The sequence below is a fragment of the Adiantum capillus-veneris genome, chromosome 21 (assembly GCF_014529385.1).
Source record: "Adiantum capillus-veneris isolate H3 chromosome 21, ASM1452938v2, whole genome shotgun sequence".
In the NCBI taxonomy this organism is placed as follows: Eukaryota; Viridiplantae; Streptophyta; class Polypodiopsida; order Polypodiales; family Pteridaceae; genus Adiantum; species Adiantum capillus-veneris.
In genome coordinates, this window is record NC_140951.1 from 27,983,093 (window position 1) to 28,127,271 (window position 144,179).

The 144,179-nt window shown below is 43.5% G+C and overlaps 1 protein-coding gene across 1 annotated transcript; it reads right to left on the reverse strand.

Annotated features, from left to right (window-relative positions):
- Window positions 1-9,329: 9,329 nt before the first annotated feature.
- UREG (urease accessory protein G) lies at window positions 9,330-62,686 on the reverse strand. The gene is made up of 7 exons (XM_086493292.1): window positions 62,440-62,686; window positions 34,438-34,629; window positions 34,281-34,341; window positions 33,308-33,509; window positions 32,793-32,914; window positions 32,604-32,708; window positions 9,330-9,701 (listed from the first exon to the last, which is right to left on the reverse strand). Exons 1-7 carry the CDS (start codon window positions 62,559-62,561, stop codon window positions 9,618-9,620), a joined length of 888 nt encoding a protein of 295 aa, XP_086349418.1. The 5' UTR covers window positions 62,562-62,686; the 3' UTR covers window positions 9,330-9,617.
- Between the last annotated feature and the right edge of the window lie 81,493 nt (window positions 62,687-144,179).

The window sequence follows — 144,179 nt, forward strand, 5'->3', positions numbered from 1 at the left end:
CATAAAAAGAGGGCGTAGGATACCGTGAGCAAGGGAGGCCACAACAGGAGTAAAAGACCAGTGCTTGAAGAGAGGATCATAGCGCAAGAGATGATCAAACATGTCAAGAGCAAGAAAGGGAGACCAAGAAGGGAAATCCAAAATCTTCCAGATACATGTGCCTTTTCTTGGACTTGAAAAAAATGATGCTTGACCTCCCATGTTCTTCTCTTATTTTGAAGCAACGCTTTGTATGTATGAACTGACTTTGATAGTTATCTTTGTCCATAGTGCATATATATTTATCAAGGACTTTCAAGCATTTTGACACTCTTTATCAAACCTTTTGCATGATCTTTTTTTTTTTTTTAATACCGTGGACATGCTTTATGGAAAAGCATTCTTCCCTAGTGGGAGAGTTCTCGGAGAGTCCAAGATAGAATATAGTTCTATTGTTCTTTACCGCTTGGACTCCTCTGTTGCACGGTCTTCACCTTTCCTCTTCAAAATAGCATGAATCTTCTCTCTAGATGAATTGGCGATGTGTGCTCTCACCTTTTGTCTTCTTTCATCCTTCAGCTTTTCAAGTTGCTTCGTGAGGTTGGCCACATCCACATTAGGGGGGTTTGATCTTGCTTGTCCTCCTCAAGCTTTTTCTTCTCGGCAGCTACCTTTGCCAGCCATTAGAATGAGAGTGTAACTTCGAGTGCTCTATCGTGTGGTCCAAGTGATCTTCATTGGTCACATTTGTGTTTTACTCCTATTGCAGACTCTACTCAATTTACATGACTTGTTAATGTAGAATATACATGCGTGATTGCAAACTTCACTCCTATCTGATAGTTTGGTGGTTTACCTTGAAACACCTACTTCTACATTTGGTTGCATTGGTCGTTATTGCTTCCAACGATAAAAAGTATTTTGCATACGTGTTTGGTGAGCATCTATGTTTGTCAGCTTCGTGACATCCTTCCCTTCGCTAATCAACCCTCGCTCTGTCTTGAAGTCCTCCTTCGTAGTTCAAAAAGCGTTCAATGGCTAACCCACATCCTTCCGATGAGAGAAGCAGGTGATTGGGGCATTTTGTTTCTTCAATCCCCCTACCAAACACCCAATACATTAGAAAATATTTGGACATTGGAGGGGCCTTGTAAGGAATTGGTTTAAGTGTCTAATTTGTATTAATAGTAGATTAATATTAACAACAAATTAACTACATGATCACAGTGCTCCACATGTGCTGCATGCACTTAGTGGGACGAATCATGATTACATAGCTTGTTGGGGTGATGGGGAGACAGTCTACCGCCACGGTACTCTCTTCTCTTTTGCCTCGTGTTTTGTGTGGGCAGAAAGCAGCTAAAAGAGGGAACAATTGGAAGACGGGGAGTAAGGTCGACTTTGCACACAATGAAGTGGTAGGAATGACGGTTCACAAAGCTCACATGCAAAGGCAGATTCTACAGTGCACACATGCAAAGGCACATTCTATAGTACACCTATCTAATTGATTATGAAGTGGTAGGAATGACAAATCACAAAGGCTCACATGTGAAGGCAGATTCTACAATACACCTATCTAATTGATTATGATTTGCATTGCATATAGAGAATTTTAAATTTGAAAATGTGATTCTTAGGATCTCATGAGAAAATGAGTGTGTAACTTAACTTGCATGGTTAACCCGCTCTTCACAACTTGCTCTTCTTAGTTTGCTTTATTATTGTTCCTACTTTGTCGTCATTATCTCTTTGAATGCAGAGTCTTTTTGGTGCAATTGCTAATGTTTACGACACTTCATAATATAATTGATAGCTTAAAGTTAAAATTCTAATGTTTGGTCACAACAAGACCATAAATTTGTGGAAATATGATAGACTAAGCTACATAATTTTTTCAAATAATACTATACTTGATTACTTTGTTAGCATAGGAGCCAATTTCAAATCCCTAGCCTCTCCTTAATCCACGTGGTTGTTCTCCCCGTTATTTTTACAAGCTTGTTTTTTTAATCGCATGTAGTGCTCGCTTTTGAAAGTTGGCTTTATTAATTGCATGAGATTATTTCGTTAGCATCGGAGCCAATTTCAAATCCCTGGCCTCTCCTTAACCAACATGGCTGCTCTCCCCCTTATTTTTACAAGCTTTCTTTTTTAATCGCATGCAGCGCTCGCTTTTGAATGTTGGCTTTATTAATTGCAAGAGGTAGTCACAATCGCAGCATGTTGTGTTGCAGGTCTGTGCGCCAGGGTACAAGACGCCCCTTCATGGGCTAGTTCCATCAATGCCCTGCGAAGGCTGTTTTATGTTGCGAACTGGCACAACAAGGAGGCTGTGAGTTGTGCACTGTCAAGTAGATTCAGGGAGCAGATTCAGCGCAGCAAGACATTAGCCTCTCACTCTCATTTGTTTCGAGCTTTGGTGCCCGTATTGGGTTGTGGTACTGCTCCCTCTCATTGAGGGTCACGTTGGCATTGTTGTTGGGGGAGCTATAATGTAGCAGGGTTGATTATAGCAGGGTTTTACAAGCAGATTGTTGAGCAAGCCATGAAGAAAGGCATTTCCTTCGCACTTGATGGGCATCTTTTCTGGGATGTATTCGCTGCAGGATATGCCCAGCATGGCTATGGCAAGGAAGCATTAAGATGTTTTCACCAAATGTGAAGGAAAGTCCTTTATTCACAGCTAAGATGTTTTCACTAGATATGCACAACATGTTTGTGACAAGGAAGCATTGAGATGTTTTCACCAAAAGCAAAGGAAAGGCCTTTCTTCAAATGAAATCATGTATGCAGCCAGGCGCTGCGAGGGGGCCGTTGGAGAAACATGTTGTGTGTGGCAATACGTTGGTTGATATGTACACCAAATGTGGTGCCCTTAAAGCAAGAAAGACTTCGTTGATGGGCTTTTTTTATGAAAGGTCGTCTCTTGAGACATGTTGATTGTAGGGTATGCCTAGCTTGGCTGTGGCAAGGATGTTGCCTCCTAGAGCGAGTTGGTTGCCGGATATGTTGATCATGGCTAGGCCTTTCTCCAACAGTTGTAGTGGTGCTATTAGTAAAAAATGTCGTGCCTTGCAGCGCATGAAAGGTTCTTGAGGTTCAGGCCAAAAATCTCTAGTCTATATGCGAAGCGAGGGCCTCTCTATCACCTACGCATGCATCTTGAAGGCATATGGCTCTATGCAAGATGCTGATAAGGGCACAAAATTCACAAAGATGCTGATGTTGAAAAATGACGTCGTGTTTGGTATTATCTTGGTCGATACGTATGCCAAATGTGGTGCAATTGAGAAAGCACAAAAAGTGCTTAAGGAGCTTCATGTCCGAAATGTTGCCTCTTGGAATACATTGATTGTAGAATGTGCACAACAAGAGCAGGGCAAAATCCTCTAAGCTATTATCAGCTGATGCAAAGCAAGTGTATCTCTCCAGATTCAGTCACCTATACTTTCGTGTTGAAGGCTATGCTTACATCTTGAAGGCATGTGCCTCTATGCAAGTGCTCGAAGAGCTTCTTGTCCGGAGTGTGGACTCTTCAATGCATTGATTGGAAGATTTTCCAGATAGGGGCGGGGCCAGAAAGCTCTTATCTGCTTTTTGCGAAGCGAGGGCGTCTCCCCAGTTGCAATCGCCTACACATGCATCTTGAATACATGTCTCTCTACACAAGATGCTGATGCAAGGAAGCTCTAAGCTATTTTAATTAGACACAAAGTGAGGTTTCTCGCTAAATGAGGTGACAAGTCTCTTAGAGTGCTCTTATAAGAGGATATGCCCAACAAGGGTTGACCGAGGAAGCTCAGGAGTGTTTTTGTTGGGATGCAACATGAGGGCAATTCCCCACAACAATTGTCTGTCTCAGTGTGCTCATTGCATGGATTGTTGCTCAATGGCTGTTGGAAACATGTTGTGCTTGCCAATTCTTTGGATCATATGTGTTGTGTTGCCCTTGGTCAACATGTATGCCAAATGTGGGACGCCATGGAGCCCTAGGCTGTTTCCAACAGATGCAAAGTGAGGGCACCTCTCCAAATGCAATCACCTACGCTTTCATCTTGAAGGCATGTGACACTGCCTTGATGTCCGGAATGTCGTGTCTTCAAGTGCATCTGATTGCGGGATATGCCCAACAGTGACAGGACCAGGGAGCTCTGGCTAGCTAGGGAGCTCTGACTGGCTGCTATCTTCAAGATGCAAAGCGAGGACATTTCTCTTGATGTACCTATGCTTGCATCTTGAAAGCATGTGGCACTACGTAGGAGCAATGATCACGTATGCTAAATGTGTTGTTCTTGGGAAAGCACCAAAGAGTGCTTGAGGAGCTTTCTGTCCGGAATGTCGTCTCTTCGAACGCATTGATTGCGAAATATGCTTAACATAGAATGCTCTGGGCTGTTTTCAGCAAATGCGAATTGAGCATCTCTCTTCAGATGTGCAATCACCTATGCTTGCATCTTGAAGGCATGTTGCAATTCGGGCGACGCTAGGACGGACAGAAGAACTCACGATGATATCGTTAGTCAGGGGTTGTTGAAAAAAAATGTTATGGTTGGCACAGCCTTGGTCGACATGTATGCAATATACCTACACCTGTATCTTGAAGGCATGTGGCGTTACGCAAGACGCTGATATGTTCAAAAGAATTATTGATGATATTTTTAGTCAAGGGTTGTTGAAGAAAGAAGTCACGCTTGTATGCTTTTCGACGGTGATACTAACAAGAAAATTCACAATTATATTGTTAGTCAGAGGCTCTTGGAAAAAGATGTCGTGCTTGGCACTGCCTTGGTTGATATGTATGCCAAATGTGGTGCACTACAGGATATACCCAACATGGCTATGGCAATAACGAACTAATCAAATTTTTCACCAGATGCAAAAGAAAGGCGCTTTTTCATGGCTAGGATGTTTTCATGAGATATGCACAACATGGTTGTGGCAACGAAGCATTGAGATGTTTTTAGCAGATGCGAAGGAAAGGCCTTCCTTCAAATGCAATCACCTATGCAATTAGGGGCTATTGTGGGGCTGTTGCAGAAACATTTTGTGCTAGGCAATGTGGCAAGCTTGATGAGTCCAAAACACTACTTGACAACATGGACTATGGTGTTAGCAAGTTATGCCCATGAAGGACGAGATTGATTTGTTCTATGATGTTGTCAACTTTTCAAACTTCAGTTTGGAACTAATCAGAACAAGAGTACATATAGTGCAGATGGCAAAAATAATCTGGTTTGAACTCTTTACACCAGTTGATGTTGATCGCCCACTGTTAATGTGCCTTTCACAGCTGAGCACCATCCTTCTTGCTTACACCAGATTTGGACGTATAAAGCGACAAGTGAATTTTGCTAGGCTATGAATTGACACAAGCTAAAATATAAGAATTTCCGCTTCTTCGTAAAGTTCCTCCACCCAAATAGTCACAAGCCGATCTCCTTCATCCTCCATGGTATGTCATTTCTTACAGTGAGTTAAGAGCAAGAGATGCCCAACATCGTTGATGCAAGGTGCATCAACGACAGACATTCAATCGCGCGGTGAGTAAGCATTATCATTATGTGATTTTTGACATTTTTGACACTACGAACGCAGTTAATGAACACACTGAAAATTGCACGCTGCCATGGGAATGGCACGTTCCTTCATATTATAAAAATTGGAGAGGACTGTGCAAACTCTCCCGTGCAAGGAAACTTGCATGATTTTTATTTTTTTGAAACATAAAAATGGAACAACAAACAATTAATAACATTGACATCTTGTATGATTACGAACATTGAGCTTGACAAACTGCTAACCCTCCTCGTGGTTTTCTGCAAGGTACCCCTCTGAAGCACTACGATCGGTATCTCATTCTTTCAAGGTACACCTCTGAACCACGGCAATCGGTAGCCTCTCTCTCTCTCTCTCTCTCTCTCTCTCTCTCTCTCTCCCCCATCCTTTCATAAATTTTTTCGCTTGAGAAGTATTGAAATGGCATGTATAGTTTCCAATATTTTGCTCAATCTTAGTTCGATGCGAACAGAGCTAACGAAGCACTCTAGTTAAAGGTCTCTATATAAGGTTTTACTGTTCATATTGATTGATTCTAGTTTGCTTTTCCAAAATATACAAAAATAAAGGTAAATTAACTCAAAGTGTGTGTGTGTGTGTGTGTGTGTGTAGAGAGAGAGAGAGAGAGAGAGAGGATTTCATTGATGTAGAAATTAGTAATTACCCTTTGCTTTATGAAAACTCCCTTTGGAATCCATGTTACCCGCACATTGGGCTTTCAGGTTTTCCTCATCTAATAAACACGTATGATTTCGTCATGATGGTTCCCCTTTTTGACCTCTTGCATCACTTTCTTCCTAGCCACATCCACTCATCCTTCTTTGTTTGCCTTTATTTTGGCCTCAATAGTTTTGGTTGGTCAATCCTCCTTGGCGTGGCACCTTTTTTCTCGAGGAACCTACCATGTGCTCGATTGCTTTGTTCTCATCTTCAAGTGTAGCAATGTGTGCTTGAATTGCGAGTGTGTGTGTGTGTGTGTGTGTGTGTGTGTGTGTGTGTGTGTGTGTGTGTGTGTGTGTGCGCACGTGCGCGCATGTGTGTTTTTAAATGCTCTTCAGAGTTTGATTTGAACTAACTCATGATAATACATGCCACGGTTTGCATGTATTATTTTTTATATTTTATTTTAAATTACTAGTAGGTCGATGGTGCAAATATATTAAACAAAACCATCTTGTGAAACATTCAAAAGGGTGTATGATGCAAATTTTGAATGAGGTCAAGAATAACCCAACACATTGTTTGCTGTTGGGGAGAGATGCGTACACAAAGGCAAATGTATACTTCCCAAATGCTTCCAATTTCCTAGAAGTTAAAAAGTGCAAGCAATTTATCTTAAGACGTCAAGGTCCAGGGTCAGGGTCAGGGGGCAGGCAATCTGAGCTGTTCATCTACTCCATATGACTAATAGTAATTTTATGAACAACCGTTAGATCTGCGACAAGTCAGCATGTGTAATAAAAAATATCACTTCATTTAGCTTTGCCATCCACAACACAACACATCAGCATCTGTAATTAAACCACAGTCTGACACATCAGCACTTGGAAAAAATGATGACACATAAATTTTCTCACTAATTACTGTGCAGTCAGAACTCAGTGTGTCACTAAAACTGTCTCAATCTGATCAAAGCACACCTGATGGTAGATTTTTGCGAATGCACACCTGCAACTTCAACAACACCACCACCTGGATGTTCAAAATCGGCACAGGTCCTGATCCCTTTCCCATTATAATCTCCAAAGCATACAGTCGTTGTGCTTCTTGGCGTAGCTAACTCCATATCAACAGGCAGGAGAGAAAACAAAGGAATGGAGCCTGCATCACCTAGTATGTCTAGCGGAGTCGACTTATGAGCCCTCTCGACCATCTTCTTGCCTCGCCTGGGTCCCATACAAGCGCAAACAGAAATTTCATACCTCTGCTTTAAGCTAGTGCACGACACACAGGTAGCGCGTAAACCAACCTCGCACCCTAAGTTCACGACTTTCACATTTGGCCCCCTTCCCTTGGACCTTGACGGCCGGGAATGGTCATTTAGTGACCATTCCCATAATGTTGACTCCCACGTGGCGACCGGCGGAGTCCCATAATGTTGACTCCCACATGGCTCCCGGCCTCCGCCGGTTGCCACGTGGTCGTCAACATTATGGGGAATGGTCACTAAATGACCATTCCCTACCCCATAAAAAGCATGATGCCTCTTCGTATGTATCCACAAGGTGCCTGTCCTTCCAAGTGCTAGCTGTAAAACATGGAGTAAATGTCCATTCCTCATAATACCTTGACCCCTTGGCGACCGGCGGAGGCCGTGAGCCATGGGGGAGCAGGTATTATGGGGGAATGGACACTTAGTGTCCATTCCTGACCGTCAAGGGTCCGGGGGAGGGGGCCAACACCATTTGTGAGGGAGTAGGCGGCACAGCAGTGGCCAGCACTGGGAGAGAAGCTTGCAGCCTTGCAGGTGTACTCAGTCACTTGCAAGTGCGTAGAAGTGAGATTACAGAGCCGTCAACGTCGTGGGTCGGGCGGCAGCAAATCCTGGCCCTACGGTCTGCTCTCCATTATATAAGAGAATGCTCGCATGCAACCGCAGGATGTTCGACAGGTCAGCAGTCAGAAAAACGGGCACCAAGCAGTGCCCTCACTGTTTGACACGTCAGTCGTCAGAAATTCAGCTGCAGATGCCGACACAGCTGTCATAATTCTGCCCACCCCCGCTGAGCCACATTGCGACATGTCAGCCATGACTGGGTGTTCTGGGACCCCTCCCCACGACTGTTGACGGGAGGGAAAGACATCCAGTGTCCTTTCCCCTGAAAACAGCTCCCCAGCATGGCTCCCGGCCTCCACCGGTCACCACAGCAGGGTCGCTGTTTTCCGGGAAAGGACACTGGACGTCCTTTCCCTAACCCATGACTGCATGGGCAATCATTACGCATTATGCATGCTGAGGTGTCAGCAGGAGGTAGCATTCCTGCTGCTGAGATGGCCCGCAATGATTCGCTGCTGTGACAACTGCATCGACTTGATTCTGCATGCTGAGGTGTCAGAAGCAGTTACCATTTCCGACTGCTGAGCTGGTGCATTCTGAGTGGTCCTCACGTGCAGCTCTTCTGTGTGCTGACTTGGCAAAGATCCCACGGCTGCAGCTGTGCATTCTGCAAAAGAAAACGCAGTAGACAGACGGTGCAGATGCTCAGCCCCCCGACCTGGACCTTGACGGGGGGGGGGGAAGATCTAGGCCCTCCGTCCAATGTCCCTTCTCCTGCGGAATGCAGTCAGGAGCAAATCACATGCACATGGTAGTGTTCGGATAAATCATTCTCCGTCAAGGTCCCTGGTCCGGGGGGGGGGGGGGGAAAGAAGATCTAGGCCCTCCGTCCAATGTCCCTTCTCCTGCGGAATGCAGTGCTGCAGCCGCTGGATGCATCCACATCAGCAGCTGAAACGCTGTTTAGACTTTTGCAAATGACTGCATGGTACATCAACAGTCGGAATTCAAGCAACGATCGACAGATCAGCATATGGAATTTTCCCCTTATTTCTTGCCCTCAATTGGTAATATTGGATTTCTAAACGGAAAATTGTAAGCTGAGACACATCTTTCCCAAACATTGAAACTTTGAGAGTCGAACCCACGCACAAGCTTGATCATTAGACTAGCCATGAAGCACTTACTTTCTACGACATTAGATTGAATGGATATTTATATCACTTAAGGAAATCCTAAACTACATTTTTGGAAAGTCTTTAGAAGCAGTCCAAAAATTCAGAGGGAGTCGCACTTTAGAGCTTAACTGTGGTTAAATTCAAATGGAGTCACACTTAGGAGCTTAACTGTGGTTAAATTCAAATGGAGTCACACTTAGGAGCTTAACTGTGGTTATTCCAAATTGGCTTCTTCTGATACTCGATCCAGACTCTCGTTCAAGGCAGTTTCTTGACTCATTTAGCAGTTCACTATGTGCTCAAAATCTGCATAACAGCATACATACAAGAACTTTCTGAATAACAGTACTTCATAAGCCTTTGTTTCATTTAGAGATTTGGGGATTCTCCAATATAATCTCCAACTACACCATCTTCTTTCCAGTAGCTTCTTCCCAAACTCCCAACAAATGTTGCACAATCTCCTTCACTCCAACCCCATGTTTTACCTGCACCAATTATTATCAAAAGAAAATGAATATAAAGCTTCACCAATTGCATCAAGAACAAATTGAGCAATTCATAAATCACAAACCAGCAATATTGCTATAGTCACCACAAGAAACCAAAACAACAGAAACGGAAATGAGATAACCGGAGTTTCGGTCAAGGCAAAAATAGTCGAGAAATGGCATTTCTTATAATTAATAAATTTGTAATCCGTCTTTGAGACTGGTTAGCCTCGCCATTCATCAGGCTCTCTCTGTGTCTGCGCAGCTCGAGCAAGAACAAATCCAGGCATCTTTGATCTTCGTATCCCATTACTCTTGAGAGTGGTCCAAAACCCTCTCTGAACAAGCAATGGAAGCGGCCTCGTATCTCATAGTAGACGGGACAGCGGCATGTGTAATGCAGCTCTGTCTCAGGTTCCATGTCACACAAGGGGCATGTCCTGGCCTCTGCTGGTACTCCGCTGTATCTCCCGGTTTCAATCCGCAGCTGGTGAGACGATGTGCGTAACTGGCCAATAGCACATCATATTCCATGAGACAGGTGGGTATCCATGTATCTGGGTCTCATCACAAAACCATCTTCTGTAAGCTGGAGAAGGTGGTCTCTGTAGAAAGCCATCTTCGTGCCCAGTTCTTGTGCTGGTTGTATCCATGTCCTCCTGGTGTCTAGTTGGGTCAGGTCTTGGCGGATGAGCTTGGTGATCTCCGACCGTGTAAGAATGAGAGATGGTGCATCCAATGAGTACTGGAATGGTGGCAGCCTGTCTATGCTGAACCCATGCGCCTGAAACCATGATGTCATCTCCCCATACCAGCATGTTGTATCTCCTTGTATGGCTAACTGTCGAGAGGACTCGAGTGCTATGCGATCATATCTATCTCTGGGAAGTTCCCATGTGCGGTTTATGAAGGAGACTGATCTGGTGAGCGCCTCTACCACTAGTGGGGGGGGCGCCAGCTCTGCTCGGATAATGGCCCGTGGTACTGATGCCTTGGCTCTAATGAGCCGTGAGATCATAGAGACGAGAGGTTTCTCCATGTTCCCCCATCCGTCTGTGCGACCCGGCCTCCCGTGGTGATCCAATGAAGGTCCCCATATCTCAGCCCCATAGAGCAATGCTGAGGCCACCAAGGTGTCAAAAAGCCAGACCTTCGTCCGGGGTTCTTGAAACTGAACCTGCGAACACATCCTCTCTAATCTACCCAATGCTGCGTGGGCTCTAGTCAGTCTGGTCTCTGCTGCTCTTCTAAGTGAGAATGTGGGTCCAGTGAAAACCACTCCAAGGTAAGTGTAAGCGTCTGTGTACTCCACAGTTTCCTGGCCGTATGTGAATGTAGGTGCTGATCTCCCGATCCACTGTGGAGTGGTATTAAACACCATAACCTTGGTTTTACCAAGGTTGACAGACAAACCACTTTCGTGGGCAAACGTATGCAAAGCATCCAATTGGCGTTGCATTCCCTCTGGGGATTCGGAGATCAACACAATATCGTCCGCATATAACAAAAGTGGAATCCATGTCCCTGCCAATTGTGCACCTTTATCCCCGTCCCTATCAATGTAGTCAGAAACCTCATCCACATACATACCGAAAAGAGTAGGAGAGAGCGGGCAACCCTGCTTCACCCCAATAGTGGAGTGAACCGGTATTGAGAGTCCCTCCGGGGTGCGTACATGCCCTACCATTGATCTGTATAATGCCATGATCCCCCAAATGAGCTCTGTGGGTACTCCCATTTCCTGTAATCTGCGCATCAATCTAGCTCTGGGTACTGTGTCAACAGCTTTGCGGAAGTCCACAAAGCTACAGTAGATCCGTCTCCTATGGGATCTGCCTTCCTCGATGATGGCCCTGAGTGTCAAGATGTGGTCAAGAGTAGAGAAGCCTCTCCTGAACCCTGCCTACCCAGTTGCCCGCAGTCCTTCCCTCTCTGCCCATCTACTCAGCTGTTGCTCAAGAATGGATGCATACAATCTTCCCAGTGTGTGCCCAATCATAATAGTGCGATAGTTCCCAGGCTCCATGGGGTCTCCTGATTTGAAGATAGGTACGATCGTAGATAGGCTCCAAGTGTCCGGTAGGCCCTCACACATGGCACGGTTAAACATAACTCCTAGAAGCTCTGCTAGTAAGTCTTTGGCATGCATGAAATGCTCAGCGACTAGGCCCTCATGATCATATGCTCTCCCACTCTTCATCTTGTCAATAGCTTTTTTCACCATCTCAGCGGTGAAAAAGACACATGTGTGTGGGCATGGATCAGGGGGGTTGGGGAGGGCCGGCTGTCTAGGTACTGTGTACAGAGATGATGCGTACTGACCCCGGGTCTCTGTGAAGGAAATAGCGGGGGGGGGGGGGGGGGGGACTGCTCATGAAAGAGCCGCCACGCCTCGCGCGAGTCCTTACCATAGTTACCTGGGAACGCCCCCTAGCCCCCGTTCCGGCGTTCCGGGGGACAGTTCCCTTCCCGAACGTTCCGGAACGTCCCGGAATGTTTGACGTTCCGGGTGGCCAATGCAAACCGGAACGGCCATTCCGGAACGTTCCGAAACGCCCCCGGACCATTCCGGAATGCCCCTGGAACGGCCAACGGCTACAAACAAATTTGGCAAAAATTGAAAAAATTGAAGTAAATGTTTGGGCTTCTTTTGAAAGTGTGCAAGGCCTCAAGGACTCATAAAATGCACCCCCCTCCCCCTTTCTCTTCACAAGCTAATCCTCAAGGCTCAAGCTCTCTCCCTCTCACTCTCAAGATCTCTCCCTCTCAAGACTCACTCTCTCAAGGCTCAAGGCTTCAAGCCTTCAAGCTCTCTTCCTCTCCCTCCCACTCTCTCAAATCTCTCCCTCATCTCACTCTCTCTCTCTCTCTCTCTCTCTCTCTCTCATCATCTAGTCATAGCAAGGTTGAATGGTCTTCAAAACGAGTTTTTTGTGAGTATTAGAGTGAAAGCACTCTAATACTCCTTGTATGTAAACACAAGGAGCTAAAAATTGCACTATTTGGGTGTTTTTTATACCTCCCGTTCCGCGACGTTCCCGTTCCGGACCCCTAGCCGTTCCCCCGTTCCGCGGGGATCCCGTTGCCGTTGCCGTTCCCGTTCCGCGTTCCGGGTAACTATGGTCCTGACTCAAGAATAGCTGATATAGATCCTGCTCGAGTAGAGCCAAAAAAGCCCTCTTCTTCCGCCGCACCAGGCGTCGAAAGTTCATCTGTGACTGTCTGTGAGTGATGTCCCCCAACAGCACCTCCCTCTGAAGTCTGGCTCTAGTCTTGCGGCACTCCTCATCGTACCAGCTTTTCTGAGGCATGCTCCCAGATCGGCGGCTCTGCTCAGGCTGGGTGTGTGGGTATGCTTCTGCTGCTGCCTCATGTAATGTCTGTGTCAGTATAGTAGTTAGCTCCTCCAGAGGTTGCCCCGGATCTTCAGTGCATAGGCGTCTGTAGATTCCGTCCATGTAAACAGAGTCCGTCTCCCTTGTGAATGTGTAGCGAGTAGGGGCTGCTACTCGTGGCCTGTGTGCTACACTGAACTGGAAGGAGATGGTCATTGACACCAGAGCATGATCCATTGCCACCCCGACCGGTCTGGGCCCAACTGTGAGATCCTGGATACTAGAGATGAGGTTCGGTTGTGCCATGACATAGTCCACCGTGCTGGCTCCATGTCTGTGTGGGAAGCATGTAAAACCTCCCGCAGCAAGAAATCTCTGTAGGCCGTTCAAGATGGCCAATCCATGTGCAGTGCCCATGTCTATCAGGTGTCGCCCATACTCAGTATATTCCATATCGTGTGATAGTCTGGAAAGGCCCGTTTCTTCCACATCTATCTCTCTTAGCATCTCCTCTGAAGTATCATAAAACATTGCTTGGTGATGGGCAATCCTAGCATTGAAGTCCCCGAGGATGATAATGTCACTGTCCCTAGAGAACTCCCATATGTCATCATCCAAAATAGAGAAAGGGGACTGTCCTCTGGGTGGTGCATAAACTGATGTACTCGGGGGGAAGTAACAAATAGCTAGATAGAGGTATCTGCCTATCTCTGCTTTCAGTCTCACCCACATGTACCTAGCCTGCTCGTCCTTGCGGGCTATATGTATCAGTGGCTGCAGATCCTCTCTAAATAACACTGCCACTCCTCCCGAGCCCCGCCCTCTATGCTCTGAGCGTGTCTCTTGTCTGTAGGCTGTCTCCCACCTGTATCCACTGATGTGAGGCATCGATTGCCCAGGGGCCTGGTGTGTCTCAGAGTAGAAGATGATGTCTCTTCCAGTAAAGCTGTCCTCAAAAGCACCCACATCAAAACGCATAGATCCATTACAGTTCCAGGCAGCTATTTTGAGTGTGGTCCCATAAGACTCGCACCGTCATGTGGAGCGTCGCTCAAGTATTACCACTTTTCCGTCTCGGTAAAAAGTGATCTTGCCTTTTCCCCTTGCCGCTCTAATCTCCGGCATTACTTCCTGCATATGAGCGATCTGCGAGAGGGTGAGATCATCCCCGAGAAAGATGCCAGTCTCTTTAAGAGTTGGTCTTTTCTTCAAGAATGACTTCTTTGCCTCCATGGAGGGAAAACGGAGGATGAGTGCTCTTTCTTTTGAGGTTTCTCCACTGCCTCCGTTTTTCTTTATGTTGCCCACTCTCCATGCCCTTGTGTGTGTCGGCTCATGAATCCCCATCAAGGCTGTGAGTTCTTTTACTTCTTCGTCCACATTGCCTTTGTCTTTAAGACCGCAAATTCTCACATGTAAAGCGTGCACCCTTCTCCTCTGCTCCTCCTCTAGTGTCTGGTTAATGATGTTGTTTGGTGTGGACGTGGGCGTTATCTCCTTGTCTTTTCCTTTCTTGGCCACCTTGATCCATTTCTCGGCTTCGTCCGCCTTCTGTTGGGTTTTGGTAAGAACATCCACCCAAGAAGTCGTCATTTCTTTGTGCTGTTCTTCTCCCTCTTTGATGGCCCGTACTTGTTCCTTGATCGTGTTGATTTCTTCGATTACCGAGGGTTGCAATTCGCCCTCTTCCAGTGTGTTTCTTGATCGGGCTTCGGCGAGTTCTTTCTTGAGTGACGCAATCTCTTCCTCTTGGGTCGTCACTCGATCTTCCAGCATGCTTATTTTGCCCTCTTGGATCAGCACACGTCCTTCGAGTATGTTTATTGTGCCCTAGAGACTGCGGTTCATTTTGGTAATGGTCTCCGTCATTTCTTCTTTACATTTTTGAATGGCATTCTCTAGGGGGTCGGCTTTATCGTTCGTCTTCCTCATGCTCGATCGCCGTCCGCAAGGAGGGTGAGGCCGTTGGGCGTGCGGGGGGGAGTCGGCCGCAAGGGAGTCGCTAGATGCACGAGTGCACCCACCCGTGCGGCGATCTCGGCTAGTGGTGGAGCGCGCGGCGATACGGCCGGTGGGAGATAGCGATAGTTATAAATTGGAGAGTGAGAGAGAAGGGGGGGGGGGGGGGGGGGGAGGGAGTATGGTAGAGAGAGTGAGAAAGAAGTGGGGGGAAGGGGGGCGGGCGGACCAAAAAATAAATAAATAATAATAATAATAATAATTCCCTACGTGTAGAGAATAGACATCCTACACGTGAAAGAAAAAAGGGGGAGGGCAGGGACAATCTACGCGTAGGAGAGGGGGGGGAGACATACTACGTGTAGGGAATGAAGGCACATGCTACGCGTAGAGAATAGAGGCTAGGGCAACATGCAGCGGGGGTGCAGCGCGCGAGCAGGGCAGGGCAGAGGGTGCGCGAGTGCAGGCAGGGCAGAGGGCGCGACGGGCAGCGGGGACGCGAGGTGGACGGGGGTGCAGCACGGGTGCAGGGCGGGGACGGGGGTGCAGCGCGGGGCGGCAGCGTGCACACGTCAGGGCCGCGTCAGGGCAGCAGCAGGGGGGGGAGGCGAGCGGGAGCGCGAGGGGCAGCAGGGGAGGGGAGCGCGAGCAGCAGCAGCAGCAGGGGAGGGGAGCGCGGCAGAGCAGCAGCAGGGGGAGAGAGAGAGAGAGAGAGAAAGAAAGAAAGAAAGAAAGATTTTTAACGTCTATGTCAAGCCGAAATCGGCCTATGAGACAAATCAAATGTACATGGTGTGTATGTCATCCGTCTATCGGAAAGACAAATGAAACAAAACTGATACAAAACTGAACTGAATGTAGGTAGTGGAGTATCTGAGGAGGGATGGAGCTCTATCTCTAGGGGTATATGCATGTCTATATGCTCAAGGTAGTACAATCATGAGAATGCATCAAGCTATCTAGCTCCATCCTGTACTAATGGGGGGATGTAAGATGTGGTACATGGGCGGGTCTGGTGCCAAGGCTACCCGGATGAAAGCTGTCGGGTCGGCCCTCATCTGAGCCACTCGCTCCTCAGTGGCACGGCGCTCCCGGGCTCGGATCTCCTCGATCTGTCGGTGCAGTACACACAGTGCACTGTCTGCATACACAAAAGCATAGGCGCATTAGAAAAAATAAACAGGCAAATAATTGATTGCAGAATAGAAGGGGACACAGAGATTCCCCCCTCCCCCCCAAAGACAGCGGAAAACAGCCAGTCCGTTTCTTCCGGTAAGAAACATATCGGAAGAAATGCCGTTTCTTGTTACTATGAATATTGCAAACCAAGGGGCCCTAAGGATGCTTCACACAATCTAGCTATCACTTACTGCATTTCAAAATTGGAGACTCCCCCACTAAAAAAGTGAGTATGTATCTCAGCTTTGAATCTTGCAGAGCAAACTTTAAAAGAAATAAACAGTGTCAATCAACTACAACTAATAGAGTTGCTGCACAGCCCCAGTCATATGGTAGCAAACTGACCTTATGAAGTAGAAAAGTGATATATATATATATATATATATATATATATATATATATATATGCAGAAAACACACAACTAAGACACCAAAAAACCTATACACATAATAACAACCCAAACAAAAGACACGTGCGAACCAAATAAGCTGCAATGGAAATAAAGAAAACTTTGTCAAAATTTGTCTTTAACAGCAAGAGGGAAGAAGTAATAAACTCCTTTTCCTCTCAACAAAGAAAGATATCCTCATATAGCCAATCAAATGTGCAAAAGAACAAGAACACAAAGAAAAGAAACAGTGTGCAGATCTGCAACAACAAATGAGGTTGTGCATACTCCTATTGAAGATCCCCACTCCCCACATGGCTCAGATTTGCTCACTTTCAATGAAGTACTCGTCCTCTGCTCCCCAGCCCTCAGAAAGTGAACGCTTAAATGGTCCCCATACAAGTAGCTAGTGGAATCCTACCAACATCTTCTAGCGCACAAGCTCCATCCACAGACAACGTAATGTCGGTAGCATCAGCCTACCAGATGCATGACTGGTCCTTACCTCATAGAAGGAGAGGCATACCTGGCCTTCTAACAAGGTTGCATAAACTCCGTGAATTTAATGTTCAAGACGTTACATTCTATCCGATTTGTATTGGTCATCCAATACTGACGTATTGGTTTTTACTTTAATGCTTAACTTCTAAATTTTGCAAGAAAATTGTTACTTCTAAATTCAAACTTTTTATACTATGAAAGTGTGACAATTGTAACTCATTACACACACACACACACACAAAGTCACATAGAAACACACGCACATCATACATATATACGGATCAATACTTAGCGTATTTTACGGTTGACAGATGATGTCCAGTTCTGTACAACGTTTTTCCGTATTTTACATAATCATATTTAACGTATCTATCCACCTTGGGCCTTCATGAAAGCCAACAAAAAACTGCCAGTCCAAAAATTGCAATCAATGATGCCAAGATTAAAGCATATTTCATGCTTTAATCTGCCAACCAACAATTGCAATCAACGATGCCAAGATTAAAGCATATTTCATGCTACTCTCCAAATACATTATGCAATCTCACGAGTCCAAATGCAACGGTGGAGATGTCAGGAGTGGTAGCACAAGATGGATGTAAACAACTGATGACAGTGGCACACGTGCATGTACGCCTCGCCTCTGCAATAGGCAGCTGGTACACGCTTCAGAAATGACAACCTGCCTAACCGTATGAGCAGCCGCTAGAACACCCGCCACTGCATACCTCTCCGAATCTGATCCTAGCCTCCAATGAGGTTGTGTGGGTAGTCGGATCACAAAGAGAATGTTGGATCCAGTACGAATTGTGATCTATACATCACACATGAAATCGATGTAGCGCATACACAAACAGCAACTCTTTCCGTGAACAAAATCAACAAAAATGGGCCTGCAGAGAATGGAGCCAAGGGACGAGGGTGTGCTGCTACACCATATGCAAGAGACAGGGCGTGACAAATCGCAAAAACCCTAGAGAGGTATGGTGATGGAGAGAAGATTGCAATGCCACAAGAGTTAGCAATCCATTAATATGCTCGATGATGTAATTCGATGACCGCCTGCTCCCTATATACAGGGGAGTCCGGGGGAGGGGGGGGGGGGAGTGCTCTTGTCAGGAAAATTGTAATCTAGCTGAGAAGGTGTAAAACCTCTAGCTGTGAGAGTTCATATGAAAGTCACAAACACTTTGTGAAAAAGTGTTTATGTTGTTCATCAACCCTCTTGTTCAAAATCTTAGACGGTCCATGATAGGGAAATCACAAACCCTCTTTCTAAGTCTGCTTGGAATCTACTAATAATCGTGAGCGAGTTCGTGATGAAACGATCACAAACTCACAACCAGATTTACTTCTTCATGGAATCTTGTAGCCTCGCATTTAACTGCACAGTTAAAACATCCAATCATTGATAGGAAAACTCGAGCTTCCTCCTTCAATATGCCCTCATTCTTATTTTGGAAATATTTTAGAGCTCTCACACTGAATCCCACACCATTTAGAAGAAGGAAAGCCTATTTCACACCCTCACAAGCTCAAATACAAGGAGGAAGGGAGGTGGGACTACACTACATGCTTATATGAAGGGAGTACACAGAAGGGGGAAAATTGCAGGTTTGCAGAGCAAGCAGCTCCCTTGCTTACCAACTTGTCCAAAATGCTGATGTGTCAGTATTTGTGCATGCATTTTTACCCCGAAACTAGCTATTTTAATGCCATTTTTGGCCCAAAAATGACCCATTTCGAGTGTTAAAAACCTAAACGAGCTAGGAAAATCCCTATTTTTGTTAAAAAATTCCCTTGAGATCAAATTTTATCATCAATTTCCTTTTTATGATCTCTTGATGCATCTGGACGGTCCCCTGTTCGTTACTATTTTTTTTCGCAGTTTTTGTCTGCATGTAACTTTGTAGGCGAGATGAGACTCGAGAGTGCCACCATGAACACTTGACATATGTACATTCTTAAACCAACTCAAGCATGTTATCTAGTGAGAAAACATGCAACGTCACAACATCTAGGACCACGACTCCTAGGTATGTATGTACATGACAGCAACCGCAGTAGCCACTTTTGCATATATCACAATATGTAAATTGTTTTCTTTATTCCATGCATCAAAAAGTATAGAAAGTGAGGGGTGAGTTTTTATTTCACATTGTGTATGTGCCACTACACGACATCCACCTCCTCTAAATCTGATTCTCCGATATGTGCCACAAAAGTCTTTGTTAAGCATCAACACTCATGGTGAGACACCATATCTTCATCCTCACTTTGCACATAGTTAAACCCATCATCTTCTTCACTTGGTCGTGCATCAAATGGATTAGTAATCCCCTCTTCTTTTGAACAATTTAATCCTTTTCCCTACAGTGGGAATTTTCATTTCTATCCCATCTAACTCACGGAAAGAATGTGTTGCATTCCGCTTGACAACATAAGAACCGAAACATCTTTTTGCAAGCTTCCTTAGTGTCGAGTGCTGGTTGTCAAGACTAATGTCATACACCCACACCCAATCACCTTCCTCAATAGCTTTTGGTTTAATCCTATACCTCTTATCAAATCTGTCTTTATTTTTCAGCCTTGCATCCTCCAAGCGAGCTTTTGCAAGGTCAATGTCTTCATGTCTTCTTTCCAATTTCCTTATGCGCAATGCAAGAAGGTATTCTCTACTCGTTCATGGAAATACATTCCATGTAAGAACCACACCTTCAATAGGCATCACTTGTTCTTGACCATCCATGGATTCAATAGGCAGATAACCAGTGACTGAACTACGTGTGGTACGGTCAGCCCATAATGCAAAGGCAATAACCTTGGCCACTCTCCAAGTTTACCTTCACAAGCCTTAATTATTTGAGGATGCCCTCTTTCACTCTCGCCATTGCCCTCTGTGTTTATCTTTCCCACACATACATAGCAGGAAGTCACATCTTCAAAAAGGAATTTAGATACAGCTTTTGTAGCCTTTGTCCTCAATGCACGACCTTCAACTTGATTAGACAAATCTTCTCTTACAAGCACCAAATACCTCACTTGCCAAGGTCCCAAAGACATTGTGACCTAGTCCACAACCCATTTATGATGTACGGACAATGGATAAGTAGGATGCAACCCATCACGATACCGTACATTTGAATACCTTTGGCATGTCATACAAGACTTCACAAACTCAGCTACAACCTTACACATGGCTTTCTATCAATACCTTTCTTTTACTTTGGAAAATGTTTCCCATACACCTTGATGTCCTGCCCATGAACTTTCATGGAACTCCTTGATAATCTCCTATTGAGTAGCTTTATCACACACTTCCCATAATGGTGTTCCATCTCTTCATGTAGGATGCTTCCATAAGAAGCCATCCCTCAAGAAGTATCCATATGCTTTCCTTCTTATCCTCTTAAATCCCTACTCAGTCCAATCATCCTCCTTCTACAAGGTACTTAAGTAGCGACCTATCAAAGGCCATTCACCCTCATTATCAAGTACTCCTTGTCACACTTCAATGCTGCAACCACTCCCCATAAAACCCTCTTTATTTGCGTATAATCTCGCTTGCAAGAACTCAGGAACTCAGAACCTTAGTCCCAAACCTCACCACATACCTTTTTCCTTCTTCATCATCTTGCCCTTCCAATCCCTCTAGGACTCCTATCCATTGTCACAATCACAGGTCTCTCACATGCATAGTCTACCTTCATCAAGGTTGGTGATGGAACAAGTAGCTTCTTTTGCCGAGAAGGTGCCTGTTGAACACGCGGTTCCTGCTGCCTCTTCTGCCAGAAAGTGGTAGCGCTACCTTTACTTATATACTTGCTTGCTAAAATTGCCCTACCTAGTTTTCAACAAAAGTCACTTGAAAATAATAAGTGAAAAATGGCTAAAATAGGGAAAATAGGTCTATGCACTGTAAAAATGCTCCTGATGGGTTCTGATGGACATTTGATGGTCATGTTGTGTGCAACCAAAGGATATGCATCTACTCTAAGTGTCTGCACATGCATGGTCTGCAAACAGACTCACAAAAGTGTCAGATCACTTCCTATTCTAGACTTGATTGACTGAACTAAACCCATGTCATGAAGTAGCTTGTCCACGTACACATAGGGTTAGATGTGTACGTGACATCCCCTCCTTTTCAAAGTGAGGTACTGGTACCCAACTATATGGCATCGAGGGAGATCGCCAACAGCATCTGGAATCTTGGAAAGGACTCTTCGCCGGCCTACTCTGATGCGTGGGTCATGCGATACTTAAACTTCATAAAGGTTTGCAACACTTGCTTCTTTGGGCCGCGCCGAAAGCGACACAGTCTTCTGTGGCTCCTTCAATGCTTCAACTTCGTCTATAGTCATGCGTCTACCGTCTTCGCGTATCTCCGAGGCTGAAAATTCCTGAAACCGCTTCCAACACAAAAACATGAACATACCCATTCCATATAAAGTGACTGGAAAAAATCTCGTCTTCTCTAAAAACTGGGCATGCAATGTAGATGAACAAATAGACGGAGTGCCAACCCATTCACCACACACACGCAAAAAATGAGATCGAATCTTGTGTTTCTGATCTAAATCAATTAACTGTGGTAAATCACAATGGACATGCCCATGCTTGATGCTCAATCTTTCTTGTGCTCTTTTTGATTCTGTGTCATGCCAAGAAAGAGACATGGAATGTGACTTCAGTGACTGCAAATATTTCACCTTTCCATGAGTAATCGGCATACATCCGTGCTCATTCATGAGAGAATCGTGCTCAACGTACAATATGTCATGCCTGGGAAAAGGGATCACATAGGGACAGTGAATAAAATACAGGAAAGCATCACAAATGAAACACTCGAACAATGCGTGCTGACTAATCATTCGAACACATAGTACTTCCTGTGAGGGTTCTTTGGACCTAGGCTCGAGAGCCAAGATCGGTTCTTTGTGTTTGATTCGAATCTTCCTGTGGGGGTTCTGTGGACCTCGACGCGAGAGCCAAGATCGGTTCTTCGTGATTGATCGAATCTGCAATGAGGTTAGCTTCACTAGAGGAAGTATCAACTAACATATCATCCTTGTGAACAATCACATCATCTTCATGCAAATCATCATGCTTGTGAGAAATCACATCTTGATCATCATGCTTGTCCTTATCATCCAAATCATCATGCTCATCATTATCATGCAATTCATCATGCAAATCCTGTGTGTCATGCTTTAAAGAAAAAGAGACTGAGAGAGTCTCCTTTTCCCGAATCTCTTGCATCTGTGCCTGAACTTAAGAAAAGAGTTGCAACATCACTTTCATTCTTGCTTTGTTCTCGCGATCAAACTTTGCTTCTCTTTCTTCGCGCTCACGCGCTATGGCTGTCATTCTATCTTCGTATTTACGCTCTATGGCTGCCATTATTTCATCGCTTTCTAACTTCCTGTCCATCATCCTCTTGTCGAAAGCCTTCATAGGAGTTAGTGCAATCCTTGGCGTAGATGGGGAAGGGGGAGGGTCGCAAAAACCTACTGGCGGGGAAAATTCTTCTTCGCCACCTCCATGCTCATCACCTCCTTGTGAAGTATCCATTCCGCTTCAGGTGATGACCATCCACTGAAGTCTTGGGTTCTTAACGTTCACGAGGAACTTGGGTTCTTGTGGGTCTTGGATTCTTGAGGTTCTTGAGTTCTTGAGGTTCTTGAGATTCTTCTTTAGCTTGCAATCTGTGTTAGAGAAGGATCTTCTCTTTACCCGAGTTCTGCTCTTTCCCGCGGGCGCACCCCTTGGCGGCGAAATCTGCGTTTTCTGGGCTGAAACTGTAAACGCTCGTTGGTCTGACCGTGCGGCGAGGATCTGTTGCGGGAAGGTGAGATCTGCGAGGTTCGGGGCTTCTATTGCGGAGTCTTGATGCTGAAAATTAAAAACGTTGGTGCTAACTAAGGTTCTGTCACGATGAATCTGCAAAACACTGAGTTTCTCTGCTGATCCAAAAACGCTAAGCTGAATTCTGTCTTGTTGATGCAAATCTGCTAACGCTAGGGCTGATCTGTGGTCTTCTGTCGTCAGGTTGCTGCAATGCAAAACGCTGGGCTTGTTTTGCTGAAAACGCTAGCTATGTTGATGCAAAAACGCTAGGGGTCATCTGCTCCAAAAACGCTAGGTGTCCTGTGGGGGTCCTGCTGAGAAGGTGCCTGTTGAATACGCGGTTCTTGCTGCCTCTTCTGCCAGAAAGTGCTAGTGCTAGCTTTACTTATATACTTGCTTGCTAAAATTGCCCTACATAGTTCCCAACAAAAGACACTTAGAGCTTAATTTTGAAAAATGGCTAAAATAGGGAAAATAGGTCTATGCACTATAAAAATGCTCCTGATGGGTTCTGATGGTATTTGATGGTCGTGCAAGATCACTTCCTATTCTGGATTTGACTGACTGAACTGAACGCATGTCATAAAGTAGCTTGTCCACATCCACATAGGGTTAGATGTGCACGTGACACAGATGCTTTTGGCACTGAGGCCTTCGTAAAACATTTCTAAGCAAAGCCAAGGCCTCTCTCTCAAGCAAATTAGCTTGGGAGCACTACGGAGAGAGGACCCTCGGGCATTGTACCTTCGAGAAGCAATAATAAATAAGTATCGAATGGGGTGCTAGTCTTTGGGGCCAATACATCTAGCAGAACTTCGCCGCTTTGTGTCAAATCCTCTCTCTCTCTCTCTCTCTCTCTCTCTCTCTCTCTCTCTCTCTCTCTCTCTCTCTCTCTCTCTCTCTCTCTCTCTCTCTCTCTCTCTCTCTCTCTCTCTCTCTACCTACAATGTGCAACGGAGGCCAATGTAGTGACAAGTCACCGCGTGACGCTGAAGGGTGGTCATGCGTAAGATACAACAGCACGTAGAGAAGCAATGGGGCAGCAAGCACCACCTCTCTCTCGCTGCAGAATTAGGGTTTGTGTTGGTTGTTGCAGGTCACGTTAGGGTACGCGCTCGCTGTTGCCTCTCACTGCCCGACCCTTGGTTACCACTGCACTAGCCTCCTCGTCATACCCCCACTGCTCGCTACCTATTCGTCATCCCCCCACTGCACAGTTTGTATGTTTCTCCATCGCATCTCAGTCCTTTGGTTGTTGTCTGACTTGCCCGACCCTTGGTTGCCACTGCACTGCTTGCCCCATCGCCCAGCCACTTGAGCCTTCTGTAGCTCGCCAAAATCACCTAACCCAGCCACTTGAACTTTTCTCACACATTCAAATATATACTCTCTCTCTCTCTCTCTCTCTCTCTCTCTCTCTCTCTCTCTCTCTCTCTCTCTCTCTCTCTCTCTCTCTCTCTCTCTCTCTCTCTCTCTCTCTCTCTCTCTCTCTCTCTCTCTCTCTCTCTCCCCAAGCTGTGGCTTTTTGACACTCTAGTGGCTTCAACTATGCTCTATGGGGTTCAAATTTGGGGGCCCTCAGTGGACCACCAAGGCAGATCTGGTAGCACTGATGGATGGAGAAGTATGAAGAGGCCTCTAGTCTCTATGATCTCTTGGATGATTCGGGCTAAGGCCTCAGTGCCACATGAGATTATTCGAGCTGAGCTAGCTGCCGCAGTCACCTCAGTCTAGCTTCCAATGTTTTGCCGCGCCACTGTTGGTGTGGGTGATAAACATCCGCATCAACCCCCTTGAAATAGATGAGGATGCAACATTGTCATCGCGTGCAAAAAGAAAGTCTCTTGGCACAGATGAGCAAAAGAAAAAACAAAAGAAAAGAGTCAAAGTGGTCCAAGATACTGCAGAGACACTACGACCTCTACCATTTTCAGAGAGTCAGACTAGGGTGACGCATCCTCCACGACGTTCTTCTTCTACCTCCGTCTCCGTCTCTACATTGCCGGAGGCCGTTGTGAGCTTCCTTGTTCTTGGTACGCCCACTCCTGTTACTGAGGCGGTCTCTCTTCCACAGGTATCTCTCCCCACTGCTCCCATCTATACTACTGCCACTGTTACCACACCATTCTCGGTAGCACCTGTGGTCCCCTCGTCATTCTCTCCCATCTCCAGCTCACCCACTGAACCTGCTACCACTGTCACCCCGAGCACTGCAGTGCCTCTTGGGCACCCTACTACTACTGTCACCCCGACATCGACTGGAGTGCCTCGTGGGCACTCTACACCTCTAGGTGCTACTACTGCTTCTTCTAGTGAAAGCGACTCTACTTCGTTGTTCAAAATCTCTGAAGAGAACCTGCAGGAGTCAAAAAATGCTATTGCAATGATTGAACTTGGTGCAGAGAAATTAGCAGCTACCCACCAGAAGCACTCGGCCACATATGCGACCATGTAAGGCTGCTTGCGAGTTTGCAGAGAGTGCCATTGCTGATAGAGATGCTACCATTTTTGCCTTGCGTCAAGCTCTGCACGTAAAGTCACAGATAACTTATGATCTCAAAGCTCAAATGCAAGGATTTCGGGACATGCAGTTTCAACAGCAGCCTCATGCTACCATGGGTTACGGGTGGGTTCGTCCAACTAGATCAGTACAGACGTCTATGGGATATGGAGAGTACAATCATCGACAGTTTGGGGGAGGTGCACCTTCACAGCAGCAATTTGACTACTACCCTCAGGGATTTCAGCAGCCTGGCACCTTTGGCTCCTTACCACACATGTCCTCCTCACAGATGGCTCCCTGTGACGGCTTCGCAGGCGCACATCGACATGGGTGTGCGAGCCGGCGGCCTCAATACACTTCAGGCAAGGTTCTCCCATCCGCCGAGCAATAGGTGGCTGCTCCTTTCGCTGAGCGTCGGGTTGTGGAGGACACTCGTACGCATTCTCAGCCTTTGCACGACTCGACAGTTGTAGATCAGCCCCGCATTACCGCCATAGTAGCAGATCCATAGCAGAACATCTAGCGTTTTCAGTTTTCAGCATTGACACCGTCGTCGTCGACATCGTCATCGCAGTCCCTATCTTGACGACGACACCTTTGTCATCGTCATCGTAGATCCCTATCTTGACGACGACACCTTCATCACCATCGTCGTAGATCCCGGACTTGATGACGACAACATCGTCATCACTGTCATAGTCTCCATCGTCGTCGTCGACATCATCGTCGACTTAGTCATCATCAATTACCACGGCATCTAGACCATTGTACCATTTGTGCAATCTATAGCATAGACCTCTCTCGCCATAGAGAGGGGGGCCTTTGGAGGAGGGTTTGAGAACCGCTTGGTGTCGTATCTCTCTCTCTCTCTCTCTCTCTCTCTCTCTCTCTCTCTCTCTCTCTCTCTCTCTCTCTCTCTCTCTCTCTCTCTCTCTCTCTCTCTCTCTCATTCTTAGCACTCTCATGCACAGTAGCATTCATTTTGTTTGTGATCACTGCACTTGCATTCTTTCTCTGAAAAGAACGGAAGGCTCTCCCTTCTGTAAGTAAAAGGAACCCTTGAGCACAGTTCGGAGCACTCATCCTGAGCACTATCAACATTCACTTCCGCTGCACCTTACATTGGTATCAAAGCTTTTTGGCAGTGTTCTGTATCACTCAAGGAAAGAACCACTTTTTTTTTCTTGCGTGTTACAGTCGCACGTAATCCAAGTCCACTTGGGCGTGTTGATTCCTAATCGTGTTTTTGAAGAGTGACAGTTAACCCAAGAAAGAAGGGCTTGTCCAGTCTCCCCTTGTTCCTCTTTTCACTCATTGAGAGCGGACCGTGCACTTAGTGACCGGCCAATCGACGTGAGGTGGGAAAAAGAAACATTGTTGTGAGCGCAAGGCCGCCAAGGGGTGCGTCCGCAGGGAAGAGCCGAGCTTGGGTAAGAGAAAAACCTTCTCAAACACCGATTGCAAGCTTAGCACTCAAGAACCTCAAGAACTCAAGAACATCAATAACCCAAGAACCTCAAGAACCCAAGAACCTCAAGAACCAAGTTCCTCAAGAACTTGTACCCAAGGTCTCAGTGTATGGTAATCACCCAAAGTGGAATAAATACTTTGCGTGAAGTGATGAGAGTGGAGTTGGAGAAGAAGAAGTTTCTACACCAGGAGGATTGTTCCAAATCCTCCCCTATTCCCATCTACGCCATGGATTGTACCAAATCCTATGGAGGCTTCGGTCAAGTCGATGATGGAGACGATACTACTACTGTCACCCCGACATCGACTGGAGTGCCTCGTGGGCACTCTACACCTCTAGGTGCTACTACTGCTTCTTCTAGTGAAAGCGACTCTACTTCGTTGTTCAAAATCTCTGAAGAGAACCTGCAGGAGTCAAAAAATGCTATTGCAATGATTGAACTTGGTGCAGAGAAATTAGCAGCTACCCACCAGAAGCACTCGGCCACATATGCGACCATGTAAGGCTGCTTGCGAGTTTGCAGAGAGTGCCATTGCTGATAGAGATGCTACCATTTTTGCCTTGCGTCAAGCTCTGCACGTAAAGTCACAGATAACTTATGATCTCAAAGCTCAAATGCAAGGATTTCGGGACATACAGTTTCAACAGCAGCCTCAGGCTACCATGGGTTACGGGTGGGTTCGTCCAACTAGATCAGTACAGACGTCTATGGGATATGGAGAGTACAATCATCGACAGTTTGGGGGAGGTGCACCTTCCCAACAGCAATTTGACTACTACCCTCAGGGATTTCAGCAGCCTGGCACCTTTGGCTCCTTACCACACATGTCATCCTCACAGATGGCTCCCTGTGACGGCTTCGCAGGCGCACATCGACATGGGTGTGCGAGCCGGCGGCCTCAATACACTTCAGGCAAGGTTCTCCCATCCGCCGAGCAATAGGTGGCTGCTCCTTTCGCTGAGCGTCGGGTTGTGGAGGACACTCGTACGCATTCTCAGCCTTTGCACGACTCGACAGTTGTAGATCAGCCCCGCATTACCGCCATAGTAGCAGATCCATAGCAGAACATCTAGCGTTTTCAGTTTTCAGCATTGACGCCGTCGTCGTCGACATCGTCATCGCAGTCCCTATCTTGACGACGACACCTTTGTCATCGTCATCGCAAATCCCTATCTTGACGACGACACCTTCGTCACCATCGTCGTAGATCCCGGACTTGATGACGACAACATCGTCATCACTGTCATAGTCTCCATCGTCGTCGTCGACATCATCGTCGACTTAGTCATCATCAATTACCACGGCATCTAGACCATTGTACCATTTGTGCAATCTATAGCATAGACCTCTCTCGCCATAGAGAGGGGGGCCTTTGGAGGAGGGTTTGAGAACCGCTTGGTGTCGTATCTCTCTCTCTCTCTCTCTCTCTCTCTCTCTCTCTCTCTCTCTCTCTCTCTCTCTCTCTCTCATTCTTAGCACTCTCATGCACAGTAGCATTCATTTTGTTTGTGATCACTGCACTTGCATTCTTTCTCTGAAAAGAACGGAAGGCTCTCCCTTCTGTAAGTAAAAGGAACCCTTGAGCACAGTTCGGAGCACTCATCCTGAGCACTATCAACATTCACTTCCGCTGCACCTTACATTGGTATCAAAGCTTTTTGGCAGTGTTCTGTATCACTCAAGGAAAGAACCACTTTTTTTTTCTTGCGTGTTACAGTCGCACGTAATCCAAGTCCACTTGGGCGTGTTGATTCCTAATCGTGTTTTTGAAGAGTGACAGTTAACCCAAGAAAGAAGGGCTTGTCCAGTCTCCCCTTGTTCCTCTTTTCACTCATTGAGAGCGACCGTGCACTTAGTGACCGGCCAATCGACGTGAGGTGGGAAAAAGAAACATTGTTGTGAGCGCAAGGCCGCCAAGGGGTGCGTCCGCAGGGAAGAGCCGAGCTTGGGTAAGAGAAAAACCTTCTCAAACACCGATTGCAAGCTTAGCACTCAAGAACCTCAAGAACTCAAGAACATCAATAACCCAAGAACCTCAAGAACCCAAGAACCTCAAGAACCAAGTTCCTCAAGAACTTGTACCCAAGGTCTCAGTGTATGGTAATCACCCAAAGCGGAATAAATACTTTGCGTGAAGTGATGAGAGTGGAGTTGGAGAAGAAGAAGTTTCTACACCAGGAGGATTGTTCCAAATCCTCCCCTATTCCCATCTACGCCATGGATTGTACCAAATCCTATGGAGGCTTCGGTCAAGTCGATGATGGAGACGATGCTACAACAGGAGGTGGAACGTGCCGCATTAGAAGAAAGAAGGGCACCCATGGAGTGTGAGCGTGGTCATGAGTTCTGCAAAAGTCTCTTTGGGCTGGAGCATCAGGTTGGCCAACTCGTCCAAAACCTTCTCTTGGAAGTCCCCTCGTCTGAAAGCTTCACCGAACTCTTGTCTTAATGTGGCCCAAGTCGTAAAGTGGTTTTCTGCAAACTGACTGTATCATTTATTTGCTAAGCCATCCAAGGTGGATGGGAAGAGTACCAGGTAGGCGTCTTCTCTGTTGAGACCACGACACCTGCAAAGGGATACAAATCTCCTAGCATGGTCGTCTGTATCCACTGTGGAAAGACCTCTGAAAGTTGGAAACTTGATGTTTAGTTTAGCCAGAACACTTGTCATCTCTACCATAGCTATCTGCTCTTGAGCCTGTTGTTCAAGAGGTTGTTGTAACCCAGTGGGTGAGAAATGTACTGGGGAAGGTGACTTGGGAGGGGAAGAACTGGCTAAGGGAGTAAAGTAGCCGCGAAGGAAGGTAGGGTAACGGGGCTGGTAAACTTCTACTGGGCACAAAGGGTTGGCGTTTTCGATGATAGTACTTGAGAGGACTCAGTAGTGGACTTTGTCCCTCTTTTGACTGCCTGATATGTGTCATGCAGTACGCAAAGGCCCACACAAACCTTGGGTACCAAACCTTCAACTTATTTGACACTGGTCCAGACTCCACTAGACCAGGGCTAGTGACGAGACCACCTGGCTAGACCTAGACAAGAGAGAGCTAGACCTGGACGAGACCACCTGGCGAGACCTGGACGAGAGAGAACTAGACCAGGACGAGGAACTAGACAAGATTGTCTAGGACTAAGCTGTTCGAGGGAAAGTTGGACGAGACCAGCAGACTAGCACGGGTGAGAGCTTAAACCAGCTAGCTCCTTGACACTACTCTCAATGGAGTGACTCTTCAGTCGAGGTCTCACCGGGCGTGCCAAAAATGAGAGCACCTGTAGAGGGGATAATGTGTCGTGCTCTCTACAGTGGGTGCTCCTCAGTGCAATGTGTGTGAGATCTCACGCCAATAGGATGAAAACACGCAAGACAATGTAATAATAGAGCAAACAACACCACGACTCAACAGTGGAACCTGAACAGCATAGACATCGACTAACTCAAAAAAACCAGTACAGACTCTGGCATGGCAACACACCCAGCTCTAACCCAAAACTCACGGGTACAATGGGGGTGTCGAGGCTCAACTGTGCAGGAATGGTGCAGATGTGTTGTGCATGAACTCAAGATGCTAGACTCAAGACGAATGACCATACAAAGTAGATGACCACAATAATAACTCCAAACAGCTACGGAGATATACAACCATAAAGAGCCACCAACAGCTCACAAATATCCAGCTAAGTCTATCTCCAAATTGTGGTCGTGATGATAGCCCCGCGTCGGCTAGTCTACCACTCGTATGCCAGCCACATGTCATTGCCTAGGCGAAAGTTCGTCCAATGTGAACTCCAGCCCAACTGTAACTAACTGCCTATCCCGTGCCTGTGACTATAGCCCTGCTACAATCTGGTGAAGAGTGTTGTTCCACCAACTACCCCACTTCGAGAGAATAAGTCAACCTCAATCCTAATGTGGGATCAACAGATACCAACGGGACTTCCAACGGTCTAGCATTTTTTGCGCAAGTATCCTCAGCACCAACAAATCAGCATCAGTGTTTTCAGCCAATAGCATCAGATTCAGCCCTAGCGTTTTGCACATCCTCACCGCCAGCATCAAATCGAGCCTAGCGTTTTTGCATCAGTACCAGATCTCCTCAACATAAGCATAGCCTTCCGCATTTCAACATTGTATTTGTGACGTAATCTACAGCAAGTACTTGCTTTGGCAACACAGCAAGGGGGCCCTTGAGGGTGGTTGGGACCCAACATGTGGTGTCATATCTCTCTCTCTCTCTCTCTCTCTCTCTCTCTCTCTCTCTCTCTCTCTCTCTCTCTCTCTCTCTCTCTCTCTCTCTTCAATTCATTAGGGCTATTCTTCTTCTACGGAGGATCCGATCCCTTTCCCCGCAACACACGTGGATTCTCGCAGTGAATCCGGTGAAGAAAGTTGTTCCACTGACTAGCCGACTTCGTGAGAATAAGTCAACCGCAATCCTAATGGGGGATCAGCAAATACCAATGGGACTTCCAACGGTCTAGCATTTTTGCACCAGTATCCTCACCACCACCAAATCAGCATCAGCGTTTTCAGCCAATAGCATCACATTCAGCCTCAGCATCAGCCCTAGCGTTTTGCAGATCCTCAGCGTCAGCATGAAATCCAGCCTAGAGTTTTTGCATCAGTACCGGATCTCCTCAGCATATGCATAGTATTCCTCATTTCAACATTGTATTTGTGCAAGTAATCTAAAGCAAGAACTTGCTCTAGCAACAAAGCAAGGGGGCCCTTGAGGGTGGTTGGGACCCGACATGTGGTGTCATCTCTCTCTCATCGAGCCACCGAGCTACGGAGATCCAAACGCCCACGACTACGGAGGATTACACAGCATCGACGGAGGCTGTATCAGAGGATTCGGATCACTTTGGCCCGACATGCACGACGCCCGGTCCGACTACTGACCATGGACAAGATTGATGAGATCCGCCAGCGACCGATGATGGATCTCTTGTGATTCAGCTCTCTTGAGGATTGTACACCCTCCTCATCTTGTACCAACCTTTGTATCAGCTCTCCCATTGAGTTGTATTAGCCCTCATTCACAACTTTCACCCCCCTAATCATATCCTACACAGTTCCAGCTAGCTGCTTAGTTCACATCTAACAGTTCAGGATTCTATAGTACCCCATTTTTCAGTACCTTTTTTATTTTTGATACTCAGACATTGTATCATAGGTCATTTTTTGGTCTTTTGAAGATGTTAATATAACATTTCATTCCATTTCATCTCTCTCTCTCTCTCTCTCTCTCTCTCTCTCTCTCTCTCTCTCTCTCTCTCTCTCTCTCTCTCATTGTATTCTATTCCGTTCTTTCAAGTGAAGTAGAGTAACCTTGTGTTTGTGTGAAGTACTAGATCTTAGCTAAAATCCTTAAACCCTTCCGTTGCACCTTACACCCTCCCTCTGAAGGAATCCTCAAATGCTTCGACGTCCAATCGTAAGGAGCCATTGCAATTCCATACCGCAAGCTTCAGGTTGGTCCCATAGGTTTCGCACCCTCATGCAGTGTGTCTTTCAAGTACTACCACTTTGCCTCCTCTATAGAAGGCGAGTTTCTCCTTCTTTCTAGCAGCTAAGATCTTGGGCATTAACCTCTGATCTATTGAGCACAACTCATAAACTACAATACCTTCACCCATGAAAACAAGAAGCTCCTTTCTAAACTTTCTAATGGTTTCATTGCCAAAAATGAGCAACGAAGAGGAAAAACATACCTGGGTAAACACAAAAGGCCCTCCATCTCGCATTCTCAGAGCATCTTGCTCCATCACTTTTAGATTTGCACCAACCGCCTCTGCCAAATCTGTCTTATTGATCACCTGTTATAAAATTCAGGGCAAAAGTAAAAAAAACACTCACATGCAAAGCTTATAAAATTCTTCAAACCAAGGTTGTAGACTTACAAGGAGGTCTGCTTGTGTTATACCAGGTCCTCCTTTGCGAGGAATTTTATCACCTCCAGCAACATCAATAATATAAATTATGTAATCGGCCAACTCTCTACTAAAATTGGCAGCGAGATTATCTGTGTTCAAATACAAACTGTATATTATGAAACGGACATGCTAGAGAAAAACACACTTACTGCAAACAATCTACACTGAGTTTAGAATTTGACAAGAAACAAAACAAAGCACATAAAAAGGGACAACAATAGATTGTTGTAGCTTCACTGACATCTACTTCAGATTACTTTGATGAGAAATTTCAAACTTGCAACTAGATTATGAAACCAACCATGAAGAGCTTGCAACAAAAGTTATTTCACATACCATCATGTAACGCATGACAAATCACTTCAAACATACAGATAAAAAAAGTGAAGTTCTAGGTAATATAATCAAAGACAATTCAGCACTTATAAGCTGAAAACAACTTCTATCACTTAGATTCCGGCAAATAAATTTCAATAAATTACCCCCTCCTGATTCACACAGTAAAATATCAGTTGAGAAGCTTCTTGAAAGCTCTTCCAATGGGCCAAGGTTGATGCTGATATCTTCACGAATAGCAGCATGTGGACAACCCCCAGTTTCAATTGCCTTTATTCTCTCCGCTGGAAGTGCACCATGTTTCACCAAAAACTCACCATCTTCTCGAGTAAAAATATCATTTGTTACCTACGTAATTTGAAAATCAAAAGAATTGGTTTAGAATACATATGTCATAGAAGTCAAAAGCAATGAGCCTTGTTGTTTTAAAAATGAAATGACTTCAGGAATCATTAGCTTGTACAAGCGACAATTGAGAATGAATCTACAAATAACTGATATGATACTCTTTTTTATGTGAAGTACAACTTGAGCAAACAAGGATCAATTGACAGTTTTAGGTAAATCTAGCCAGATAGTATCCTTTTCTCCACGCTCACCATCCCCCCATCCCCCAATCAAAAAAAAAAAACTCCAGTTACTGCACTCAAAGAAAAACCTTTAAAATCAAGTGGAATCTCAAACTAGAAAAGACAAGAAACAAGCCAACAGTCTGTAACACTAAATGCGATACTTTTTTACTGGCACCCTGCCGATATCGCAATATGCCCTGGCATTCTGTTCTTCCCCTCTACATATTGGTGTGACTTAAATGCTCGTTGACCTCACATGCATCTGGAACTGTTTGGCATACTACAAACAAAGAGGACACTCGGTAATGATTGTTTTCTCTTGTTCTCATCGCTTTACATGTTGATTTACTTGTTGACTGAAAAGCATTCCTTAAAGAGTGGTAGACCATAAGGTCTTTCTATTATTGTTGACTGAAAAGCATTCCTTAAAGGTAGGAGACCATAATGTCTTTCTATTATGAACTAGCTTTCTTGTTTAAATTTAACGAACCATATATATTGCACTCAGACAAACAAAGAAACAAATGCTTCAGAGTATGAGACTTACAGCAGCAACACTGTACTTGTCCCTCAAGGCAGTACACAAAGCTAGCATCAAAGCTGTTTTGCTGCAATTAAAGAAGTGAGTATACTTAGAAACAAAAATGACACTTGAGAAGGTAAGAGTGGTAAAGCAAGCGCTGACACGTAACAAATATGCTTACCCACTACCAACTGGCCCCCCAATGCCTACAGTGAAAGCTCTCTCTGTGAAGTCGCGATTTGCAAGCCGTTGTGCTCTCCTGCTGAAATAACCTGGTGAATCTAGAGGTTCATGAGTGTGGGGTGGCAATCCATCATGAGAATGGTAATGCTTCCCATCTTTTCCAATCCAGTAACCATCAGCATTTCTGTCCCTAAAATTGACAACCTATGACTTAAATAAAGTTGATACAAGACAAATTTGCCCAAAATTCACACAGGTAATTTAAATGTACTTCCAAGGATTAAATGAAGAACATTCTTAAGAAAGAGCAAAGATAAGTTAAAAATTAAGTAATAAGTGATTAACAACTCTAGGCTCAAGGAAACTCATCTCATTGTGTTGTGAAAAATGATTTAAAACCTTGAAAATAGTGTGGATAATCCCGAATGCATGCCACTCAAAGCAGCCACTCTTGACAGTCCAATGCTTGCCCAACAGGAACCCAAAAATCCAAGTAAATAGCAACTTAAAATCCATATTCCCAGTCAAATAGGAGCAAGGAATAGCTGCTAGCACAGAAGCAAGGTTTTGCAAGAAATTCACCTCCCCCCACCCATGCATGCCATACTACACCCCAGGTTGGTACCAAATGGAGCTAGCTAGCCTTTTGCATATCATGATTGTACTCCCTTGAGCATGTAGTTTCACATCCATTACAGGTAAAGCTCCATCCCCCTCATCCCTCATACACATGTATCACACCCACAAGCCCCACATCAGTCTATTTTATTTTGTAACATGTTTATTTTCAGCAGTTTTGTCCTTATGTTTGGATACATCCTATATTATGTTTGAAACAAAAGATCAGGAGTCTAGTAGGTGAATACATCTATATACATGGTCACACAAGTAGAATATATTGCACATCACACACTATATGACTCATTTTGAATTTTGAGAATAGACCAACTCTTTTTTCTGAACCTCAAAAATGCGTTTCGTCCCCTAATTCAAGTTTGTTTTGAAACATTTCAAGCGTTTTGTGTTTCGTTTACTTTCGTTTCGGAGGGACGAAGCACGTTTTCATGTGACAATGCGTGATAGAGGGGAACATCCTACTATTGACAGACACACTAAAGCCCAGAAAGAGGACTACTGCGAGTGGAGGCTACCACTGGGTTCAACATACAACAGGACTACGCATTAAGGCACTTTGAGAGAATCTGGTGGAGAGGCATAGCTCTTCGACAAAAGCTCCAGGGATGCCTTAGATTGATGGCTTTGGACCTAGAGGCTAGATCAATATACAACTCACGCACGCAAAGCCTGCTCGTTGAAGCCTACGCTCGCCCCCCTTACAGCTCTCCCTCACGTGCGTGCCCCCTCCTCCCCCCCCCCCCGAAACGAACGCAGGGAGTGGATCTCCCGGCTACACGGACCGGCCTACACACACGCGTCGGACGAACCACCCGACCATAGCCACCATCTAACAGCTCCCTCGTGTTGGGGCCAGCGTCCAAGGATATAGGCGTGCACCTGTAAGACCGAGCGTCCCATACCACCTCGCCTCACCTCTTCGAGGTGACCTCGTGCACTCCTAGCCTCATGGGCTAACCACTGGCACTCTGTCACATTGGGGGTCAATAACTGCAAATGAGGCCTTGGCCAAGAGTTGGTCTCCCTTTTATAATAATGGCCGGCCACAACCACACTTTCCGTGTTCACACTACGTCCGCCCGGACACTGGACGCCCATCCCGACGGCGTCTGGGCTAGATCCCCTCTCTTGTGAGCGGAACATAACATACTTCCCCCCTTAAGAACCATTGATGTCCTCATCAATGAAGTGGGGATACTTAGCTTTCAAAGCTCTAACTGGTTCCCAAGTAGCAAACCTTTCAGATTGACCCTTCCATTTAATTAAGTACTCGTCATAAGCCTTTTGGCGCGAATGACGGGTACGATGATCTAAAACTGCCTCTGGTTCTCGAGGAATATATTCAGCTTGCATATCTTGCCATACATTTTCCTCGATAGACACACAACGTCGGCTTCGCCCAATTTTACTTTAAGGCGGCTGACATGAAACACTGGATGTACACTAACATCCAAGGGAAGAGCCAGCTTATAGGCAACTTGGCAATTCTTCTTTGTGATCAAGAATGGACCACAATATCTAGCTGAAAGCTTATAATGCTTTCCCGTTCGCATAGTCTTGGAATCCTTGGGTATCTTCAGATAGACCCATTGTCCCACATCTAGAGTCCTTGGAGATCTCTTTTTATTAGCATAAGTAGTGACTCGATCACAAGCCGTTCTTATACTATCCTTAGCCAATTCGAGCATTTCTTGCATGTCATACAAGAAATCACGAGCTTTGCGTTCCTCGACTTTTTCTAAACTGATAGCAATCGGGGATTTAGGCTCAAATCCATACATCAGCATGAACGGGCTAAATCCAGTAGCAGCATGCTTGCTACTATTATAGGCAAACTCTAACTGTGGAAGATTCCTTTCCCAATCAGACTGCCTGTGAGAGACATAGGCTCTTAACATGTCCTCTAATGTCTGATTCATCCTCTCAGTTTGTCCGTCGGACTCAGGATGGTCAGAAGACGACATACTCAACTTCGTCTGAAGATGAGCAAACACATCTCGCCAAAATCGGCCAGTTAACTGAGTATCTGGATCACTGACGATATCCTCTGGCAGACCATACAGCTTATAAAGCTGATCAACAAATAAAACCGCCAACTCATGGCTTTTTACTGTCGACTTCGTTGGAAAAAAACTTCACCATTTTTGTGAGTCTATCGACCACAACCCAAATAGCGTCATTGCCCCGACTAGTATTTGGCAAACCAACGATGAAGTCCATGGAAATACTTTGCCACTTGGCATCTAGGATTTCCAATGGATGTAGCAGGCCAGCTTTCCTAAGGCGCTCTGCCTTATTGACCAGACACTGAGCGCATCTCTTCACATAGCTCTCTATGTAAGAGCGCATTCTTGGCCAATAGAAATATCGCTTGACCAAAGCCAAAGTTCTCTGGATGCCTGGGTGCCCAGCGCTGAATATCATGGCATTCGCACAAAATCCTTTGCCGAACCCCACCGATTTCTGGCACGCAGACTTTACCATTTCTGAACAATAGTCCACCTCTAATGGAATATTGTCGGTCTCATCTCTCCAGCACGACTCACTTGGGTCTCCGGATCACCCAAGCTTGTACGCGAGTCATGCCCCGCTTCGACCTCGTTCCATATCTTGCCAAAATAGCCATCGGAAAGACATAGCCCTCGGAGAGAGAGATAGAAATCCGTCGAGATTTCAGCCATAGACAAGGCATTAACCTCAAGAATCCTGTTGAGTGCATCGGCAACTCGATTGCTGGATCCTTTTCTATAACGGATCTCAAAGTAGAACTCTTGCATAAGCTCAACCCACCTAGCCTTCCGGCCTCTAAGATCACCCTGATCACAAACATAGTGCAAGGAATGATGATCTGTCCATGCAACAAACGTAGAGCCATACAAGTATTGTCGCCATTTTCTCAAGGTGTGGACTACGGCATAAAGCTTCTTCTCACGTTGGATAACGCATCTCAACGTCGGAAAGTTTCTTACTTTCAAACGAAAAGGACGTCCATCCTGGTATAACGCCGCACCGATGGCATAATCACTAGCATCCGTCTCAACCACAAACGGTTTGCTAGGAACCACAATGTGCAATATTGGCGTAGTAGGCACCAAGTGCTTTAGTGTCCGAAAGCTCTCATCGAGATGCTCATTCCAGACAACAGAGAGATTACCTTTACGGTGAGGACCCGAAGTCTTCGGCCCTTTCACCACTCCTTTTAAAAGTTGCGTAAGTGGAGCAGCAACCTTAGAGAAATCCTTGATGAATTTGCGAAAGAATCTTGTAAAGCCTAAAAAGGACTTTACTTGGCGCCCATTCTTCAGAATGGGCCAATTTCGCACTTTATCCAATTTTTCAGAGTCGACGCGAATTCCATCGCGAGTAATGATGTCACCCAAGTACAGAAGCTCTTTCTTGAAGAATTCACACTTGGAATGTCACGTTTGTGACTTAGCTACAATGCAAAGTGCCATGCCAAGGAGAACTCCTACGCTTGGATGGTCGCACCTTCGCCCAAGAGACGTGCCTCTTCGCCAAAAGCCACACTCCTTCGACGACTAGTCACACCCCTTCGCTCTACGGGTGCGACTCTTCGCCCAATGGTTGCAGCTCTTCGCCGAAAGGATGTGTCTTTACATCTAAAGTCATGTTTCTTCACCAAGAGATGTGTCTTTTCATTTATGTCTCTTCGTCTCCTATATAAGGAGCCCTTGTATCACACTTTCAATCAATCAAACACAGAGTCTTCTAAGTCTTGTCTCGAGTACAGTTCAAGTTTCTTAAGTCTTAATCATGAGTTTAAGTACTTCATAAAGGATTAGTACCTAGAATCCTCACAATGGTATCAGAGCAATTTTTTTCCCGGGACCCTACGTGTGTGAGCCTCTCACCCTTGACGCTACACTCTACCCCCTTCCCGGCGTTGTATGGAATCTGAAGAACGGTGGCCTACGCACACATCTCGACATGAGGTAACATAAATTATTTCTGTTCTCGTATATAAACATAATACAATTAACCAGAGGCAGCAGCATGGCTGTGTGCATACGTGATTCTCGTGCTACTGCATGGGTAAGAGCGGAAGTGTGTGCCTTTTCAAGTGACAAGGTGTACCTGTGAGTACCCCTTTGTGTGAGCACCCTGTGGCGGATTTCTTGCTCCAACAAGCTGAATTATATGCGGGTTGCTTTGCACCCCTTCGCCGCTGTCTCTTCGTTGGTGCCCCTCCGCATGGTACACCCAACCCAAACGGCACCCTTCTCAAGCGGCATCATCAGCACAGCAAGCCCACGATGGCAACCTTTCGGCAATAATGTTCTACGCCAGGCAATAAGGCAGCGATGCGTTATTTTCACTGTCCAGCCAGCGTTTTTTTTATGCCCAGCGCTGAAGATAATTAAACTTGGCCACCCATTAAAATTTTAAGGGGTTTTGACCGGCCGCCCAAAAAGATCAAGTGGGCACCCTTTGGGTACCAAACATTACAAAAAAATAAAAGAAAAGGCCACCAATGGCAGCCAGTGCAATGAGAATTCAGCACGAGCGTGAGCGATTGCTGCCGCCCCCTCTTCTGCCAATTTTCCATGCTACACAGTCAGGCCTTCGCCTGGTGCACGCGCGGGATTCTTCGCCGTCATGGCCGAAGATGCTTTCGACGTTCCAGTCCCCTATCTCTCGTACATAGACGAGATTCCCAACGCAATTTTGCCGGCGCACCTTCTCCCGGCACCCTAGGTAATACTTATTTCCGATACTCCAGAGCCCGAACAATTGGCCGTACCCGCACCAGAGGTCATTATTATTCCAGATTCTCCAGAACCCGTTCCAAAAACCGTTCCACAACCCATCCCTGCACCTGTTCCCGTGCCACAGGCCATGCCGGTCCACCAAAAATATTTACTTTACGTCACCCACCGCCACGAGACACAGTTCCAGACTTGGGTGGTGTGGCATATTTTTCTAACCTGCGAATCTCAGCACCTTCAGCATTACGAGTTTATCCTTGGGCGCTACCCCCATCTTGCCTACTCACTGGCAGAGTGCAGAGTGGACGTTGTCAACAATATTACATCCCTCCAGCCCCTAGTACGTGTTCACAGCGAGTTACGCATTCCGGAGTACACACCTCTGTCGCCCGCTCCAACAGAAACACCTCCAGTGAAAGAGATAGAGGATCTTGAGGATTCGGACTTCGATTCCGACTTTCTAGCAGAGCTTGGCGAATCGTTAGAACTAGCTTCTCCTGTCTACATGCCTCATACTTCTCCGTCTCCTCGATACTCTCTCTGAGGCAGAACCATGTCCCAAGCAGAAGAAGATGGCCAGCAAGCATCTGATGCTTGCTCTCCTCAAGGAGCAAATGGAAGCCTTACAACAGACTTTTACAACAAGTCTTGCTTCCCACGACACTCGTTTGGAGCAGATGCAGCAGACACACACTTCTTCTCGAGCAAACCCTCCTGCTGCTACACCCTCTTCTTCAAAAGCTTCAGTGGACGCACACGAAGACGAACCAGATCCTACAACAAAGGTAGACAATCATGAATTACAGCTTCTTTATAAAAATTTTAATTCCACAAATTTTGTCAGCGCTTCTTTAGTCAGCAAGCTTCACCTACCAACCCAACAGAGTGTGGAAGCTTTTCAAGTGGAACTTGCAGATGGTTCATTTTTGAACTGCAACAGGAAACTTCAACAGTTACAATTTCAAATTCAGGATTACCAGGATCAGTTAAGCTTTGCAGTAATGCCCTTATCGCACTACGACATGATTCTTGGTCAATCTTGGCTATATTGATCATGTCATCAATTTCAGAGATCATTCCATTCGTCTTTATCATGATCATCGAGAAGTGGAACTTTGTGGTCTTTTTAATGCAAAGCCTATCACCTTGGTCTCAGCTTTACAAGTTAAGCGTTTGGTTCGCAAGCGTGATTGTGCAACAGCCTTGATTATGTTGCGAGAAAAAAAAGCAAAAACGGAAGAAACCTCAAAATCCTCAACATCACCCACTGCTTACTTGCAACAGCCCTTCTTTAAACCATTTGTGGACTTATTTCCTGATGAGCTCCCAACTACATTACCTCCTCGTCGTCCTCTGGATCATACAATCGAGTTGATTCCCGGACAACCTCCTCCAGTTCGAGCTCCTTATCGCGTTTCATATTCAGAATCTCGAGAAATTGAGCAACAATTGGAAGATTTATTGGATAAAGGTCATATCCGTCCCAGCAAAAGTCCTTTTGGCGCTCCAGTCTTATTGGTAAAAAAGAAGGATGGCTCCATGCGTCTTTGCATTGATTATCATGCTCTCAATAAGGTGACGATAAAAAACAAATTTCCTTTACCTCGCATCGATGAACTCTTTGATCAACTATTGGGTTCAAGGGTCTATTCCAAGATCGATCTAAAGTCAGGTTATCACCAGATTCTTGCATTAGAATAGGCAATGAATACAAAACAGCTTTTCGGACAAAGTATGGTCATTATGAATTTCTGGTCATTCCTTTTGGGTTAACCAATGCCCCAGCAACCTTCATGACCTTGATGAATGAAATTTTTGGCCCTTATTTGGATAAATTTGTGATCATGTACCTCGACGACATCCTTGTCTTCAGTAAAACCATGGCAGATCACAAAGAACACTTGCAGATTGTCTTAGAGACATTACGTACAAATGTGTTGTACATCAACAAAAAGAAAAGCGAGTTTTTCAAGGATCACGTGGAATACCTTGGACATGTGTTTTCTGCTACAGGGATTGCTGTGAATCCAAAGAAGATTAAGGCCATTGGTGACTGGCCTCTACCTCTCACTATTACAGATGTGCGATCTTTCTTGGGTCTTGCTAATTTTTATCACACCAAAGTCCATAAGTTCTCAGATATTGCTTCTCCTCTAACGGAATTGACAAAAAAGGATAAGCTACATTGGACTCCTGAAGCAAAAAAGTCTTTCAATGAACTCAAGCATGCTTAGACGACAACACTTATCTTAGCAATTGCAGATCCTACTCAACCATTTGACGTGATGACCGATGCTTCTGATCAAGCATCAGGTGCTGTTCTCATGCAAAATGATCATGTCATTGCTTTTGACAGTCGAAAATTTTCAACAATACAAAGGCGATACCCAGTATATGATAAGGAATTCTTGGCTATCGTACATGCTTACCGCATTACCTTCTTGGCGCAAATTCAGTGGTTAAAACAGATCATCGGTCTTTAACGTATATTTTACTCAACCAGTGATGAATCCTCGTCAAGGAAGATGGTTTGAATTTTTGGCAAATTTTCACATGGTGATTCAGTATATGCCTGGTCTCCAAAATGTGGTAGCAGATGCTTTGAGCCGCATGCCTCAAGCAACCAATTTTGCCATAACAAATGTGCAGATGGAAATTCCTGCGTGTTTCAAGAATGAATATTTGACAGACAAAGACTTTGGAGATGTTTCTCGAGCCCTCAAATCTCTAAGTCCCACTCCGTCAGAGATGAATATGTTTGCAGCATATACAATAGTAGATGAGTTAATCTACTACATGGATCGTATTTGTGTTCCACACAAAGGCTCTTTGAGGAAGATTTTGATACAAGAACATCATGAAGTACCTTTTGCTGCACATCCTGGAATTAACAAAACATATAGGCTTTTGTCAGCAACATATTTTTGGCCGCAGATGCAAGCAGACGTTATTAAGTTTGTGAAAGCTTGTCACTCATGTCAGATCATGAAAGCTTCTCGACAGTTACCTCAAGGTTAACTTCAACCTTTACCCGTGCCTAACGAAAGATGAGAAAGTATCAGCATGGATTTTATTACCACTTTGCCTCGTTCTCCTAAAGGCAATGCTCAAATTCTTGTGGTAGTTGATCGATTTATGAGGACAGTGGTATCTATGGTACAAAGGAGAACATCAGAAGACTTTGTATCTTTATACATTTCCAAAGCAGTAGCAACTCGTATTGCAAAACCATTATTTACAGAACTCTGATTACAAAGTGACACAAATACATGAGGCATGTCCTGCTTAACAAAACAAGAGAGTGATGTACATAGTCTATATACAATGAGTCTTATTAATCATAAAACCATGGAATTCCTAAAATAACATCTGCTCTGGCCAGGCACATGATGTGAAAATCCGCACGCTCAGTTTCTGCACCAATTTTGCATCCACAAAATTGTGTGAGCTTCCATTATCAAGGAGTAACGGAGAAGATCATGCTTATCAAACACTTTGGTGCTAAAAGTACAATTAGTGAAAGAACTGTGTGCTAAATGATGGATTTCAACTTGAATGACATCACAGTTACCTGAGATCTCGTGAATCTGAACTGAAGGACGACCTTGCGGTTTTTGTGTCTTCTTCTTCTTGGGGCAATCCTTGATTTGGTGACCTCTCTGGACACATCCGAAGCAAGCCCCCTTCTTCACTGCATCAGCAACTGAAGCATTTTTGGCTTTCTTCTTCTCCTGAGAAGATCTCGACAGTGATTTGGACTTTTGCTCGAATCAGGGTCGCCTCCTCGAAGCACCCTCACCGGATTGATGATCTGCAGTTCTTTTCTTCTCATAGTTCGCTAGTGGCAAAGGCCAGGACGTTCCATTTGATAAATGGACATCCTCGACATAAGTCGGGGCTTTGTCCTTGATTAAGGCCCAGCAATAATCCTCATGTAATCCTAGCGGGTACATGTGCACAACGTACGTAGAATCCACCTTGCAAAAGGTGAGCGCCTCTTTGAAAGCTGTCATATACTTATCAAAAGATAGAGCTTTCATCGAAAGACTCTGCAATTTGGCATAAGCTTTCAAAGGATCCATTTTGGTGAAATCCCTCTTCAATTTCACACAAAAATCAGCCCACGTCGTAGGCTTCGTTGTCATGTCACGCCACCGTTCATCATGCTCCCCATGGAGATCAAAATACGTGGTCCACTGATGCAGTCAGTTATTTACAGCCAGTTCCGTACATTCCTTCTCCTCCCCTGAGAAATTTGTGGTTTTGTACGGAATCATGGCAGTTGGACCACCCTGTGAACGCCCAAAAGTAGCAATCTGCGTCCGCAATTGTTGGAGATGAGTTTCGTCCTCGGAAATACGCGCAGTCGTCGACTGACCCGTATTTTCCAGAGCGATAAGTCGGGAACTAAGCCCTTGCACGACCCCTTCGAGAGAGGCCAAGCGAATGTTTGTCTAAACGTTCGCGTTTTCCAGAGCGGTAACACGCTGGTCGAAGCTCTAGAAGGTACTTGTAATCCATGTGCATAGAGCATGCGTGAACGGAATTTGAACATTACCTGGCACGTCGTCACGCTGCACATCCAAGCTAGAGGAATCCATGGCAAGGTGCGTGAAAAAATGGAAGTTTCACGCGAAATTGGATCTTTTCCCCACTTTTCGGTCGCGAAGACTTGAACTCCGAAGAGCTCTACGGGTCAGCGTGATCGTCCGAAGGCGAGAGCAAACAATGGCGGGAGCGCGTGAGTGCGAGTAGGTGAGAGAGAGGAGCAGTGGGAGAGAAGCAGAGGGCTGAAAATTGACTCCTTTTGTGAAAATTCACTCTCTGTAAGTGGTTTTTTATAATCTGCAGGTTACAGACCATGTTTTAAAAAAATCCAAAGTGTCTGGCCTTAATTAAAATAAAGGGGGTCACTTAAACATATGAGGGAAAAAAAGTCAAAGAGGGTAGCGCAAGATAATTCGAAGGCTGAGAGAGCTCAGGATTGACGCGTGGAGAGAGAATAGAAATGAGAGGCGCGTGCCCACCCGTGGCTAGCACGCAACAGCTCGTTTCTCCTCCTCAATAGACAGGGAAAAAAAATCCATGCTGGACTTGCTGCTTGCGTTCTCTCTTTGTCCATTTGCGCCAACTCTCTCTCCTCACTTGCGCAACCTCTTCAGCAGCGCAAGAGCTCAGCTCTCTCTGTCTAAGAGGGCGCTCTCTCTCTTTGCGCTGCTGAGAAAGTCTCTCTCTCTTTTCGCTGTTGAGAGAGTCTCTCTCACTCTCTACTTACTTTGTAGTTTTAGAGGGACAACTGTAGAGAGATTAATAAAAACAGAGCATGCTGAATTTAATCTTTAATGAGCAAATTAATACAAACTTCATTGATTTTCATCGAAAATCAGCAAAAGTAATAAAAAAGCTCTAGTTTTCAGCATATTCCCCTGTCAGATCGCTGAATTTTATCAAAAATCAGCAGAAAGCACATTAAATTTCACCTGCACGCCCGCTCATGAGAAGAAAAGCAATTAATTAAACAACAACTTCATCAAAAATTGCATGAAACAATGATTATCCGACTCTAACCAGCCCGTAGGTGTGTACACAGTCCTTCGTGCAGCCAAGCCAGCTCTGATACCATGATATGAACGCAGGGAGTGGATCTCCCGGCTACACGGACCGCCTACAGACACGGGTCGGACGAACCACCCGGCCATAGCCACCATCTGGCAGCTCCCCCGTGCTGGGGCCAACGTCCGAGGACGTAGGCGTGCACCTGTAGGACCGAGCGTCCCATACCACCCACCCTCACCTCCTCGAGGTGACCTCGCGCACTCCTAGCCTCGCGGGCTAACCATTGGCACTCTGCCAGTGGGGGTCGATAACTGCAAATGAGGCCTTGGCCTCCCTTTTATAATAATGGCCGGCCACACTGGCCGTGTTCACACTACGTCCGCCCGGACACCGGACGCCCATCTCCCCCCCCCCCCCCCCCCCCCCCCCCCCCCCCCCCTCCCAAAAAAAAAACAAAAGCCCATTCACCCTCGTGCCCCCATCCTCCACCTGTCCCTGCTCAACAAGCATCCCACTCAACGCCTCCCCATTCAACCCGCCTCCTCCTCACAGCTAGCTTCCAACCTCCCTCCCACTACCACATTCCCACCCTAGCCTTCCCACCTCCTCTCGCCCTTTTCTTGTGGAGGGGAGGGGAGTGTGTGTGTGTGGGTGTGTGATTGCAGCACTACTCTCGACATCAATGCCTTCACCTTCGGTTTCAAACACAGATGGAGTCTCCTGCCCCGCCTCAGATGGGCTTATACGAAGCCCGCTCACCCGGCCCTGCAAAGCCCACCATCTGACTTGATCTCTCAGCCAAGAAGCAAGCGAGCCTTGCAACAGAGGTAAAGCGCCTTCAGGACACTTCTGACAACTGCAAGATTATTGGCACCTTGCCCAGCACAGGCGAGGTGTCACAAGACGGGCACCACGTGCCAATGGAAAAGAACAGCTGAAATGACTTTTAGCACTTCAATAACAACTGAACTGAAAGAGAGAGAGCACGACACACGACACAAAGTGGTGGAATTTCACCCCAGAGAGTATTGGCCCCAAACCTTGGCGCCCCTTTCGGTATTTCTTTATATTGCATCAACACAGTACAAGCTGGTACTCCAGACTCTGCACCTTCTCCAAGAAGCATGCCAGAGAATGAGCCCATGGCCTCATATTTAAAGACCCTAGGCCCCAAAATCAGTTTACATGAAACTCAAAAGCATCTGGTCCAAAAGCAATGCCCAAAAGCTACCAACGCAAATCACAGAATTTTGTACAACTGCCACGTCAGCAGTCAGCGCAAAATGCGGAAATCCGTACAATCTGCCACGTCATCAACCAACGATAAATCCGGAGCGTCCGTACAACTGCCACGTCATCAGTTTTTGCGCAAGTCTTGGGGTGTGTGTGTGGTCCTGCTTTATTTTAATTCCTTTATGTCACTGGGGGCCCATCGGACGGGGTCCCCGTAAGTTGGTAGGACTTCTTCTTTTACTTGTTCTTCTTAGGGCTTAGGCCCCTCGGCCGGGATTTGCAAGTTGGCTCCATTCTTAAGGACTTCGACACGTCAGCAATTTGTGACATCCTCCCTTCTTGAAAGAAAGTAATCGTCCGCGATTACAGCATATCTACAAAACAACTCAAGTTAGCTCAAAAATTTCCGAGGGACAATCAGTTTGCTCTTTCTTTTGTTAAGGAGTTTGGCTTTTCCTTTCGGCTCTTTTAATCAAGGAGTTGGCTTCTCCTTTGTCCAAATCGAACTCTTGATATTCCGGCGTAGTGAAATTAGCCATCACATCCAGACCGCACTAATCTTCCACGGGTGTCTTGATGCACTAAACTTACATACCCAGGCAATCTCATCCAATTAGGAACATTCAGTGGTCGGATGGCACATCACAATGCAACACAAATGCTCACATATGCATGTTACAAGACATAGAAACATAAAGTCGCCGATGAAACCACCCCCCCCCCCCCCCCCCCCCGGCAAATAACCATCCCAGTCCGGGCCATGAGCTGTTCAACGACTCCCTCATCACTCCTCCTGCAAATAACCTAAAAAGGTCCGAGCCATGAGATATAGAGGCCTTTTACAACCAAACTCCCCCCAGACCGCAGTCTGTGTCGTTTGGAGGTGTTGAGAGTAACCACTACTCAGACTTCTTAATACTCCCCTCGTAAATAACCATGCAGGTCCGGGCCATGAGTAAACAACAATAATACTCCCCCCGTAAATATCCGGGCCATGAGTAAACAACAATAATACTCCCCCCGTAAATAACCACAGGGGTCTGGGCCATGAGTAAAAACAACACTTTTCAATCATTCAATACTCCCCCTACAAATAACCACAAGGGTCCAGGCCATGAGTATGAACAAGCATTCTCAAACATTGTTTCTCACTACTCCATCCAGGAGTAAAAAAATCACCAATCATTGAAACCAGTATTAAAACCAGAGTCAGACAATTCAAATCGGCACCAAGACAGGTTTAAAATAGATACCATCCATTTCAAACAAAGTTTCAAACAATACTTTCTCAAACAAAGTTCAAAAGTATCTAACTATAAAAACAACTAGATAGTTCATTCAGGGTTTTGTTCGGACAACCGAACTTTGAGAACGACGGGCTTGCCCTTCTACATCACGGTGATGGCTCGGTTCTGAACCTGGAGAGTCGCATCATTCTTATCATGCCAAGGCATGCCCAAGAGAATGTCACAATTGCCCAACTTCATAATGTGGAAATCGGCTTTTCCATGATAATCTTGGATAGTCACTGGAAGAGCACCAATGAGCGGTACCACTTTCTAAGTTTGCCATGTGGCTCAGCTTCAATTTCTCCACCCACTGCATCATAATCAAAGTGCATCTGCTTCAAGAATTCTGGATGGATGAAGTTCTCTGTAGCTCCTGGGTCAAAGAAAATTAGGGCTTTCAAACCGTTGACTTTGCCATATGCTCGACACAATTCATTTGTACTTTCAAGGAGTATGCCATAGATGTCAGGTACTAATCCAATGGCCGGTTTAGCTCGTTTGGCTGGAGATGGTCCTGGGTTTCTGTCGACCATCGGCGTGGGCTTCAGCTCTGCTGGTATGTCAGTGCGTTGGGGACAACCAAAATAGTTATGTCCTGTTTGAAAGCATCCAAAACATCAGCCTTCTTGTAGTAAGGTATCTTGTTGTTGAGGTGTCAAACGAAGCCTTTGCGGTTGGCTTTCACGAGACTCTCGAGAATTTGTTCTTTGTTGGCGAGAGTTGTGGTTAGTGGCCGGAGGTTCTTCTGTGGTAAACTCTAGCTTTCCCTTCATCAGTTCGTAGCCGACCGCGGCATGGTCCATAAGCTCTTGCATGGTAGAGACTTGCTTGGAAAGACAATATTCCTGCAATGGTGATGGTAGTCCAATGGTGTAGCGCTCGCGTTGGTCCTCCAAGGAAATGAACTTAAAGAAGGACACCGGTAGGTACACGTCGAGAAACCTATGGTTATAGTCGTCCATGGTTTCGGTGGCAAGCATTTTCAAGTTGCCCCACTCTGCCAAAATCCGGACTTCAAACATAGAAGTCATGTAACTGCGTGCAAAAACTGTCTTGAAAGTTTGCCAAGTCCTTGGAGCATGCGGTTGTGTCGCGATTGGACTCCACCATTGCATAGCATTATCTTTAAGAAATCCTGCTGCTCGAGAAATCTTGGATTCTTTTGTGTAATTCCCAAAGCATACATGATGTCGAATTACTGTAGGAACTGCAATGCTTTCTTTTGATCTTTCACCCCGGAAAAAGTGAAAATTTTGATTGTCGTGCCGCCATCCTTGAAATCTTTGGGTTGGTTAGGCGCATAACCCGGGTACGGATAATAAGGGTATCCATATGGACTCAAGCCGTTGTAGCCTGGTGGTGGTGGTGGTGGTGGTGGTGGGGGTAATGGCGGTGGCAAAGGTGGTTGCACTGGATCAGGGTCCGATGGTTGCACCATATTACTGAAGACTCCCTCGATCAGAACACACGACAGGGAAGGTTGCCGGTTGGAAGCTCTCGTACTTTCTGGTGCCGGAGGAGCAGGTACCACATGTGGCATTAGAGAGGGTAACATGTAATTCAAAATTGTTAAAAACTTTGCAGCATCAGAAGATTCTGCTGAGGATGCTACAAAAGAATATTGTGAAGCTCGTCGATAAGAAACTGCAAATATTTTGATGAATCCATGAACGCTATGTCTTGGGTTCTTTATGGCTTATGCCCTGTAAGACATGAGCGGTGAAGACAGGAGCGCGCCCGATGCGCGATGAAGTAAAGGGTGGGAGTGGCTAATAAGTAAGGGGTCAGAGCACGGTGATTCTTCAAATAAAATTCCAGTAGCCTTTGGAAGCCCTGGTTTTCTTTGTCTGCTCTTTTGTAGGACCGGTATGCTTTCAGAAAAGCACACGCCTGATGCTATGATACCACTGTCACAAGACGAGCACCACGTGCCAATAGAAAAGAATAGACTGAACAAACTTTTAGCACTTCAATAACAACTAAACTGACAGAGAGAGAGCACGACACGCAACAAGGAATGGCGAAAGTCCACCCCAAAGAGTATTGGCCCCAAACCTTGGCGCCCCTTTCGGTATTTCTTTATATTGCATCAACACAGTACAAGCTGGTACTCCAGACTCTGCATCTTCTCCAGGAAGCAGGCCAGAGAATGAGCCCATGGCCTCATATTTGAAGGCCCTAGGCCCCAAAAGCAGTTTACATGAAAAGCCTTCAAACTCAAAATCATCTGGTCCAAAAGCAATGCCCAAAAGCTGCCAACACAAATCACGGAATTCCCTACAACTGCCACGTCAGCATTTAGCGCAAAATGCAAAAATCCATACAGTCTGCCACGTCATCAGCCAGCGGAAAATCCGAAGCGTCCGTACAGCTCCCATGTCATCAGTTCTTGCGCAAGTCTTGGGGTGTGTGTGTGGGTCCTGCTTTATTTTAATTCCTTTATGTCACTGGGGCCCCATCGGACGGGGTCCCCATAAGTTGGTAGGACTTCTTCTTCTGTTACTTGTTCTTCTTAGGGTTTAGGCCCCTCGGCCAAGATCTGCAAGTTGGCTCCATTCTTCAGGGCTTTCAACTTTGACACGTCAGCATTTTGTGACACGAGGTGCATGATCTCCTCCAGACCCGCCTTCTCTCAAAGGTAAGAAAGATAATCGACATATAGCTCCTCAGGCGTGGATACTACCAGATCAAGATTGAAACTCCCGAGATGGCGACCAAGGTCATTTCCCTCCCATTTAAAATGAGAGCTCGTGTCAAAGAAATGACTTCTGATGTTGATAGAACTCTGGAAAAGCATTGAATCTTCGAAAATCTTCAATCTTTGAGTTATCAGAAACCTTTGTCTTGAACCTTTGCTTCTTGCGAAACCTTTTTGCTTTGACTGCTAAGTCCCATATCATTGCATTGTTCAAAGACTTTTTAGAGGAATCTGTCTTAATCAGGTTAACTGCAACAAGAGGTTGATCTTTAAAATTCTTCATGCGATGTAAGATTTCTGGTTCAAAATCTTCCAATAATTGCGAAATATTTGGGGAAGAGGAAATCTTCTCAAGGTACTCTTTAGCTAGGGTAACTTCAACTTTAGTAATCACTGGAGAGGATTTTGGCTTGAGACTGTAATCATCTTCCAATAACGAATCCCAAAATTCTTCAGAATCATCTTTTGGAACTGTAACTTCATGACTTGTAATTGGCATATTATCATCCAATAAAGAATCAAAGAAAGCATAGTCGTCTTCAGACTCTGAATTTGCAACTATCTTCTTATCTTTGTCTTCATCAATTGATTCAGGAGAAGTTAATGAATTTAAAAATTCATCAATAATAATATCTGCATCTGCATCGGAAACCATATTCTCTTCATAATCCATTGTATCATGTCGCTTGATTAGTACACGTGAGGCTTGAATCATTCTTTTCGCATGAGAAAGCCCGTGTAAAGTAAATTCACGTCCGTCTTTGAACAAATTGATAATATGTCCTTGAAAGCTAATTGCTGGATCATATTGAAATAACCAATGTTGACCAAGAATCATGTCGTAATAAGATAAAGGCATGACTTTAAAATCCAATTGATTTGCATAAGTTTGAATCTCGAACTGCAACTGTCGAACTGTCTGATCACAAGTCAAAATTGATCCATCTGCTAATTCCACATCATGTAAGTGAGATGTCTTCTGAGTTGGTAAGCCAAGCTATTGAACTATCTGAGTGCTGACGAAATTATTCGAGCATCCGCAGTCCACCAAAATATTGATGTAGCGACCATTAAGTGTTCCAAGAAGGCTCAAAACTTGCTTTGAGAGAGGCTCCAAAACTGAAGAATTGCATTGAGCATGCTTCATAAAAATACTTGCATCCTCTGAGACACGAATCGTATTGACCACAGATTTTCCTTTATCCTTAACAGATTCTGGTTGTTCAAAATTCGATGATGTTTCCGCATTGGAATTTCTTTTCAAATTAGACGGATTTGGTCTCTTTGGACATTGATACCATCTATGGTCACCACTGCAAATTGTACATAATCCTTCCTTCCTTGAAGTCGAAGATGTATTTGACGAAGAGCCTTGCTGAGGATTGGAATGCCGATCTTCAGAAAAGTCACGTCCTTTACCACGATCTAGTGGAGGAACATGTAAAGAAGATCTGCTTTCAGATTGTCAATCTTGAGAATAGAACCTTGAAGTTGAATAAGGTTGCGTTGCTTGCTGTCTGAACTGAGACTGATGTTGCTGACTTTGGCTATAGTTGTCTCTGCAATCGCGCTGTGAAAAGCGAGCGCTGTTTGAAGATCTGTTACCAGGAAGAAAATTCCGTGTAGGGCGCCGATTATCGCCAAGACGCTCCACATAGGCAATTGCAGCATCCAAAGTGGTAGGGTTGTATTTGTGCACATCGTCCTTCAAGTTGGGTTCGAGTCCGTCGATAAAGCTGTGAAGTTTATCAGAGGGACTAAGCGTCTCTATCTCCAGAGTTAGCCTTTGAAACTCTGTGATGTACACCTCAGTCTCATTCATTTGCACGCACAACCCACTCACTTTGTTCGTGATCATAGCACTCTCCATAAGACGGAAAGCTCTCTCTTTCCCTAAGAACTAAAAGGAACCTTGAGCAATAAAGATCACTAATCTTAAGAAAATACAACATTCATTCCGCTGCACCTAACATTGGTATCAGAGCTTTTTGAAGTGTTCTGCATTACTCAAGGAAAGAACCACAAGAATTTTTTTTGCTTGTTGAGGTCGCACGAACCCAAGTTTACTTGGGCGTGGTGATTCCTAATCGTGTTTTGTTGAAGAGTGACAGGAATCCCAAGAAAGAAGGGCTTGTCCAGCCTCCCCTTGTGTCTCTTTTCACTCATTGAGAGCGGACAGTGCACTTAGCGGCCGGCCAATCGACGTGAGGTGGGAAAAAGCTACCTTGGTGTGAGCGCAAGGCCGCCAAGGGGTGCGCCCGCAGAAAAGGGTAGAGCTCGGGTGAAGAGAAGATCCTTCTCCAACGCGATTTGCAAGCGAAAGAGAACCTCAAGACCCGCAAGAACCCAAGTTCCTCGTGAACTTAAGAACCCAAGAACCCACAAGAACCCACGATTGCAGGATGATCATCACTCGAAGCGGAATGGATACTTCGCTTGGAGGTGATTAGCATGAGAGAGGCGAAGAAGAATTTTCCCGACCGGGAGGTTTTTCCGACCCTCCCCCTTTCCCATCTACGACGAAGATTGCACTAACTCCTATGGAGGCTTTGCAGCAATTTTTTCTGAAACAGAAGTTAGAACGAGAAGCAAGAAATGCACAAAGAAAAGCAAAAAGAGAGCGTGAACACGAAGAAAGAATGGCAGCCATAAAGCATGAGTACAAAGAAAGGAAAGCCGCCTTGTTGCAACTCTTTTCTCAAATGCCGGCACAGATGCACGAAATTCGGGAAAAGGAGACTCTCCGTTTCTTCTTCTCCAAAGCATGACACACAGGATTTGCATGATTGTGTGAAGCATGATGATGATTTGATTGATAATGATTTGCATGATGATGAGAAGCATGATGAATGGAATGATAATGATTTGCATGATGATTTGAAGCACAATGATAAGCATGATGATTTGGATGCCAATGATTTGCATAATGATTTGGATGACAATGATAAGCATGATGATTTGCATGATCAAGATGTGATATCTCACAAGCATGATGATTTGCATGATCAAGATGTGATTTCTCACAAGCATGATGAGTTGCATGAAGAGGACGTGATTGTTCACAAGGATGATGTGTTAGTGGATGCTTTTTCTAGCGAAGCTAACCTCGTTGTAGATTCGATCAATCACGAAGAACCGATCTTGGCTTTCAAGTCGAGGTCCAAAGAACCCCCACAGGATGATTCGATCATTCAAGATGAACCAATCTTGGCTCTCAAGCCTTGGTCCAAAGAACCATCACAGGAAGTATTGTGTTCGCATGATTGATACGCACGCATTGTTCGAGTGTTTCATTCATGAAGGTTTCCTGTATTTTAGTCAGCATCGTTATGTGATCCCTTTTCCTAGGCATGACATACTGTATGTTGAGCACGTTTCTCTCATGGATGAGCACGAATGTATGCGGATTGTGCATGAAAAGTTGAAAAGTTTGTACGTCAGGAAGTCACATTTCATGTCTCTTCCTTGGCATGACACAGTTGTTGACAGAGCACATGACAGTATGAGCACCAAGCATGGGCATTTCCATTGTGATTTGCCACAGTTGATTGATTTTGATCAAACAGAAAAGATTCAATCGCATTGTTTGCATGTGTTTGATGAACGGGTTGTCACTCTGTCTCTATGTTCATCTACATTGCATACAGTCTTTCGCAAAGACAATATTTTTTTCCTTCACTTTACATGGAATGGGTATGTTCATGGTTTTGTGTTGGAGATGGTTTCAGGAATTTTCAGTCATGGAGATTCTTGAAGATGGAAGAAGCACGACTCTAGACGAAGTTGAAGCAAGAAAGGAGATTCAAAAGACTTTGTGTCGCTTTCGGCGTGGCCCAAAGAAGCAAGCGTTGCAGACCTTTATGAAGTTCAAGTACTGCACGACCCACACATCAGAGTGGGCCGGCGAAGAGTCCCTTCCAGGATTCCGGATGCTGTTGGCGATCTCTATCAATGCCATACAGTTCGGTACCAGTACCTCACTTTGAAAAGGAGGGGATGTCACGTGACACATCCCAACCCTATGTGTCCGTGGACAAGCTACACCACAGCAGGGTTCAGTCAGTTCAGTCAAGTTTAGATTAGCAGTGATCTGGCACTTTTGTGAGTCTATTCGTAGACCGTGCATGCCCAGTCACTTAGCATAGATGCATATCCTCTGGTTGCACACAGCATGATCATCGAAATTCCCATCAGAATCCATTAGCATCAGTTAGGGGAATTTTCCAGTGCATTTAGCCTATTTTCCTATTTATTGGATTTTCACTTATTATTTTTAAGTGACTTTCCAACAAAAGTAGGTAGGGCAATTTTGCTAAGTTAATATATAAGCAAACCCAAGTTAGCACTTTCTGGAAGAAGAGGCAGCAGGAGCACCTTGCTCAATAGGCAACTTCTCAGCAAGACCAACCCCCGCGACTACTCTGGCGTTTTCTCCACAGAAGACCTAGTGTTTTTGCATCAGATCAGCCTTGGCGATTTGTGCACAGCAGATCAGCCCCGGCGTCATCACGACGCAGCAGATCAGCCTAGCGTTTTTGCATTTGCAGAACCCCAGCGACAGAAGGACCAATTTCAGCCCCTGGCGTTTTTGGATTTCAACAGCAAATTAAGACCAGCATCATTCACCTAAAGTGTAGCAGATTTAGCCCGTAAAGACCATCAGTTTTCAGCCCTAAGAAACCTCATTTTTCAGCCAAGAAAACGCAGCCAAAACAGTCATTTTCAGCCACCGAAACAATCCCGAGATTCAGCAATTAGAAGATCTCAGATTTCAGCCGTCAAGTCGCCGTAGTCGTCATCGGCATAGTCCCATTGCATCGGTCCATTGCATTCGCATTGTACACCTTTGTGCAATCAAAGTAGACCACTCTCGCCGACGAGAGTGGGGCCTTCGGAGGAGGGTTTTACAACCTCTCGGGTGTCGTATCTCTTCTCTCTCCTTCTCTCAGTCTCATTCACTTGCATGCACAACCCACTCACTTTGTTCGTGATCATAGCACTCTCCATAAGACGGAAAGCTCTCTCTTTCCCTAAGAACTAAAAGGAACCTTGAGCAATAAAGATCACTAATCTTGAGAAAATACAACATTCATTCCGCTGCACCTAACAACAGCATTAAAAATTTTATAAAGTAATTGAAGTTCGCGATTGTCTACCTTATCAGTTGGATCTGGTTCGTCTGATTCGTCCACTGAAGCTTCGGAAGAAGTTGTTGAAGATGCTGCATTAGTAGTTCGAGAAACAACAGGTCGACTTCAAGAAGTGTTTTCCGTGTGCATCTCATCCAAGCGAGTGTGAAGTGATGCGAGGCTTATGGAAAGTGTGGCCATATGCTCCTTGATAAGAGTAAGGGCATCATCAGATTAACCACCTCCATCCTGAGAATTCGGTATGGTTACGCCTCAAAAGGAACTCTTGAACAGATGTAGATTCTTGTTCGGGAACAGGTTATGGGACGGGTGCTCCGTGAGCGGAAAATCTCTCTGGAATAAGTTTGCGCTCTGGAGTCGGGGGATTGGGAATAATTATCACTTTCGGCTCTGAGCAGAAGAATCCGGAATCACGAACACTTCATGTGTAGTGGAATTATCGGGGAATTTTGTCTGACAGGTTATCCAACTGCTCTCATCGGCGAAAGGTACTGCGCACAGAGTGTGCACAAGGCCAACGCGAGTGGGTTTTCTCTTTGTTTTTTTAAGTTAGTTTATTTGGGGTTTTTTTTTTTATCAAGTGAGTGAGTTCACATTGGTTTTTAAAAAAATTGGGTCTTTGGGCGGCCAACTTAAATCAAGTGACTTAAGGTCACTTGAATAATCTGAAAATTGAATAAACTGCCGAGCGTAAAAACAGAAAGACCCAGCCAGTGTAGAAATAAGTCCAGCGAATGTCTATTGGCAGCGTAAAACAGCCAGCGCTTGCAAATTAGAAGGCAGAGTTTCAACATGAGGTGACGTTTCAGCCAGCGATAAAGTGTTAAATCTGCCAGCGCTTCAGAAATTCAGCCTTGCATAGCAAAATTCAGCAAGCTTTTCAGATTTGCAGCCAACATTTGTAGAAATTCAGCCCATCTGCGAGTCTCATGGCGCCAAGTGATTTGAGAACCGTTCGCGTGAAGGGGTGCAATCCTTGGGAAGGAGTGCGAACTCTTCAAACTGAAGGGGCACTTCCAAGGGGTGCAAGCATTGGGAAGAGGTGGCACCTGCCGGCGTGGTACCCTTTCGCATGAAGGGGTGCGACCATGGGTTTGAAGAGGTACTACCCGAGGAAAGAGCGCTCGAAGAGGCTCCAGCAGAAGTTGTCCCGAAAGTCACCGGGTACGCCACACAAACTCTAGGTATGCCACACACTCGCACACACTATTGTCCCGTTCTGTTTATGCTGCTTTTTTATGTATAGAATTAAATCAGTTACCTCATACCATCGAGGAAGAAGTTGAATTCCATCTTTCTTCTGCTTCCATGCAACTCCGAGAAAAAGGGGGGGGGGGAAGAGGGTAGCGGTGAGGGTGAGAGGCTCACAACCTTCGGGTCCCGGAAAAAATTTGCTTTGATACCACTGTGAGGATTCTAGGTACTAATCCTTTATTAAGTACTTAAACTCATGATTAAGACTAAAGAAACTGAACTCAACTTAAAGAAAGACTCAGAAGACTCTGTGTTTGATTGATTGAATGTGTGATACAAGGGCTCCTTATATAGGAGACGAAAAGACATAAATGAAAAGACACATCTCTTGGTGAAGAGACGCGACTTTAGACGTAAAGACATCCTTTCGGCGAAGAGCTGCAACCATTGGGCGAAGAGTCTCACCCGTAGAGCGAAGGGGTGTGACCAGTCGTCGAAGGAGTGTGGCTTTTGGCGAGGAGACACGTCCTTTGGGCGAAGGGGTGTGACCATCCAAGCGCAGGGGTCCTCCTTGGCATGGCACTTCGCGTATCTGCAACTAGGAGTAGATGTATTGCTGTTAACATAGTCACAATCGTGACAAAGAGCCTCCATAGGAGTTAGTGCAATCCTTGGCGTAGATGGGGAAGGGGGAGGGTCGGAAAAACCTCCTGGTGAGGAAAACTCTTTTTCGCCACTCCCATGCTCACCACCTCCATGCGAAGTATCCATTCTCCTTCGGGTGATGACCATCCACTGAAGTCTTGGATTCTTAAGTTCACGAGGAACTTGGGGTCTTGTGGTTCTTGGGTTCTTGGGTTCTTGAGGGTCTTGAGTTCTTGAGGTTCTTGAGTTCTTGAAGTTCTTCTTTAGCTTACAATCTGTGTTAGAGAAGGATCTTCTCTTACCCAAGCTCTTCTCTTTCCCACGGGCGCACCCCTTGGCGGCCTTGCGCTCACATTAAGGTTGCTTTTTCCCACCTCACGTCGATTGGCCGGCCGCTAAGTGCACGGTCCGCTCTCAATGAGTGAAAAGAGGCACAAGGGGAGGCAAGACAAGCCCTTCTTTCTTGGGTTTCCTGTCACTCTTCAAAAACACGATTAGGAATCGACACGTCCAAGAGGACTTGGGTTACGTGTGACCGCAACAAGCAAAAAAAATTATGCGGTTCTTGTGGTTCTTTCCTTGAGTGATACAGAACACTGCCAAAGCTTTGATACCAATGTAAGGTGCAGCGGATGTGAATGTTGAACTTTGCTCAAGATGAGTGCTCCGAACTGTGCTCAAGGGTTCCTTTTACTTACGGAAGGGAGAGCCTTCCTTTCCTTTAGTGAGAGAGTGCAATGGACACAAACAAAGTGGTGAACACTATGAATGAAGGTACATCAAACTGAGAGATAGAGAGAGAAGGATACGACACCAGAATGTTGTCAAAACCCTCCTCCGAAGGCCCCACTCTCTATGGCGAGAGCGGTCTACTATTGATTGCACAAATCTCTACAATGCTTTTGACTTGCCGACACTGTCAACGACAATGAGGACGACGACAAGACGGGCTGAAATCTGAAAACGCTAAGGGCTGAAATCTGCAAATCTTTATCTGCTAAATTCTGACTCTATGTCGATGACGATGTCGATGGCGACGATGCGACGACGACGCGCTGAAAACGCAGATTTCAGGAGGCTGAAACTGCAAACTATGCTGGATTTGACCGTGCGGTAAGGATCTGCTGCGGGAAGGTGAGATCTGCGAGGTTAGGGACTTTTACTGCGATGTCTGACTGCTGAAAATTGAAAACGCTGATGCTTCTTGGTGTTCCGTCGTGGTGAATCTGTTGCTGTGGAAATCTGCTAATGCTAGGGCTGATCTGCTGTTCTGCTACTGCCAAGGCTGATCTGCTATGCAAAACGCCAGGGCTGGTCTGTCATGCGAAAACGCTAGGCCTTGCTTGTTGCAAATCGCTAGGGTCTGTTGTGCAACACTAGGGTCTGCTGGGGGGATCTTGCTGAGATGGTGCCTGTTGAACGCTGAGTTCCTGCTGCCTCTTCTGCCAGAAAGTGCTAACGCTAGGTTTTCTTATATACATCATTGGCCAAATTGCCCTACCCAGTTCAAAAGTCACTTAAAAATAATAAGTGAAAATTGGCTAAAATAGGGATAATACGTCTATGCACTGTAAAAATGCTCATGATGGGTTCTGATGAAATCTGATGATCATGTTGTGTGCAACCAGAGGATATGCATCTAATCTAAGTGTTTGGTCATGCACGGTCTGCGAACAGACTCGCAAAAGTGCCAGAACACTTCCTAATCTAACTGAACTGAACCCTTGCCATGATGTAGCTTGTCCACGTACACATAGGGTTGAATGTGTCACGTGACATGCATTCACATACTTCCATGAGACAGTGGAGTATATAGATGCTTACACCTACCTTGGGGTGGTCTTTAGTGGACCAGCATTTTCATTGAGAGCAGCGGAGCCAGAGCATATGCAGCATTGGGTGGATTGGAGAGGATGTATTCACAGATTCAGTTTCAGGAGCCTCAGACGAAGCTCTGGCTTTTTGACACTCTAGTGGCTTTCGCATTGCTCTATGGAGTTCAGGTATGGGGGCTTTCATTGGACCATCACGAGGGGTCAGGTCACACTTATGGATGGGGAGACATGGAGAAGCCTCTGGTCTCTATGATCTCGCGGCTTATTATAGCCAAGGCTTCAATACCACATGACATTATTCGAGCACAGCTAGTTGCCCCCCCACTAATGGTTGAGGCGCTTACCAGATCAATCTCCTTTATACACCGATTGTAGGACCTCCCCAAAGATAGATATGCGCACCTAGCACTTAAGTCCCCTCGACAGTTAGCTATGCAGGGAGATATAGCATGCTGGTATGGGGAGATGACATCATGGTTTCGTGTACATGGGTTCAGCACGGACAGATCGCCCCCCTTCCAGTACTCATTGGATGCACCCTCTCTGACTCTTACATAGTCCAAGATCACCAAGCTTATCCGCCAGAACCTAACTCAGTTGGATACCAGGAGGACTTGGATCCCGGGCACAAAGATGGCTTTCTATAGAGAGCATCTTTTCCAGCTTACTGAGGATGGTTTTGTGATGAGGCCCAAATACATGGACACCCACTTATATTATGGAATACAATGTATTGGCCAGATACGCACACCTTCACACCAGCTTCAGGTCGAAACCAGTAGATACAACAGAGTACCAGTAGAGGCCACGACATGTCCCCTATGTCACATGGAGCCTAAGACACAGTTGCACTACACATGCCACTGCCCAGTTCGCTATGAGATATGAGACCGCTTTCACTGCCTGTTCAAAGAGGGCTTTCGACCACTCTCTAGAGTCATAAGGTATGAGGACCAGAGATGTCTGGGTCTGTTTTTGCTCAAGCTACATAGACACAGAGAGAGCTTGATGAGAGGAGAGGCTAGTCAGTCTCAGAGACGGATCACAGACTTCTTTAGAGCGGGCACTGGGCAACCAGAGGAGCAACTACCGTAGCAGAGCTCACATTCTCCTCACACCAGAGGCATGCTCATCGATCAAGCGATTGAGCTATGGAAATCCAAACGCCCACGATTGCGGAGGACTACACAGCATCGACGGAGGCTGCATCAGAGGATTCAGATCACTTTGGCCCGACATGCACGACCCTTGGTCAAACTACTAACCATGGAGGAGATTGATGAGATCCGTCGGCGACCAATGATGGATCTCCTGTGACTTAGCTCTTTTGAGGATTGTACAATGTACACCCTGCTCAGCCTTTGTATCACCTATTACCCATTATATCCCCACACACACAACCACATTGTGTTGTATTAGCCCTAAGTCACTAGTTTCACCCCGCTACTCATATCCTACACAGTTTCAACTAGCTGCTTAGTTCACATCTAGCAGTTCAAAATTCTATAGTACCCCTTTTTCAATACCTTTGTTATTTTCCGTACTCAAACATTGTATCGGATTCACCGTGTTGTAACTTTTAGTCTTTTTGGTCTCAGAGATCATTTTGGCCTTTTGAAGACGTTAATATAACATTTCATTTCTCTCTCTCTCTCTCTCTCTCTCTCTCTCTCTCTCTCTCTCTCTCTCTCTCTCTCTCTCTCTCTCTCTCTCTCTCTGTGTGTGTGTGTGTGTGTGTGTGTGTGTGTGTGTGTGTGTGTGTGTGTGTGTGTGTGTGTGTGTGTGCGCGCGCGCAGTTGATTGCAACTAAGGCTCAGTTTTGTTGTGGAAGGATCACGGATGGGCCAGAGCTTAAGCGGTTGGCTATCTGGATTCTGAGTTCAGAGAGCCAATGATCTTGTGCTTGGGAGTACAAATCTTCGCAGGTTGGCCAAGAAATCAGTTGTAATCAGCTTCAATAGCGGATCCTTTAGTTGTATGGGAGTACAAATCTTCGCATGTTGGCCAAGAAATCGGTGGCAATAGCGGATCCTTTTGATATATGGGAGCAGCAACAGGAGCAGGCACCCAACAATAATTTGTTTTCAAGGAGACGGAGCATACTAATGCGAGGAACCCTCCCCATCACCATTCAATATTAGACCTTTTGGCTCCAGAATCATGATTTGACTACTTATTACTCCCGATGTAGCATATTTCATTTTGATGTATCAGGACTTTGAGGCATTATGTCCTTTTTCGGATGTGGATATGCTCTAGCTTTCATTTTGGATCTTACTACATGACACATGTACTTGAGATTTTGTTGTCCGTTTGCGAGACTCAAGACTGTGGTCATGACCAATGGCGACTAGCTAGATAGTAGACTCATTTCTTGTGATTTCTATCCAGATTTTCCTTGTAATATTTAATATAGAAACTAAGAAATGTAGTGATATGACACAATCTTTTGCAACATCTAAGGCATTGCTAGACTGAGATCAATCTGATTCGATGTTTTCTGATTCAATGTTTTCTGATTCATATTTAAGTTTAGGCTATTATTTGATGCTTCTTCCTAGTGCAGTATATGCTTTTGTCTGCCACTATTATTGTAAAGGTTTTCCTCATTTTTGCAACTCCCATTCCAGCACCCCCAGTTCCCTGTTCTAATGCCAGTTCACAGTTATCATTCCAACAGTGCAGAGAGACGTACTTTTCCTAAGTCCAGGTTAAGAACGCACAACAAAAGCCAGATAGTATAACTGTGTTTTCCTTGTTATGCCCACGCCATTACAAGCAGCTGCTTGTTTCTGCTAGACTTAATGACATGATCATGAAATTCTCATTGAGAAAGGCAATGATATTTTTCTGTTCATAGGGCAACATGAACAAGAGCACTCTTCCTTGAAGATAGACCGCCCAGACCCTCGATGAGCAACCTTTCAAAAAGCATCATTTTGCTCCCACATACTACCTAATATCTGTCTTAGGCTTTTTGTCCAACCATCAACATAAGCATGGATACAAAAAACTCAGACTGGAAGGAAAAGCTTACTCATGGTGGTGGTCATGGGAATGATGGTGGTGCTCGTGCCCCTCCTCATGGTGGTGGTGGTGGTCATAGGAATGATGCTGGTGCTCCTCATGTTGATGCTGATCCTCGGCGTGAGGCTCCATCTCTCTCCACTCTCTATGTCTCTCTCTGTGCGCGCAGCTGAATGCAACTCCAATCGTTGGTCAAGACTCAACACTCTGGAGTCACAGTCCAGACCTGTAAAAGCATTGGCACGCCCCTGAAGGGGGCCCGCTAAAGGAGGGCCCGCTAAAAAAAAAAAACAGATCTTTTAGAACTACACAAGGAGTCCTTAGTAAAGCTTGAGAATTAGTGCACCTGGCAAAAAACTTTCTTTTCTTAAATTTCTTATAGATCTTTTTTAGAGGTGTTAACTTCTCTTTTTAAAGAGAGAATTTTGGGTCACACACAATCTTTCTTATCCTCTTTCACTTTTATTTTCTCAGTTTGTTACAATGCTTCCAAGTGATTTTTCAAACATTATTTTTTATGTTTTTAGAATATATTGTAATCTAAATATTTTATTGTCACATTTTTTTTCATAAAACATAATTTTATTGTGATAACAAATGTTTTAAAAAGTTAGTGTGACTCTTTTGTTTTTCCTCAAGAAGAAAGCTTTTATTATTAACTTCTTCTCATAGCCTTATATAGGCCATAGTGAAATCTCTCTTGTTTTTTCCTTGCCCAAAGGAATGAGGCCTTAGTTTTTTTTGCTAATGAAAAGGAGAGGTTATTTTTTTAAAAATACACAACTTTTACTTTTATTTTATTGGTGGATAGAAGTAGTGGATATGTATTACACATTGAAGATATCCAAGGAATCATGAACTTGGGGATTTGTGAATATCATGAGAATGGGCACCTTTTTGTTGTATGTGATTAATTACAATTGGGATAGCTGGAGCATAATGGTTAATTATTGTGATGTCTTTCTATTTTTTATTAACGGTGACTTGATGACTTGTAGATTGAAGTTGTGGAGTTGAGAGAAGGCCTCGACAATAAATAAATTCCTTGGTCATTTCACATTTGCACAGTGTTTTAGATCTTTTATTAACAATCCACTTTGGTTGCTTTGTAAAAGGGATAGTGAAAACTCACTCTGAGAGGGTCATGCAATAAGTGATATGCTCCACTCATAATTAAAATGGAACTAAATGCAAAAGAGGGGCCTCCAATTTTTGGCACCAATAAGTAATATCAAATATTAAATACCAAACTCTATAAGATGGAGGTGCAATGGAGTAGTGGAGTTTGGAGCTACAATCTTTATGCTATTCTTGTGTAGATGCTCTCAATTCTTTATTTTCCCCTCTCTTAACCTATGCCTTGGGCTATGGAGTTTCTCTATGTCACCTTCTTGTGTAAGAGTTTGTCTCCTTCCTTCCTTTCCTTGTGTACAATTTATTATGTGTATGTGTGTGCATGTCAGCATCAATCCTTCTATCTCTCTCTTTTCCTTCTCCATCATGGCAAGGTCAATGGTTCAATTTCATGGCCAAGGGTGCAAGCCCACCTCTGCTCCCAACAATGATATCAGAGCTTTTGGTTCGAGGAAATCTGCAATCGAATTCAAATTGTATGTAGCAAATTGCGAATTTGTTGCATCATGAGTTCGGCTTAAGCAAGCTCTTGAGAGAGTTATGAGGAAAAATTCCGAGATTAGGAGATAATTTGAGAGAAGATGGCTCTTGAGGTCTTTTGAGGCTCTCCTAGAATAAGAAGTGGACTTCTTAAGCTTGAAATAGAAGCCGAATCTACGACCTCTTGCACTGCAGTCTGCAAGGGGGGGACCAAATAGGGAAGAGAAGGTTACCAAAATTACCCTCCTACTCTGTCAATCGAGTTCAAGATGTGGGAAACCGGCCTTACATAGGATCTCCCATTGCAATCGACCTCAGTAAAGCCGTGCAAAATTGGTAGCAAGCTGATCGGGACAGGTGGAACGACTTCTTCTTCATGCTCGTGAGCCCAGGAGCTCCCTACGGGTTGACATCGACCCTTCTTCACCAACGCGCTATCGTTCTCAACCCATCTCGCTTGAAGGCCATCCCTTTCACACATCTTTAGTTAAATGTGTGGTTAAAGTTAAAAGTCTTGGCCGGCCATAGATTTCGGCCGCCACTCTCCACCTCCCTTTTGGCAGCCCATTGCATGCCTAGCCACTTAAGAGGCACTTCACCCCCATCTAACTCATTATCTTGTGGTCGGCCGTCCAACATAAGAACATCTTTAGCCGTCCTTTAATTCTTGTGACCTAGCTACATCATCCGTATGAGAAGCCGATCCTACTTTCACCAAGGTCTTTGAAGCTGGCCTCCCAAAGTCAATGCATCTTGACTCACAAGACTCACAAGAGATTGGGTTGAGTTCCAGATTCTAGATTCAAGTTAACAACCAAACATGACTAGAAACCATCAAAAACTAGTTTATTTCTATAGACTTTCAACGATTTTACCTTTGTACGGCCATAGCCATAACAAAAGGTCCCACACATGAGCACACGAAGCCCATTGGATTTGACAACAAGGTAAATCAATTTAAACTTACAACATTTTCTTGAGTTTCCTTGAAAATTTTGTAGAGATTTATAACCTTTGAGCACATTTTTGGAGCACAATTCAAACTTGGTTCTCTTGCTAATGGGATGGTACTTCTATGCATAATTTTAGACAAGTTTTATTAGATGACTTTTGTACTACTAACTCTCCATGGAGTTTTCTCTATTTGTAAGTTGCAGAGATGTCACCAAGAACACGGTTGAAGTATCATCTTAGCACATGTCTAAATTTAGAGCCATTTGGACTAGCTGACCACCAACATTAAAAAATAGGTATCTTAAAAGTTTATACCGACCTTGGGTAATGTGTCTCTTCCTTTCTTTTTCATCCATAATTTTTACTTCACTCTATACTTGTTCCTATCTCATGCATTTGTAAGATGATACAACATATTTATTGATTCCTAGATTCACAAATTATGAGTTATTTTACTTTGGTGTATTCAACATACCTTTTGGACCACCTATCATTTCTCTTTCCATATCTTTAGAAACTACCCAAGACAAGGGATAAGACACCTGATTGTGGTGAGGCTAATCACATTTCATGACGAGTGTGTGTTTGTGCATATGATTGTTCACATTTGTAAGTCTCTCTCCCTTCTCTCTCCTTAGAAAAAAAATTATTGACATTCAAGATAATATTCATTTTTCTATTATCATTTGTGAAAAATTTCTGTGATAGTTGTAGTTAATCATTGATGATTGCATGTTACATTCTTTTCAATCTTCATGCTACTAATCAAGGCATAAAGGCCACTTTTAATTCCAATGTTGACAAACACCAAAAGCAATGTCTCTCCAACGTAGATGAGTGAAGCAATCTAAACTTCTAAATCAATAAAATCAAGATAAGTATCCAATTTCCAATTGTTTCAACTCTTATTGGAGAAAAGGCCAAATGCCATATTTTCAGTTGCTACTAGACTTGTATCACTAGTTTATTTACTACTAGTATGCAAACTCAATGTGAGAATAAAGACAAAACATGTGTGCCTAATGCAATACACCACTATCTGCATTTAAGTATTTCCCTAGAAAGTGTAATTCAATAAGAAAATAGGGTACTACATATTTTCCAATTCTCTAAATTTTAACATCGGGTTACTAGCCCCATGAGGTACTAAATTTTTGGGTGAAGTTTTTATTTTTAGATATTCCCGTTTGTGTACACTCTTTGTGCCCCTTCTATGGTTTTAATGCACAATATGTTGGGCAATAGGAATGTCAAGAATGTGTCCATTCTCTGTTACCTCAGCTCATGCTTGAATAGTCACTATGTTTTGGGTCATAGTGTAATGCCCAAGCATATTTAAATAGGATACCTAACCTTGTGATATATTTAATAATTAATTACCATCACGTTGGCACATTCACAGTGCATTTCACAGTAGTCTATTACAACCCTATCGAGGACCCCTACCTACACCCTCTATATATGAGGAACCACCTATACTTGTAGATGAAGAAGAGCAACTCATTCCTGACCAAATAGTTGATCATGAAAATGGTCAAGGGTGCAAGCCCACCCCTGCTCCCAACAGTGAGTCCCTCACTTGTCCTCCTTAGTAATTACTCGCTTGAAAAAAACCAATACTTTCTAGATTCTTGATGATCCCCAGTATCCTACCCGTCCTGCACTAGCCCTAATAGAACCATCAACTTTGCAGCTCATGTGTTAACCTCAAGAAGGTGAATGCAACTACCATATGAGATAACTATCCTCTTCCTATTACACAGACCATGCTTTAGAGCGGGTAGCTGGAAAAGAAGCTTATAGTTTTCACGTGTGCTTGAGTCCCCTACAAGAAAGCACTAGAAGATTCTAGAATAATGGCGTGGAAGATTCTAGAAGATTGAGTAAAGGGCTAGAAGGTACTAGAATATGGCTTGCATCATCACTTATGTCATTGCGTACATCATCGCCTACATCATCACTTCCGTCATCACCTGCATCATTGCCTATGTCATCGTTTGCATCGTCACTAGAAGGCTTTAGAAGAATCTAGAAGGATCCATAAGATTTTAGAAGGTTCTAAAAGTATCAAGAAGATTCTAGGAGTAGCTAGAAGAATTTAGAAAGTTCTAGAAGCTTGAAGAAGAATCTAGAAGCTTGGAGAAGATTTCAAAAGAATCTAGAATTTTTTGGAAAGCTCTAGAAAGTTGAAGAAGGATCTAGACGGTTCTATAAGAATCTAGAAGTTTCTTGAAAACTCTAGAAAGTTGAAGACGGTTCTAGAAGAACTAGAAGGATCAAGAGGATCTAACCTCCTCAAGTAACCTCCTCAAGCACTAGTATAAATAGGGATCTTTGGCTACAAGCCCTTCAGTCTTGTTGCCAACACAAGTTGTGAGACACATGCGAGGTACATAATCTCCTAGCTCTTGTCTTGTTATCAATTCTTGTTCTTGTAAATCAATCTTCTCAACACCAGTGTGAGGCTCCTATGAGATAAGCCCTCTTCTAGTTCTTGTCTTATGTTCAAGTCTTATCCTTGCAATCAAGCCTTGTTTTGTACTTGAGTCATGTAATCCAAATCTTGTATCAAGTTCTCTCAATAAAGTATTAAGTATTGTAGTCAAGATTAAGCTTATAATCAAGTCCCAAGTTCTTGTACATTGTGAGCGCCTCCTCTTGCTTTCTTCTAGCTCTAGACGTGCTCATAACAATAGCTTCTTGGATGGATTTTTTGGCTACAACCAATTGGCCATAGGTCTGAAAGATCAACATAAAACAGCTTTTGCCACAAAATGGGGAATTCTTGTGTACAGAGTCATGCCTTTTGTGCTGACCAATGCACTAGCAACATTCTAGAGATTAATTGAGCCATGCATTCAAGGACTATCAATAAAATTTTCTAGAAGTTTACATGGACGATCTTTGTGTGCATTTTGCAAAATAAGAAAACCATTTGAGCACCTCAAGTGCGTCTTTGAGAAATGATGTCTATATAGGATTTGCTTAAATCCCAAGAAGTGTGTATTCATGGTTAGACAGGGCAAAATTCTTGAACATATTATCTTGAAAAATGGTGTTGCTACTGAAATGGATCAGGTGGAAGCAATTGCTGAAATGCCTAAAAAATCGACGAGTGTCAAGGAAGTTTAAGCATTCATGGGATATTGTGGCTATTACCGTAGACTTATCTACATATTGTGGCTATTACCGTAGACTTATCTACATGTATCTGTCATTGCAAAACCCATTTATGGCCTTATTACTCACTTTGAATGGACTGAGGAATATGAAGTGTCCTCTAAAAGCTTAAAAAAGCTTTGTCTTCAGCATCAATATTGAAGACCCTTTATTGGAACAAAGTTATCCATGTGCATGTAGATGCTTCAAGCTTTGCTATTGGTTGCATACTCGCCCAACCAGGCGAGGGGACAATGGATTGTGAGGTCCCATTGTGATCTTCTCACGAGAAGAAGAGGAGAAAGTGTGATGGCTGATGAGAAAATGAAGGTGGTTTGCAAAACCACACTTCCTCATGCACTTTTCCATCTAAAGCCCTATTTGGTGATCGATCAATAGGGTAATGCACCATGTGACAATATTTTTCACACTTTCTCCTGAATAGTGCGATACAAGCGCTCTGCAAAACCATTTTGAAAAGGATTATGAGGAGTAATCTACTTGCTCTTAATTCCCTTTGAGTCACAAAAGGCATTAAATGCGTTTGATGTGTACTTGTCCCCGTTGTCAAACATAAGCATTTTAGTGTCTTGATGGTCTGATTTTCAGTATATGCAAGAAACCTTTTGAACAACTACAAAACATGACTTTTCAAATAGATTGGATATACCCACATTTTGCGTGATGCATCATCATTAAAAGTGACAAAATACTTCCTACCACCTAAAGATAACTCTGGCATTTCACATACATCAAAATGTCCTAGATCTAAAGGTGACGACTTCAAAGAAATAGACTTGATGTATGGTGTTTGAGCATGTTTCCCATAAACACAATGTTCACAATGTGAAAAATAAAAAAACTTCAAACATGGCACATAACCAAAATGAGACAGAGTTTGCATTCCTTTTAAACTCATGTGTCCTAACCGGCCATGCCACAAAGAAACACTTGGCTACTCGGTATGGTCACCACATGGTTACATGAACTAGATACATACAAAGGATATAAGGTGTCAGATTTAGACCCTTTTGCTACAATCGTTGATCCCTTACATATCTTCCATTTCCAATCACCAAAACTAGTGCGATAGCCTGCTTCATCTAGTTGACCCATGCTAATCAAACTCTTTCTCATTTGCGGTACATGTCATACATTATGTAACATAAACATCAAACCATCAACAAAGGAAAATTGCACACTGCCAATACCACCAATGTCGCATGCATAGTTGTCACCAAGGTAAATAGTGCCAAGTTTTCCATCTCTATACTCAAAGAATCACTCTTTGTGTGGTGCTACATGAAACGAAGCACCGAAATCAAGTATCCAAGTATGCATGTCAACATCCGAATCAACAACCAAGAAGTGTGCATCAAAAGAAGGAGCATAGAGAATCTCCCTATCATAGCTGACTAGATTGATTTCCTCTATCTCCACTCTACTTTTGCCTTTATCTTTATCCTTGTTGCTATCATCACTAGTTTTGTTCTTCTCTTTTTTCCGTTCATACCCACTTATAGTGTCCTTCTTGCCACATTGTTATCATTCTACATCCTTTTTGGAACGAGATTTACTGCGCGCCTTTCTATTTTCATGTTTTCCCCTTTGTTGGGACCTACCTCTTGCATTCAAAGCACTGGAAGAACTATTTGCAATAGTGTTCTTCATGTTCATCTCTTTTGTAAGAAGGGAACTCTCCCTATTGACACGTTCAAGTGTGGCATTTGAGTTACTTAAAGATGTCCAAAAAGCGTCCCAACTTTTAGGTCACATTCATAGCAAAAACATTGCTTTGAATTCATCATCAATGTTGAATTCCAAATTTGTTAGCTGGCTAAAAATTGAATTAAACTCATTCAAATGCATTGACATCAAAGTGCCTTCCTTCATATGAAGGTCCATGAGCCTTTTCAACCAATATACTTGGTACTAGTAGCACTTTATTGAGCATACAAATCATCAAGCCTTTTCCACATTTCCATGCATTCTCTTCTTTTTCAATATTGAACAAAAGAGAATTTGACATTGAAAGCATAATCATAGAGCGTGCAAGCTCATCCATCTCTTACCACTCGTCATCATCCATATCTGTTGGTTTTATCCCCTTTTTCTTAATCAGTCTTGCCTCCCTCTTCTGCAAGAGAACATTGTAACATTGTTTTTTCCATATAGCAAAGTTATGGTTGCCTTCCAACTTTTTGATGTGCAAGAGATTGCTACTATCACTATTGGAGGCCATGTGTTACCACGAGAGACCAATAAAACACCCAAATACAAGCAAAAAATGCCAAAATTACCTTGTAATGATACAAATTCAACACCTCAACTAGTCATACATATGCCAGAAGACCTAAAATGTCATCAATTTGGTGTCAATATATCAATTTCAAAAGTAGTCCTAAAAATTCAGCATCAATTTCTCATTCGAAGACAAGAAATTTTGACAATTTCACTTGGAAATGCAAAACGCCCAAATTTTTGAGTTCAATGTCCCACAAATTGCATAAAAATAGCATGTTAATGCATTTCCAGGGCCAATTTTGGGTGAATTATCAAAATTCAGCAAAACCCCCAAATGCGTACGAGATTAAACTCGCTTAATGAAGAGTGCATGTGGGCGGATGTTTGTGTGCGTGGTGTAGTTGTAGTGCAGTGTGTGCGTGCAAGAAGGGGAGAGTAAGAGAGTAGACATTGTGTGAGTGGAGTAGGGATCAAATGAGCTACTCCTTATTGTTGTATATATGTATACACAATAAGGTGAGTTGTGGACAAGCACCCATATCCTGGGCGATCGGGCAAGGCACACGAGCCTTTACCCATACAATCTCTCACTTAAAGGTGAATGTGCCAATAAGTGGGTCCTATTAGATAAACTACTAGTATGTACAAGAAAACAGGTGAGAGACTCTCTCAACCTACGCCCAGTGACTTGTTCAAGTTGATCTACATGAAGTCGTATCAGCCCTAGTGATAGGTGAGCGTGTGTCTCGTTTGTGTATCCATGCTAGAGACTACATGTAAATCCAACAGAAAACTCTATATGGTTTGCAAAATTCCATGATGCATCATGCTAGTGTCAGTCATAGTGTACGACTGACAATCCTTGCTGCAAATGCTCCCACTACAGTTGCTAGATCGGGCCTCGACACTAGTAGGTCATACATGAGACGCCTGAACACTGACAAAATCTTCAAAACATGGTTGTCCTAGAGACTCCCTTGTGCTATTTGTATGTACTACATCATCAAGACTACTCATCGCGTATGGATGTGTCAATGTCGACACTGAGATGGCTACGTCCCTCTCACCCATAGGCAAAAGTCTGTGTCTTGGCACTAACTCATCACCCTCTAGCATGAGCATATCAAAGAACTTCATGTATGTCATCTCTGCATGTGTCTCAAAAACATCTCACCAATACCGCATAAATCATAGACAGACAATCAATGTCTGAGTAAAGAAATCCACAAATGGTATACATGCACTGTAAAAAAACATTGATGTCGTCTTCCGCCGTTGGACAGAAGCGATAGCCAGCGGGGGAAGCGATAGCAGATGTCGAGCCAATGATACCGAGAATGAACGTCAAAGCCGAAGCCACACTGTCGTTGCAGGAGAGCTGATCCAATGCCGTGGGATGCCTGGGCTTACTTGCTGACACTTACATGTGGTACCTATGTGTGCGCGCACATCAATAGCCGAGGGGAAGTTTGGAGGAGAGAGCATGTGCTTCCCTCTCGCTTGCTCATTTCCATAGCTAGGGGACGAGACGTTGTATGTCTCTACCTCTCTCAAGCCGATATCGAAGCTCATTGTAATTGTGTGTGTGAGCATACCCTTACACACACCCCTAAAGAGAAAAATCAATTTAATTCTCTATTGTCAAACTATGGAACTACTCTGCTGCTCTGCAGCTAGAGAGAGAGAGAGAGAGAGAGAGAGAGAGAGAGAGAGAGAGAGTGTAAGAATAAAAAAATAAGGTGAGCAGTGAGCAGACGCCCATAGCCTAGGCGGTCCAGCAAGGCACAAACACCTTTACCCCAAAATTTGATGAAATTAATTTCAAAATTTTTGAAATTTCAGCAAAAACCCCACTTTTGAGCTCAAATTGGCGCCAAAATGGCTCGAATTGAATGGGAATTTATGTAGAATCTTAAAGTTGCCGATTTTCCACTGTCGTAATCCTTTATTGTACTATTGTACACTCGATTTGCGTGTTGAATTTTCTATTTTGAGTCCTATTTTCAACTTCAAAGCTCTCGAAATGATCCTCTCTTTGTCTGTAAACTTTTGTGATCACTATGCACGCATAGAAGTGTCTTTCTTGCGATGAAACTCCGCTCTGATACGAATTGTGAGGTCCCACTGTGATCTTCTTGCAAGAAGAAGAGGAGAAAGAGAGTGTGATGGTTGAATCCTAACAACGCGAAGAGAGGGGCAAAAATTATGCAAGAGAAGGTGCGCTAGCAAGGGAGGAGAGTCTACACAAATGAGGAGCTAGAGAGGGCAGCGTGCGATGCATACACACACACACACACACACACACACACACACACACAGAGAGAGAGAGAGAGAGAGAGAGAGAGAATCTGGGAAACCCACAGTTTTTTTAAGTTTGGGACTACCTTTGTATTATGTACATTGAGATGACTTTTAATTTAAGTGCCTGTTCACATGGGCGAGCACCGAACACAGGCATAAATGCCTTTCTTACCAACATGGATTTTCCCTATTTCATACGCTAGCATGCAACTAAACATAGCAGAAAAGAACTACACCACAACTGAAAGGGAAGGACTTGGAATGGTGTGTGCGGTCAAGAAATTTCAATGTTACTTATTGGCTAATAAGTTTGTCTTCTTCGTGGACCATCAAGCCTTACTCTATCTAGTCAACAAGCCATGCAATACTGGTAGGATTGTAAGATGGTTATCATCCTATTGGAGTTTGATTTCATAGTGGTAGTCAAGAAGGGCACCATTCACCATCAAGGAGATCATCGTTCAAGGATCACGTCTGGGGAACCATTGAAAGGAGTGGATGATGATTTTCTAGCTGCTTACTTGTTCTCAGTATAAATGTTTCCTAGATGGTCTGAAGATCTCATCACTTTGATAAACATAGCTCAAGTAGATTCATGAATCCAATTACACCACGACTGATAGAACAATCAACTCTGTATCAGCTATTGGCTGGAAGATTGTATAAAAAAAACAAAGATTCTACTTCTATACATAAGCTGTGAGGAGTAAGCAAACTACTTGAATCAAGCTCATACCACGATAGTGGGAATCCATTTTACAAAGAACCAAACTTTGCGACGGTTGACCTAGTTAGGATTTTACTGGCCTACGATGAAAAGGGATGTTCATGCTTACATAACCAATTATTCCCAATGCAAAGAAAGAGTAGCCATCTCACATGCCACGTTATTCTAGTATCCGTTACCCCGAGAGAGAGTAGATATATGGTAGAATATTTGACAAATTGAAAGTTCTCAGAAGACACGAGTAAAGACAAAGAGCAATAGAGACCAAATCCAACTATACGATGATTGGTCAGTAACTCTATAGACGAGGAACAAATGAGCAACTTAGACTGCGTTCCAACAAGGATGAATAACTTCTTGTAATGGAAATGGCCTATGAACTTTTAGAATAGCAAAATTAAGAGAATTAGAGTGAGAATTTTCATGAGACTACTTTGAGAACATAGAGGGTGAACTTAATTAGCATTAGCAACATAACCATTAGACTTAATTAACTTGGCATGAACAATACTTTTACAAGACAGAGAATTAGAGAACATGAAAACAGTTGAGGACCAGATTTATGTGGAGCCAATCCCCCCTCCAATAGGCTTTTGTATTATAGATTCTCCCATCAAGAGAGACTTGGTACAATAAAATCTTTGTGTTCCTTGTAACCTAGGTGATGCAATGAAGATGGAAAGCTTCATGCATCACGAGCTTAGCATAATCTTGTAAAAGCATTAACCATCCCCAGCTTCAGTCTCAAGGCCTCAAACACCTTCAAAGCTGCAGAGAGCTAGCGGGAATGAGGGTAGGGAAGAGGAAGAAGAAGTAACATACGAGAAAGAGATAGTTCCTCACTTATCATCACTCTTCTTGCATAGCATAGCATAATAGCATAGTAATGGTGAAGAAGATGGCAAGATTAAGCATTGGAGCATGGCTCTTGGTTGGATTTGCATTCCATAGCCAAGAGTGTTGGTGTAGGCTCTCAACTTCTCAACTTATCAACAAGCTTGGAGAAGGAGATGGAGTTCTTGCACTTTGCAATTCACACAATGAGAGTGTGTGAGTGTGTGTGTGGGAGAGTATACCCCCCAATCTAGCCCCCAAGTTGCATGGTCGACCCCCTCTTTTTGGCCTTGCTTGAAGCTCATTGGCTCTCTCAAGTCTAGCCAATCACAAGCATGGTTCATAACTAGCAATAGGGGTAGTCCTTGGACAAGTGTCCTCCTTCCCTCTTTGAGAGAGAGGACTTGATAAATGCTTAAACAATTAATTTAATTAACTAAATTATCATTGGACCCCTCTAGGGATCAACCAATAGGCTTTAGGCACCTTATGAGGGCAACATGGGGAGAAACTTGACATGTGTCCTTGCTGCCTCTTTATTGCATGGAGTGAGTGTATGTGTGTGTTCTCTCTCATGTCCTTACTTGTAGGGCTCTCCCCTCCATGTGTAGGGATGTGCTTTGAATTTTGAAACACCTTAACCCCTCAAGCACCTTAGTCATTAAGCACCTCAAGCACGTTAGTTAGCAAGCACTACAAGCACCTCAAGCTTGGGTCGGATTCCCACCTCAAGCACATCCCTAGATTGCCTAAGGTCAAAGGACTTTTAACACTAACCTTTGGAGGTCTTTAATGAAGCTAACGCTAAGGTATTTAAGCTCCATTATCTAGCCTTGCTCTTTGATAGACCATCTCTCATTTGGACCCCTTGAACCTTGGCCCCGTGTTGAGATAGATCCATAAGCACATGTCTATATTCTAACCCTTGTTCTCGTTTATTCTCCCACATTAAATAATCGGTTTAATATGAGAAAATATTTGGGTTGGTTAGATATTAGATTTTATGACATTACCTCTCTCTTGAAATCATAGTCATCCTCGACTATGACATTACCTCTCTCTTGAAATCATAGTCATCATCGACTATGAGGTAGAAGAGATAAAGCCTTAGTTATTAGTCAATGTTTCTTAGCGGGTAGAGGATCCCTTTTTACCCTATGACAACTTTCCAAGATGGATGACTAATCCATTTGAGGCTTGGGAGACTTAGCTACCACAAGCATGTCCGCTCTTTAGTCCATTTCATTCTCCCAAAAGTAGAGTGAAAAATTCTACTTGGTCTTTGAGAGATGTAGTCATCATAAACGTGATTCTAAGCATGCATACTACTTAAATTTGTGCACAATAAGAAGAGAATTAGTCTTATAAGGCAAAAACATTGATCATCTAAAAGAAACATGTACATTTGCTTACTCTAATGTAGCATTGTAAGCACTGACAAGGTTCATACTATCCTTAAGCTGTATTCCTTGCATCCATCTAGCATCTTCAAAAGGATAATTTTTGAACTTAATAAGACACTGTCAGATAATATTACCATGTTGTAGTACCTTGTTCTCATGCCGAAGGATAGCTTCCGGTAGTAGCACCCCTTCTTGGTCTTTGATTTCTAGTGGGACTTCAATAATTGGTTCTCTTGGTGGCTCTCCTTTGTAGGGCTAAAGTAGGCTCACATGAAAAGCATTGTGTATGAGCCAATGGTTGGGCAACTTGAGTTGATAATCTATCTCATTGATTGGCTTCAAGATTTGAAAGGGACCATATTATCTTTTTACTAGTTTAGCATAATACTTTTGATGGCCTGTAGGCTTTTTGCCTATTGTTTGCCTCAATTGAGCCTTGGGAAACTTGAGTAAGACCCAATCATTTTCTTTGAATGTTTAAGGCCCTTCTGTGCTTATCAGCAAGTAGCCTTTTACCTTTGTTGAGAGATGGATATAGCCTCCTTATCTTTTGGAAAGATTCTTGTAAGTCATGGCTACACTCATCAGCAGTGAAGATCTTCCCATGTACTTTAAGTAGCAAGGGACTTTTAGGTCTTCCCTCTATGATCTCAAAACATGTCTTTCTCGTAGTAGTATGGACATTATTATTGTACGCATACTCTACAAGGGGTAAGTACTTCTCTCTTGTGAGTGTTGATCTACTTATGTAACATAAGTCTTTAGTAGATCGAGAATTGTAAGATTGGCTATGTCACTTTCGCCATCCGTTTGTGGTGATATTTCAAAGAGAAACTCAATCTTGTACCTAGATTTTCAAAGAGACCTTTCCAAAATTTTTTGGTCATTCTAGGATCTCTATCTAATTCTAAAGATGTTGGTAATCCATGGTGTTTAAAAATCTGTGATATGAAGAGAGTTGCCATTTGGTGTGCCTTAATAGTATTTTTGACAAGAATAAAGCGTGCTTGCTTGCTAAACCTTTCGACTATTGTCCATATTCCCATATTCCCATGGATAGACTTAGGTAATCCAAAGATAATATCCATGGATATACTCTCCTATGGTGAATTAGGAATTGGCAAGGGTTGGAGTAACCCAGGTTGCTTTCCTTTATCATACTTGGTCTTTTGGCATACCACACATTTTGAAATATGCTCTTGTTTGTCTACTTTCATGGTAGGCCAATAGAAGTACGTTTTTAATCCTTGAAGAGTAGGTTGAATGCCTCTATGCCCCTCATAGCGAGGAGCATGGGTTTCATACATAACTTTCTCACGAAGGGAGTGAGTAACACATAATCTGTTGCCATGGAGAAGGTAACTGTCATGCAAGGTGAATGGTTCCTCTTTCTTCCCTAAGGCAAGGATTGAAATTATGTCTTTAAAGTCAGGGTCAATAGCATACTCATCTATCATAGAAGATAGATCATTGTGAGTTGCTATAGACACTGCATTGACTCTTGGTCGTCGTGAAAGTGCATCGGCCACTTGATTATGCTTACCAGCAATGTGAGCAATATGAAAATAAAATTGCAAAATAAAATTTTCCCACCTCATTTGTTTGTCAGAAAGCTTGGTTTGCGTCATGAAATTGGTGAATATACTGGGCCAGATGGTATGAATTTTTCTGTGGTTGGGCAAAAAGGTACATGGATCGCAATCCATGTTGGGAAGGATTTTGACATAGCCTTTTGCACACATGTTCCTATAGGTCTTCCTAGCACACTAGTGACATATTTTTAAATTTGGACACATTTTTCCTGTGTTTACTCAATTTCCTAGTTTATGGCCTTTTTTTTTGTTTTGACCATATTGGTTTTTTGAAACCACTTTTGGGCACTTCCTTTGACTGACATATGTTGTTGCCTTGATTCTAGATGATTTGTGTGTGAAAAGCATCGCTTTGCCTAGCTCCCCACCAATTTTCATCAGTATCTGAATCTATCTGAAAGAGGAAATTGGTCCAGGCAATTTGCTCAATTTTGCCGGCACTCTTTTGCTTTGCTTTGACCCTAATTACATCTTTAAGTTACATCTCTTCGATGATTGTTTTTCACTTTCTTCCGAACTTCCTTATGTTTCATCTGGTTTTGGAATAGAGTCCTAAAAAGTTCCATTTGCTGCTCTGGCCTGTGGGGTAGCTTCATACTCTTCTCCTAACCCTACTCCATGAGTTTTTTGCTAGAAACAGACCATTTTTCTTTTGATTACTGCCAAAAGACCATTTGCAAATTGAAGGTAACAAACCATGAGGATTTGATGATTTTAAAAGCCCTTTTTGTGACTATTTCTGCATGGTTAGTCATAATTTTGCATCCCCCAACTAGTGAATCACTCCTGCCCCGATTTTAGCAAAAAGGAACATGAATCACGATCCATGTTGGAAAGCATTTTGAAATTTTAGCAAGTGGAAGTTGTTCTTGGGCCTATGGGGATGCTATTGTGCAAATTTTTCTAATTTTAGGGTTTGGGAAACATGGATCGCTATCCATGTTCCACCACCTTTTGCAATTGTTTTTGCAATGTCTGATTCTGTTAGTTACCAGGGGTCTGCTGATGGAAAGTTTTTGATTTTGGGTGAGTTTTGAAGTCCCCCATTGGCCTTGAAATTTAGCAAATTTTGTGACTTTAGTCTGCTCTTATCTGATGTTTTGGTATTGTTGGTGCAGTATGGGGCATACACAAATGTTCTTGTAGGGTTAATGATCATACCTGTCGAATCTGGTGTAGTAAGACCTACCGTGGTAGTCGTAGCAGGCATAATCAAAGCGGGAAACCCTATGCTTTTATGGATCTGTGTGTGTGTGTGTGTGTGTGTGAATGTAAATGAACTTATGCTGCCCCATTTGACTATATGTTCCCAATCTACCTGGAATGCTCCATTCATACTTACCTCCATTGATCATATCTTGTTGTTCACATCACTTGCAGTTAGAACCGTTCTTCATTTTGATATTTAGATGACAAATGGCCTTCAATCTATAGTTTTGATCCTTTAGAAGTTGGCTCAAAATCCGTCGTGTGCCGAATCTTTTCATATTTTCCATGTTCAAAGTCCTTGCTTTGAAGTTTCGGTGTTTGCTTCCAAAAGTCAATTCCGACTTTCTTGGCTCAACTTATTAATTTTTGTTGATTATTTGTCGTTTTTAGCTTTCTAGTAAAGGAAAATTAGTTATTATTATTATTATTAGTTGGTCAAACTTTTGCCAAAATTAGTGTAATCTCTCATGCATACATATTCTTAACTTGGCATCTAGATGGTGTCAATATGGCTCATGATTATGCCTGCTAAGTGTTAAAAAGTTCTGAAAATATGTTAAAGGAAAAGAAAAGAAAAATAATGATGCTAATATATACAAAATGATGATCTTGATTCATTTTCCCCCCTTCCTAGATTGAGTCGCTCTAGACGAACATGTGTCAGAGTGCATGGGAACGAAGTATGTGTCTGTGCATAGCCGTATATTGCGGCTCTATGATGCGAATCAAGGATATGCATGTGGTAACAAAATGTTGTGCAAGAGATGGGTGCTAAACAATAAGTTCAGTGGTGTTCGATGGTGAGATTATGTTGAAGTTGCGTGGTCTGAACAGAAGTAATTGTAGAAAATGCACCCTTTGTTGGATAGTGGCCTCTAGAAGTTGTAACCCTACCTTGTCTTGTGATTGAGGGCTCTGTTTTGGTTGCCACTGAAATTGCTTGGATGTGGTCTTCATTGTCGAGGCATACGGGTGAGCTAGTCTGTTTTGGTTTCCATACCCACTTGATCTCTTTTGCTTGTCGATGTTGAGATTGGATTGGCCTAGGTTGCTTGACAAAAGCCTTGGGCGGTTTGGCGAGGTCCGGTTTCTATTGATGCACCATGGGTGGGCTAGCATTGCCATGTCGCTTGGGTATCCATAATTTCTTCGGACTGGTTTGCATAATGGAATTTTTAACCCATATTTTTATGACCGCCGTTGGAGAACATCTCTAGATTGGATAAGGCGTTGATTGAAGAGGTTCCCATACATAGTCTGTTTGTACAAAGGGTGTGGCGAAAGATTGGTCATCTTGCCTGAGTTGCAGAGTATTGTCATGCTAGTTTGATGTGGCTTGATAAGTGTGCATCCATGGCACTCCCAAAATAATTGCTTTGTTAAGATGCTTATCCTCGACTACATGAAATTAATGAGGATAAACTGTGCCATCAACCGTTATTGGTAAAATTTAAATGTCCTAGACTTTTCATTCTGCCTTTGTTGGCCACTTTTAACTCCATAGTATTTAGCATTAGAGGTTCCTTCGTTAATTTCCTGAAAGTGGAGTAGTTGACAACATTTCCTCTTGCCCCAATGTCCACGAATGCCTGCTCGGTGGTGCCATCGGCAAGTTGCAGCATAATGCATAAATCCATGCCACCTAACCATGTAGCCTCCATTTGTATGGATGCTATTGGAGGGGAGTTGATACAATGGTGTTGTCGGGTCTTTCTCTGAAGGTTTGCATGTTCCTTCCGATTTAATATTCTGATTTTGGCTTCTTGCTGTGCCTGTTCCTGAATGTCATTGGCTCGACTTCTGCGCTAAGTTGTCGCATGTATTGTTTGGAGTTCTTCTGGTGTCAGCGGAACAAGATATTTCTTTAATCTGCAGCCACTCATTCAATTAGGCATCTCCTCTCCTGCCAATGTTGCAAGCTTGATGGCACCACTTTGTGATATATCATGTATTACAAAAGGTCCCATCCCTTGCTTTTTGGGTTTTTTGAAGTGTTGTTTAAGGGTATACACTAAAACATAGTCCCCTTTTTGGAACTCCTTGCTAATCACACGTTGATCATGGAAAACTTTCATTTGTCTTTTCTGAGCATATATCCCGGCTACCACTCTTACTCTCGTTTCATCCAATTGCTCCAGTGTGTCTAGTCTCTCCGACAGCTCGTGTCCCGTCCATCTTAATTGTGTTGCGACTCATCGTGTTTTAATTAAGAATTCCATGGGTAGAGTTTCATTAATCCCAAACACAAGGTTAAAAGGAGTTGTCCCGATGGAAGTTTTAAAAGCTACTCTATAAGCCCATAATGCAGTGTGTAGCTTTTGATCCCAATCATTTCTTGAATCACTGACTATTTTGGTGAGCACCGTGCACAAGATTTTGTTCCTGCTCTCGGCTTGTCCGTTATCTTGTGGGTGATAGGGTGCTGATTTTTGATGGATCACCATGAATTCGTCAAGTAAGATTTCAATGACGTTGTTCAGGAAGTGTGTTCCCCTATTGCTCACTATTTCAATGAGTTTTAAAAGCTACTCTGTAATTCCATAATGTAGTGTGTAGCTTTTGATCCCAATCATTTCTTGAATCACTGACTATTTTGGTGAGCACTGTGCACAAGATTTTTTTCATGCTCTCGGCTTGTCTGTTATCTTGTGGGTGATAGGGTGCTGATTTTTGATGGATCACCATGAATTCGTCAAGTAAGATTTCAATGACGTTGTTTAGGAAGTGTGTTCCCCTATTGCTCACTATTTCAATGGGTAGACCATATCTTGTAAAGATATGTTTGAAAAGGAACTGAGCCATACTCCGTGTATCATTTTTTTGTGTTGCCTTTGCTTTTGCCCATTTGGTCATATAATTTGTTGCTACTATGATGTATTGTGCATGCGACCTATATGCAAGAGATATTATGGGGCCAATAAAGTCGCTGCCCCATTTGGCAAAAGCACATACTCCCATCATTGGCCTTAATGGCATTTCATCTCTTTGTAGGAGTGGTTTTGTGTGTTGACATTCATCACATCGTATGACATAGGCCTCTGCATCCCCAAAAAGAGTTGGCCACTGTATGCCTGAGTGAAGTACTAGCTTCGCCGTTTTATCAGCCGAGAAATGTCCCCCTGGCTGGCCCTAGTGTGCTTGTTCTAGGATAACATCGTATTCGCTTTCCATAGCACACAATCGTAGTTGTTTGTCCTTTCCCTGCCTATATAGTTGGTTTGCAATTAGCAGATAATGTTTTGCTTCTTCTTCTACAGTTCTCATTCTTGTTTTGCCCCATCCCTCTGGGAAGGTCTTGTTTCTTAGATACTCAAATATGTAAGTACTCCATTTGGGTGCTTGTGCTACTCGAAACAGGGTGGCATGTTGCACTGGAGGTTGTTTTGTACAGATATCACATGATTTTACATAAGTATAGATGCTATGTTCCATGTTTTGCTAGTAGACTCCTAGTCTCTTTAGTCTTTGGTATGAGTGCGTTTCCCATTGTGAAACCCTATATGTTGTATGTGAGCCTGTTTGAGGTAGTATTTGTATTCTTGTGGCTGTACACATAGTCTCAAAATCCCATCCTTACCGTGCTTGTACAGTCGTCCGGCTAAAAGCTCGAGATTTCTTGGTCGATGTATTATTGATGGTTGTCTTTCCACCTGTAATGATCCGATTGTGAGTAAAGGAATGAACTCTTCACTCCACCTTGGAACCATTTCAATGTTAAACATATATGAATTTGGAAGATCATTATCAATAGCTTCAGATGCTTCCCTATGGAACAGTCTCGAAAGATGATCATCTCATGTGTGTGTAGTCCCCTTTTTTATGACTACTGTGAAATCAAACTCAAGCAATAGTATAAACCAGAGAACAATCCTTCTAGTGTTGCAAGGTTTGTTTACCAGATATAACAGTGCTTGGTGATCTACAAAGAAAATGAACTTGTTTGCGAGAAGGTAGTGTCTAATTTTTTGACAACATGTATGATTCCTATACCTTCTCTTTCCGTAGTGGTGTAATGTTTCTCCGCGTTGTTCAACTACCGAATAGAGTAGCAAATGGGAAAATCCATTTTCTTCTATCCGGGCTGGGCTAATATGCATCCTATGGCATAGGTTGATGTGTCAACATGAACATGAAAGATCTTGCTCTAGTCAAGGGCTTGCAAAATTGGAGCAAAAATTAGTTGCTACTTCAATTTCTGAAAAGCCTGCTCACATTCTTCTGTCCATTCAAACTTAGCAATGAGGGCATACAACGGCTTAACTATTATAGCATACATGTATATGAAGCACCTGTAGTACCCACAATGTCCCATAAATGCCTGCACTTCTTTCATTTTCGTTGGTCTTGGTAGTGCGGCAATTATTTGTATCTTTTCTTGATCAGTGGAAATCCCGTTTTTGGACACAATGTGGCCCAAATTTTATCTTGTCTTACCATGAAGACACATTTTTTAGGGTTTAAGCAAATACAATAAGTTATGCACTTTTCGAAGACTTTCCCTAGATGTGTTATGATCACTTCTCAGGTGATAATGAACACAAATATCATCCATGTATATCTCTAGAAATTGTGTGAGATACTCCTTGAATGCATGACTCATTAGTCTCTAAAAAGTGATAGGTGCATTGGTCAGGCCAAAAGGCATTACCCTGTATGCGAATATACCCCACTCTGTTGCAAAAGCTATCTTATGCTGATCTTCTGCTTTGATGGTTAACTGATTGTAGCCGGAGAACCCATCTAAAAAACTATAGGCCTCTTTCCCCGCTACTCTTTCAATAACATGATCCGTTATTGGTAGAGGAGTGCAATTTGTTATTGTTTTTGGGTACTACCACAATTGAGGATACCCAATTGGTGTGTTCAATCTCGTAGATAAACTCCGCATCCCTCAGTTTGTCAATCTCTTCCTTAATTTTCTTGGCAAAAGTCTCATTGTATGTATAAGGATGTTGTTTGCGTGGTCTGGCATCACTTTTAAGGGGTATCGTGTGCTGATAGATCTCTGAATCTATCCCCTTTAGGTCTTTGTACGACCAAGAAAACACATCTTTATACCGTTTGAGTGTATGTATCAAAAGCCGACCTTCTTCTGCGGTGAGGTCTGTGGCAATGTATGCCGGTTTAGGTTCTTCGGGTTTTTCTAAGTTTATGCATTTGGCTTTTTTAGACCCATCATATGAAGTTCTAGGATTTTTTGTGTCTCGTTTGGGTTTTTGCACCACAATTTTTCTATCTTGAATAGTGTACTTCTTGTAGTGGGAAGGTGCATCAAATTTATCATTGTTTGATTACGCATCGGTTTCCAATTCTGTTGTCCAAACTTCCTTCAAAGCTCGTTTCAATTCATTATACATGTTTTTGCACTCAATTTTGGACAACTTCATTGCTTTTTTGATAATACTCTCCGTTTGTGGTTTTTGTGTGTTCTTCTTTTTCATTTTGTTTTGGTTGAGTCAGGTTTCATGTAACTCTTTGATATCTCATCTTTAAGGCAATCGGTTGATTCAACCAACCTTAAGTACTGTGTTTTGTCGATTAACAAAGGTATCGAGTATTCTTTTGTCTTGTTTTTTTTGTTCATGTGTTTATTCCGATACCTACGCTGTAGTAGATCACTTGTCGATCCTTTCGTTTGATGTTCTAATGTGAGCTACTAGAAAGCTCGTCGTCTACGTTGTTCTCTAATAGCTTATCTGTGGAGTCCTGGAATGCTTCTTCATCCGTTTGGTCAAGGTCCCTTACTGAGATCTCATCCACTATGCATCGACAATCTGCAAGTTCTTCCCTGTCAGGGACTTTTAATTCCAATTTTGGATTTAGGCTGACACTCATCATCTGGAATGAAATGATATCATATCCTTCCTCATCACAAAATTTGGTCAGGGTCACCTCATTCACACATACATCAAGAGTGGCCAGTATTTGCTGCTCTCTGCTCCAAAAGGTTCAAACATTTATTTTGAAAAAGGCTCTAGTACATATGCCTCATCTCGTGTTGACCTATCACGAATGCAATCCTCTTTTTTTAAACTACCACCCTCAGAAGTTTCACCTGTCCAATTGTGAGCTTTGTTTTGTAGCCAAACCGGTATTTCTCCTTCTTAGTTAGTTGTGGAATTTAGTTCCTCTCCTGGGGTTCGTTCCACATATCTATAGCTATGCTCCATGACACTGATCTTCGTAGTGACATCCTTGTTTCTTAGGTAGATGTAGTCGTAACCCCAATCTTGTACCATTTTGAGCAGACGCATAAATGGTCTGCCCAATATGATATCGAAATTGCTGCTCTCATCAAAATTCATAATGGCGAACATGTGTTCATATGAAATTTCGCAAGAGGTTACTACAATTTGCTCCAAAATGCCAATAGGTCTCTCTAGATACCCATATGCTAATTGGAGTTTCATTCTAGTTTTCCGGAGAGCAGGTTTTTCTCATTTTTCCCACATTTCTTTGGTTGCTATGGCTATTTTGGATACACTATCCAATATTGCTATCGACTTCATGTCTTTGTACTCCACGGGTAGGGTAGTATTTCCTTCTTCCCCTTCACAATAATCTCCTACCTTGTTCACTGGCACCGGCTCATGTTTAGCTTGTTTTGAGATTTAGGTATTCAGTGTTTTTGGAGAAGCATTTTGTGGTGGAATTACCAGCCCTATTTTCTCCAAAAAATTTCCCACCTCTGTCCAAAGATGCGGTCTTATCTGCAGTAACTCTGATAGAATTAGCGTACAACGGATAGGGGATGACATTAGCTCATGAAGAGTTTTGGAATCCATCATCTTAGGATTAGCCTTCCATTGAGATGGTACTCTCTTTACCTCTGATCTGGTTTCTGAAGGAGTACGAGCGGAAGTGCGACGCGAGAGAGAGTGCGAGAAGAAGAGCACGACGATATGGTGAACTCGCTCTATTGTAATGTGTAGAGCATAGTGAGTTCTTATTAGGTTTTAACAAAAGAATATGTGTACATACCTGGCGGCCCGCCCACTTACCTGGGCGACCACATTGGGCTTTATACCCCAACAACCTCCCACTTAAAGTCCAATGTGGTACTTTAAGTGTGAGAGAAGCTACTATACAAGCTAATATACAAGAGATGTAGAGAAGTGATGTACTACCCTACACCTAACTGCTTGCGAAAATGCGCAAAGCTCTCTGAGGGAAGTCCTTTTGTAAGTAGATCAGCAGGATTTTCTGTGGTATGAACTTTGACAAGCTGAAGTTGTTTATCCTTGAGCATTTCCCTGATGAAATGATACTTCACATCCACATGCTTTGTCTTTGAGTGATAAATTGGATTGCGAGCCAATTGTATAGCACTCTGACTATCACAATATAACACAGGCATCTCTTCTTTGATTCCCAAATCTGTTAGTAGTCGATTAAGCCAAATTGATTCTTTGCATGCCTCTGATGCTGCAACATATTCAGCCTCTGTAGTAGACTGAGTAACACAATCTTGTAATCTAGAACGCCATGATACTGCTCCACCAGCCCATGTAAAGACATACCCCGACGTAGACCTTCGGTTGTCTAAGTCACCTACATAATCTGAGTCTGTAAAACCCTTTACACTTAGCTCCTGACTCCCATAGCATATACGCATACTCTTTGTATCTTTCAGGTATCTCAATATTCCTTTCACTGCCTCCCAATGTTTCTTGCCTGGGTTTGACATGTATCGACTTACTAATCCCACTGCAAATGCAATGTCTGGGCGAGTAGCAATCATTGCATACATCAAACTACCCACTGCAGACGCGTATGGAATCTTATCCATTTTAGCCTGTTCTTCCTCAAACACAGGACAATCTTGTTTGCTAAGTTTCACATATGGTGGCAATGGAATACTCAATGCCTTTCCCTTCTCCATATTGAAACGTTGCAAAACCTTGTCAATATAATCTGTTTGAGATAACCAAATCAACTTCTTTGATCTGTCTCTCTCAATGCGCATACCAAGTATATGACTTGCCTCACCCATATCTTTCATGTCAAACGATTTTGCCATCTTTGACTTCAAAGCTGAAATTTCTTCCAAGTGCTTGCCAGCAATCAACATGTCATCCACATACAAAATAAGGATCAGCCAACTGCCATCCTTAGCTTTCTTTGTATATAGACAGTGATCGAACTCACTACGTTTTTAGCCTTGAGAAAGCATAAACTTGTGGAACTTATGGTACCATGCCCTCGGTGATTGTTTTAAGACATAAAGACTCTTTAACAATTGGCATACCAAATCTTCCTTGCCTTTCTCAAGACCGCTATCTTGACATCCATTTGGTGCAACACCAAATCTAATATGGCAACCAATGCAAGAAAGCATCTCAATGTAGTCATCTTGACCACCGGAGAGAAGACTTCATCAAAGTCAATGCCTTGTTCTTGCTTAAAGCCCTTGGCAACAAGCCTTGCTTTGTACTTTGGCTGACTATCATGAGTGGTGATCTTATACCTGTAAACCCATTTACAAGGTAGAGCCTTTTTGCCCTGTGGTAATTTAACTAGCTTCCATGTCTGGTTTTTATGCAGAGCTGTCATCTGTGACTGCATGGCCAATTGCCAATTCCTGGAGTCCTTCATTTGCACTACTTCCTTGTAACATGAAGGCTCATTGCAATCAGTCAACATGACATAGTTCATAGATGGAATAAACCGATCCGGAGTTCGTGAGATACGTCCCGATTTACGCAAAATAGGTGGCTGAGGCTCAGCCACAACCTGTGGTTCCACTCTATCCTATCCTTGCTCCTCTTGAGCCCTGACATTTTGTCTTGCACGTGTAGGTCCATCTTCTTGGAAGACAACTCTTCTAATCTCCTCAACCCTCTCTGGTTTAGAATGATATTTGGCAAAGTCTGTACCTTTCTGGATTCGGGATCCCAAAGTCTGTACCCCATCTCACCAGAATTACCATAGCCTAGAAAGATGCACTTTCTACTCTTTGGCTCAAGTTTGTTCCTAAATTCCTTTGGGACATGAGTATATGCCTCACAGCCAAAGACTCTGAGATGCTTGTATGAGGGCATTTTGCCTGACCATACCATCTCTGCCACTGAATCCTTCTGCAAAACCTTGCTAGGAGATCTATTTATAAGATGAACAGCTGTTGATACAGCTTTAGCCCAAAACCCCATTTGGCAGTTGTGCATTAGACAACATACTTTTGACCTTCTCTTGTATGGTCCTATTCATCCTCTCAGCAACACCATTTTGAGGAGGATTGTAAGGAGCAGTAAGTTCTTGTTTATACCTTTTGACTCACAAAAGTCCTAAAAGGCCTTTGAAACATACTCTCCACCATTGTCAGTGCGTAAGCATTTAAGCTTCTTGCCACTTTGATTCTCCACAAGTGTCACAAACGTTTTGAAAACACTAAACGCTTCATCCTTGTGCTTGAGAAAGTAAACCCATACTTTCCTCGAGTAATCATCTATAAATGTCATAAAGTAAGAAGCTCCCCCTAGAGATAGGTTAGGCATAGGTCCACACAAATCACTATGAACAAGTGCCAACTGTGTATCTCTTCTACTGCTTCTATGCTTATGTGGCTGCTGTGTTTGCTTACCATACAGACAATGTTCACAGAATTCAAAATCATTAAATGAAAATCCAGGCAAATAACCAGAACGAGACAATATTTACATTCCCTTCTTGGACATATGTCCTAACCGGCTATGCCACAAAGAAACGTTCGGCTGCTCGATTACATTGATTACATTTTTAGAGACATTTGATACATAAATCATATAAAGTCCTCCAGACTTTACTCCATGTGCTACTGTCATAGAACTCTTGGATATCTTCCACATGTTCTGTCCAAAAGTGGTGACGTAGCCAGCATCATCAAGTAAACCTGTGCTGATCAAGCTCTTTGTAATTGCGGGAACATGTCTCACATTCTTCAGCGTGAAAGAAGAGCCATTCTGAAACTTCAATTGAACATCTCCAACACCTAAGATCTCACATGTCTGCCCATTGCCTAGCCGAACATGATCTTTAGTGGTCACATAAGAGGTAAACCACTCCTTGTTTGGAGACACATGAAGTGATGCCCCTGAGTCTATAATCCAGTCACTCAGTCCATTTCCATCAGATGCTGTAAGAAGAGCTGAGTCCATTGTATTCTTCAAGAAGTAGATGTTTCCTGACACTAGACTGTCATCCTCTGCAACAGTGTTTGTCACATTTATTTCTTGAATCTTCACTGAGGACTTGTTCTTCTGACCATGGTCTTTAGATTTCTCTTTGCCTTTTTCTGCTTCCATTCTCTACAGTCTCTTTTCATGTGACCCTTCTTGCCACAATGGTAGCATTCTATGTCACTCTTGCCTTTAGCACTGGGGGACTTGCTACGAGACTCATTCCTCTTTCCACCTTTGTCCTTTTCTTTTTTCCCCTGACAACTAAGGCTGTTCATTTGACTTTCTCCATTGTCTTTCTGTTGGTTTCTTCAGTAAGCAGACTGCCTTCTACACCTGCTATGGTCAAACCATTTGGAGGTGTAGAATTACTCAAAGCTGTGCGAAAAGTGTCCCAACTTTCCGGCAATGTGATCAACAGGAACATAGCTCTAACAGGTTCATCAAACTTGACACCTTGAGCTGACAACTGACTGTAGATGGTGTTGAATTCATTCAGATGATCATAGGTGTCCCTTCTTTCATCTTCAAGTCAACAAGCTTCTTAAGCAAGTATACCTGTGAAGCTGCACTCTGCTTCTCATAAAGATCACTCAACTTTGTCCATGCTTCATAAGCCGACATCTCGTCTGCTACATTGAAGTAAACTCTTTCTGCCAAAGTCAACATAATGGTAGAAAGTGCCAATTCATCCATTTGTCTCCATTCATCTTCGTCCATATCTTTTGGTTTTATCCCCTTGAGCTTTATAGGTTTTATCTGCTTCTTTTGTACCAACACGTGCCAAATCTGCTTCTTCCACAATGGGAAATTGGTTCCATCCAGCTTCTTGATAGTGTAAAGAGCAGTGTCCTGTGATCCAGCCATAGCTACGCTTCACAGTAGTTTACTTTCCTGGGAAAAATTCGGCAGAGTTTCCCTGTAAACTAACCTCTGAACCAATATCAACCTATCAAATGAACCAAGAAAGCTTCTGATTCTCCAGAAATTTTGGCAGAGTCTCCTTTGTAAAATGGCTCTGGTGTACTCAAAAAATAGACCAAAAACAGCTCAAAAAAAACTGTCTCTCTAACACCGTAAGTTGCGGGTAAACCTGTCTTGCACCTGCACTGGCTCTCACTGTCCTGTCACTATCTTGTAAGCATAGATTGCAACAATTGCCTCAACGGAAGTAAAGCAAAGATGCAATCCCAACTGTCTAACTCACAGTCAATACATCCTAGCTGCCTATCTAAGGGTGCTCGAGGGATCGCTCCAAGACCTGTATCACCGAAAGGATCTCAACATTCGAGAATCCCCCAGCTCAATAAAACCTCACTCGACCCTCAACAAAGGCTGCAGTAAATCTAATAGTACATAGACTTCCCACAAAGTCATACATCCACAAATTTCCCACTGTATGCTGTAACCGCTGCGGCGGTTGTTTGCTGCGTGACTCATAGCCAGCAAACCCTCAACAGACATACATAATCTGCGACAATACATCCCATGTGGAAGTACCTGCAATGTCAGGATGAAATCTGGAAGATCAAGCAGCAAACACAAGCTACCTGATGAACTAGTGGATGTCGCCTACAGTCTGTGTGTAGGTGCGCCCGTGTCGTATGTGACACGCCTCCAAGAACTGTGAGCCGTCCTTCGTTGTGTAGACAGCCACAAATCAGCACTCTGGAAGTGTAGATATCCTCAGCACTTGTAGTCATAGGCCGAAACCCCAAATTTGCAGAGTCGAATCTGCACCCGCCGAGACCACGTAGTCGAAAATGGCATCTGCAGAACTTTGTCGAGGCCGAACGGTGGCCAAGATGACCTCGCCTATCAAATCTCACTCCAATCTGAGCAGGTGACTCTGGCTACCTGCAAATGCTACCTCGAGCCTTGATATGAGCTCTGATACCAGTTGAAGGAGTATGAGCGGAAGTGCGACGCGAGAGAGTGCGCGAGAAGAAGAGCACGACGATATGGTGAACTCGCTCTACTGTAATGTGTAGAGCATAGTGAGTTCTTATTAGGTTTTAACAAAAGAATATGTGTACATACCTGGTGGCCCGCCCACTTACCTGGGCGACCACATTGGGCTTTATACCCAACAGTTTCATGGTTGCCAATAAATGAAGGTAAAGTCTTCAATGATTGAGGTTTGTTGTCTTTCAATATCTTCGTACCTGCATCACCATACAATGATCGGATATCATTTGGGTACAACTCATGCTCGAGGTGGATCTCCGTGATCGGTGCTGACTAAAGCATCACACTTCCATCTTTTCTGTTTTTGATATGTTTCCTCAAATTCTGTGCCCATTGTTCTTCCACCTCAGGAACTTGTAGAGGTGCTTGTGAATACATTCCATCTATTGTATTGGCTACTATCCTCATATCCAAGGGCATTTCCTTTACAGAATCTGTTTGGTCTTCATCTCTGATTCCACGTTCCTTTAACTCTTGAATTTTTCCGCAGATCAACCTCAGTTTTTGGAGCAGTTGGAACTGGTGGTTCCATAAGCGCTCGAGCGGCTTGGATGAGATCCTTGCACATCTTTAACCTCTCTTTTTCATACCCTGGGTGAGGGTACGTTAGCCACCTATCCTCCTGGGTTTGGTTAGGCTTTAACTTAGCATCGTAAGCTTATAAGATCACGTCCAAGGGTTCAAAGACCTTGTCCACCAAGACAGATCCTCCCAACGGTATTGTTGAAGGCTTTGCTACATCACCTTTTTTCTTATGGTCTCTTTCCAACCTCAACTATTCCTTTGTTTGCAGTTTTTTGGTTTCCAGAGCCATTTTTTCTTTCTCTCTTTTGGCTTTTATCTTGTCTCGTTTTTCCTTCCAGGATTTCCTAGGGGTTTTGATAGACAAATTTTCTATCTCTATTTGGCTGGCTGGGGTGTTTCTTGAAGCCTCATGTGCTTGGGCTCTTGTTATCACATTTATTACATTGGTTGGTTATGTTTCTAATCCACTTGAGCTTGGCACGATTTTGATTTTGTTCATAGTTGCTTTTCCTTTGTTATTAGGGTTTTTTGGACAATGTGGAATGAGACTGTCATTTGTACACCCTTCATAGCATGGTCCTACAGGTGGTGGAGAAGCTTGTGGAGCCCCCATTGGTTGTCCTGTTAGGAGGATATCCCCCAGGTTTGTAGTTCTAATTTGCCATGAACATAAGCATATTTTCATCGACCAAGTAATGGTTTTTCGTTGGTTGTGTTATGTATGAGGGCTCTGGAATCTCTTCAGGAACCATCCATGGAATTTGTCCCTCCAAACCATATGCATTCCCATCAAACCCCATCTCATAGGTATTATCTATATCTTCTTGATATGAAACTACCTAGACCATACTCTGATTAGAAGGTGCTTCTATAAGTTGAGAAATCCTTACCATGGCCCTATTTTCCTAGGGTAAAGGAGGTTGATACCCCAACACAAGTTGAGGTTTTTCCTGCCCTTGGATTGCATTATTTGGCCCAACTTGGTATCTTGGAGGGGGTGGAAACTGTTGCCCTCCATGTGGCCTATATTGTCTCTCTCTGACATAGTTTCTATTATAGAAACATTTGTGGGTTTCATGGTTTGTCCATTTTGTCAGTAGCACACCACTTTAGTACTCACGATACATTTACTCCTGGCCTCTATTGAAGGTTGCACCATTGAGTTGGATGATCTCCTCCACAAGTGTCACATTTTTGGGTGGGCGGTTGTCGTGTGTTTGGGTTTGTCCTGTTTCCTTGGTTCATCCTTTTGATCACTTCCTCAATCATTTGATCAACGTCCAACACAATTGGGTTTTGCCCGCCCAGTTTGACTGTGGACTCACTAGTGGTTGAAGAGGTGCTACTCATCCCTTGGTCTGTGTCTTCTGTCACCTCTCCATATGCCTTGCAATCGTGTACCAGATACAATGCCTCTTTCATGACTTGCACAATTGGATTTTGCCCGCCCAGTTTCCCTGTGGACTCACTAGTGGTTGAAGAGGTGCTACTCATCCCTTGGTCTGTGTCTTCTGTCACATCTCCATATGCCTTGCAATTGCCTACCAGATACAACGCCTCTTTCATGACTTGCTCAAAAGTAACACATGCCTTTAAGTGCAAGTATTTTTTGAGAGTGTCATTTCACAATCCTTCTATAAAAAGGACTGACAATCTCTCATCCTAAGGTAGTTCTCTAGCAGGGTATCTTTCTATGTATTGCTTGAAACAAAGTGAGGCTTCCTTCACCTTTTCCTTCTCCTTTTGTCTAAATGCATAGATATGGGAGATAATATTATGCTTAATTCCTCTCTTTGAGAATTCCTCAGCGAATTCTCAGAGAAGTTGCTCAATACTTGGGAATTCCAAGCTTTTTAAAGGTTGAAACTAGGTCAAATCAGTCCCTTCTAAAGTCAACCCAAAACCTTCATATTGAGTATGGAAATCAGTTACATGTTCCGTCCTCAACACTTGTTTAAAGATCAAAACATGGGCATACGGATCTCCCGATCCACTATATTTTTTGGGTAAATATTTTTTCACTTGAGATGGTCGCATGCGTCTGGACTCCACAACCATCCTCACCACCCTTAGTCCTCCTAGTGTGGTCTCTCTAGGTTCATAATCTCCCCTCGACACTATGGTTGGTATCCTATCTGCTATACATTCATCAAGTGGATCTCGTGTAATAGTCGGAAAGATTCTAGTGGTGTAAGTTATGTCAGGTGCCGCACTACCTCTGTGTCTGTTCATAGAAGCCCTAGATCCTGTTGATCACATAGGCCCTGCGTTTGAAAATTGTTCATGTCCAAAAGAATCTTTCACTCTGGTTCTCACTGGACTTACATGCCGAGTTTCTGATCGCGTGTGAGTAGTCGTGGTTTTCACTTATTCTGGATTTACATAGTATTGGTGGAGTGGTCCCCCAAAATATGTATATCGTTTTAATTCCTTATGATCCATAAGAGAGTAATTTTTGCCATACTTGTCCATTATGCCCACCTAAATACTTCTCCCCTCTGTGTGAGTGAAAATGTATAGTCTTTTGTGGCCAGTCAGTTCCTTGATGCAGGGTTCATCACATCTATAATAGAGTGTTTGTTCTCCATTATTGATTTATATATCCCCACATAAGTGTTGTCTGTATTAAGCCACTCTGTTTCATTGATGAATTTGAGCACCTGTTAACCCTCACGGCTCACGGACACCATGTCACCTACGACGGACGTTGTATTATTTACTTGGTAGAGTCAGGTATCGGGCTTGTCGGTCCAATAGGAAAAGGGTAAGAGTGATTGCCGATGAGAGGCACACTCTAACTGGAACATTCAAGGGATTAGTTGGCTAAGCATGCGTGCCCGAGTGTGAATGGGGTGAGCTCATATAAAAGTCAACTAAACCTAAAATTCACTCATTCTCTCATTTGTGCAATTGAAGAGTGCTCTTGCTCCATCTCCATCTTCTTCTTGTTCATCTCCTTGTGTGTGTGTATGCGAGAGAGAGAGAGAGAGAGAGAGAGAGAGAGAGAGAGAGAGAGAGAGAGAGAGAGAGAGAGCGATCAAGCATTGCGGTGGCACAACGACGGCAAGGCGGTCGAGCGCGGCGTAGCGGCGTCTCCCTCTTCTTTGCGGCGAGGAATCCTCCACGAAGCAAGCGTAGAGTAGTGAGTGACACACCATCGTCATCTTTGAGCTTACTAGTTTAGGCTTGTTGTGTGCTTGGAGCCATTTGTGGCTCGCACGCGGTGTATAGGCAAGTTCCTTGCATTGACACGTGCGAGATACGCGCACATTTTTGGTGCCGTTGCCGGGGAATGCCATACACTAAGCTTGAATGGCACTCCGTGCTTCTTTTGTGGTGCAATTTCAATTGTAGGAAAGGTAAGGACGGAGGGTGTGTGTGTTGAGAAGAAGGATTTTGTGTTATACTATGTATTTTTTGTTAATGGAGTTTTCAAAGCTACTGTGTTTATTCTCTGTGTATTAAGGTTGTTAGTTTTCTGTGTACAGTAAGTAGGAAGTAGATCTGTGAGAGTTAATGGAGTGTGTTAGTGTGTAACAGTAGGTGTATTAGTTAGAAGTAGGTAGATAGAGTGTGTGTGTGCTCTCGCGCAGGCCGCGGTGACCTTATCCTTAAAATAAAAAAATAAAAAAATAAAAAAAATAAAATTCTAAAGGTAGGACCGAGATTAGGAATATATCCCAGACCCAAGCATAGACCCAAGCTCAGGCATAGGCCTCAGTCGCCTTTTAAAATTACGAATTTTAGCTTCACACGTAGCTAAAAATCGATTTTTTGAGAATCAACAGAACTTCAGATGCCCGAAAATTGTGCTGTAAAGCACACAACGACCCTCTAAGTGATACGCTCATTTCAAGCTATCACACACTTTAATAAAAAAAATCAACATTAAAAACGTAAAAAACACGAGTGAAAACGGACGCTTAAAAAAGTACGCGGTTAACCTTCAAGGTTATTCGTAGACGCTTGTAGGGTGCCAAAGGCACATGCATCTGCGCTCTGGTCGTGTGCTAGAGATGGAGCAACTAGAGAGAATTTCGACTTACGCGAGTTCTCAATATCCACCTACTTTAGGTTCCGGGCCCTCAGCGGGGACCCAAGGTAGTACAAACCAAGACCCGAACATAGCGGCCAATGACTCTTCCTCTGACTACGACATGATGGAGGGTTTCCCAATGCCTAATCTTGATAGCTCAAGCTAAGACATGCATGCCATGGGCCCGCGGTCCGGGCCGAGCGTGCTTAGCTGCCTAAAGGAAACCTTTAGTAGAGCCACTCGCTCCGAACATGGAGCTAATGATGTAAATAAGGGGGGTGGGGACGTAAATTCTCCATTCATGACCAACGTAGACCCTATACCGTTAGAGAATGTGCACGTGAATACTTCATTCACTGCACCTCCTGACTCTTCAGATTTATTTCCCTCCGATGTCATATTACCCGATGGTAGAAGCCTTGCCGAAGTGCAAGAGGTTGAGCGATATATCCTTGCAGCGAGGGAAATGGAAGCTTGATTGAGGCTACAGAGGAGCCATCACAAAGTACCCATGTGGTACCAGTAAACGTACTCACACAATCGATGCTCCAAAAACTAAATTATATTCTTGAGGAAAGAGACACGACATCAATTGCCCAATCTCAGAAACAGAAGAAAACACGAAGAAAGAGATCGCAAAAAGCAGCGAAGTCAGACCCCAGTTCAAAGACCAACATAGGGACTGGTGACGACCCTGTATATATGAACAACGCTGAAGAAGACTCTGATTCAGGTGAAACCATGGAGACCAAAACGACCACTAACATAGAAACCAACAAGGAAGATCTTCATGAGCCACAATGGCCAGGACCCAAGAAGAAGATAGGAACTTATCCAAACCCTACAGAGGATATTGAGCGAGTCAAGCAATTAAGGAGTTTCGTAGAAGATACCCAAAGGGATCTAGAACCAGCACCTAGGCAGATCTAGATTACAAATTGCTACAGTCGGGAGCGCGGAAAGCCCTGCAAAATACTCGAAATAGCACATAGCAAGCCATAAATCAACAAAACTCTATACCTGGCACATCCACGAACTTGTAATTGAACCTATACGCGAACAACGAGAGACGTAGAGCAGAAGAGAGGGAAAGAGCACGCGCAGGCGCACCTCCTAGAGCGGAGTGCTACGCCGGCACAGCGAGAGAGAAGAGGGGAGAAGGGAGAAGAAGTACACAGACACTGGGTACAATCTCCCCTCGTGCAAGAGTGACCATTTCCCTCTTGCACGTATTTGTTATATAGATTTCTTGAATGGTCAAATTGGTTACAAACTGGCCGGCCGTTCATAAATGGCCAAAGCTCATAAAAGAGCACTTGAATAATAAAATGTACATGATATACATATCCATTCGCATAGGCCAAGCTGGGTCTAGTCTTTTCCACCTGTCAGCTGCAATAGATAATAAAATATCAATTCTATAACATACCTCTCCGTTGGAAAGCAACTGTCCTTAGTTGCGAAGATAAAAATCTGCAAACAATACTTGTAAGAAACAATGATTAGTATGTTGTGTCAAAAACATCACGTAATAAAGAAAAATTTATGAAACTAAACAAAATTAGCTTATGCTTGCCGTCATCCACATACTACCTATTCTAGTGTCCCATACCACTAGAATAAGCAGTATATGTCATACCCTGATGAATCAGGATATCATTGGTCACACTCATCATCAATCTCATAATGTCAAGTCTCATCACATAAACACTGTCGTAATAATCACCAGATACCAAATCCCAATCCAATTCCAATTCCACAATATAAGTCCAAATCCAAATCACTTTCATGATGTACCCGGGTAACAAAATCATACCAGTTACAGTGGTGGCCAGCCACTGCTGCATGATTTTGTGATCGGTGTTGCCTAAATCGGCGAATCTACACCCGACGTGCTGCCTAAATCGACGAATCTGCACTGATGCTGCCTATATCGGCGGATCTGCATTTACCATTGTGAATAAATCTGCAATTTGTCGGTGTGCTGCCTAAATCGACGGATCTTCACAGATAATTAGTGTTGCCTAAATCGGAGAATCTACACCAAGATGAGCATTTACACACTGCCTAAATCGGCGGATCTGTGTGTATGTGACCAATGGACTAGACAAGACATAAAGGAGAAAAAGTATATTTACTCCGTTGTCGACATCACAGTGAAGTATATCACCAAAGGACTTACAAATGGTTGTGCATTATCCCAGAGCACCTTAGCTCGTATGAGTAGCTACATACCTTACTGACAAATCATCTCAACAAAAATTCTTTCAATACAATGAGAGGGCATGAGCTTAGCAGTGTAAGAGGTAATCATAAAATTGGATAAAATATGGTTAGGATACTAGTACGAAAGCTATAAAAATGAGTTTGCAAAATAAAGTAAAGAGATTACTTATCTGACGTTGTGAGCGGGATGAAAACACACACAATGCCTCTATAACGACCCGACACACACTCTTGGGAAGATACACACACACACACACACACTATGGGGCACCACTCGGCTTAGACAACACACCTGGCCGAGACAGGGAACACACCTCTGGAGTGAGAGGAGAGAGACTATCCACTTGCCCACTCCACACAGACACACACACACACACACACACACACACACACACCCAAAAAAATCAGCGCAAAAGAGGAGAATTTCTGATGTTTAGATACAATTGAGCTTGGGCCAACACCAATGGGGCAAATAGCTGACACAATATGGGTAAAATAAGCCAGATACTATCACAAACTAGAGCAGAAACTTCGCTCATAGGAGAAACTTACACAGAAAAACAGTAGGAAAAGAGTGAGGAATTTGGCAAAATGGACAGCGCCATCACGTCCGGAACGGCCCAAAACCCCAGTCTACAATGTCAAAGTGCTCAAATCCGACCTCGGATGAGCAGTTTACGGCCAAAACAGGCTCCAAAAACCCCAAAAACACACCTGCGGCTGTTCCTCCTCTCTTCTCCACGTTTTTTCTGGTCTTCTCTCAGTTTTTTCAGTTTCCACACTTAGCTTTATTAGTTGGGCACCCTTGGCCTTTTAGATGACCTCAAACGGACCCCGAATAGGCCAAAAACTGACCTCGCAGTGCATAGTCGTCACTCTGCTGCATCCATGTGCACACCTGGCACTCATTTCTTTTCAATAATGCATCTCGCAACCACGTGAAGTGGCCCCAAAAATTGGTCCTAATGATGACCTTTCTGCATAACTTCCACAAGAAAACACCACTTTGTGTCCGTATTCATCCACGTGCAAATATTGACCCCGTTCGGCCTCCTGACGCCACTCGATGCCATCTGACACACCTGCTTACCTCATGTCGTCGGCCCGCGGATAGCTTCCTCGAGAAGTTTTACGTGCTACCAACTCCTCCTTATTGTAGAAAAAACACAGTGGTACTGGTAATAGTGAAAATCGATGCACTATGTACACCCTGTCCTACCTGTACACATGTGGGCCCCACGTAACCACCTGGCTCTGAAAAATGGGCAATTCTTTATTTGATGCACCATGCATGTATATGTACATATGCGCAATCCCTTGCTCCAAAAAACTCCTGACATAATTTGCCCATCCCCTAACCTGCTAGATCATTCATGATCAGCAACAGCAAAGAGCGATATGAGACTCGCCGCATCACAGGTCTCCTCATCCTTCACCAACATTGCTTGCTCCACAGACAGTTCATCTTGCTCCACCATCATCAATCTAGCATGATACAATTTAAGACTCAATCCATTTACCCTTGACTTATGTAGAACACCATCCAGGTTAGCCAACTGATATGTGCCATTTGAAAAACACTCCACTACCTTGAAAGGGCCTTCCCACTTAATTTGAAACTTCTTTTGGAAGGTGTTGTCCAGCTTACTGTTGTAGCGCAAAACCAAGTCATGCTTCTTGATACCCTTACTTTTGACCTTTTCATTTATCTTTGCTAAAGCCCTATCTTGCATCTGCCCATAATGTTCCAATGCACTCATCCTATCCAGCTGAACCTCTTGTAGCTGTAAGAGCCTCTCTTCGAATGCATCACTAGGCGGCCCAAGCAACTTCTCTAACATCTTGACCGCAGGCAACTCTACTTCCACAGGCAATAGTGCTTCTTTTCCATACACCAAATGAAATGGAGTAAACCCTGTACCTGTCTTCACCGAAGTACGGTAAGCCCATAATGCACTAGGCAATTCCAAATCCCAATTCTTTCCTTGGTGCTCTGTCACTTTCGAAAGAATCTGTACCAACTCACCATTGAATCTTTCATTTTAGCCATTACACTGTGGGTAATAAGGAGTGGTATGCTGGTGCCTAATCTTCATCTTTGCACATAAAAAATCTAGCAGTTTAGCTCTAAAGCCAGGCCCCTTATCTGAAAGTAGCTCCAATGGCACCCCAAACTTGAAACATATTTCATCATACAAAAATTTTGCCACATCCTTTGCAGTGATCTGTTTTACTGCTATAGCCTCTGCCCATCTAGAAAGATAGTCCACTGCCGTCAAAATATAGCTTTTGCCCCTGCTTGTGATAGGTAACGGGCCTATTGCATCAATCCCCCACTTTTCAAACACATCAAACGCCATAATGGTTTTTCGTAGCTCTGGCTTCAACACTCTCTTCCCAAATGCTTGACACCTATTGCAAGACCTACACCAATGGTGAACATCCTTGTGAAAACTAGGCCATACATACCCCTCTTGCAAAATCTTATGCAAGGTGATCTTTAGAGCAAAATGGCCACCACATGCGCCTTCATGATTCTCTTCCAACACTCTGTAAAGCTCCTCCCTCCAAGGTACACGTCTCAACACGAGATCAGCCCCTTTCATGTAGAAGACATCACCAATCAATTTGTACCTGTATGCTCTATGCACAAAGCCATACTTATTAGACTTCTGAATCTCCTTTGGAATGATTCCTGTTAGCAAAAACTCCTCTTCTTGATCCAAACTTTCCCGGCCATGATAAAGAGGTAAAGTGGTCCTCAACACAAATAGCTCCCCAATCATGCCTTGAGCTGCTTCATGTGCCTCTCCATTTAGAGCACGTTCAATGTGTCTAATGCTCCATGCTTCGAACTTTTTTAACAGGCCTTTAATTCTGAAGCACATTTCCTTCAATGAGGTGTTCTTGCTCTTCCACACACCCAGCACTTGCTTCACCACTAACAAGGCATCACCTTTTATGCTCAACCTTCGAACCCCATGCTTCAAACAAATGTGTAATCCGGCTTCCAGAGTAGCATATTCAGCCTCATTGTTACTATGAGCATCCAATTTGAACCCTCTCTTGCATACTAGCTTCCCCTCTGGATCATAAAGTGCTATACCCCCTGAAGCTGCATCATGGCTCTTTCTGTATGAACCATCAAAGAACAACACATGTGAATTGCTGATCTGTGGCACTTCTTCAACTACCTTTCTCACCACCTCTTCCTTAACAATAAGGGGATTCTCCTTGTAGGTCAACAAATCAGCTAGGGTAGCCCTTGTACTATCTTCCACTAGAAAAGAGAACTCAAACTCTTGCAGATCAATTACCCATTTCTTCACCACATTTGACATGTTAGTACCATTAATTAACTGTGGCAAAAAAGCATAACTCGTCAAGAAAACAAAAGGCCGTGGTAGCAAGTAATGACGAAATCGTCGACAAGCAAATATTACACTGGCCATCACTAGCTCTACTTCTGAGAACTTTCTCTCCACTCGGCTTGCACAATACACTGGCCTCATATAATGGCTGCCCTTCCCCTTTTGCAATAGCATGGCTCCAATGGCATCATCCCCTACTGAGGGATTTACATAAAAAAATTTCTCCCAATCAGGAGCCTGCATGGCTGACAAACCCCCTAACACCTCTTTCACCTCTTGAAACACTTCTTCACACTTGTCATCCCATTGCAATGGATCATGCTTTGCCACTTGTTGTAATGGATAAAGAATCTGAGAAGGCAATGGAATAAACCTTGCCATGTACTTCACTTTGTGTATAAAGGTTGCCAATTGCTTCGTACTCGTAGGTGATGGAAGAAGAATAATAGACTTAACCTTGTCTGGATCAGCCTCAATGCCATTTTCTGACACCATGTGGCCCAATAACTTCACCCTTGGCTGTGCTAGATGACATTTCTTTGGATTTAGTTGTCCTCCACATTCATCATATCGAGCCAATACCATCTGCAGCTTCTCATGGTGTTCAGCCCTACTGCTATAAACACAGAAGTCATCCATAAAAGCTTTAACACAACTACCAATGAATGGTTCCAACACCCAATTTGCTCTCTCTTGATAGAAGGAAGGTCCATTTGACAACCCAAATGGAAATACTGTATAGCAATAGCAGCCCCATGGCGTAATAAAAGTTGTCTTTGTGCGGTCTTTAAGAGCAATCTTCAATTGAAAATAGCCTGAAAAACCATCACACACACTGTACCTCTCATAACCTGCCACTGAATCCAAGATCTGATCAATGAATGGAAGAGGATATGGGTTCTTCTTAGTGGCTGCGCTTAAGGGTTTAAAATATACACAAATTCTCCACTTCCCATCCTTCTTTGGACTGACTACAACTGGACTCACCCATTCTGTGGTCTCCACAGGGACTATGAACCCTGCCTTCAACAACTTGTCCACCTCTTCTCGAAAGGCTTCCATTTGCTCTTGACCCATCCTTCTTAGCCTTTGCCGCACTGGCTTAGCACCTTCTTTCAGCTCTATATGCATCTCTTCGCCCTTGAACCCTCTGATCTCTTCATATGAAGTAATGAACAAATCAAGAAAACTAGCCAGCATGTGCAAATATATATCCTTCTCCATAGTTGAGAGGTCTCCACTGATCATTTGTGTCATCAATTCTCGCTTCTTTGACAACTCAACCTTGGTTTGCATCAGCCCTTCAATCACTTCATAAGGCCCTTCACTTTCATCTTCAACCTCATTCGCAAATGAAACTAAACCAAACTCTTGGATTTCTTTGTCCATCAAAAGAAATGCAACATCAGCATCCTCATCACTGCTGGTAGTGCTATCACTGTCCTCATCTGTCACCGTGGAAGAGTCTTCATCACTAGAATCATCTTCATCTTCATAAAGCTCCTCTAATCGTTTCCTTGTGTCCATATTATAAAGCTTCTTGGTACCTGTCTTTCCATAGAGGCTAATCGTACCATGTCGCCAATCTTGAACAGCTCCCACTGCACATAACCATGGTCTGCCCAGTATAATAGGATATGCTCCCAACCCTGCTGGCATCACATGACAATCAACCACTGCCTTTGCATCATATGCCTCCACTTCTAAGCTCTTTACAACACCCAAGCATTTTACTTTTTGATGGTTTGCCAATCTGATCCGAAAACCTGACACCCCAGCCATTGTGAGACCCATCTTCTCAACGCATGAGTGTGTTATGACGAATATTTGGGCTCCGCCATCCACATAACCTTGTCCCAAATTTTTCCTTTTATGCCACACATCTACTATTGGACAAATGTCTGGTAGCTCATCCATTGCCAACACCTTTATTGAACCTCTCTCTGGCTCTTTCTCCATTGGGTTAACCATCCTCTTCCACTGTCGCTTTAGCTTAGGCACCATCTCTATAAGCTGCCCAAAAGTAACATCTGCCTTCCTGCTCGTTAGATCCTCCTTCAAGTCATAGATTAATTGCCCATCCCCTAGTGGAAAATCTGAAACATGAAACTTTCGACGAGCTCTCCTTTTTCTCTTGGCCTTGACATCCTCGCCTTCATGGCCCTTTCCTTTCTTCTTACTAGGACCTGGGGCACTTCTTCCTTCCTTTCCCTCTGTGGTCCTCTTCCCAATAGGCATCACTAATGTATCCTCTAGCTTTGATGCCTTCTCCAAGGTGACTACACTTAGCACTTTTGTCTTTCCTTTTTCCTCCTGGGTCAGTCCACTGGTTCCTTCGTCTCCCTTAATTTCGATGCCATAATCATTTGACTTAGTTAACACCTGTCTTGGCAATGGATACATGTCTCCCCCCATCCTTGGTGGCTTATCACATTGCGGGCTGATGTGACCCAACTCTCCACAATTGTAACAGGTGGGTGTCTGCCTCCAAAACCTACCATTGCTTTGTCCAACACCATTCCTAGGTCTTTCTTCACCTCCTGGCTGATTTGCATACCTCCCTCGACCTCGATTATTTCCCACTTGACTTAGCATGTTTAGGCTGATATTCTTCATCAAATCTACCATTTGCCTCATGTCTTGCCTTAGCCCATCATCTTGCACTGCTGTAGTGACCACTGCTGGCATAACCTGAGTAGTAACAGGAACCACTGGTTCGTGATGAACCCCTAACATGCGACCTTGTAAAGACTCTATAGGCTGAAATTCAGACCTCATGGGCAAAGACTCCACCCCTAACTGGCTCATTTTCCTCAACTTCCACTCTTTGTTCCTTGCTACCTCTAGTGCATCTTCATATGTCCTAGGCTTCTTTAGCTCCACTCTCCAACATATATTCTCCCAAAGACCAGCTAAGAACCTGTCCTTCTTCATCATGTCAGGCGGGGGTACCTGTGGTGCTAAGGCCTTGCACATTCGCTCCCATGCCAATGAAAACTTACGTATGTACGCATCTACTGGCTCACCTTCCTTCTGCACCAAACCTTGTACTTCTTGCTACACTTTGTCAAGATCTTCTATCTTCACAAACTCCACTTCCAATCCATGCCTTAGATTGTCCCAACTCAATCTTACAGGTGGATCCGCTGCACGCAACTCCTCTTCAAATGCCTTGGACCAAACTCGTGCATCACTCTTCAAACAAATTTGGAGAAGGCGTAACATTTGCGTAGGGTCATGCATCTGGTTGCTAATGCAGGCAACCTCCATCTTTTCCAAAAATTCTTCCACATCTTCATCACTTCTTCCATGAAACTCCGGATAAGAGAAAGCCATGGCTACCCAAGTTTCAATGCTTTGAGAACCCCTTTGAACACACGTGCAAGAACCCAAAACTTTTGACTACCCAATCCCCAGAAACTTCAATGGAGCTCAACTTTAGATAAGGACAAACACATGCACATCAAATGAGTTTTCATAGTTGATCATCGGAATTACAACAGGCAAAGGACATTCCAAGATCTCTCGTAATCTTCTTGGCCCAAACATAAAGACTATGCGCTGCTGGAAAAAAATCTTCCTGGACACATGAACATTTATCTGGATTCTTTGAGTTAAATGAAATGGAGTGAATTGAGGGCCATTTTGATCATCCATTAAAGCCAACCATGAAGCTCCCAAGAAGGCACACTTGACTTAACCTCTGATTTTGCCAAAATTTCAGTAGCATAACAGCATAAATGGCTCAAAAGACCAAAAAACCAGCCATCATAACTTGGAAAAATTTTGGCAGAGTTTCCCTAGAAATAGAGCAGTAGGAACCCAAAATATATACTGTATATGTATGCATAAACTGTCAACAATAGAACCCGAGCATCAAGTAGGACTCACTAGTACATAGCCTATGGCGAGGTCACAAAAAGTGTGCTCCAGCTACCTGTATCACCGAAAGGATCTCTACATTTGAGAATCCCCCAGCTCAATAAAAACCTCACGCTATCGACCCTCACATGAAGGCTAATGCAAATCGCGTATAGTCAAGTCTCAGAAATGACTATCTGCCAGACCAAGTCTCAGAAATGGCTCGGACTGCCAAATACAACCAAGTATGGCTCCACAAATGCGTACAATGGCAGTTTCCACAAGTAACGTACAATCCAGCAGACAATGCGCTCAAACAGGCGCCAAGTGATGCATACCCACAACAACTGCAAGTGACATCACTGCTAGTATATCACTGTACTCCAACTACCTGTACCTGTGTGAATCACCTATACCTGTACCTGTCCCTGTCCCTGTAACCTGTAACCTGTAACCTGCAACCTGCAACCTGCAACCTGTAATCCCGAAGCTCGAAGCTCGAAGCTCGAAGCAGAAGGTACTCGAAGAAGATCCTCCGTGGGGGCGCCAAAAGAATGTGAGCGGGATGAAAACACACATAGCGCCTCTATAACGACCCGACACACACTCTTGGGAAGATACACATACACACACACACACACACACACACACACGCACACACACACACACACACACACACACACACACACACACACACACACTATGGGGCACCACTCGGCTTAGAAAACACACCTGGCCGAGACAGGGAACACACCTCTGGAGTGAGAGGAGAGAGACTATCCACTTGTCCACTCCACACAAACACACACACACACACCCAAAAAACTCAGCTCAAAAGAGGAGAATTTCTGATGTTTAGATACAATTGAGCTTGGGCCAACACCAATGGGGCAAATAGCTGACACAATATGGGTAAAATAAGCCAGATACAATCACAAACTAGAGCAGAAACTTCGCTCATTGGAGAAACTTACACAGAAAAACAGCAAGAAAAGAGTGAGGAATTTGGCAAAATGGACAGCGCCATCGCGTCCGGAACGGCCCAAAACCCCACTCTACAATGTCAAAGTGCTCAAATCCGACCTCGGATGAGCAGTTTACGACCAAAACAGGCTCCAAAACCCCAAAAACACACCTGCGGCTGTTCCTCCTCTCTTCTCCACGTTTTTTCTGGTCTTCTCTCAGTTTTTTCAGTTCCCACACTTAGCTTTATTAGTTGGGCACCCTTGGCCTTTTAGATGACCTCAAACGGACCCCGAACAGGCCAAAAATTGACCTCGCAGTGCATAGTTGTCACTCTGCTGCATCCATGCGCACACCTGGCACTCATTTCTTTTCAATAATGCGTCTCGCAACCACGTGAAGTGGCCCCAAAAATTGGTCCTAATGATGACCTTTCTGCATAACTTCCACAAGAAAACACCACTTTGTGTCCGTATTCATCCACGTGCAAATATTGACCTCGTTCGGCCTCCTGACGCCACTCGATGCCATCTGACGCACTTGCTTACCTCATGTCGTCAGCCCGCGGATAGCTTCCTCGAGAAGTTTTACGCGCTACCAACTCCTCCTTATTGTAGAAAAAACACAGTGGTACTGGTAATAGTGAAAATCGATGCACTATGTACACCCTGTCCTACCTGTACACATGTGGGCCCCACGTAACCACCTGGCTCTGAAAAATGGGCAATTCTTTATTTGATGCACCATGCATGTATATGTACATATGCGCAATCCCTTGCTCCAAAAAACTCCTGACAACGTCCTCGCATTATGGTATGCATAGGTTTTTGTGAATCTTTAAATGAGTTAGAGAAATGTAGCAAAAACAAGTGAAGAACATGATAAAAACCTTTTGAGTAAGGTCAATCAAGATAGCTGCTTTTATTTCCTTGAAAGTGTGGTAAACGAAATAAAGGTAACTGTGTGGAGCAGTGCTATTGTACAGCAACTAGTAAATATAACAGGTGGCCATTTGAAGAGGAGGAAACCTACAAAATCTTCAAAATTTTAAAAGTGCAACCAATTGTAAGTCATCAATTAAGAATGCATGACATTTGATAACGTTGATCGATATAAGGAATTTCAGAAAGAGCATGCAATATAGCCTAGCCATAATTAGATGAATTTGCAAAAAGTGGTCACCGAGCAAGCTGACAGTAGGAGTATGAGCATAGAACATTTTTGTACCAGCTTATGCTAATTAAAAATATTAACCAATTGAAAATAAAATGCTAACAACATTGCTAGGTATCACAAAGGATTTAAAATATTGTGCTTAGTCATGCCATAAAAATCCACAGATTATAAGTAAAATAACATCTTTGCAAATACTGTGATGGAATCTATTTGAAGATATTAGTTATATAAACCTAGGTCTTATGATCACTTTATGAAGCTTGATTGTGGTCGTCTCCAGCATATCATTTCATAGTTGTGTTCCAAATACTGTCTTCCTTAATTAGTGTTGTTACCCATCACAAATTTGTACTATTCGTCAATATCCCTTAGTACGCTTCTAGTCAAATTTGTGCATACATTATCATCTAGTCGCATTGTAATTGTCGATGGGGTATATAGTCAATGTAATTCTAGGGGGGGGGGGGGGGGGGGGGTTATATGAGTAGATGCTAGGGTATAGAGACGAAGATAAAGCTATATCACATATGTCATCGTCCAGTATACTATGAGATGTGAAGGAACTTGCATTGTCTTTTTAGTGATTGAGACCACTGATTAGAGTTATGAGAGTCCTCAGGTTGTTTATGCTAGAGTGGGGTAATACGAGGAGAGACATTCACAGAGTGAGATGTTTGAGTGTGTGACAATAGAGACTATACATTTAGAATAATGAGATCAAACAGACAGAATCTGGGTGGATCTAATCCAACATATGGGTACAAAATTAAAATGAAGTAAAGGGAAAGACTACTAAAAGCCTAAAGTCTGAGGCTAAAATCATTATATTTAGGGTTTAGGGTTTATTATTAACTCATACCACCAACACAAACCACCCACTCTGCTATTGCAGCACACAAGATAACTAGACTGTTGTTAACCCTCACGGCTCACGGACACCCCATCACCTACGACGGACGTGTATTATGTATTTGGTAGAGTCAGGTACCGGGCTTGTCGGACCAATAGGAAAAGGGTAAGAGTGATCGCCGATGAGAGGCACACTCTAACTGGGACATTCAAGGGATTAGTTGGCTAAGCATGGGCGCCCAAGTGTGAATGGGGTGAGCTCATATAAAAGCCAACTAAACCTAAAATTCACTCATTCTCTCATTTGTGCAATAGAAGAGTTCTCTTGCTCCATCTCCATCTCCATCTTCTTCTTCTTCACCTCCTTGTGTGTGTGTATGTGTGTGTGTGTGTGTGTGTGTGTGTGTGTGTGTGTGTGTGTGTGTGAGAGAGAGAGAGAGAGAGAGAGAGAGAGAGAGAGAGAGAGAGAGAGAGAGAGAGAGAGAGAGAGAGAGAGAGAGAGAGAGAGAGAGTGCGATCGAGCATTGCGGCGGCACGACGGCGGTGAAGTGGTTGAGCGCGACGTAGCGGCGTCTCCTTCTTCTTCGCGGCGAGGAATCCTCCATGGCAGGAGCATAGAGCGGTGAGTGACACACCATTGCCCTCTTTTGAGCTTACTAGTTAAGCTAGTTGTGTGCTTGGAGCCGTCTATGGCTCGTACACAGTGTAACGGCAAGTCCCTTGCTTCGACAATGCGGCAAGGAGCGCACATTTTTGGCGCCGCTGCCGAGGAATCGCCTTGCACTAAGCCCAAGAGGCACTTTGTGCTTCTCCTATGAGTTGTTTGTAGTAGGAAAGAAGAGGAAGAGGAAGAGGAATGAGTTGTTTTTCTGCAAGTTGTTAATTTCTGTATTGTCTGCAAGTTCTGTGATTTCTGCATAATGTTGTGTTTTTTGTTTGCACACAGTCTTTGCACAATTAGTAGTCGTTAGCTTGTTTGCAGTGAATGAACACGTAGGAAGGCAGTTAGCAATTTCTGTTGCACACAGTCTGTACACAGTTTTCTGTCAAGGTTTGCCTGCACACAGTCTTTGTACAGTAAGGTAGTGAGAGAGGAAGTAGGTGGACAGTTAGCTCCAGATTAGTTAGTGGTTAGTAGCACTGCTAGTAAGTAGATAAGGTAGTGAGCTGTCTGTGAGCTTTTGAATGGGAGGTTAGGTAGGTGACAGTGTGTGTGGCCAAGAAAGGGTCACCAAAACCGTGCGCGGTCGTGGCCCAAAAAAAAAAAAAAAAAAAAGACTTGGGTTACAAAACACCCAAAATTCCTAGGTGAGCAGCCTTCACAGGCCCTCACTGACACTTCTAGGGGATCCAAGTCATATGAACCTACGCTCTGGACGAGTGTTAGAGCACGAGCATATTGGTAGTGCCTCCATTTACGCGGGCACCCAGTATTCCTCCACCCTAGGTTCTGGACCTTCGGCCGGGACTCAAGGTAGCGCGACCCAAGATCCTCATATCGCGTCTAGTGATTCTTCCTCTGACTACGAAGTCATGGAGGGGTATCCTATACCAAACCCTGATAGTTCAAGACAAGACATGCATGCCATGGGCCCACGGCCCGGGTCTAGCGTGTTTAGCCGCTTAAAAGAGACCCTTAGTAGAGCTACTCGCTCCGAAAATGCGGTTAATGAAATAAATGAAGGGAGTGGGGAAGTAAATTCGTCATTCATGCCTAAAATGGACCCTATGCTTCTTGAGAGTGTGCATGTGAATGTCCCATCCACTGCATCTCCTGATCCTTTAGGACTATCTCCCTCTGAGGTTTTACTACCCGATGGTAGGAGTCTTGCCGAAGTACAAGAGATCGAACGCTATATGCAAGCAAGGGAGAGGGAAATTGAGAACCTACGAAGGCTAGAACAAAGTCGGGCCCTGAAAGCAAAGGCTCCTATGACAACAATCATGCCAGCCGAGCAACCGAGTGCTCCCAAGGTAGCAGTCACGGAGGGGCAAGCTATGGGGAGCAATAATGCTTCCACTTCAAGGGAAACCTCTAGTACGCCGGGCCTAGATGGGATATTCCTAAACGAAAATTAGGAGTATAACCTACAAGCAGAAGCTTTAACTGATCGGTACACAGGACACACCTATGATGTGGGTTGGTTAGATGTTCTACAATCCACATCGGGTGCTACTAGCATAGATGAGCAACAACAGAAAGTCTGTGATGTCCTCCATAGGATTGTCGAGTTAGAAAGACAGAACACAGGGATCAACATGCCTTCAACAGGCCTAATGAGATTCTTGGATACGGGAAAGGCCAACCAACCAACCCTATCACAAATGGAGACTCCCTCAGTGAGCCCCATTGATCCTCCATATGTTGTTTCGCCAGGAGCCTCAGTACAATCTGAGCCCACAAGTGGCAGCTTTACCTTCCCAGATCTAGCTCATATTTCTCTTAATGACACTACGGCTACCATGCATATCCCAGTGGTGAGCATGACAATAAGTACACCATGGAGTTCATTTGTTAATACTGCGCCGATGCCTAGTAGCACAGTGCCCCCAACTATACCTACATGTATGTATCAATCATGTGCACCTGTCGTACCTCAGCCTCATGTAGCTCCTACACCTCCGATTATTCCAAGAGCTTACAATCCACAATGGAATTATCCAAGCTCTTATACAAGTGGAGCCATGCCATTTAATAATAACATGCCATATCAGGCACCCCCTATGCCTAGGGCCACGCCTGTAAACTTTGGACCACGGTCTGGTACACCACCATACGAAATTTGGGACCCAAGAGCCGCGCGTATGCCAAGGACAAGGCCAAATCCCATCTCACATGTGGTTCCAGGAGCACATACACCCATTATACCTGCTCAAATAGGAGATTTGGCAGCATTTGATCAAACTATCGGTCGCTCTATTGCGGAAAACATGCGTAGTGCACCTGATAGAGAGCCTAGGAGCAAGGCAGTTCAAGTAGCTAAGCTCACACAGAAATTCAATGGAGACGGAGATGCTAGAAAGCATATGGAAGTCTTTGAGCATGTGTGCGATTCCTTGGAAGAGCACAATGAGCTACATAAGTGTAAGGCTTTGAGTTTGACCCTAAGCGGAAAGGCTGGAGATTGGTATAGAACCTTAAGAGTAGAAGAAAAAATGATCTACTCTACTCTTAGGAGACTGTTCTTAAAAGAATACATACGAGAGGGAGTACTTTGGGGTGTAGCCTCTCAGCTCCAGAAAGCCCAACGAGAAGAAGGTGAATCCGTGAGAGACTTCATTAGTCGCCTAAAGAATTTGAATTCTCGATGCAATCCAAACGAGAGATTCAACAACAACCAATTTCTTGATAGATTCATTAGGGGACTACGACATGAAAGTATTTATAATGGCCTAGTCATTAGAGGTATCACTACTTGGGAAGCAGTCACCATGAATGCAATCCAATTGGAGGATAATTTAATGATTGCAAGAGAAAGAGTGTGTGCCGAGCCGAAGTCAAGTAGCTCGCAAGCATCAGGGCATGAGCCGATAAAGATAAAGCCAATCGTGAAAGAGCAAACGATATCTGAGATGACTTTGGCAGATCTCACCAAGGCCATCCAAGAAAGCCTTAGGGGTAATCGTACTCCACAAAACACTCATATGTATCAAGGAAGGGAGCAACAATGGTGCTCAATTTTCTTGGGCCCACATACTACGAGTGAATGCCCTACTTTCAGAGTAAAGTTTAACGGGACTTGTAACGCGTGTGGTAGGTATGGCCATCAAGCAAAGGATTGCCTAATGCTTAAACGCATCATGGAAAATAGACCGCCTATAGCTTGGGCAGACTCACCTCGAGTTCCTGCATTGATGCCTACCCCACCCATGGAGCAACAGTTGCCATTACAACACATGGTCCCTAGAACCCAAAATGTGGTCCAAACCACACCGTTGCCACCTCCAGTGCTAGGACCGCAACCCCCTCATCCAAGAGTTACACCTATGAACCAAATAGGTTGCGAGTCATCTAATACTTATGTAGATTGCGAAGAGGACATAGAGTCTAGTATCACCTATGGAGTCGACATGCTTGAGGAGTGTCCCATGTACTATATGGAAGACCATTGGGGACAAATCAAACCGGTATATCAAGTTACTGCGCTAGCAGCAAGAGGCCAAAACATTAATAGTTTTACCAAGAGACCACCTCTTCAGTGCTACGAATGTGGTGGACCACATCGAGTAGCTGAGTGCCCCATTAGAATGCAAAAGAATGACGCACTAATGCAAACAAGTCAAGGGAGTGCATTGGCAATGCCAATACTCACTTGTAATCGTTGTGGCATAGATCATTTGATTGCACAGTGTCCTAACAATCCAAACGCACCGAAAATCACACCATTGAACATAATAGAGATTGTTGATGGGACACCACCAACTATAAACATAGCACCAGTGAATGCACTCACACGGTCGATGCTCCAAAAGCAAAATTACATCCTCGAAGAGAGAGATGCTGCATCCATTGGCCGAGCGAGAAAGAAGAAAACACGAAGAAAGAAATCCCTTAATGCTTCTAGCTCAAAACCTAGTTCAAAGACTAACATAGGGACATGAGAGGATCCCATGTATATGAATGACCCTAAGGATGACTCAGATTCGATAGAGACCACGGAGACCAAAACTATTACTACAAAGGAAAAAGCCAGTGAGGAGGATCACGAGAGGGAATTAGGACGAGCACCAAAAGAGTATTCAAAGTTAAACCACCCAGTTGCGAACCCCCAAGATAAGCCACGAGAGACGAAAAATGAGGATTGCAAGAGAAAGATTGGAACCTATCCAAACCCAACAGTGGAAATTGAACGAGTCCAACAACTGAGGGGTTTGGTGGAAGAAACTCAACGAACATTAGAACCTAAACCAAAACATATCCAGATGTCAGACACAGTGTTTCCCACACAAGTTCAACCTCACAAGAACTACAGGCCGTTAGCTATACCCAGTATCATTCGGGAAGAGAGTGAGGGTAGGACATTTGAAAGTGGACACACACCTTTCCTACTAGAGAGAATGTTTGGTGAGGGAATGCCCGACCCCCTTGAGGAAGTGGAGATTCCATCTTCACCATTCTCTTGTCAGGGTCCTACGTCCCACAAGATGCCATTAAATGTTGCCAAATTGATGGATTTCATGTCTTTAGAAGTTAGAACCACCATCATGTCCAAACTATATAAAGACCCCGAGCTAGTCTCAGCTCTTCGAGCCTTCCTCAATGGAGAATTACAGGCCGGATTACCACAGTTTGCACATATGAACAAACCTGACTCGGTAATGAATGATGAGGAACATTTAGCACCACCATCTGACCTAGCGGGACATGAATCTGTAATTGAAGAACCCGTTAACAAGTTGGGGCAATACTTTGAAGGTGATGAATCTAATGCTACTCTGCCAATCACTACTAAAGGATTAACTGTAAAGGGAGTCCTTGACGGTGGTGCGGGAGTCAGCATGGTGACAAAGAGTTGTTGGGAGTCTATGGGGCGACCTCACCTTGAAGCCACAAGCGTAGTGGTAAAAATGGCTAATGGATCTATTGTTACGCCTATTGGAATGCTTAAGGATCTCAGGATCAAGGTCTTGGGACACAAGGTAAGACAGACTTTCATTGTTATGGATTTTTCCAAGCATCCTATGTCATTTGAGATGATCTCTGGGCGTCCATTCATGAGGGAAGCAAAAATGGTGCATGACTGGTCCAAAACCACGTCTACTTACAGTTCCAAGACTCTGTCATTCGAGTTGATATTTTAAGTGGTCGAACGCATCCTCTAGGAAATAAATTCATCATTGATAATCGATCAGACACAACAATTCACTCAGCTCCATTACAGTATTGTTACACGTGTAACGAAGACACGGATATTGGGGAGAACTCTCCTTATATGGATATCCTACCCGGAATGGCTGAGTCAGACAATGTCGATTGGGTACACCTAGCGGAAACTATAGATACATGGGGAGCTAGAGGAACAACCTGGGTAACACCAGATGGGGAAGAGATACCACACATTGCACCAGTAAACATGTTAGGTGTAGCGTATGTAACATCCGATGATAAGAAAGAGGCACACCTACCTGAGAGTGAAACCGATGATTCCTCAAAGGCTTCAGGCCAATACACATCATAAACGGAATCTCAGGGAGAAATGGATTCAGAACCTGAGGAAACATCGAGTGAGCCAAGTATAGAAACTAAACACTCAAGGTCTAGTACGACCATCTATGGTAATTTATATGAGAGTGAAGAAGATACAAGCAAAGACCTATCAAGCGAGTCGAGTTCAAACATTTACCAAAATCAAAACCTTAACAAGAAACAAAGGTCATATAAGAGACGATGATATCGAGCAAATGTGAGAGCTAGGATAAACAAAGAAAGATCTACTGCAGAATGGCTTAGATATCTAGGGGCATGTGATGCTCATCGAAAGCTAGTAGACAATTGGGGTGAACATCTCCAGAGTGTCATGTGGTGCAGCCCGCGACCCATTGACCTCGCTCAATTGGAGGTTACAGAGCCGAAATTGAGTCGAACTATAAGAAGACGTCAAAACCGAGAGTTAGCACAACAACAAAAGGAGGCAGAACTAAAAGAAAGGTCTCCGTCAGGACAAGAGCCTGCTGACTTACATACGGCTCCTGAACATTTTAAATCTTATACCACGGGGGAGCGAAAGGTTGTGTATGCCAAGGCCCAACAAATACGTACCAGTGAAAGCAATGGAGTCTATGATGGTCCAACGGTAGTTAAAGAGATAGAATTAGCAGAACCAGGTGAGGAGTCTAAACCAGTCTTTATTGCTCAAGACCTTACCGAAACTGAAGAGGCTGTACTTGAGGAGCTCCTCAAGGAATACAAGGATATCTTTGCTTGGACATATCATGACATGAAGGGCGTTCCACCTTCTGTGGTGCAACATACAATTCCCATGATCAACACTGCTAAACCCGTCCAGCAACGACCCTATCCAATGAATCCTAAGTACGCCAAAGTTGTACAAGAGGAGATTGAAAAACTTATCCAATGTGGATTCATATACCCTATTGAGCACTCAGAATGGGTTTCTCCAATAGTCATTGTGCTAAAAAAGAATGGGAAACTAAGAGTGTGCGTGGACCTCAAGAAAGTTACTGCAGCTACTAGGAGAGATCATTATCCCTTGCCATATTCAGAACATGTGCTTGAAAGAGTTGCGGGCAAGGAAGCTTATAGCTTTTTAGATGGGTACTCTGGCTACGATCAAATCACAATTGCATTAGAGGACCAAGCTAAAACTGCTTTTATCATAGAGTTTGGAGTGTTTGCATTTCGTGTTATGGCTTTTGGCTTAACGAATGCCCCTGCTACATTCCAACGATCAATAAACACTGCGTTTAAAGAATTTCTAAGGGAGTTTTGTGAAGCTTTCCTAGACGACCTTTGTGTTTATTCTTCTTGGGAGAAGCATTTGTTATATCTACGAAAAATATTTGAAAGGTGCAGATTTTATCGCATCTCATTGAACCCTTTCAAATGCCAATTTTGGGTTAAGCATGGAGTCATTCTAGGGCATATAGTGTCCAAGAACGGAATATCCAAAGATGAGAGTAAGATTAAAGCCATTGCCGATTTGCCACCACCTACGAACTATAAAGGAGTTCAAAGATTTATGGGCCATGTTGGTTATTATCGAAGATTTATTTTAAACTTTGCCGAGATAGCGCGTCCATTGTACAAGCTTCTTATCGAGTTTCACTGGACGGAAGAATGTCATCAATCTTATGAGTTATTAAAGAAGGCCCTAACAAGTGCTCCAATCCTGCGAACACTCGATTGGAATGCACCTTTTCATGTGCATATTGATGCATCAAATTTTGCTATTGGGTGTGTTCTAACTCAACCAGGATAACATAAATTGGACTACCCTATTAGCTTTGCAAGTCGCCAATTAAATGATGCTGAGATGAACTACACTACTACAGAGCACGAAGGTCTAGCTATGATTTACGCAGTAAAGAAATTTCGCTTTTACCTTCTTGCTACCAAGTTTGTGTTTTATGTTGATCATCAAGCATTGCTATATTTGGTAAACAAGCCGTGTTCCACAGGTCCAATTACACGATGGTTGTTAATTCTTCTTGAGTTTGACTTCACCGTTGTTGTGAGGCCTGGGAGGAAACATGTCATGGCAGATCATTTATCTCGTATCCCTAATGGCGAAGCTCCTACGGGGGTTGATGATGAATTGCCTGATACTCCTTTGTTCATTGTTGAGACAATGCCTGAATGGAGTGAAAAGATTGTTAACTTCTTAGTTAATGGTTTTCCACCCAAAGCACTGCGAAAAGATATAGCTCGAAAATTAATCAAGGAATGCGAACCCTATTGCTTACTGGCTGGAACTCTCTATAAGAGAGGAAAAGATGATGTTCTTAAACGCTGTCCCCGCGAGGATGAGTATTTATATATTCTACAAGAGGCACACATGGGCGTAGCTGGTGGTCACTTTTCAAGAAACTTGACTGCCCGAAAGATCTTACAGTCAGGCTATTGGTGGCCCACTCTGTTTAAGGATGCATCACTTTTTGCAAAGGGATGTGATGAATGCCAACACTTCAACAAGCTAGAAAGAAGGGATAGGATGCCTCTACATCCCATCAAGGTAACCCAACCATTTGAAAAGTGGGGCTTAGACTTTGTAGGACCGATTAGTCCGGCTGCACGTAACACGCAATCACGATATATCATTGTGGCTACCGACTATGTAACCAAATGGGCTGAAGCAAAAGCAACACGAAAGGCGGATGCAAAAACAACAGCTAAGTTCCTCTTTGAGAACATTATCACACGTTTTGGATGCCCCTTTGAACTTGTGAGTGACAATGGAACTCATTTTATAAATGAAGTAATAAAAGAACTCACATCAAACTTCATGATATCTCACCACAAGTCTACACCCTATTATCCCCAAGCAAATGGCCAAGCTGAGAGTACCAACAAAACTCTCATCTCCATTTTGACAAAGACAGTTGAGGCTCATCGCACTGATTGGGACCTAAAGCTTACATCAGCTTTATGGGCTTATCGTACTGCATATAAAGTTGCTATTAATTGCACACCGTTTAAGATGGTGTATGGCCAAGAAGCAGTTATGCCATGGGAGTTTGTCATTCCTAGTCTTCGAGTAGCTTCTCAAGAAGGTTGGGATGTTAACCCCTTAGTGGAGCGATTATATATCCTAGAAAGGCTAGATGAAGAGAGGCAATTAGCTGTGCGAAATGCTCTAGTGGAGAAGGATAGGAGAAAGAAGTGGTTTGATAGCCATTTAAAGGATAAAGACATCAAGGTTGGTGATAAAGTTCTTATGTATGGGGTACGTAATGAAAAGAAGAAATTGAAATACGCTGGTAAGGGGCCATATCGAGTGTGTGAAATTACCCCGCAAGGTACCATTCGTGTGGAGACTCTAGATGGAGTTGAAACCATTGGATTCCTTAATGGGAGTAAATTCAAAAGATATTATGATCCTCTAAGCCAGGAAGAGTTGCAAGCCATCCATCAAAAGAAGGCTGCCAAGGAACAAGCAGAGCTTAAAAAAATCCAAGCAAGAGTTGAGGCTCGAGAACGACAACAACGTCTTAGACGCCAACGAGAGGCTAATCTGGGAATCAAGCAAGCATTTTTCGAGGACACAGATGACGACTCATTAGAATCTGAGCCACCCCTACGATACCCAATTGAGCTAAATAGCCCCTATGGGAAAGTACTATGCAATGCCTTATTAGATACGGGAGCTAAACACAATTTGTTATCCTATGGAGTTTGGTGTCAATTAGGGAAACCGACCCTATCCCCGAGTACGATGCAAGTCAAGGGCATTAATAAAAAGAAAACTGCTATTCTTGGAGTCCTTCAGACCCCTGTTGTCTATGACAATGGAAGCATAGTGTAGAGGTTTCTAGTCATGCCCGCGGGAGCTATGGAAGGCAACGTAAACTTGGGACGCACGTGGATGTTGGCAACCAAATGCACTATTGATTGGGATACTGTTAGTGTCACGACGCGACCACCGACTCTTACCCCTATCATTCAAGCAAAGTCACCTACGTTGCAAACTCTAGCAAAGTTGAAGGATAGCCAACATTCACAAGCCAAGGTGGTTAACTCGTCTTTGCCAGCTACCCATGAACCTAGCACTTCAACACTTGTAGTTGCAGCAAGCAATAATATTGCAAGTACTCATCCACGACCTAAGAGTACATATCAATGGGTCCCCAAGGCCTTACTTCCAACTACCTCAACCCTCCCATCTATTCTAAGAAAAAATTTCCTGGAAAAACCAAGAGCGCGCCCTAGGAGAGTCAAGACCAAATCACGATGGATTCCAAAACAACTATTAGAAGCCCAAGGCTACTATGATGGAAATGAGCAAATTTGGGTACCTAAACGTAAAATGTGTCCTTCCCTATCGACAACAAACCCATATGAGTCAAACAGTGTAACGCTAAAGCCAATGGCAGACCGTGGGAAGGGAAAGATCACAGAATGCTACACACCTAGTCCAGAGCTAGTTTAGGCTCCAAGGCAAAACCAATTTATTCCACCTAGCTCAGGAAGGGGGGAGTTCCATGAAGCTTCTAACTCCTCATGTAATACATCCATAGAGGTAAAAGCTTCTACACAGCCTCCATCTATAGTAATGGACCTCCATGAAGCTACAAAAGAATCCACACCTCCCAGTGTTCAAGAATCACCTGATGAACCACTTCAAGTTCGATCCTGGGAGAGTACCTTACCACCCTTGCAACTTGACGAGGCACCTAGGGTAATAGAAAACTACTGGCAAAAATCCTCACCTATTACCAACTGGAACAATTGGTTTCAAAGGGTGACGACATCATTTCAAATGGTATGATCTACCCAAGGAAGGGGGGAGTGTTTGTGGACATCCATCATTCACTTGCTTCCCTCTCAACCTTTCTCCCTGACCTCTTAATCTCCGATCTTAGGGAATGTATATATAAAGCCTTATACTCACAAAAAAAGATAAAAAAGTAAAAGAGCAAGAGCCATAACACAAATCATAAAAACAAATTATGCACAAGAACACGACCCTTGTAATATTTGCACTCTAACCATCATCTATTTGCATGTACAGATATGGCTAGTACGCTAGAGTCATCCACTCCTGCCTTGGGTGAGAGGTAACCTCGTTACTTTTCACAAATATTTCACATGGTCTTTCTAGTGCTTGCATGTGAATGGGATTTGATAGGTACGCTAGCATGTGAGAGGAATTTTGAGGAGTTAGAATGGCTAATACGTCTCTTGACCACGTCTGATCCATACTTAGTAGAGAGCGTTTCTCCCATTGCACAAGCCTACCCTTTTGACCAAGATGACTATAGGCGTCTAGTGACCTTCTTAGTAAACATGGGCACCTATGATGAAGAAGAAAATTTACACGACTACACGGATGGCACATATGGTCTCATGGATGATGAATTTGTTTATCTCGACGACGAGGATAGGGGTTTAGCCTTAGGGTTTCCCCCCAACCTCTACAATATCCTATTCCCTTGACTCTCTAGGGGGAGTACAAATAATTAGGTTAGGGTTCCTTATGTTTTTTGTTGTGTTCAATAAGTGTTGGTACCTTTTTCCACTAATGTGCCTCCTGGAGGTATTCCTTTTGTTTCCTAATGTGTACAGGAGCGTGTTGCTATTGGTAGGATTTGGACCTTCATGGAATCTTTATCTCAACTCACTCTTCAAATCAAGCGCGACCATCGACACAAACAGGTGTTTCTTGTCCATTAGCATTGCCCCTTATCTTTTTTGCATCTATGATTGTCAGCTTTAATTGTGATTGGTAGCCTCATATTCACCGCATTTGCTTAGTATCAAACATTTAATTCAATGTAATTTTTTGTCATAATCACTTGTCTAGGTTTAAAAATCAAGCAGTCCGACAAACTAGTTTGACCAAGTTAGGTGTTATAAATCTTCTCTTAATACCATGGGGAATGCCTTCCTAATAATTAATGGTTACTTAGGTTCTTAATCCGATTTAGGCAGCATTGTGTGAAATGTACTAGGGCTTTCTAGTGGGCTTGACCCTATTGACCTTTAGCTTAAGTATTATAAAGGGAGTTTACTAGTGTGATGAGCCTGGGGAGGTGTATCAGTGTTATATGACCCCCCAAAGTTACAAAATTAAAATGCTGAAAATGAACAAACAAAAAATCAAAGTGCCACACTGTAAAATCTTATGCTGGAAGAGAAGTCTCAGCTTGATTTGGTACTTCACTCACATGTATTGCCTATGGTACTAGAGCCCTAGAGGTTCCCAGTATGGGCGCTTTTACTTGAAAAGCAAAAAACCCAAGGCATACAAAATAAGCACACACATCAAAATTGAATCACTGTGAAAAGACTTTGGGGGGTCAAAGAAAAAGTAATCAGTTAGGCGATGATTTCATGAGAAATTCCTTTTATGGTAGCTTAACTACAAGGTCTTCTAGATATAGCCTCTAGTCAGCCCTCGAACATGAATACTTGGTTCTCGCGATTAAACAACTTAATTGACCACAGAAAATTAAGAGCACCCATGGTATTAATATTCGATCTCTAGTGCCTTTCGACTGTCAATTTAGCAACCCCAGACTTGTTTAATTTTTTTTACCTTTACATCTGTTTATGCATTTGATTACATTGCAATTTAATGTTCATTGCTGACAAATTGTTTGAAATTATTTTACCAATCAATTTGTCTACCTAAAACTGCATATGATTTTTAATCACTTATGAGAATGCAATTACTATGCCAATGTTGTTTGATTTTGCAGTGACTGAAGAAGGCTAAGGACATTCATCTCAAATGCTCTTCCACCTCGACGAACGAGCTTCAACTCAATAGCTTCCGAGGACGGAATCTACATCAGGAAGGGGGGCATGTTAACCCTCACGGCTCACGGACACCCCATCACCTACGACGGATGTGTATTATGTATTTGTTAGAGTCAGGTACCGGGCTTGTCGGACCAATAGGAAAAGGGTAAGAGTGATCGTCGATGAGAGGCGCACTCTAACTGGGACATTCAAGGGATTAGTTGGCTAAGCATGGGCGCCCAAGTGTGAATGGGGTGAGCTCATATAAAAGCAACCTAAACCTAAAATTCACTCATTCTCTCATTTGTGCAATAGAAGAGTGCTCTTGCTCCATCTCCATCTTCTTCTTCTTCACCTCCTTGTGTGTGTGTATGTGTGTGTGTGTGTGTGTGTGTGTGTGTGTGTGTGTGTGTGTGAGAGAGAGAGAGAGAGAGAGAGAGAGAGAGAGAGAGAGAGAGAGAGAGAGAGAGAGAGAGTGCGATCGAGCATTGCGGCGGCACGACGGCGGTGAAACGGTTGAGCGCGACGTAGCGGCGTCTTCTTCTTCTTCGTGGCGAGGAATCCTCCACGGCAGGAGCATAGAGCGGGGAGTGACACACCATTGCCCTCTTTTGAGCTTACTAGTTAAGCTAGTGGTGTGCTTGGAGCCATCTATGGCTCGCACACGGTGTCACGGCAAGTCCCTTGCTTCGACAGTGCGGCAAGGAGCGCACAACTGTCATGTAAGGGAGAGTGGGACTGCCATTTATATCTCCAATTGGTACATTATTTGCTAAGACACTTGCGATTCTCTCACATTATTTGCTAATACGATTCCTAGGTATTAAAGAAAATGAAGTAAGGTGAAAGACTAAAACAAAAAGTCTATGAATATCAAACTGAAATCATCATCGTCGTCATCGATAAGTCCCGTGGATGCCCGACATTGGGTGTCGTCTCAAAAAGTATTGTATCAATGTAGCAGAAAGGCGAGAAATGAAATGAAATAAAATGTTACATTAAATGCCTTTGAAGGTCATAATTACATTTTGAGTTGAAACTGATACAGTCGATCAGTGTGAATCAAATCCATTGTTTGGGTACTAAAATAAAATGAAGTAAAGTGCAAGACTAAACTTAAAACCCTAAAGGCGTAAGGATAAAATCATCATCCTCATTGTCGATTCTCGTGGGTGCCTGGCCACTCGTGTGTATCTGAGAGAAAGTATGGCAAGGGCCGTCGAAGAGCTTCTGCAATGGCCGTCGCGGTAAGGAATCATAGTCGTAGGGGAAAGAGAGAGAGAGAGAGAGAGAGAGAGAGAGAGAGAGAGAGAGAGAGAGAGAGAGAGAGAGAGAGAGAGAGAGAGAGAGAGAGAGAGAGAGAGAGAGAGAGAGAAATGAAATTGAATGTGATATTAAACGCAGGCAAAAGGCCTATGGGAATTTAGAGTAAATTAATACAATCCTTTTGGAGCGGGTACAAAATAATTTAAAATAAAAAAGTTGAACATTGATGTGTGAAACTTTGGTTGCTGGCATCGGCGTTGTCCGAGGATTAGCAGCGGCTGCAGAATATTTCCATCAATGCCCGCCTCTATACTCAGCTCCATGCAACGACTCTCCTTCTTTCTCCCCCCAACAGAATCGGACGGTGTCAAAGCTCTTCAGTAGCTGCTAGCGATCTCTCTATCTCCGGCCCCAGTAGCATGCAGGGGTCCGTGCCAGTTGAGTTTTGTGCCCCCATGAGGTTTAGCCAGCTACTAAGGTCGATGGAGGAAGGTTGAGCTGCAAGCCGTCGCGCTTACATCGACTGATCTGCATGGCAGGCCACGCCTAGCTGGAGCCGAAAAGAGGCTGGGTGGTTGGTTGCAACCATCGGGACCGCTCGACACAAAGCTAGTGGAGGAGGAAGTTACGAAACTCTGACAGGAGAGAATGAGAGTGAGAGTTGAGATGTTCAGCGGGCTGAAAGTCACTTCTGGCCGAGAACTGGCCGCAGTTTATGTTATAGATAGTCGTATAGAAAGTGAAGGCGAGGGTGGGCTGCAGCAATTTGGTGAGGGAGACAAAAAGAGAGAGTGAGCATCCACCAGTTGAGATGAGAGAGAGAGAGAGAGAGAGAGAGAGAGAGAGAGAGAGAGAGAGAGAGAGAGAGGGTGGTTGGCGGCCAGAGAAAGATCGCGAGAGGGGAGAGAGAGAAATGACACTATGGTAGGGGTCAATGGTAGCCGCCCCTTTTTTTTTCCCTTTTTCTGTGGTGGTTGCCATCGTGCCATGCGTGGGGTCCGGGTGTGAGGTGCTTACTGCAGCCATGCAGGAAACTTAGAGAGAGAAAGATATAGTGTGGGTTGGTTGGTGGGTGAGTGCAGAGGGTTCAGAGGTGGTGGTTGTCACGTTGGAGGAGAGAGAGAGTTGGCTGGAGACTGCCGTAAGAGAGAGAGGGTGGATCTGCATGCTACGCGTTGTAGATGACTGCAGTGTGTCTGAATATGGCTACTCACAGACCTTAAGTTCTACACAGCGGCGCATGCCAACTAGAAGTAATAATAATAAAAAAAAACGTTGTTAAATAGACGTGCTCCTATCTGCTAACTAAAGCCACACATGGCAAGAAAGGCGGTGCCAACAAGTATAGAGCCTTTACCCGTGCTTTGTGGGCATGCAATGGTCTGTGTTGCATGGCCATTGGCAGCTAAGTTGGTGCAGTACGTGTGGTTCGTAATTTGCATGGCTTGCTGTAGGTGGTTGTCCATGAACAGTGGCGGCAGCCGAATGCATTGACGCACCGGCAGGCTCACAATATGGAGGAAGTTTTTATTAATGGAATAGCATAAGGCTGTAGCGGGGACTATTGTTAAATCACGCAGGCACACCGCCATGCAGAATTCCTACATTATCTCCCCCTTCCTTCTTCATTGTGTCCCGCTCTCAGGCACATTGTTTGTTAGCTGCCATAGCTCTTATCGCATGAGCTTCTTGAGCACTCCCCCTTCCTTGTGCTCTCATGCTAAGCTTCTCTGTTGCCAAGCTTCTCACGTCGCAATTTTTTTATTTATTTTTGGACGCCTCTCTTCATATCTTCATCTGATGTCAAAACTTCTCTACTTCTTCGTCACTTGAGATCGTTCCTTTGATGTTAAGGCTTTTCTTATTCTTTGCTCCATGCTAATTTGTATTAATTAAATTCCTAATCAAGAAAATCTTATTTTGATTGAATCACATAACCATTCTATGCACCTATGGGAATAAAACAGTCATGCTAAACATCATGCTAATAAAATAAATAAAGTAAGAAAACTTAGCTATGGGATGTGATCCATCACCATGCTCATCGTGAGCATGTTTCTAGCACCAGAAGGAGCATTTTTGCAAGCTCTGATACCACTGCTATAGTCGGGAGCGCGGAAAGCCCTGCAAAATACTCGAAATAGCACATAGCAAGCCATAAATCAACAAAACTGTATACCTGGCACATCCACGAACTCGTAATCGAAGCTATACGCAAACAACGAGAGACGTAGAGAAAAAAGGGAGGGAAAGAGCACGCGCAGGTGCACCTCCTAGAGCGGAGTGCTACGCCGGCATGGTGAGAGAGAAGAGGGGAGAAGGGAGAAGAAGTACACAGACACTGGGTGCAATCTCCCCCCGTGCAAGAGTGACCATTTCCCTCTTGCAGGTATTTGTTATATAGATTTCTTGAATGGTCAAATTGGTTACAAACTGGCCGGCCGGTCATAAATGGCCAAAGCTCATAAAAGAGCACTTGAATAATAAAATGTACATGATATACATATCCATTCCCATAGGCCAAGCTGGGTCTAGTCTTTTCCACCTGTCAGCTGCAACAGATAATAAAATATCAATTCTATAACACAGATACCGTGTTTCCTACGCAACAACAACCTCACCAAGACCATAGACCCTTAGCCATACCTAGTGTCATCCAAGAAGAAAGTGACTTAAAGTCATGGGAAATTGGGCGTACTCACTTCTTGATGGAAATAATGTTTACAGAGGGACTACTTGATCCTATCGAAGAAATGGAGATCCCATCTTCCCCAGGTGAAGGGACTGAAGTCCAAAAGGTGCCGTTAAACATTGCCAAATTGATGGATTTCATGTCTTCAGAAGTTAGAACCACCATCATGTCCAAACTATATAAAGACCCTGAGCTAGTATCAGCTCTTCGAGCATTCCTCAATGGAGAACTAAAGTTTGGGCTACCACAATTTTCCCAGATGGATGGAGCTGGGGAGATGCCAACAGAGGAGGAACACTTAGATCCACAACCCAACCTAGATGAGAACCTTGTTATAGAAATACCTGTTAACAAGTTGGGACAATACTTTGAGGGTGATGAATCCAATGCTACCATACCAATCACTGCTAAGGGATTAACTGTGAAGGGAATCCTTGATGGTGGCGCTGGGGTTAGCATTGTGACTAAAAATTGTTGGGAAACTATGGGAAGACCTCACCTTGCGACCACAACCATAGTAGTGAAGATGGCCAATGGGTCTATTGTTAAACCTATTGGGATGCTAGAAGATCTCAAGATCAAGGTATTTGGACATAAAATAAGGATTACCTTTATTGTTATGGATTTCTCCAAGCACACTATGGAATCGGAGATAATCTTAGGACATCCTTTCATGAGGGAAACAAAAATGGTGCATGACTGGTCTAAGAACCATGTCTACCTATAGTTCCAAGATTCTGTCATTCGAGTGGATCTTGTGACGCGTCGAGCACATCCTCTAGGAAACAGGTTTATAATTGATCATAGATCTGACACCACAGGTCACTCGGCCCCATTGCAATATTGTTACACGTGTAAAGCGGACACTGATGTTGGGGAAGATTCTCCTTATATGGATGTACTACCTGGAATGACTGAGTCGGACAATGTGGATTGGGTCCACCTAGCAGCAACCATAGATACTTGGGGAAATAGGGGGATGACCTGGGTAACACCTGAGGGGGATGAAATACCACCACTTGTACCCTTAAATATGCTAGAAGCAATGCATATAGCTTCTGATGATCTACAAGATGAAAGTTTGACTGGCATTGGAACCAGTAGCGCCTCACAATACTATAGCCCACACGATTTGGGGTCAGAATCATCAATTGAAATTGACTCTGAGGACGAAGAATCTGAGTTAAATCTTAGTGCAAATGTGGGGACAAACCATTCAGGGCCCAGTGGTAACCTAGATGACAATCTATCCAAGGGAGCAAAAGACACAAGTAGTGATTCATCTAGTGACTCTTCACTAGAGATCGACCGTAATCAAGAATTAAACAAGAAGAGTAAGAGATATAAGAGGCAACGATATCGAGAAAATGTGCGTGCTAGAATAAATGAAAAGAAATCTACCGTAGAATGGCTTAATTATATAGGGGCATGTGATGCTCATCGGAAGTTGGTAGATAACTGGGGTGAATACCTTCAGAGCGTTATATGGTGTAGTCCACAACCCATTGACATCGCACAACTAGAGGCTACAGAGAAGAAAGGTTGAGCCGTACTGTAAGGAGACGACAAAATCGAGAGTTAGCACAACAACAAAAGGAATCGAAAGTGAAATCACAGTCCACAGAACAACAGGACTGCACAGACTTACACCCTGCACCTGAACATTTCAAATCCTATACCACAGAGGAACGTAAGGTTGTGTATACAAAGGCTCAAAGAAAACCTATCAATGGGAGCAATGGAGTCTATGACGGTCGAGCGATAGTTAAGGAAATAGAGTTAGCAGACCCAAGAGAAGAGTCTAAACCTGTTTTCATTGCCCAAGATCTGACCGAGACTGAGGAGTGTGTACTTAAAGAACTTCTCAAGGAATTCAGGGATATATTTGCCTGGACTTATCATGATATGAAAGGTGTTCCGCCTTCTGTGGTGCAACACACAATCCCTATGAATAGCATGGCTAAACCAGTTCAGCAACGACCCTACCCAATGAATCCTAAATATGCAAAAATCGTTCAAGAAGAGATTGAAAAGCTTGTGGAATGAGGATTCATATACCCTATTGAGCACTTAGAATGGGTGTCACCAATAGTGATTGTGCCAAAAAAGAATGGGAAACTCAGAGTGTGCGGGGATCTCAAGAAGGTCAATGCCGCCACTAGGAGGGACCATTAACCCTTGCCATATTCAGAACATGTGCTTGAAAGAGTTGCAGGGAAGGAAGCTTATATCTTTTTAGATGGGTACTCTAGCTACAATCAAATCACAATTGCGTTGGAGGACCAAGCTAAAACAACCTTTATAACCGAATTTGGAGTGTTTGCATTTCGTGTTATGGCTTTTGGCTTAACCAATGCCCCGACTACCTTTCAAAGATTAATAAACACTGCTTTTAGAGAATATTTGAGGGAGTTTTGTGAAGCTTTATTAGGTGACCTTTGTGTTTATTCCTCTTGGAAAGAACATCTATCATGCTTACGAAAAGTGTTTGAGAAGTGTAGATTGTATCGCATCTCCTTAAACCCGTTCAAATGCCAATTTTGGGTTAAACATGGAGTCATTTTAGGGCATATAGTGTCCAAAAATGGGATTTCCACAGATGAGAGCAAAATTAAAGCCATTGTTGAATTGCCACCACCCACAAACTATAAAGGAGTTCAAAGGTTCATGGGCCATGTTGATTATTACCGACGGTTTATTTTAAACTTTGCCGAGATAGCTCGTCCTTTGTACAAGCTTCTTATTGAGTTCCAATGGATTACGGAGTGTGACCATGCTTATGAGTCATTGAAAAAGACCTTGACTAGCGCTCCTATTCTACGAGTGCCCGATTGGAATGTAATTTTTCATGTGCATATTGATGCATCGAACTTTGCTATTGGGTGTGTTCTAGCTCAACCAGGAGAACATAAACTGGACTACCCCATTAGCTTTGCAAGTCATCAGTTGAATGATGCCAAAAGAAACTACACCACTACAGAGCGAGAAGGTTTAGGTATGATTTATGCAGTGAATAAATTTCGCTACTACCTTCTGGCCAACAAGTTTGTGTTCTATGTTGATCATCAAGCCTTGTTGTATCTAGTAAATAAACCTTGTTCCACGAGAAGAATTACACGATGGTTGTTAATTCTCCTTGAGTTTGATTTTACCATTGTGGTGAGACCTGGTAAAAGACATGTCATGGCAGATCATTTGTCTCGCATACCCAATGGTGAAGCCCCTACTGGAGTCGATGATGAGTTGCCCGATACTTCTCTATTCCTAGTCGAAACCATACCTGAATGGAGTGAGAAGATTGTGAACTTTCTAGTTAATGGTTTTCCACCCAAAGAGCTTCGTAAATACATAGCTCGAAAACTGTTAAAAGGATGCGAACTTTACTCTCTCATTGCAGGAACTCTCTACAAGCTAGGGAAGGATGATATTCTTAGACGTTGTGCCCGTGAGGATGAGTATTTATACATACTACAAGAAGCCCACATGGGTATAGCCGGCGGACATTTCTCAGGGGAACTAACAGCTAGAAAGGTGTTGCAATCAGGCTATTGGTGGCCTACCTTATTCAAGGATGCATCACTTTTTGCAAAAGGATGTGATGAATGCCAACGTTACAAGATCACACAAAGAAAGAATAGGATGCCCTTACATCCTGTTAAAGTGACTCAACCATTTGAAAAATGGGGTTTGGGCTTTGTAGGCCCAATTAGTCCGGCAGCTCGTAGCACTCAATCTCGATATATTATCGTTGCCACTGACTATGTGACAAAGTGGGCGGAAGCCAGGGTGACACGTAAGGCCGATGTGAAATCAAGTGCCAAGTTTCTCTTTGAGAACATTATTACAAGATTTGGTTGTCCCTTTGAGATTGTTAGTGATAATGGTACTCATTTTACAAATGGAGTAATAAAAGAACTCACTACCAACTTTGTGATAGCTCACCATAAGTCCACATCTTATTATCCACAAGCAAATGGCCAAGATGAGAGCACCAATAAGACCTTAATCTCTATCTTGACCAAAACGGTGGAAGCTCATCGCACAGATTGGGATTTAAAGCTTACATTAGCTCTATGGGCTTATCGTAGTGCGTACAAAGTTATCATTAACTGCATAGCATTTAAGATGGTGTATGGCCAAGAAGCGGTTATGCCATGGGAGTTGGTCATTCCTAGTCTTTGAGTAGATTCTGAAGAAGGTTGGGATGGTAACCCGTTAGTTGAGCGATTATATATCCTTGAAAGGCTAGATGAAGAGAGGCAATTAGCTGTGCAAAATGCACTTGTGGAGAAAAAATGGAGGAAAAAATGGTTTGACCGTCATCTAAAGAACAAAGATATCAATGTTGGTGATAAAGTCCTTATGTATGGAGTGCGTAACGAAAAGAAAAAGTTGAAATATGTGGGAAAAGGACCATAGAGAGTATGTGAGATCACCCCACAAGGAACCATTCGTGTGGAGACTCTTGATGGAGTTGAAACCATTGGATTCCTCAATGGGAGAAAATTTAAAAGATACTATGAGCCTTTAAGCCAAGAGGAGCTATGTGCCATCCATACAAAAAAGGCAGCCAAGGCACAAACAGAATTGAAGAAGATACAAGCTCAAGCTGAGGCTAAGGAGCGACAACAACGTATAAGATGAAAACGAGAGGCTAACCTTGGAGTCACACATGCATTCCACATTGAAATCGACGAGGATTGGTTGGACTCTGACACACCTCTACGATACCCTATTGAGCTAAATAGCACCTATGGAAAAGTGCTATATAACGATTTATTGGACACGAGTGCTAAATATAATCTGCTATCATATGGGGTGTGGTGTCAGCTAGGGAAGCCACCTCTATCTGAGGGAATTATCCAAGTCAAGGGTGTCAACAAGAAAAAAACTGTAGTTTTTGGAATCTAGCACACTTCTATGAGTTATGACAATGGGGTTGTAGCTCAAGACTTTTTGGTCATGCCTGTTGGAACTATGGAGGGTAATATAAACCTAGGGATATCTCTTACTCTCTACCAAGTAGACTTTGGGCAAGGAAGTCTTGGCTTCTCCCCACTTGATCGAAGCATAGGAGAACTGATTTCTAAGTGCTAATAATAGCCATTCTAAGAAGATAAGCTTCAAGGTGTAGCCATGGAAGAATTTTACCTTCTTGGGTGGATTTTGGGAGGATTAAGCTCTCACCAACTGGAGAATTGTCAAGCAGTGCCGTTAACGGCAACTTTTGTAATCAGATTTCACCTTTGGTTCACCATTATCACCTTGAGGCTTCCAATGTGCCAATTTTAAGTCATTTAAGTGTTATTCAATCCATTTTCTTGGTGTAGTGCATCTGGTATGTTATTTTTTCCACAGCGAGTAGCTCGGTGCTGACCCGGCTCACCTCGTGAACCCATTATCCCTGACAACGCTGGTGAAAGCTAAAGCCAATGCGTGGTTAGGATAGGTATACCTTGATGGCCTCTTTGTTGAGAAATAAAAATGTTGATGGAATAGTCCTGTGGGATCCTCTGCTGGCTTGTGAATCATATCTTGGAGCGTAGCCACGGTGGTGTTTCTTGTGAAGATGCATGCTCTTTCCTTTGATCCATAAAAACAAAGTGTAAGCATTAAAAAGTTTATTTGACAAAAAAAAATCTGTTCTTTTCTTTGACCCATAAAAACAAAGTGTAAGCATCAAAAAGCTGTTTTGACAAAAAATTGTAACTAAGATAATAAGCACGCTTATTATCTAGGGCATGATGTTGGCATCAAAATATGATTTGCTTGTATAAGGTCTGTGCACAGGGGTTGTAGGCATTGAAAATAGATAGGATTTGAAGTCTGGCAAGATTTGGATGCATGGATGCCTAATTGGGATCACTTTTTGACTGGAAGGCTATGAAAAATGACTAAGTGTTAGTGCCAAAATTTTAAGGGTCCAAATTCACCCAAAATTAATATGCAAGCTTGTGAGGGCATGATAAAGCTGATGGGAACAAAGATTTGAAAAATTTGACTCATTTGGTGTTAACCCTCACGGTCACGGACACCATATCACCTACGACGGACATTGTATTATTCACTTGGTAGAGTCAGGTACCGGGCTTGTCGGTCCAATAGGAAAAGGGTAAGAGTGATCGCCGATGAGAGGCGCACTCTAACTGGAACATTCAACGGATTAGTTGTGCTTTACACACTTTAATAAAAAAAATCAAACATTAAAAACGTAAAAAACACGAGTGAAAACGGACGCTTAAAAAAGGTAAGTGGTTAACCTTCGAGGTTATTCGCCGATGCTTGTAGGGTGCCAAAGGCACATGCATCTGCGCTCTGTTCGTGTGCTAGAGACGGAGCAACTAGAGAGAATTTCGGCTTACACGAGTTCTTAATATCCACCTACTTTAGGTTCCGGGCCCTCGGCGGGGAACCAAGGTAGTACAAACCAAGACCTGAACATAGCGGCTAGTGACTCTTCCTCTGACTACGACGTCATGGAGGGTTTCCCAATGCGTAATCCCAATAGCTCGAGGCAAGACATGCATGCCATGGGTCCTCGGTCCGGACCGAGTGTGCTTAGCCGCCTGAAGGAAACCTTTAGTAGAGCCACTCGCTCCAAACATGGAGCTAATGATGTAAATGAGGGGGGTGGGGAAGTAAATTCTCCATTCGTGACAAAGGTAGACCCTATACCGTTAGCGAATGTGCACGTGAATACTTCATTCACTGCACCTCCTGACTCTTCAGAGTTATTTCCCTCCGAGGTCATATTACCCGATGGTAGAAGCCTTGCAGAAGTGCAAGAGGTTGAGCAATATATCCTTGCAGCGAGGGAAAAGAAAGTCGAGAGCTTACGCAAGGCGGAGCAACGAAGCGAGTTAAAAGCGAAAGCTCCTATGTCAATATCCTTGCTAAAAGAGCAATCAAGTGCTCCTGATTTAGCAACCGCTAAGGGCCAACCCCTAGAAAGCAACATTGCATCTAGCTCAAAGGACACCCCTAACACCTCAATCCTAGATGGAGTGTTCTTAAATGAGAACTGAGAGTACGAATTACAAACAGAGACTCTGACCGGCCTAGACACAGGTCACACCTATCACGTGGGTTTGTTAGATGTCCTACAATTTACAATGGGTGTTACTAGTGTGGAGGATCAACAACAAAGAGTTTGTGAGGTCATCCATAGGGTTATCGAGTTAGAGAGACAGAACAAGGGGATCAACATGCCTTCAACGAGTCTCATGAGATTCTTGGATACAGGGAAGGCTAAACAACCGACCTTATAAAAAATGGAGACTCCCTCGGTAAGTCCGATGGATCCCCCATATGTTGTTTCTCCAGGGGTCTCAGTGCAATTTGAGCCCACAAGTGATAGCTTCACCTTTCCAAGTCTAGCTCATCTTTCCCTTGATGACACCACGGCTACCATGCCTACCCCAATGATGGGCATGCCAAGAAACACGCCATGGACCTCATTTGTTAGTAAAGCACCGCTACATGGTAGCTCAATGCCTGCAATAGTACCTACAAGTGTGTACCAATCGTATGGACCTATGGGTCATCGTACTCATGTAGTCTCTACTCCTCCCATTGTCTCAACTACCTATGCTCCACAACCACAACACCCAAGTTCTTATTTCCATGGGACTATACCGGCTAGCATTAGCATGTCACATCCAACGTCTGCTATGCCTAGGGCCACCCATATGAACTATGGACTACCACATGGCACAACATCATACCAAACTATATAAAGACCACGAGCTCCATACGAGAATACATACGAGAGGGAGTGCTTTGGGGTGTAGCCTCTCAGCTCCAGAAAGCCCAACGAGAGGAAGGAGAGTCGGTGAGAGACTTTATAAGTCGCTTGAAGCATTTGAATTCTCATTGTAATCCAAATGAGCGCTTCAACAATAACCAATTGCTTGATAGATTCATTAGGGTATTACGGCATGAGGATATCTACAATGGCCTAGTCATTAGAGGTATCACCACTTGGGAAGCAGTCACCACCAATGTGATCCAATTGGAGGATAATTTAATGATTCAAGGAGAATGAGTGTCTGTTGAGTCTAAATCTATTAGCTCACAAGCATTGGGGCATCAGCCAATGACCCTAAAGCCTATTGCTAAGGAGCCAAAGATAGTTGAGATGACTTTAGCAGATCTCACCAAGGCTATTCAAGAGAGTCTTAGAGATAATCGTGCTTCACAAAACAATCATATGTATCCAAGAAGGGATCAACAATGGTGCTCAGTATGCTATAGACCGCATAGTACCAGTGAATGCCCCACTTTTAGAGTAAATTCAATGGGAACTGCAATGCCTGTGGGAGGTATGGTCATCAAGCTAAGGATTGCATAGTATTTAAGTGCGCGATGGCCAATATACCAACCTTAGCATGGACAGACACACCTTGAGTACCTGCATTGATGCCGGCCCCACCTCTTGAACAAACAGCACAACACATGGTCCCTAGGGCCCAAAATGTTGTTCAAACAACACCCTTACCACCTCCAGTGCTAGGACCGCAACCACCACATCCGAGAATCACTTCTGTGAATCAAGTGGGTTGTGAGTCATCTATTTCTTGTTTGGAAGGCTGTGAGGAAGATATAGATCCTAATATCGCCTATGGGATGGATGTGCTTGAAGAAAGTCCACAATACTACATGGAGGACTATTGGGGGAAAGTCAAACCTGTATATCAAGTAGCTGCTCTTGGGGCAAGAGGTCAAAATATCAATTACACTGCTAAGAGACCACCTCTTCAATGCTATGAGTGTGGAGGTCCACATCGTGTAGCCGAGTGTCCTATTAGTCTACAAAAGAACACCACACTAATGCAAACCAATCAAGCGAGCACGTCTACAATGCCGATACTCATGTGTAATCGATGTGGCATGGATCATTTGATTGCCCAATGTCCAAATAATCCAAATGCACCGAAGATCACACCATTAAACTTGATTGAAGTTACTGAATAGCCATCACCAAGTACACCCGTGGTACCAGTAAACGTACTCACACGATCGATGCTCCAAAAACAAAATTATATTCTTGAGGAAAGAGACATGGCATCAATTGACCAATCTTAAAAAAAGAAGAAAACATGAAGAAAGAGATCGCAAAAAACAACGACGTCAGACCCCAGTTCAAAGACCAACATAGGGACTGGTGACGACCCTGTATATTTGGTGTTAACCCTCACGGCTCACGGACACCATATCACCTACGACGGACGTTGTATTATTCACTTGGTAGAGTCAGGTACCGGGCTTGTCGGTCCAATAGGAAAAGGGTAAGAGTGATCGCCGATGAGAGGCGCACTCTAACTGGAACATTCAAGGGATTAGTTGGCTAATCATGGGCGTCCAAGTGTGTATGGGGTGAGCTCATATAAAATTCAACTAAACCTAAAATTCATTCATTCTCTCATTTGTGCAATATAAGAGTGCTCTTGCTCCATCTCCATCTTCTTCTTCTTCATCTCCTTGTGTGTGTGTGTATGCGAGAGAGAGAGAGAGAGAGAGAGAGAGAGAGAGAGAGAGAGAGAGAGAGAGAGAGAGAGAGAGAGAGTGCGATCGAGCATTGCGACGACGGCACGGCGGCGGTGACGGCGAAGCGGCTGCTTCTTCTTCTTCGCGGCGAGGAATCCTCCACGAAGCAAGCGTCGAGCGTTGAGTGACACACCATCGCCTTCTTTGAGCTTACTAGTTTAGGCTTGTTGTGTGCTTGGAGCCATTTGTGGCTCGCACACGGTGTATCGGCAAGTTCCTTGCATTGACATGTGTGACATAAGCGCACATTTGGCAACTAAAGATAATAAGCACATTGATTATCTACTGTGCCATTGTTTCAACGTTTTTTCATTTTCTTGGCTTGGGCAGGTTGTACATGATGTTTCCATGCTCTGAATGTGTTTTTACACGTTTTGGATTTGATAATGGTTCCCTTGCGCTAAATCTTGGAATTTGGATATTTTTGTGCGCTTTTTGATATTGGATAATAAGCACATTGATTATCTACTGTGCCATTGTTTCAACGTTTTTTCATTTTCTTGCCTTGGGCAGGTTGTACATGATGTTTCCATGCTCTGAATGTGTTTTTACACGTTTTGGATTTGATAGTGGTTCCCTTGCGCTAAATCTTGGAATTTGGATACTTTTGTGCGTTTTTTGATATTGGATCATGATGTGAGTGTTTTTTGACATGTGAGGATGTCCATGGCCTTGATGCACCATGAGGATAGAGTGTCTGTGGTGAAAATGACAAAATGAGCCAGTTTGGGGTAGTGATAATAAGTGTGTTGGTTATCTCTACTGGCAAAAAGTTGGGTTTTCAACATCTAATACTATACAGTTGTCCTATAGGCCTAATGAGTAATCTTTAGCCCTAATTTGAACTGATTTTGATATCCTTGATTTGTTTCTGCACTTGGTCCTCTGACTCTGGTGGTTTTTCTCTTGGCACTCCACATAGGTCACTTTTCTTCGAGGCGTGAATGGGGTGGTGCCCCATATGCCTTCACAAATGGCCAGTTTGGGGTGGTTTTGAAGCCTTAGCTCAAAAATGACGCTTTGTGATAGTTTGAGTTGATTTCTTGTGTTCGGGGTCTCAACTACGATTTCCATTTGATTCCACCTAGATACATTGGTTTCTGTGAAGTCAGATTGTGATTATGACTCTGAGCCAAATTTCAGTTTATTATCTATAGCCCCCCATGTGGCTTCGAGTCAAATGGTCATACGAGTCATTGGGAATATTCTATTAGTGGTCATTTTCCCCCCCTTCAAGTTTGGTATGGTCTATTTCATCTATCTAGGTTTGCATTGAGAATGCCTCCCTCTCCACCCTATCATTTCCAATTCCTCCTTGACGACAGGGTGTAGCCCGAGCAATGCATTAGTATTCAAATCGTGTCTATGCATAGCCGAGATTGGCTCTACGATGCGAGTGATGTCAATGCAGTTTAAAACACTATGATGTGTAAGAGGAGGATCTTGAGCAGAGAGCTCAAGGGTTGTCGAAGACAAATCATCCTGCTGGTTAACTCTCTTGAAGAGTAGATCTTGTAGCATTTGTGCTAGTTCTTTTATAGTTCTTAGGAAATAACCTTATAATTTTTATGGGATCATTCTACAATGAGGTTGGTTGTTGTGTTGGTGGCAGCCAAAGCTTTGGTAGCCACGTATAAGTCACTTTTCTTTGTGTTGCCTTAGGTTGCCATTTGTACACCATCTTGGTTTGGGAATTGGCTTCAAGATACCACTTTGTTAACCCTCACGGCTCACGAACACCATATCACCTACGACGGACGTTGTATTATTCACTTGGTAGAGTCAGGTACCGGGCTTGTCGGTCCAATAGGGAAAGGGTAAGAGTGATCGCCGATGAGAGGCGCACTCTAAGTGGAACATTCAAGGGATTAGTTGGCTAAGCATGGGCGCCCAAGTGTGAATGGGGTGAGCTCATATAAAAGTCAACTAGACATTAAATTCACTCATTCTCTCATTTGTGCAATTGAAGAGTGCTCTTGCTCCATCTCCATCTTCTTCTTCATCATCTCCTTGTGTGTGTGTGTGTGTATGCGAGAGAGAGAGAGAGAGAGAGAGAGAGAGAGAGAGAGAGAGAGAGAGAGAGAGAGAGAGAGAGAGAGAGAGAGAGAGAGAGAGTGATCGAGCATTGCGGCGGCACAACGGCGGCGAGGCGGTTGAGCGCGTCGTAGCGGCGTCTCCCTCTTCTTCACGGCGAGGAATCCTCCACGACAGGAAGCGTAGAGCAGTGAGTGACACACCAACGCCATCTTTGAGCTTGCTAGTTTAGGCTTGTTGTGTGCTTGGAGCCATTTGTGGCTCGCACGCGGTGTATCAGCAAGTTCCTTGCATTGACATGTGCGACATACGCGCACATTTTTGGCATCGTTGCCGAGGAATGCCATACACTAAGCTTGAATGGCACTCTGTGCTTCTTTTGTGGTGCAATTTCTATTGTAGGAAAGGTAGGGAAGGAGTGTGTGTGTGTGTTGAGAAGAAGGATTTGGTGTTGTACTGTGTATTTTTTTTGTTAATGGAGTTTTCAAAGGTACTGTGTTTATTCTGTGTGTATTAAGGTTGTTAGTTTTCTTTGTTAATGGAGTTTTCAAAGGTACTGTGTTTATTCTCTGTGTATTAAGGTTGTTAGTTTTCTGTGTACAGTAAGTAGGAAGTAGATCTGTGCGAGCTAATAGAGTGTGTTAGTGTGTAATAGTAGGTGTATTAGTTAGAAGTAGGTAGATAGAGTGTGTGTGTGCTCTCGCGCAGGCCGCAGAGACCTTATCCTTTAAAAAAATAAAAAGGTAGGATCGGGATCGAGAATATCTCCTAGACCCAAGCCCAAGCTCACGCTCAAACCTAGGCCTCAGTCGCCTTTTAAAATTACGAATTTTAGCTTCACACGTAGCTAAAAATTGGTTTTTTGAGGACCAACGTAACTTCAGATGCCCGAAAATTGTGCTGTAAAGCACACATCGACCCTCTAAGTGATACGCTCATTTTGAGCTATCACACAATTTAATCAAAAAAATCAAACATTAAAAAACATAAAAAACGTAAAAAACACGAGTGAAAACGGACGCTTAAAAAAGCAAGCGGTTAACCTTTGAGGTTATTCGCCGACGCTTGTAGGGTGCCAAAGGCACATGCATCTGCGCTCTGCTCGTGTGCTAGAGACGGAGCAACTAGAGAGAATTTCGACTTACGCGAGTTCTCAATATCCACCTACTTTAGGTTCCGGGCCCTCGGTGGGGACCCAAGGCATTACAAACCAAGACCCGAACATAGCGGCTAGTGACTCTTCCTCTGACTATGACGTCATGGAGGGTTTCCCAATGCCTAATCCCGATAGCTCAAGCCAAGACATGCATGCCATGGGCCCGCGGTCTGGGCCGAGCGTGCTTAGTCGCCTGAAGGAAACCTTTAGTAGAGCCACTCGCTCCGAACATGGAGCTAATCATGTAAATGAGGGGGTGGGGAAGTAAATTCTCCATTCGTGACCAACGTAGACCCTATACTGTTAGAGAATGTACACATGAATACTTCATTCACTGCACCTCCTGACTCTTCAGAGTTATTCCCCTCCGAGGTCATATTACCCGATGGTAGAAGCCTTGCCGAAGTGCAAGAGGTTGAGCGGTATATCCTTGCAGCAAGGGAAAGGGAAATAGAGAGCGTACGTAAGGCGGAGCAACGAAGAGAGTTAAAAGCGAAAGCCCCTATGTCAATATCCTTGCTAAGAGATCAATCGAGTGCTCCTGACTTAGCAACCGCTAAGGGCCAACCCCTAGAAAGCAACATTGCATCTAGCTCAAAGGACACCCCTAGCACCTCAATCCTAGATGGAGTGTTCTTAAATGAGAACTGGGAGTACAAACTACAAACAAAAACTTTGACCGGCCTATACACAGGTCACACCTATCACGTGGGTTGGTTAGATGTCCTACAATCCACAAGAGGTGCTACTAGTGTGGAGGATCAACAACAAAGAGTTTGTGAGGTCATCCATAGGGTGATTGAGTTAGAGAGACAGAACAAGGGGATCAACATGCCTTCCAATGGGTCTCATGAGCTTCTTGGATACAGGAAAGGCTAAACAACCGACCTTATCACAAATGGAGACTCCCTCGGTAAGTCCGATGGATCCTCCATATGTTGTTTCTCCAAGGGTCTCAGTGCAATATGAGCCCACAAGTGATAGCTTCACCTTTCCAAGTCTATCTCATCTTTTCCTTGATGACACCACGGCTACCATGCCTACCCCAATGAGGGGCATGCCGAGAAACACGCCATGGACCTCATTTGTTAGTAAAGCACCACTACATGGTAGCTCAATGCCTGCAACAGTACCTACAAGTGTGTAGGAATCGTATACACCCATGGGTCCTCGTACTCATGTAGTCTCTACCCCTCCCATTGTTTCAACAACCTATGCTCCACAACCACAATACCCAAGTTCTTATTTCCATGGGACCATACCGGCTAGCATTAGCATGTCACATCTGACGTCTGCTATGCCTAGGGCCACACATATGATTTTTGGACTACCACATGGCACAACATCGTACCCAACCTGGAACCCAAGGGCTTCCTATGTGCCAAGCCCGATGCCAATACCTACTCCACATGTAGTCTCTGGAGCACCTTCACCCACGGTGCGTGCTCACTTAGGTGACTTTGCAACATTTACTCAAGCTATCGGTCGATCTATTGCTGAGAATATGTATAACACGCCTGATAGAGAGCCTAGAAGTAAGGCAGTACAAATAGCCAAAATCACACAAAAATTTAGTGGAGACGTGGATGTGAGAAAGCATATCAAAGTGTTTGAACAAATAGTCTCTAATCCGACATATATATATATATATATATATATATATATATATATATATATATATATATATATATATATATATATATATATGTATCTAATCTCATCTCCTTAACCAAACCTATCTCTCTCATTCTTAGTAATTCATCCTCTCTGCAAATTCTAGGTCCTCTTTTCTACAGGTACATCTCTCCCCGCAGTATCCTTATTGCCTACGGGCAAGAATAGGGCTTGGGAGGGAAACTTCTCATCTTTTCACTTCTCTCATATCTACATTTCTCACATACTATCCTAGATGAATAACCCACATGATGATCATTTCTATCGCTTTCACTCTGTACGATCTATTAGAATTAACGTATGGATTAGCCGAAAAATACACTTTCAACAACGTATAGTGTTTCTCTTTGGCCCAGAAAGGCTTAATGAAATACTTCTATCACCGGATCCCATCATACTACCTCTCATAGACTATAACTTTTCTTTTGACGTAAGCGTAGTTATCTTGCTATGAACCAAGAGGATTTGTACACACAATTAATCCCAATCACTAGACAAAATATATATATTATGGTAAGCACAAAACTACAATTCCAAAGAACAATTCGTAGCCTATTTGGTCAGCCAAGATTGAATGCCATTAACTCATCTATTAACCCTTTCATATTACCCATGATACGATATGACCATAGCCTTGATGTTTTCATTTTCGTATTGTTTTGACATTCTCTTTTGTGTTCTTTCTTTGTGTGTGTGAGTGCAAGAGAGAAAGAGTGAGTCTTCTTTGATTGCACTTCTTTCCAAACCCTAGTCTTCATGGCATCTATGGTTTAACTCCTTCGTATAGTTTTTGTTGAGTTCTCTCACAAACTCTCACAGCCATAAGCCCGGTGCTTTCCTGGCAAGACCGCAAATTTCTCGACACCGCATCACTCGTGTTTGATAGTATAGCGTTCCTCTAGAGTTTTCTAGAGTGTTGTCACCATTTGCCTTCTTAGTGGGAAGTCAGAGAGCGGATCTCTTGACTGAGGGATAGCCAGGGAGCCTACGTCTCACCGAGGTGGTCCACCATGAGGTTGAGGTATGGTTATATTATTTTGTTGTGTGTTTAGAACTTGAAAGAAAAGAAAAAGCGCAAAGAAAAACGCAAAAGGTAAGCATGAGGCTGTTTGCTTGCTAGAAAGCAAAAACAACCATTCAACCATCCAAAGTAGGACTTTAGGTAGTGTAGGACATCTAATGTTGATCTAGAGCAATTTTGACTTGAAAATGTGCTTGAAAACACAAAATGCGGAATTGTGCTGATTATGGTAAAAGTGCTCTAAAATGGTCGTTTGAAAGACGATTTGAGTGCTTGTTTTTGCATTGGAAACCTTAAGGTAGGGGGAAAACACAGATTTGGTCCAATCCAAAGAAAAAAAAAAACTCTAAAAAACCCAAAAAACAAAAATCTGAAACTAAATTTGCAATTTTCAAAAAAAAAGTTTGACCTCAAGACCTTGTTTTGCATATGCTCTAGAGCTTGTATGTGAAATTTCAAAGCATTTGCATCAATGCTTGTGCATCTAAGTGGGAATTTGCTTTTTCTGAGTGTAAGGAAGTGAACTGTGAAATGCTTGAATCCAAAGGAAAAGAGGTCCAAAAGATAGGCTTCTAAGGGCATTGGGAACCAAACTGTCCAAAAACAGAGAAAAAAATCACTTCCCAGTGGCTCTCTGCCTAGCCTATCGCGATAGACTGGTGAAGTGGAGATGGACTCACAATCAGGCAAAACCCCTCATACCACAGGTAAAACACATCAATACAAGGCTACTCCCAAAAGTTGAGTGTACTTGGACACCTGCTTGACTACCAAACCTCAAGTCTGGTGTTTTGAGTCAGACTTTAGAGACAAATTGGGTAAAGGGACTTGACCAAATTTCCAAACCTTATGAAACTTGGTATACATGATCTACAGAGGGTAGGGAACACATCTGTGAAGAGAAAATTTGAAAAAAGTGTCATTTTGGCATACTTGGTGAGCCTATCGTGATGGGCAAAGAACCCAGTGATAGAAAATTTGAAAAAAGTGTCATTTTGGCATACTTGGTGAGCCTATCGTGATAGGCAAAGAACCCAGTGATAGAAACTGATTTTTTCAAAAACCTCTGTGGCATAGCTTGGAAAGGTGCTATCAAGGACACATAAAAATTTTGAAGTCATTTGGACATCAGAAAGTGGGTCTAAGACCATTTGAGAGGATTCAGCTTGTATAAAACACCAGATCTGGTCTAACTGACAAAGTAAAAATCCAAACCACTTGAAACTTGGCAGGAGAACTAAGGAGAGGTGTTGGAACACAATGGTATAGTCAAAGTTCAAGTTTGACCTATAAAAGGGGTACTTGCTAAGCCTATCACGATAGACTCAAAGCAGGGCCAAAGAAATTGAAATTTTCAAAACCCTCTGGAGCATAGCTTGTTTAGCCTCTCTGGAGGTTACACACAAAATTTGGTGGATTTTGGACATTGGGAAGTCATCCTAAGTCTATTTTCTAGTGATTAGATAGACTTATAATTCTAGAGTTGGAGTTAGAGACCTAAGAAAAAGTCCAAAACAAGTGGAAATTGATGAGCAAGGTGTACAGAGCATAGGGAACACAATGGTGAAGAGAAATCTGGAAAAGTTTCAAAACTGAAGAATCTGTTGAGCCTATCGCGATAGACTGGGGCTTTTTCACAAAAATTGAAATTTTTGAAAACTGAACTTAGGGCCTTGTTCTACATGTTGCTGTGAGCCTATGGTTAAAATTTGAGTAAATTTGGAGTATTGTAACTGCATCTAAGAGGATTACTTCATAAGATCAGAAAAGAGACTGTTGTTTGATGCAAGTTACAAAGGAAAAGTATTCCAAATTGGTTGAAGCTTGGTGAGTAGTATCTCAAGAGAAGGGGGAACTCAAATTTGTAAAAACAGTTGAACAACTGTATCCCAGTAACACTCTGGTGAGCCTATCGCGATAGGCTCAGGAATTCACTGTAGAAAAATCAAAATTCAAATCTAACTTCATATTTGGGTTCAGAAGGCCCATTATACCCTGTACACAAAGTTTGAGTGCATTTGGACATCTGCAAGGGGTACTTGGTGAGCCTATCGCGATAGACAAGTGAGGAAAAAATTTTGAGAAATTTTTTTGAAACCAAGTATACCACTGGGTTTATCATTGCCTAAGGAGTGCACACACCAATTTTGGGCTCAAACTGACCACTTGCAAAAAACATCAGATAGAGCAAATTTCCAAATTACATCTCACTGTTTTGGTCATAACTTTCACATACGGACTCCGATTCCAAAAGTTTTTTTATCAAAACGTAGCTTGAGAGCAGCACTACAGATCTTAGAGTAAACTGACCAAAATGGTTGCCATTGGCATACATTTTTGTCAGTTTTGAAAAAAACGTTGTTTAAGGCCTCAAAATGCATCCGAAAGTCATGGGTGTCTAAAACCGACAATTTGAGAGAATTGTGAGAAAAGGCTCACGGTTTTGGACATAGTTTTGGATTTTCCCTGACCAAAACACTTGAACACACTGTGAGAGGTATTAATATAGCAAGCTAGAGCTGTTAAGCCTAGAAGTCATGTCTACGTCAGACTCAGACTCAGCTTATACAAGCACATGGATTGCAGGGATAGATGAGCACCCGCCTAGAATAGATCTTCCAAACCTACAGTACATAAAGACCAATGTTTTGGAGAGAGTTTGGACGTATAACCATGAAAGTGAAGGACTATATAGGTATATTAATGGAAATCAATTCAACCTTTACAGTTGCTTAGAGCCTTACCCAGATGAGCTAATAGAATACAAGCTCTTATATGTCTATACATACGAGGTCGACTGACAATGGACATCTTTAGTTGTTGACAAGTATGGATGAGAATATAGAGTTGTAGAAAGCACAAATCCGCGAACCAAATTAGAGATGAGTGGATATTTGGTCAATGAAGGACCTCAGATACATCCACCAAACACAGGAACCTCTAAGAGAATTCCAAAGAGGGGACCACCACCTGGATTTCCTCCTAGAGCGATAACGAGAGATGAAACGATACCAGAGAGGAGTATGGTTCCATACTTTGCATCCCAAAATATAAGACCATCTTAGCTAAGAAAATGGGTAAATAGAAAGTACAATGGCATAGGAGACCCATACGCCCATGTCTCGGCTTTCAAGAAAGTCCTACGAGCAGAACGAGTAGAGGACTTCCACACGCAGTATGAGGGTTTTGGACTTACATTGGAGGACATGCACAAGCATGGTTTGAACTATTGAACCGAAGAGAGTTCACAACCATTGAGAAATGTTGGATGAATTTGTTCAAGAATTCACCAAGAGGGACATAAAACATAACACCCTTCCTAAGATTCAGGAATTTAAACAAGGCGAAACAGAAACATTGCGACATGCAATACTGCGTTTCAAGCAATATGTTGCTAGATGTCCTACCCAAGAGTTACCCACACCAGAACGTCAGATCCTATGCTTCATCAGAGGACTTAGGAATGAGAATCTCCAAAAGGACCTATACGTGAAAAGATACCAAACCTTGGAAGAGGTGACCAAAGTGGCAATTGACCTAGTTGACAATTGTGAATTCTATGAAGATGGTTAGAAGAAGATGAATGTTGCGAGTGAGAAAAAGAAAACCGCCAATCTTGAGGATCAAAGAGGGAATCTAGGACAAAACCAAGTAAATGTTGAGGAGAAAATCATAGAGAATGTGATGCAACGCATCAACCACTCTCACAGAGTACCAGCCTATAGAGTTCCTCAACGACGTAGGTGCATGACATGTGGAGGGGACCATCTGACGCAACATTGTCCTGACTATAGACCTAAGACTCCACCATGGTTTGAGCATGTTATGTCTCAACTGCCTAGATATCATCATGTAGTGGAACAAGTGTTCTTAAGTGAAAGACCCATAGCTGCTAGAAATGCATATGTGAGTCATGAGCTTCAAATAGAAAGATATGTGGTAGATCAGAGGCCAATTCAAGGTCAATATCAAGTATTGCCACAACAACCAAGACATCCATGTGACAGATGTGGTAGTAGTGATCACTTGATTAAAGATTGTCCACACCATGATATCATGATAAATGTATATTGTAATGAGTGTGCAGTCACACATATGATTTTGGATTGTCCTAAGAATCCAAGAAAGAATTGTGAAATGCAACCACATGTTACCTTTCCTTCTACCAGCAAATCAGAGAAAGAACGAGCCGCAACAAAAGGAGAGACGACAACAACAACAGAGCAAGAAACAATTGCAAAAGAATAGGTGCTTAAACAACAAGAAGATGAAA

Coding starts and splice junctions, on each gene's coding strand:
- UREG (XM_086493292.1), bottom strand. CDS start 62,561: ATGGAGCCTCACGCCGAGGATCAGCATCAACATGAGGAGCACCAGCAT. Junction 33,510..34,280: donor ACAAGTACAGTGTTGCTGCT/GTAAGTCTCATA, acceptor CAAATTACGTAG/GTAACAAATGATATTTTTAC. Junction 32,915..33,307: donor ACTGTGTGAATCAGGAGGGG/GTAATTTATTGA, acceptor ATTTGAACACAG/ATAATCTCGCTGCCAATTTT.